At 35.3% G+C, this 144,179-nt stretch overlaps 1 protein-coding gene and 1 long non-coding RNA gene across 8 annotated transcripts; one reads left to right on the top strand and one right to left on the bottom strand.

Moving 5' to 3' along the window:
• Positions 1–72,077: 72,077 nt before the first annotated feature.
• Positions 72,078–142,071, top strand: LOC128222090 (uncharacterized). Of its 7 annotated transcripts, XM_052930915.1 has the most exons (10): positions 72,078–72,244; positions 80,676–80,775; positions 131,581–131,633; positions 132,145–132,806; positions 133,203–133,316; positions 134,936–135,118; positions 137,321–137,814; positions 138,005–138,163; positions 138,272–138,425; positions 140,006–142,071. In XM_052930915.1, exons 4-10 carry the CDS (start codon positions 132,209–132,211, stop codon positions 140,029–140,031), a joined length of 1,728 nt encoding a protein of 575 aa, XP_052786875.1. In that variant the 5' UTR covers positions 72,078–72,244; positions 80,676–80,775; positions 131,581–131,633; positions 132,145–132,208; the 3' UTR covers positions 140,032–142,071. The 7 variants fall into 7 exon arrangements, with proteins under 7 accessions (XP_052786875.1, XP_052786873.1, XP_052786878.1 ...); XM_052930913.1 differs by lacking the exon at positions 80,676–80,775; XM_052930917.1 differs by lacking the exons at positions 72,078–72,244; positions 80,676–80,775 and adding an exon at positions 92,391–92,460.
• On the bottom strand, positions 115,817–124,893 carry LOC128222091 (uncharacterized). The gene is made up of 6 exons (XR_008259065.1): positions 124,753–124,893; positions 123,882–124,025; positions 121,654–121,764; positions 120,552–120,629; positions 119,448–119,550; positions 115,817–118,552 (listed from the first exon to the last, which is right to left on the bottom strand). It is a non-coding gene; the product is annotated as an uncharacterized LOC128222091 (long non-coding RNA).
• Positions 142,072–144,179: the final 2,108 nt, after the last annotated feature.

Here is a 144,179-nt window from a genome sequence, read left to right as displayed (position 1 = left end):
TTAAGTTTCAGTTTAAAGGCTGCTGGTATAGAGTTAACAAGTGTTAGGTACTTTAAGAAATCCTGTTCATCAACATCATATAAAAATCTAATTTCATCGAATTTGTAACAAGAGTGAGTTCTATAATCGTATATATGTTCAAACAATTTTATACCTTTCTCGAACCATCCTTTATAAAATAATGTATGTTCATTTTGTTTTAATGATTTATTATTCCATATGACTGATTTGCTCAAAGGTGTGTCAAGATTTTCATCATGTTTATTTTTTATGTTTAACCATGACGCTAAAACATCGTTAAGAAAAGTTTTCTCACTAGCGATTCGATTGATGAATCGTTGGTCTATGTCACATTCAAAAATAAGGTTATTTCCATAGTTGTTTAGTTTTTCGTGCATAAAAATCTTCCAATCCCCTGTATTAGATGGGTCCAGATATCGTTTTATCCATAGTGTTTTTAGTGAGCGAATAAAGTTTTCTATATCTGTTTGTTTCAGACCACCGTATTCATGGTTTTGATGTAATACTTTTATTTTGATTTTTTCAGGTTTATTGTCCCATACAAATTCATACATCGATTTTTTATTATCATCAATTGTTTGTTTACTTGGGTTTGGGAGGAGAGCAAAAGGGTATATAAGTTTTGGAAGAGCAAACGTTTTAACAACTGTAACTTTCCCCATAAGGGTGAGTTTTCTGTGTTGCCATTGTTTTAAGACGATTTTGAATTCTTTAATTTTGCTTTCTATATTTTTCTGTAAGTTTAACTGCTTATTATTTGTAAAAGTCATTCCCAATGTGGTTGCACTTTCAGATGTCCCTATAAAGTTTTTAGTGTTAAAAAAATGTGTATTTGTATTTTTCAATGATCCCACTCTAAGAATAGCAGATTTATTAATGTTGAGGCTTAGGCCTGAACAGTCAGAAAACAAATCAAGTGTCATAACAAGCGTTTCAAACGATTGCTTACTATCATTATTGAAGAAGGTTGAATCATCTGCAAAAAATGTCTGTTTTATAGTTTTCCCGTTAATTGTAATCCCCTCGATTTGAGGATTGTTTGTTATATGGTTGGAGAGAGGCTGTAGACAGATAATAAACAATGTCGCAGACAAGGGGCAACCCTGTCGAACGCCTTTTTCTAATCTAAATGATTGTGATATGTTTCCATTATTTATTATTAGACTCTGAATATCGTTATAAAATAATTTTGTCCAGTTTATAATATCGGGCCCGAAATTAAGTGATTTAAGACATTCAATGATATAACTATGGTTTACCATCTGTTATCAATAGTATCTCAACAACCCTTTTAGTGGTTATGCGTGTGTGCAAATACAGATATAGCACTTGAACACGGATAGAGATTATATCATGTCAACTCTTCATTCAAAAAGCATTAGATACTCGCTGGTTTAACGAGAGACATGCAGTGCTCACCTTTTAAACAAATTGTCACAGAAAATTATAAAAGTCTATAAAATAATGAATTTCAGTTTCTGAAGGTTCATAAAACATTGTTACATCTTAAATTAACCACTACCAATATAAACAACTGACTCACTATCCAAAACATAACAAATTATCCGATTCGAAAAATTGAAATAAAGATCAGAATTTCATTCAAAAGGAGCAAACAATCTTTTTTATACTATGATGCATCAACAAATGTCCTAGATTCTCTAATAACCAGCAAAAAAACAACAAATATTGAAATTAAGAAAGTGCCTATGTAACAAAAGTAACATTGGTTGAACATATACACTTCAATTTGATAGAAAAAAGTACAACACAATCAATACGAGACAGTTATTACCTAGCAAAACAACATTATATTCAGAAAGGCTTGATAAACATTGAGCCGAGGTAATGATTGAAGAAGATCAACATTTCTCTGAAACTGCAGAACAAGTCCCTGATTATCATATAACCGATCCAAAGTACAAATATTGAAATCAAAAAGGTGCTTTCGTAACAATAGCATGGATTAATCATATACACTTGAGATTGATAGAGAAACAAGAATCAATACGAGACAGTTATCATCCATCAAAACAGCATTACATTCAGAACTGCTTAGTAAACACTGAGGCAACGTTTGAAGAAGATCAACATCTCTTTGAAACTGCTAATTATTATTCTTTGTGCGAAAAAACACAATGTCAATCTACGATAACGCATCTTAGTAAACCTGCACGCATATCATAATAAGTTGACAATGTAAATAAGAATGTATTACCATCGTAGTTATTAATTGAATGGATACAAATCACATTTCATTACGCAAACGATGCAACTAATCAAATATGAAAAATAAAAACCTTGCAGAAAACATGAATGAAGTAGTTCTCATTTCCGCTAGCACTCTTAGATGCCTTCAATTCAAAAAGTCAAGCCTCGAGAAATTTGTTTGAAGATTTTAGAAATTAAGCGGGATCAATGTTTCAATTTTTGCTATTAATGTATCGACAAGGTGGATACTGAAATTTTATTGTAAAAGGGTGTTTTTTTAAAAAGTTCAAGTTCTCCAGTTTAATTATAATACATCCAAGAAAGACGACTTTTCTTATCTTATACAAAATATATGTAAAACCTTTTTAATGAGTATTCTCCCCTTAATCAATAAATAATATTAAGTTCAGATAAAACCCTTCAAAACTGTCAAAACTGCATTGATGCAGTGAAACGTAAGATGTCAGTAAGAATTTATAATTAAATAAAAGAAATGTGTTACAAAACAGCTGTATCAACTCATCAAAATTGGAAATCAAACGGAAATCAAATGCAACTGCATAAAAGGGAGTTTTTTGTCATCGCATCTAAGAAGGACAAATGTTCTAATCTTATACTGTGTTTTGTTGACTATTTGTGAGTTAGCTTTCTCCCTTTAATCAATAAATATCATACAGCTCAGGTAAAACTCTCCAAATCTGGCAAGATTACATTGGTATGGTGGAATTTGATCAAGCAGCCTTAAATATGATGCAAAACCCACATTTTTCTCAACGCATGACATATTCAATCAAGAAACTAGCTATACGTTGGTAGAGAAAAACTTGATCAAGCAGAAACGAAACTTGGGATATGGGAGAATATTAATAGTACGTAAAGTCTGGGTGTTTACCGAACAACCTGTTAATTGCTAACAAATGCACAGAAAATTGTCATTGTAATGGAATATGAATTATGCAGAGTGATCTAACTTTATTTGCAAAATGTTCCACTTAAACTATTTTGTAATAATTCATTTCCCATATAGAAATGCGGGATAAAGTCCGAATATTGTTTCATAATGTATTTAAATCATAGAAATAAATCACGGTGATAGTCAGGGTGTAAAGAGCTCTTAGCGACTTGGTTTTCAGAAAACGCTTGTAAAAACATAATATGCGGTTCAGCAGATGAAGTTTTCAATTTAAGTAATGAATCTCACTCCACACCCTACTGTGAACATGCGAATATCTGAGCAATCAACCAAAAAAACAAACAATAACAAGGGAGCAATAAGATTACCAGTATTACCACATTGCTTTGCATTTTAACAGCGAGTTTTAGTTCTTCAGTGAAGTTTTAATACCATCATAACAGTGCATGAAGAAGATACTTGTTATCAAAGTAAATACAATTCATACATCTTCATGAGCAATTAAATGATATGTATGGCTTGAATACTGTCTATATTACCTAGAATAAATGATATTCGTACACGAATATTTGTACTTTCAACACAAGCCCTGGTACGTTCAAAAGATTTAAACTAACTCTATATAAACTTCTTTGGTTACCTATCAAGGCGAAAATTAATTTTAATACAATGGAGTTTTGAAATTATTATGTCTGATGAACCAATACTCTATTAATGATGCACCAGCCAACCTCACAGAACTATCGTCTAAACACACATAGGAAAGATCAGCTTTAATGTCTTCAGCAGAGTTTGAGATACCTTTTAACAAAATAAATGTCCGTACATAACAGGAATTGATTTTGAATGCCTAAACTATCAATTTAATTGTCCTTGATATTTAGCATGATCGGAATTAATCTGATTTGGGGTGGTTGGAGGTACAGTTATGAACTATTGACCTCATGTTCAGGCTTGCAAAGATAACCAATACTTTCAGGATAAAACAATGAAAAATGTTTGACCTACTCTTTCTGTTTTCATTCAAAGTGAGTTTTTTCTACAATTGTTTGCCATTTGCCTTCTTGTGATTGTTCTTGCATTGTTACTTTCAACTTTTTATGAGTATTATTTAATCAAACCTATCTATATCAACTGAAAATACAGGTAAAGCAAAGGTAAATACTTTTTTGTTTTACTTATGAATTTCAACGTAAAGTAAAATAGTAAAGTAATGAATACATGGATGTTATATATATTAAAGTGATAAAACTCTCGTTATTGTTCATTACTTATCTTTCAAAGATGCTTGAATATAATTATGAAATGTATTTTTGATCGGGAGATAACGTGTTTTTTTAAATATACACTTCAAAATTATGTTTGATTAATTTTCATATCATATTCCTTTAGTTTGAAGTACGTATTTCTTAAACACCCAATATAAACCTAAACATTATCTTTGAATCATACCTCTGTATCTATCCCGGTTTCTACAATCAACGCATTGCGATGAAACATACCGAAAAAAGTAGAATTAAAACTGAGCGCATTTGATGAATCTAAGATAAAATAAAACGCAGACTAAAAAACATACAATCATAACATTGTATGTTTTTTAGTCTGCGTTTTATTTTATCTTAGATTCATCAAATGCGCTCAGTTTTAATTCTACTTTTTTAACATAACCAACTTGATAACTTAGTTTGCATCATGTATAGCACACAGCAGATGTTGAACTATATTTACAGGCGTTCCAGTTCAATTTGCTCTAGCTAATACACTAACAAACTATGTCAATACCTGGTCAATTATTGAAAGCAACAGAAACGTACGCCCATATCCACTCTGATTTTGGAAAGGGCGAAAAGCTGGACAAGTAAGAACGTTTGAAAAACAATAAAGAGGTATCCTGTGACGGCAAACAGAGAGGATTTCTGTAAATGAGGTGAACTGCTGGGATAGAGAAGTTATCCTGTAGCTCAATATAATAGGAAAGGAGGAAGGAAGGAAGAGAAGTGGCGCCTGTTCTGAGGCTTGTAATAGGCTATCAAGATATCTCCATACATTTAAGCTAAATAAAACGAAAAGAGGATTGGCGCCTGATGTGAGGCTTGAAATAGGCCACCGATATATCGCCATGCACTGTAACTCAATATAATAGGAAAGAGGTTGGCGCCAGCTCTGAGGCATGCACACACGGACGACATATATAAAATAAAAAACAACCCAAGAGCTGGTCGGCCAACATTTAGCGACAAAGATGTTTGTGCTGTAACACGTGAACTTTCCAACGACAGACGGTTGACGAAATAGGATCCACCACGGATTTCAGCCATCGGACAGTTCATTAAATTCTTAAAAATGAACTCAACATGAATAAAGTATGTGCGCACTTGTTGCCGAGATTGCTGTCTGTAACAGAAAAGGAAGTACGCGTAGCATCTTCAAGCGAGTTTCTGAGGCGTTGGGGACGTCCTGGCCAGACTTAAGTTGATCGTAGTGTGACAAAAGATGAGACGTGGCTTCTCTACTACGAGCCCGTGAGTAAAAGAGCCTCAATGGTAAGGAAAACTCCGCAATCCCCACCTCCAAAGAAAGTGCGCATGGCCAAGTCACTGAACAAGACGATGTTTATTTTCTTTATGGACAGCCGCGGAGTCTTACTTCAACACGCAGTCCCATCTGGCCAGACAGTCAACAAGGCGTACTACCAGAAGGTAAACTGTTAGTTTATAATACTAAAACGATATTTTGAGAAAACATACATTTTTGTAATATTGTTATTATGCCTGATCAGCATATAAATGGTAATGTTTATGCGATATCATCATAATTTATAAGTGAAAAAGACAAAAATGTTAAATGGATTTTTATTGAAATAATTGCACCTAAATCGCCGGATCTTGATCAATGCCATACGGAAAAAGCGTCCAGATGCCGATTTATAGAACTTGATTTGTACACCATGACAACGAGCAAAGTCATCTGTCCGAGTATTATGACAATTGCCTTCCTTGTATATGAGCGTTTGCAGCATCCTCCATACAATCCAGTCCTGGCTCCCATGTATTTCGAGATGTTCCCTAGGTTAAGGGTTGAATTTCGAGGCCGCAAGTTCGAATTGTTACAGGAACTGGCAATTGCTGCTCTTACGCATATCCGGGGATACGACCCGGTGTGGTTCAGAGGTGTGTTTGATAAGTGGATAGAGAGAAACCGAAAATGTGTCAGTGCGTGCGGCGAATATTTTAAAAAGGCGTAACGTTAAACATGACGTCGCGTTATTTTTGCTGTGCAAAGTGTTCCGTGTTGTTCATGGATATGTGTAATAGGGTTATGCTATTTCATTGTATGTTGTTTGCTTCCTGTAAAATTTGCTACACCACTTCCAAATACATTTGTCTACCATACTGTTGTATATTTTTTTTGTTTTTAAGTAAACAGTTTCGATATCATAAGCAGAGTCCGGGAAGTTTACGAAGGAGCCTCGTACAGTTTACATTTAATTATCCCTTAATAGTATCTATATGATCTGAAAGATGCCGAATTGCCATTTCATGTACCATAATATGAAAGTATAATTTTTGTCAATCATCGTCTGCAGTAGATGCAGAACTTCGATTCTCCCTTAAAGAGGATATATATCAACATCCGATAATTGTTATCGATAGAAAGGAATATGCCTCATTACCTTTGAACCTGGTTTTACCACTCAATTCGCATGGCATGGCCTTAATTATGTGTTCATTCTACTTTCAACATTTAATATGAGGTACGGTTTATCTAATAAAACCATTTCAAGTGTATAATAACAAATATAGAGCACTTATAATAAGACGTAGCGGTACTCTCCTCATAGTTTAAGCTAACCCTGTTTTATTAACAATATAATGGTGAATGACTTCAGATAACGTTTTAGGTGTATATTGGCAAATATGTCATTTGCGACCGCCACCCTGGTTATATTATAGGCCCAATTGTTCATCTCCTTATATACATGAGACCGATACCCTTGCAATAAACGAGGTCACCTTGTTGTCTCCATATGTGTATGCTTGGAACGTCACATACACACCTAACTTATCAAGGAGTAGTAATTAAACAATAAAAAGTTTGTCCTAAATGGACAATATAATTTTTAAAAGGTCAAGCATCGGAATAATTCAAACTACTTGTTTCTATCGTAATAACTTTCATTTTTTGTATCAGTTTAAGAACTCTATCGTTAACCATTTATAAATCTGAGAATAAATGAAGTATTCAGAAAAGCGTTAGTGAAATTATCACAAGATGAGACAATAATGATTTAATTTAAAATATCTGGTACTGTTTGATGTTTGAACATGAAAAATAACAATCTCTAAATATCAACAAAGTCAAAGGTAAATGTTGCCAAATAACTTAATTGTATGCGATTTCCTTTTAGCATTCATCTGGCGGGACAACGCGTTAATGGGTTCATTTTCGTAAACATTAGTAAACACCGTGCAAAATTCGGTTATCAAGCCTATCAGATACAACTATGGTATCTTTATCAGAAAAGCGTCCAGAATAGTTGTACTCGTCGCGTGATATCTAAATGTTATTATATAAGTTCACAGTGAGACATAGCCACGGACAGACAAACCCACACGCAGAAAGATGGCCACCGGAAGTGGGCGTTAATGGGATGAAAAGCAACAGAACATTTAAATGAAAGGTAGGAAATACAACATTTATACTTTGTATGATGTATATTTTGCTATTTGATCATCTAACAGGTACACAGAAATTGTGTAATTAAGCTGATTTTTCATCGTAAACATCTATGAAATTACTATATGTTTTGAATGATTGTGCTATTGTGTAAATTCTATGATTTTCGTTTGTAATCTTAACTCGACACTGGCACAATGTCTACAACCAGAAAGTGTTTGCTTTATTTGAAACTATGCATGTTGTCCAAACATGATTTACGTGGTGTAAAGACGTCAGTCACGGCTACTTTGATACCCAATAAGGTATCTTTTCGTAAAGTTGTTTGAGGGTCGGGGCTTGACGCGCAGCGCCTGTTAAACTCTTCCTTCTTTGCAATGTTGTTTCAGTACCAGGGCGTAAATCCTTATTCTGTACAACTCGAATGTTCATATGTTGTTTGAGTTCCAGGGTACTAGGCTCAGTGACAGTTCGATTTCTCTTTCCCTGTAACTCGTATGTTCATTTGTTATTTGAGTACCAGTATACTAGGCTCAGCGCAGGCTTCACGACTTTTTCTCTACAACTCGCATGTTTATTTGTTCTTTGAGTAACGGGGTAGCAGGCGCAACGCCAGCTCCACACCTGTTTCTCTTAAACTCGCACGTGTATGTGTGTTTCACTAGAATGGCACTAGGCGCAGCGCAGGTTCAACTTCTATTGCCCTACAACCCGCATGTTCATTTGTTGTTTGAATACCAGGGTACTAGGCTCAGCGCCGGCTCCACTCTCCTTTAATTTAAATCACATATTTATACATTATTTGAATAACTATATCAAGATGATTCGGCATCAAGTTAAAATCACTATCTGAAATTATAGTGCCGTTCTTGTATTGTGACTATTTGTTGTCAATGTCATTTCAACAAATTACAGTTCACTTATGGAGGTCGTCATCGATGAGTATGTTTATTGTACAAGGGATGGAATTGAAATGAATATACTTAGTTCAGACTCAATCCAAAAAAAACGAAAATAACAATATATCTCATGTGTGACCTTTGTACATTTTAATTAAACATAACGAATTCATTTTACACATATGTAATCCCTTTCCAATGGGCTTGAATTAAAAAATGTAATAAGCATTTTAACTTAAGAGACAAGAACATTTTTTAAGGTTAAACATCGAATGAATTAATGTGAACAGAATGCTTGTTATAATAACCATAAAAGGAAAAGTGCCAACTGGAGTTTTTTTGTTAATATATATTCTAATGTACCAAACAGAGAATGCTCTAATAAGCAGAAAAGTGTTAATTTTTTTTTTATTTGAAAAGTGAATTATTCAGGTCTGATTTAAGAATGTTTTAAATAGAGAGTTGCCGAAATGAAATATTTTTGTGAGCATCTTTGACACTTCGGTTCAAAACGTTGACAAGTTTGAGTTCAGTATCTTTCGAAACACCCTGCAACACTAGTTATCAAGTTTATCAACTACACTTGAACAATCCATTTATCAGACAAGAGTCAAGCACACTCGCAATCGTCACGTGATAACTTTTTTTGTCAGTTCACAGTGGGACAGGGACACATTCAGACGAACAAATGGGCAGAAGAATTGCCACAGGAAATGGGCGTTACCGGAATGATGAAGAAAAATAAATTTTCCTGAAAAGGTAGGGATAGTATATAAATTGCTTATATTTCTTTCTTGAATAAGTATGATTACTTCGTCGGATATTTATATATCGCAAACGCTTACTCCTTTTGCTCCATCTTAATTGTACAGTGTTTGTTTAAGTGTTTTATATTTTTTCATTTGTTCAAGAGCAATTTTCATTTTGTTCTTGACGAGGAAGGGTTGTTTTTGGATTGATGTCGTTTAAGATACATCAGATATGGTCAGGGCCTAATCATGCATTTGATTTAAGAGAGGGGCGTAAGTCGTTTTCTCCCCTGACCCTAAATTAAGTACCTTTAAATTAAATGCTTTTGGTGGGATGAAGCTCACCCTCCAGTCAGTTTCGGCTTAAATAAATTAAAAAGGGCGAATTTGTTTTCATTCTACGAATATTGTTTATATCATGTTGCCAAAAATATTTTTACAGGATTATGTAAGTGCTCGCTTGTTTCTTAACCAGTAATGATATACAAATGTTTGTACCTGTACAATAAAATATTCATTGATGGATGTGAAAAATAATTTGTTCCCTCTACTTTGTATTGTATCACATATCATGTAGATTGCAGATCTAATATGATTTAAAAATAAACAAATGTACAGAACTTTCACGGTTGTTTATTTTTGTATTTTTTAAAACACATGTATTAACCTCAAAATGTATTTAGGCGGTTAAATATATACTTTAAAATCTAAATAACTAAAAAGACAGTTATTATTTTATATGTACTTTTTGCAATACCTCAATGACTATGCATGATACATAGAGGTGATCACATTTCAAATAATTTATTTCAGTTTTTGCTATATAACTAATTAGTTCAATCACCTGCTACTGTCGATAATTGCAATGATGTATTGGTTAATTTGCATATATTATTACATTAATCATCAGGAATAATGTTGGTCGATCCTTTGCGAAAACAATATATCATTGCGATAAATAATATATTTTTGAAGTTAACGTGTACAGTAAAAATGCATTCTGTTTTTGAAATTGATCACGTTTAAGGAAAAGACGAAAATAATAAAATGACATTTAAATAAAATTCAGAATCCTGCAACTTCATCAATTGTTGGAGTATCTCTAGCGTATGGCGTTATATTCCTATCGTTCGAAGTCGCCATTTGATGTAAAAATGTGTTCATAAAAATAATTCCGCACAACTGAATCACACGTATTTATACACATAAATGCCAAAAATGTTTCCTCTTACCACATAAACGCATAAAAAACAGACAAGCATCTTAGATTGGTAAATTTCCTTTTCAGAAGGATAGAGCATGGCTGAAAGTATCGAGACAAGACACGAGAACTGGCTGAGAGTGGTCTGGGGACTCCTGTACGTGAGAGAAGGACTTCAGGGATACGTTGATACAAAAGGCAAGCAACAGTACCAAACGTTTATAAGCAGTGTCAATGCGAAGTGCAATAACCAAACATGTGATCAATGTCAAATCAATAGTCAATGCCAAAATGGCAAGACTAAAGTGACAGGAAAATCACCTTTTAGACCAGCCCATTTCTGTGATGCAATGTTCAAAGAGATCCAAATCAGTCATGCTAGAAACAATCCATTCTGGGTGAATACAGATTCTACGAAATGGCAGGATCCACACGTCGGCTACTGGGAGGTGACCAAGTGTTATCTTAGTTCAGCCGGCTACTTTGACAAGAATGGGACTAGTCAGATAGATGCTTCAGGACTGTTAAGCATCTGTATAAACAGTTCGTTTATCAAACAACACATTACAAATATTCAGCAATTTAAAGAGGTAACCATACTTTATCATATGCTAACACACTGTATACGTGTATATATAACAAAATGTATTCCATACTAACATTTCTAATATCCATGTATAGATGTTGTTGTTGTTTTGCAAACAGACGCTTATAACCTTTAGTTTGTAACACATGAACAATATAGTTACTTCACATAATACATTTATATTTATAAACCTATCAGTTGCGAGACATAAGGAACACGACCCTGCATGACGCTCGCTATGAGCTGGAAGGACAGACAGCAGACGACTGCCTGGACAAGATGATTACTGTTCTTCAGGACCCACAAGAACTCATACATGATAAATTTGCTCAGCAAGCTGCACATGCCATAAGAAATGTACGAAGTTGTACTGATCATTATTTATTATATCGCATTACTTTCATATCTTGGCGTTACCTCGTAATAAAAAGGATTTCAATTCTTTAAATTTAGACATAATATATGGATGAATGTGGAAGATGAACGGGAACTGTTCCCTTATATGTTGTAAATAAGAGCACGTCTACTTGTGTTAATACCCTTGCATTATCTAATAGTTGCAATATTTCAGATCAAAGCTAAAATTGAAAAGACGCCGGCCATTATGACCGAGACCTTACAAAAATGGCTTCAGACAAACTTTGACGTCGACAGATATCTCAAAGAGATCGAGGGCCTGATGTATGATAGACTCAGAAAGGAACTGAAAGGATTTATAGTCGATGGTAAAATCAATCTATCTCCGTTATACTATCTCAATTATTTCTGACGACAATTAATGGTTAAAATTCGTCTCCAACAAGCTGGCATTGATCGTAAACTATTGAGAATTACAATCTTACTTTCATATTACGTGAGGCAAGTACTGAGTGCGTTATGTCGTGGATATTGTTTTGTTGTATTTGGAATACTACCATTATCGTCACCGTTTATCCGAGGTTAAAGAATCGGTTCGCAGTATTTGATAAAAAGGTTATGGTGTAAACCGAAGTTATTGGGGTATAGCAAACTGCAAAACATCGAACTATGGACATAATGTACATTACTGTTTTGATCAATTCATTGTTGTTCCCTTTCTTTTGTTTGTATGAATTGCCAATTACGACACCGAATTAAGCGGTGTTATAAAACTTTTTATTATCATATTCAATTGAATCTAATTTGCATCGATTTAAAATCCATAACTGAGAATATAAACTTCAAAAACATTTAGATGATACGAAATTGTTCATTTGCAAAAACTATGAAACGAAAATCACAGACAAAACATGCAATACTTACTGTGTAAAACTACAGAAACAATCTCAGTAGCGAAAAGTTGCAAGGCTGTCTTGGGGATTACACTCACGTCTTATTTATATAGATAGTCATTACGAAACTACGTTTGATCAACGGCTTTGACTGCTACAACATATATTTGAATCTTATACAAGTCAATAGTATGTAGGAAGCAATGTATTAATTGGCCATTACACATTGCATAATTTCACCATTATTGCATTATAGAGGTCAAACGTGAGGTCAAACACAGTTTCGATGAAAGAGGTAACTACGATAGGGAACACAACCTGGAAGGTAAGTTCGTATCCATTCGTAGTCTCCGTCTTTGCTACAATTAAATAAGTTCGAAAACAGAATTACTAAACACCTAAGTTGTTGTTTTCTTGACCTGTTATTAAAATATGTAAATGTGAGTATTGTTCAAGAAGTTTTCGAAAAGAAAATGATCTTACATTGTGCAGCATGTCGGGATTATTTTGCTGGAAAGAAAAGGCACCAATGCTTCTATGGTGCAAATTTAAAGACAGACAAAGATAAACGAATACAATTCAAATATATTCTTATTAAGTCCATTTTAACATCATTCCTTTTATTTCTGTAAGTAAAACTGTTGATTGGTTTTCATAACTCTTAGCAGTAATTTAACTAGAGTGTTAAAATAATAAACAGGAATAGGTAATTATATAGAACACCACAGCCAGTAACATTTGAATGAATCGCACAGTGTAATAATGTCTTAATGACGTTAAGGTGTCAACAATCATTTGCACGGATAAAGCCGACCCACACCCTGACGTCATAAACGTCGTTGATTTTAATAGCACATTTTTGTCCTTTTTGGCCTTACATTTACTCAATCGGACACTAATCGCTATAATGAAGGTTATAGTATTGTAAATAAAACTTTGTTCCTGGACAAATCTGATCATTATGCCCAGGATAGAATGAAATAAGGCAGCTGGTCATATTATTCCATATTTTTTACTATCTTATGTGCCAATATATAGCATATCAAAATTATAATTGATGTATTGCAAACAAAGAATATACGCTCATTTATTAGAAGACTGGGTAAAATAAATGTTGAACTACCTGTTTGCCTTTAAATAGGTTATGAAAAACAGACAAGCGTTATTATTCGCTGCGGTAGAGCTCTTGATAATGGAAAACCAAAGATCACATAGTGTTTGGTTTCATTGTAGTCGGAGAATTGTAATATGATGGTGAATATATACAATCTAAAGTAAAAACTTGACACATGTTTACTCCTGTCAGATCTACGACAACGGCTTGCCAAGTACTATCAGAAAGAACTCAACAGAGCGCCCATATCTCCCCTGCTGTCGGACAAGAACGAGAGACTGGACAAGTTTTACGTCCCTCCAAAGATCATGGAGAAAGATCCACGAAAAGTAGGTGCGGTTGAGAAAGAAAAAGGAACACCCGTGACGGCTTACAGGCAATTGTTCTGTAAAATGGATGATTTTAGGAAAAACGTGTTCATGATTGGCGAGGCCGGGATGGGAAAGTCCACCTGTGCCGCAATGTGTGCATTGAAATGGGCCAATCAGTTCTCATTAACGAATACGATTAACGAACCTGACAAAGATCCTTTACCTCAAAACTTGTGTATGTCTACTGAGTTTAAACTGTTATTTCCATTTAACAGCGATCTTAAACATATTTTCAATCTTGATGCAAAGCAGGAAGACCAATTCAAAGATGAAACTTTCTGTAAAGACATTGATTTTTTTATTTCACCTCACTCTGAGAGATAGCTGCGACCTCTGTGACCTCACAGATATGATACGAGATCAGCTTATCAACAGAATTTATCCACAAAATCAGAGGGACGCTGCATACCTGACTATGCAAAGTGTCCTTTCCAAAAACAAGTGCGTGATTATAGCCGATGGCCTGGATGAATGGATTCATCCAAATGATACAAAATGCAGTTGTCCAAAAGAAGAAAAAGTGATCCCTTACTTGGAGACTACCCTAGATACAACTGTGTTTATTACATCTCGACCCTGGAGGATGTCCAAGCAACGGGTTAAAGACACGAAAATTGACACGTACCTGGAGATAGAGGGAACTGCAGATTTGGGATTACTGCTTCAGAAAATATTGAACATACTTAATGAAACAGTTACAGTAAAGAAAACAATGCTAGATTCCGTCAAGTTTGTTGATAGAATGACACTCACACGTCTTTTATCGGTACCTATTATATCAATGTTGCTGGTATGTTTGTGGTTTGAGGGAATACATGAGTCCTTTTCTCTTTGTGATATATACGCATACACTATTGAAATGATGTTTCGGCGAAAAGCTCTTCCTGTGCCTATTGTTTCTCAGAAAAATGTTCAATTCTTACGATGTTTCCAGGACACAGAATATGTACAAAAGTACTACAGCATTGTAATGGAGATTGCAGAACTTGCTTTTACGACATTATTTTCAAGCGACCAAACATCATCCTTGGTGTTTAAGAAAGTTGACAATTTAAAGCACGATAATCTCGTGTTTGTGCTGAAGTCGGGAATCTTGCAAGAATCAAAAGCAGCGTCTTTGATTAGAAAGTCATCGAGCTACTCTTCATCCACAAAACTGTTCAGGAATTTTTCGCTTCAATATACATATCCTACCACCCAAAAGAGTTAACAAGAGCAGTTCCACATTTTTATGAAAAGAAGGATGATATGTCGGATGTTTCACAGATTTTCATTTTCATGTGCGGTCTGAACTTTAAGTTAGCAAATGAGATGTCTGCCATGATATCGGATAACATATCCAATAGCAAAAGGTTTCACATGGCTTATTTCATTCAGAAAACCATTGTATCGGGTTATAAGGAGGCTAAAGCTAGTAAAGTATTAAATATTCATTTGTCACTCACCAGCTTTCATTTAGGTTCTACAGAAACCGAAATAGTAAGTGACTTGCTATCAATGAACAAGTCCAAGATACGTAGTATCAACGTCTCGTCCGATATAAGCCAGGCGAAAATCCAGGAGGTGATCAATGGCTCCAAGGACACTCTGGCCGATGTTTCGATATATGACGTGGCTGGACAGTATAACCTTTCCGCGTGCAACAATCTCCAAACCTTATCGATATCTGGATCTCAAACAACGGATATTGCGGTCAATACCAATAATTTGGAGATTTTGCATTTAGATGATGTTTCGAAAACTGTTGAATGCAGTATTTTGCAGTCATTAACATATCGATCAGTGAAATTGAAATACATGTTTTTAGATACCATTACCAACGTTGGTATATTCTGTCAGACACTTCCTCTGCTGACTAATTTAAAAATATTGCACCTAGGATGCATTTGCAGTCATGTGTCACTACTGAACCATTCGAGTCCATTTGGAATACATGGCATTAAGTACATTGAAGGCTTTAACGAGTCCAGTTTAGACCTCGGTGATCACGTTCTTCTCCTACCAGCCTCCCTCAACAAAGTTCTACTAGAAAGAGTGACAATGACAGGGCGTTCCTTGAGGGGGCTGGTGGAGAGGCAGAAAACCAACTCTCATCCTGTGTGTTTTGTTCTACATGAGTGTAATGTGGAACCGAACATAGAGTATGAAGAGATTAAACGTTATTTGCATAGAAGCGAATATGTTTCTTCGAAAATCGAGGACAAATGTTTTAGCTTTATATTTAAGGGGAGAAAGGGGAGAAAGAAGTAACAGGGTTATCAGATAGGACTTTCTAGTGTGATTGTATTTGATATGGTTTCTGTCTGCTTTATAAACAATCAGAAATAATAATTTGCAGTTTATCACCTATGCTACCATTTTTTCTGACATGAAAAACTGACCATATATTAAACCATTATTTAATCCTTTGACAGAAACGTTATGAAATTTATTATGTGAATGCTTTAATATTGTTTGGTATTCCAGCCATATTAAATGTAACCATTATTAGTCAGAGCTGCTAATGAATATAAGGCTCCACCTACTGTCCTTATTCCTTGTGCAGGCTTTTGTAAATAGCATAGTTGTGTTTACTATTATGAGATGTTTATAGTTATTAAAGTATAAAACATTGAATTGTGTTTATATACACTGACCACCAAGTGGTCGTTTCATAACGAATATCAAACAAGAATTTCTTGTTATATATTGTTTAATTGTAGGCGTTGCATACACTTAATTAATTGCACAGTTCACTGTTTATTTGTATACCAATATGGATAACAAAGCGGTATGCGAAAATATTAGCAACAAACAGGTTTTATTCAAAATGATATTTTGTGATAATGGTGATAACAAAGCAGTCTCACACAAAGTGGTACTAATTGACAATATTCATAACAAAGTGTTCTTATTCAAATGGTACAGTGTGAAAATATTAATAACCCAGCTGTCTTATTGGGAATGATAATTATTGTGTTTCATTAATGCATACAAAGCGGTCATATTTCAAATGGTATTGCGATACAATAAAAAAGATAATATAGGGGTTTCATTAAGAATTGTATTGTTTGTCAATATTGACAACAAAGAGTTCTTATTCAATACGGTGCTTTAAGAAATGTTAAATCATAATAATTTAACCATTTATGTAAATATTTTTGTCAAGGCCGCTCACGGTGAACAGATTGTCACAATGGTGGCTCGTTATATGTACATGCATCCGTCTGCTTTTCCGAGTTTTGGCTGTAACTCGGCCATGCATTATGTATTTTAAAGCACAAAGTACACCACGGAAAGGCAGCATGTCAGAAGCAATTCATATACATGTAGATAAAAGGTCAAGGCAATTCTCGAGAGCTAACGATGTAAATTCCTTATGGTACGCCTAGGCCGTATTGTAATTTGTCTATACATAGCTATTTTGAATAACTTGATTTGAATGTTTACTATAAATTGACGCCGTGCGCCGAGCATGACTCATGTCCTCAAATCAAAGGTCGAGGCCACACTCGATAAGCATATGTCACACATCGTAAGAAGAAGGCTTGTCCAGGCTAAAACATAACAAGTCACTAGCAAAATTTCAAATAAATTGACACACATGTTATCTAAGAAAGGCAATGAGAAGCTGGCAAGACACGTCTGTAAGTCGAAGATCACTACCTCACTTAATGTATCATCAGTTCATCTGATTTTAATCGAAATCCTTTAATCATTGGAAATATTAGTTTCTTAACTGGCTTCCAGTGTAATTCGCTTTGATTTACCTGTCAAGAATACGTTTAAGGCAATGATTTATCATTGCAACAGACTACATGCATGGTTCATTGATATTGCCTTTTCCTGTTTAAGCGCGAACTTAAAGGCGCGAAATAAGAACAATAAAACTAAATATTTAAAGCAATACGGGACAAGACTGCGTTGTGTGGGCACCATATGGGTACGGGAGTGCCACAATTGTATGGCATTTGGCAGTTCTGTGTAGGTTGAGACGTACGGTATGCAGATGTCAAGGACGTAAACGCAAAGATAGAGTAATGCAATTTATATGAGAGCAACATTTCTTGTACACTGGAACAAACACGTTGACAATACAAATACGGACAAAGGACTGAAATATTTATTTACATGTGATTTATATTGAGGACTCTTTGTTTATAGCCAAGGAAAAGTTTATATTTTGGAAACCTCCTTGATTGATGATTGCAAAGTTCTTAATTCAGACAAATCAATTGCTGAATGTTTATTTAAGAAAATATAAAACAAATTGTGTAGTTATGTTGATAGGCTATCAACAGATACAATTGAAGATGTACTTGATACACCATTGTTTAATAATCTTATTACGAATTTGTAAAATCGTTGTATAATGATTACAATTGAAATCATTAAGGCGTGCATAAGTCAATGTCTCAGCACCTACTTGATGTATATTACATAGAAACTTCCTACACTGGTTTCCAACTACCCCACCTTTCTAAGTGAAATAATTAGATAACTATATTATGTATACATTATAAAAATAATAACCCCTTATGTTTCAAGTTAGAAATTATTGTTTCGCATGTAAACTTCAGTTAGTCAATATCTCATCAATTACTTGACGTATTGCATTTACTTTATACAATAACTGCCAATCATTCTAAGACCTTAATTTATCAAATCAGATAATTATCTTGTATGTAATGTAAATTATGGACATTTTTTCGAATGAGGATTTCCAGCTTTGGTTATGTTCATTGCATAATAAACACTTACCTAGCACAAAATGCAAACAGTGTATGTTATTGAGAACAGTACTTAAAATTGTATATGGTCTACGGACGGGAAATTGGAATTTCTAGGATTGCATTCGATGAATCTTATAAGAAAATTTAAATAATGCATATATTTGTTATTTTAACGAATGAACAAACATCGTTAGACATTTGACCAGTTTTCAATCAAACATGCATCCTATTGTATGCATTTATACAAGCGCAAAGTTGCATTGCACAATGGATCAACCTCACACGACCTGAACAACCGTGCCAACTGATATCGACAAACTGCAATAATTGCATTGGTGACTGTTAAATTACAACGACACGGTTCTGTTTATAATTCCATACAATAGAAAGCAATCCACAACGTATTGGACAAAGTGTCTACGGATGGAATATCGGCATATATAGGAAGATCACATTTGCATACTGTACTCAAAATTTTAAAGAAAATGTTTTGTTCTAACGAATGAACACTTTCATCATGCCGTTTAATCCATTCGAGAAGAACGAACAAGTGTCTACAGGTGGGATTAAATATTCGACTTTTGAGTGACCGATTTTGAAGAGTTATGTAAAGAATCGTACGAACGAGCTATTAAGTCGTTTACACTCATGTCACCTCTATGCCTCAAGCATTTCAGTTTGTAAAAACATAAGACAGCACTGCGGAACAAATGATCTCGCAAAAATATTTTATTCCAAGCTGTTCACAAATATACAGTAATACGATCGATCCATGTAATAAAATATGCGTCAAGCAATACAATATTGTGATATTGTGTTCCAGGCGACAGTTGCAATTACATATCCATGGTTTCTTATTGCATGTATTCATGCACCAATGAAAACACGTTGCAAATTTATTCACACTATTGATAGACACCAGATAAAATCAATTTTATCTCAATATAAGAATAGTAACACACATTTTGAAGCATACAGCGGTTCTAAACTGTTTTATATCGTTTGAAAATGAAAATATACTATTGAATGTATTCTGTCTTCATAAAACATGGCTCCAAATCCAGACAATTATCCTTCTTCAGAATTAAGCGTCATTTACTGAATTTGTAGCATGTAATATGTAATTACAAGTAAAACATTAAGATATAGTGAGGACGCAAAATATCGGGAATGAATATTATGTAAAACAAACAACGTGTCTTATTATTATTATTATTATTATTTACCAGACTTCTCAAGCACTTTTTTCATGTACATTAACACGTTCAAAAGTACTGTACAGAATTACTAGAATGTTACAATATTTAAAAAGATAAAAATAAAAATATTTAAAAAAAATTAAAACATCAATATTACTCAAGTCACAGATTTAATTCAAATGTAAAATAAGAGTTAAAAAGACACACATAAAAATAAGATACAGATAAGACTCAAGACTCTAAAGCGACAAGGTTATCAAAGTAATTAGTCCAGATAAAACTTCTTAAAAAAGTGAGTTTTAAGTGCTCTTTTAAACACTGGCAGAGTTTCACAGCTTCTAAGTGTTCTAGGTAGGGCATTCCAGAGTTTAGGGGCTGCCGTCATGAATGCACGATCACCATAAGTCACAGTCCTACTACGCGGTACAACCAGAGTTAAACAATCATTTTGGGACCTAAGTTGTCTGGATGGGATATAAATGTCTAGCATGTTGCGTATGTAAGTAGGGGCCTGTCCGTGAAGCGCTTTAAACACAGTAGTGAGGATTTTGTACTCAACTCGGATGTGCACCGGAAGCCAATGTAGTTCCTTTAACACAGGGGTTATGTGGCTGTTACGTGGTGTCCTGGTGATAACCCGAGCAGCCGTATTTTGAACATTTTGGAGTTTATTGAGAACGTACTTTGGAGATCCACAAAGCAGCGAATTACAATAATCCAGCCTTGATGTCACTAACGTGTTTATCAGGGTTCTGGTTGAGTCAACGGTCAGGTATTTCCGGATTTGACCTATTTGTCGAATTTGCATGAAGCATGAACGAGAGACAGAGTTTACATGTTGTTCCATGTCTAAGTGAGAGTCTAGTACGGCACCAAGGTTTCGAACTGTTGTCGATGGTTTTATAACAGAATCACCTACTCGTATAGTAAGGTCTTCAACTTTACTACGTTTTGGTACAAAGACAATCATTTCAGTTTTGTCAGCATTGAGTTTTAGAAAGTTATTGTTCATCCACAGTACGATGTCATTTAGGCACGATTCAATCCGTTGCAGAGTCTCATTGCGTGAAACAGCTTCCTTTGGTTTAAACGCCATGTACAATTGCAAATCGTCAGCGTAGAAATGATATTGAAGTTCATGCTTCCGACAAATCGCACCCACAGGTTTGGTGTACATGATGTAATTCTTGGGGCCAAGAACAGACCCTTGTGGCACAGAAAATGTCAAACATACAGGTTTTGACAGTTCTCCATCGATACAGACTGTTTGATGACGCTCGGATAGATACGATTTCATCCATTGTAGAGGTTTGCCTACTATGCCGAAGTGTTGTTCAAGTCGGCAAAGCAGGGTGCTGTGGTCAATCGTATCAAAAGCAGCAGATAAGTCCAACATGACTAGCACCGTAGCCTCATTCTGATCAAGTGAGCGGAGGATGTCATTTTGTACACATAATAAAGCAGATTCTGTTGAATGAAATTGCTTATAAGCAGACTGGCGTTCTTCATGAAGGTTATGTGCAGATAGGTGTCTTTCAAGTTGGGAATCGACAGCTTTCTCGAGAACCTTTGACAAAAACGGTAAATTCGATACAGGCCGGTAGTTTTTCAGTACCTCTTGATCTAATCCTGTCTTCTTGATTAAAGGTCTTACTCTTGAGCTTTTAAAAGCTGGTGTTACATATGCCCTTTCAAGTGAAGTGTTAATGATTTTGGTGATCAATGGTAATAGTTCACCTAAACAATCTTTCAACAGCCATGTTGGAATGGGTTCTAGTTCACAGGATTTGTTAGGAGAATTGCGAATAATCTTTGAGATGTCCATATCAGAGACTACTGAAAAGTTTGAAAATTGCTCTTCATTAAAAGGTGCTTCAGGAACAACAGTGTCTATTTGTTGGTGAGACTTGGTCCAGGCTATATCACTACGTATGCATTCAACCTTATCTACAAAGAAGTCACTAAAGTCTTGTGCTAGAACTTTTGCAGATTTACCAGATGGCAGCATTGCATCTTTGGTATTACCCATCAAATGTTGGGTTACTTTGGTAAGGCCTTTCATGTCACGACCGCAAGACTCTACTTTCTCACTGCAGTAATTGACTTTGGACACATTTAGAAGCTTGTTTGTTACAGCACATTGGTTTCTGTAGATTGCGTGATCTATTGTCAATCCAGTCAACCGCCACTTTCGCTCTAACAGACGTCTTAAATGTTTAGCATCATGAAGTTCTTGGGAATACCACGGATTCATTGGTCTTAGTACAACGGTCTTGGACTTAAGAGGCGCATGTTTGTCAAGAAGGGAATAGAGACCATCGTTGTAAGCATCAACTAGTTCATCAACATTGAGACTATCGTTTACACTATTTAAAATATCTGATTCCAAAATATCGGTTTTAAACTCATCAACATCTATAGACTTTAGCTTTCTGTAAGTCACAGTTTTGCGTACTGGTGGTGGTTTGGACGCACTAGCATTGAAAACCACAGCAAAGTGATCACGAGATGTATTGCCGTTGTTGTCCGGGAGTCCGCGATCAGATATTTCTACATTTGATACCGTTGTGCCTGTATCTCTGGTAATAAGCACATCTAGTATGTGGCCTGCTACATGAGTAGGCTCAGAGACGTGCTGTCTCATACCACACGCTTCCAAAACGCTGTTGAAATTTGACGTGTTAGGGTTTGACCGATTGTCCAGGTGACATCGCCAACCACAATAATATCGTTCTCAGCAGTCGTAAAGTTTGCAAGAAATGTTGGCCATTCGTCATCAAGAAATGTCTTAGTCTTAATGCCATTTTGTTTATTTGGAGGCGGCCTATATACCACAGCTAATCGCAGAGAAAAGTTTTTTATAGTGATGTTGCAGTCCATATATTCAAAAGAAGTAACATTGGTATCGTGACTGGATGCAAGCATGGAAAGTTTTAGGGGTGCCTTGTGGATGACCGCTACCCCACCACCACGACATTGGCGAGGAACATGGGCGATTTTGTATCCACTAGGCACTAACTCGGCAATACATGCTTTGTCTCCTGGACCACCAAGCCATGTTTCTGTCACAGCCACAATGTCAAAGTCGTTGGACGTGATATAATCAGAAAAGGCTAAAGTCTTGTTTTTCACTGATCTCGAATTGTGACAACATATTTTGATTTTAGTTTGCCCTTTACGAACAGACAGTGGTTCAAGTGTGATCTTTCTCAAGTTGTGGGGATTAACACTGTTTATATTGGTATTTTGTCTATGTTCAGTATTTGTTATTGATGTTGTTATATGTGTTGATATATTCTGAGGTAAGATAGGAATATTAGTAAGGTGAACTCCATCATTTGTGTCCCATATTCGTCTTTCATTGACCCGACCTCCTCTAGTACCCCTATGTTGATGTAGTATATCTAACTGTTTCAGTGTTTCTAATACACATGGATTAAGTCTTGCTGGTGATAATTGCCTTTTACTGTGTAGGCTACAGCTATTATATTGGATAATCCTTGGTAAACACTGATCAGCTAAAAAATCCGCCTTAGGCAAGATACACATTTTTGAAACTTCAAATGATATATAAGTTATGTTCATAAATTCCAAATTTCCACAAAACCACAAAGTTATTCCACACAAAAAGTATATATATCCAATCATGACACATTCATAGACACTGGTGACAAATTTCACAGTAATCCTTCAAGTATTTCTTGTTAAAATAATTAAAAGTTTACAGAGCACATTTTTTGCAGCCTACACCTTGGCGCACTAATCGCACTAATGTGGACTTACCTTTAGGCAAATGTTGACTGATTTTTGAAAAAGTAGTTGTTACATGTTGTAAATAGTGAAAGCAATTGTATTTACTGCATTTGTCTTGCATATTTAACTGTTTACACTTGCTTTCGTCAATATTTTATACATTTTTTAAAATATGATATAAGGTAATTGCCTGAAAAAATATATTCTGGGGGTTTAACGATTCCATTCTGTGCTATTACCCTCAGTTCATGGCTGGTCATTTAATTTACACCGTGGCTGGAAAAGCCCCGTCAAGTAAATCAGATAGAGTTTAGGATGCTTTAAAGGGTAAGAGTGAGATTTTTATAGAACAATGTCAAATGCCAATTGTTTATCAAAATAGTTCGTGGCTGATTTTTTTAGCAAATAATGCAACACTTAGTTTTTAGATGAAAAACCAACCACCAATTGACATAAAGAATCATGGACAATATATGAAATATATCTCGAGTGTTGCAGAGAGCGATATAAATTGGCTTGATTTGTTCACAAAGAGTCATTATTTTGATTTTTATGTTTGTTTTACCGTACACAATTTATAGTATGTCCAGCATTAATTCAGAAGTATCCCAATTCAAGCACAAATCTTTATTTTGTTTAAAAACGGGTGAGATGCACAATAATTTCGCGACATAATCCATTCTCATTGATATACCTCCTAACGGGTTGGAGTGTTCCTGTTCCAATTCAATATTACGTAAGAAAACAGCAACTGACATTAGTGCTAAGTATCACATATCATCAACTTCAAGCAGTGGGATCGATTGTGTAATCCGAATCATTCAAGATTAACGCGTTAATAAAGATAAAAAAGGAAATTTCGACGCTAATATATAGTCATTCAAACACTTATTGCAAAGAGAGTGACTTTCAAGAAAATGAAAACAATACTTTCTATTCATTAACAGCATTTCATTATTATTCTTAAACATGTGATTAAAGAATTTGAATGGCAGAAAAAAATACTCAGAATGCTGCTGCGAACGATAAATCAAACAATTAGAATTGTAATAATCAGCAATAAAGATCAACCAAAAAAAATGCAGAAATTGTTGAGTTATCACAACACATCAGTGACTATGAAAAACACATAAATACAACGTGAAAATATTTGAAAAATGTTTTCCACAAAAACCTAATTATGTTACGAAATTAACACAGCACTGTCAAAGGTAAAGTTATGTATGTACATTACCTGAGCTATCTGACAAAATTAAAATGGAAGGGCTGGCGTGGTAATCTCAAGTTCAATCTACGCCACACAAGTCTGTCAATGCGAGCGTAAAAAGTGAGTTTTGAGCCTTTATCACCGCCTTGAGGTCATTATTTAAAGCGATATTTGGGTCATTTATTTGGCTCATTTTGGTGATTAACCTAATGTAGTTACTTTAATTATGCATTGACGTTATTACCATCAAAACGGAGAACTATAGTCATCATGCACTCAAGTAGTACGGATGCTGCTGTAAATAAACATGTGGCAGATCTTCAACATCTAATAACAAATGGACTTTTTAGCGCTCACATGGACATAGTTTAATGAACAGAACGAATGAAAAGACGGAATATAAGTTCAATGTGTGTTATAAATATTTTCAACACAAGCAAACAAGGTATCGAAAATATGCTATCACATACCAATCGAAATTAAAGTTATATTTGCCAACATCAATTCAGAAGGAATTATTATTCAATTCGACACTTAAAATAAGATCATGGAGCAAATACTCGATGTAATCACTGCCTAACTACGTAAATAGATTTGTTAAGCTGGGTGGTTGTCTCACACAAACTTAACCAATATGTTGCCAACACCCGTTTCAACAATGATCAGTCATCAACAACAACACCAAAATTATCATTTGGAAGAAATGTATATATTATGATAGAGTTGTGAATTATACAGCAGACATAATCACATTTACTGGACTTGCCCGATATTATTTGTACTCAAGAGTATCTCTACAACCCATTAAGTTACTTGCGTGTGCAAAAAATAAAGCACTTAAGATGGAGATAATATCTCGTCACCCCCTCAATTACGAAGCATAACATACTCGTTGTTAAATTAAGATACCTTCGATGAACATGATATTAATGAAATTTTACAGAGAATAATGACAAGGTTTTGAAGAATTTATGCGAAATGGTTTTCAAAACATGAGATCTTTTAAATATATACCACCGCAAGCCGCCAATTACATCCGACTACCTAATTTAAACTAAAAAAACGAAATTCATCCGTTTTCAATATTAGAAATATTTTTAGCAAATACATCCTATGAAGAATCTACAGATGTTTGGGAATACTTACCCCTTTAAGGAACACGAATTGTATATAACAGGTATTCCCTCAGCAGTCTTAATCTCCGAAATTGACACATTTAATCAATTGAAGCCGGATATTTCTATAAAACAAATTGTGTACGAAGACCAAAAATATTTAAAAGATCACCAAATAGAAAGGGTACATGTATTACCTGAATATGCTGTATTTAAAACACTATTGTTTGATTAAAAACGCAATTACATGTTTACACAAAACCAGGTCATCATTCCACAATAAATGAGACTACCCCTATCGTTCACATTGATACATGCGTCAATAGTCAAAGTAAGAGGAATTACCTAAACTTTGGAACAGTATTCTGAAATTTGGAGATGTCGAAAAAACATTGCCTGTAACGTTCATCTGCGCCGATTTCGGGTGCTTTATTAACAGTACGAAACGTTAATTGTTTGCCAAGAAAAACAAGAATACATGCAGAACGTCCTCAAGCCAATGGCATTGACTGAAAAAGATCAACCATTTACGATCACCTTTATTGTAGATTATTACGTTAGCATACTCATTTGACAGGACAATCTAATGTATGCAATATTAACTGTAAACAAACGTAAGTCAATATGATCGTGCTCATTATTCGAGAGGATTCGCGTTATGTAATTGAAGAAACTATCAAAGAAAGAAATATAAAAAAAATGCAAAAACATGGAAAAGTAAACTTCTTTTCCGCAAGGCGCCCAGAAATTAATTAGCGGTTTGCACTATATATCAAATTAAGTCTTGAACATTTGGTAAACATTTGTGAAATTGGATTTGTAGCATTGCTTTAAAACAAATTAAATGGATTTTTCCAACAAGTTATATGCTGAATTATTTGTGTGTTTACTTAAACATCGACTAAGTGGATAAATTGAAGGAAACACAATTATCACCAATGTATTGTTTTTACTCAAACCTCAAGGAGTAAACTGTCTGTGAAAATGGCCATGCACGCTACCTTGAGATGCTCGACCAGTTCCGTTCGGGCCATCGGCCATATATATGGTGAACAAGGTTGACCTACTAGATTTAAGACGTTACCGAAATTCGGAATTCTGCGCATGGGCCCCAATTATAGAACCAGGACCGTTTCTGGCTAATAATATTAGGAATATTGCCTACACCGTACCTAGATGATGTATTTCAATGAAGACAAAGGTTCTGGCTATTTTATAGAAGAAGTAGTGGAATACTACAAAACCCGACACAATCTTTCTTCAGCTATACTAAGAGGGAATGCATGTAGAAGATCCTGATTCATATCCCTATTCCTGAGTTATTTTGAAAAAGTAACACAGTACAGAAAAAAAGTGACGATTGCTACCCAAATTGAGCCAGTATTGAGAAACGAGTTGTGGGCTGTACATCGACCTTAACACACACTGTAGAAAATACTCCATTGTTTCTCTTTTTGAACATCTGCAATTGTATAATGTAAACAACCCATACATAACCACAGGTAAAGAATCAAGCACTTTAAGTCATTCCGCTTAAATACCATTACATCTAAATAGAACGATTTTTGATATCTGATACATAGTTTTTGGACGGTGCCCCTCAGGGCCCGTCCTAAGTAGGCACATCAGCCGAGCAAACTACAAGCCAAAGAACGCCAGTGCGCTCAGTAAATAGTTCTCATCATTGTTTTGAATACACAGCTGATTTAAAGTGGCTGTTACATAGTTTTTTTCTAAAATGTCTGGGCGAATAGTGAGAGAAGTGGGTCATGTATAATTTATTGCCAGTTGGTACTGAAATCAATTTTTTATATTGATAAATCATTTCGCCAAAATTGACTACTACATGGAAATAGTTCCACTACATTACTACAAAATGCATTCGGAACTTCTCGGCCATTTTACTGTATCGATAAAAATAAATCCGTAAATGTTTCGAACTGAATACTGAAGTACATTGTTGCTAAACATAATTAATTCAATACTTTGAACTATCGAAATATTTTAAAATATGTATCATGCTGTAGATTCTTTAAGTAGAATCATCAAAATATGATGTGTTAATGGCATGACCCAAAATGACCCGGTTTATCCAAGATGGCGGATGAATCAAAACATGTCCGTGGAATTTCCGATGTCAAATTGGATTTAAGGCATCACACTCGAGTATTACAATGGATTGTTAGTGCTAAAAAGGAGAATTAAAAATAATTAATTGAATAACATCATCACCTTTTGGTCAAATTGGCTGAATTTAACGCAATACAATTAATGACTGATATACATATGGTGAAAGGTCACCCACGACTAAAAGTAAGTTGCAGTAAAACACGGAAATACAAACTTAGTGAAAATCAAAAAAACAATGACGTCGTTTTGCTTCGTGCCAATAATTGTTGCAAATATTGATGTGAAAAATAATGATATTATAAATAACTCGAAACAACTTGCATCTGCGTCACAGTTGTCATCTTTCTGCATAAAACATACATTACAGTACAGTAGGTACTTCAGATTTTCTTTAAAATGCACCAGTCAATTGTAACCACGGCCAACCCAGGTCCGGGGATATACGGGGAATAGCCGGTGAAATGGGTCGTGTTTATGCTTGTCAGGTGGCCCCACATTGCCTAGTCCAACTACACATTGCCGGGTGAATGCGGTGGTTTTGTCTGTATTAAATACAGCGGGTAATTGGCCTTGCCTAGAGTCTGCGGGGTGCAGGGACTTTGGTGGGGATTTTACCAACTGTTCGTCTCCGCATGGCATGGAATCTAGCCGGTGTTGGCTGTACTGAAAGTCCAAGTCCCCGCTATTCACAAGATCTGGGGGTGGGGGGTGGGCGTGGTTACAATTGACTGACCAGTGCATAATTTGGTTCCCTTTATGCCATGTTGATCTGATTCCTACCATAGTAAAACATTTTCTTCAACTGTAACGACACTTCTATATTAAACATTGCATTGCAAAATAGGAACACGAAAGTTTCACATAATTTATCTTGAGCCAATATCATTGTTTAATCACACAAGTGTGTATAATTACACAAGTGTTTCATTAAACACTTAAATTCCGATCAGCTTCTGTTAACATAGCATTGCCATTTTGGACCTATCTAGCTGATGCGCGTCATCTTGAAGCTCAATATACATCAAGTCGAAAATTATAGATGTGTTCACTATGTGACGTGCCATATCAAAAATGGTAAAAAATCATTCAATGTACAATTATTTGAACTAAATAAACTTAGTGCTTGAAATGTCATTCTTAGCTAGGAGAAAAAGTTGGATGTGGACATGAAGACTCGCCAAAACAAAACTTGTCCAAGACTCTGAAGTTGCTGTTTATTTGGACTAGTCAAGTATTAAACTTTTCAACAAGATAAAGTTACTATAAATGATCCTGGCATTAGGACATGGAGCTAGCCTGTCTGTATTATCTGGATGGTGCTAAGCCCCTGGTGAGCCTTAAATGCCTTGATTTGAAATCTGCCACTTAACTATCATTGTCTACACATTTTTTAGGTAAGTGTAAAATACAGTATCTTCTTGTATATTAAAATCAACAATGGTAAAAGATAATGCATAACTTAATTGTGCATGCTGGGGATATCGATATTGTATACATGCATATAGCTTTACGGATATTTACAGTGTTTAAATAGCTCAAAAGGGTCTTACTCAATGAAAAAAAAATCAAAATACTAGAATGTAGACAGGATTTTGACATTTTTTTGGCAATTAATTGAATTCAAGGGTGTAGCCAGGCTGTACTAAATGTGAAAGGCTATGGGATGGGGAATCCCTGTAACCGTAGGAGGTTAGGGGGGGGCTGCTCCCCACGGAATTTTTTTAAGTGATTTTTAAGGCTGTGTTAGCTATCTAGCACAGAGAAACAATGCTTTCTATAGCTGATCTACCCTTTATGGTTTTATTCTGATGTCAAAACATAACCCTCGACTTTGATGCCATGATTGACCATTTTTTTTCATTTTTCAAATTGATGTTACGCATGTGCGTAAGTGTGTAACGCTGGCTACGCCCCTGCAATTGTTCTGTTGCAATTTTGGGCAAATCATTCTCATTGGTATGCCTATAAAGCATCAAACATGTATGTCTAAAAAAGATCAATAAAAACAAGCCATATTACTGAAATGTTCAAGGCCAACAAATCCCTCATCATGAAATTCATGCATAACCCTTTTATCTACATATATTCTCCCTCCAAACAGAGACCTGGTATGTTAATTTGCATATTTAATCCAGGACATCCACATACTATGAATGCATACCCCCTTTGGCAGAATGTTACATTACCCTTATTCGTTATTTCAATTTATTTCTGAAGACAGCATGAACTTTTATAGAAAAGGAGTGTCAGTAATTTAGTCCCACAGTCTGTGATTATTTTTTTTTCAATCAGAAGGAAATTTTGCAATTTTAACATGGCCATGTTTTGACATGCTTGCACAGTGTGTGAATTGTGATCAAAATTGTGCTTGATTAATTTTGTGCTAATGCGTATATCATGGACTTGATATATTTCTTAGTTACCACATGGCTTGTTCCAAAGGGTAAAGCATTTGGAAATGTCAGTTCAAACCTGATAAATATGAAATTCTTTTCCTTAATTCAATTTTGATATTTTCAAAACACCCTCTTTTTTAAAAACTTGTTTTAATAGATGTTTATGGATAAGAAGACTCTTAATTTGAACATCAACTTGTTTAGACTAAGAAATAATGAGCCCTTAAAGCTGCACTCCCACAGATTGACTATTTGAACACCTTCTTTTATTTTTTGTTTTGGAAAGAGCAAATTATTGCGTAAATATATATGTGCAAACCAATAATAAGATATCTGATAAAATATCAGATCTTAGATTTTCATATTTATGTTCAAAAATTGATGCTTAATGGCTTAAACTGATACTAACGGTTAAAGAAAAAATGCATAAAACCTCAATTTTTGAACTTAAGTATAAGAATCTATGATCTGATTTTTTGTCAGCAGTCTTATATTACTGGTTTCCATGGATTTTGACAAAAAAAAGGCTCGTTCGGAAACAAAAAATAAAGAAGTTGTCAATACTTTCAATCTGTGTGAGTGCAGCTTTAACAACAAAAATAGAACAAACCTACAATTAAGCAAATGAAATTTCAGATAGGTATAAATGAAGTGCTATCCTTAATCATTATCAATTTCATTCTTCAAGTTGGGTTTTTTCTCAGCCTACTGTCACTCACCTGATGCACAATCCCTGCATAAGATTTTACGTCGACAATGAATTAGACAATGAGGTTGTTTTCGAAGTCAATTAAATGACCTAAAGTAACTAGCTTAATGATTAAAAAGGGCTCATTATCATCAATCACTCCACCAATTCTGAATAATGTTTGATTTTTTTTTTCGTGTTTTTTTATTTACTTGTATACTTTATATCCAGTTAAATACAGCCATCACACATTTTTTCTCTCCAAAATACACATGGGGATATCAATATAACATTGGTCTATTTCTATTGGTCAAAAAAATGTCACGACTCCCAATATTTATGAAACACCGCTGTTGGTCAAGGACAGGTCACGCGGTGACACCACATTTTTCCATTTTCCAAATTTAAATTACAACAAAATGGCGTCTTTATTCGGATTTGATGAATATTTCAATGAATAAATAAAACATTTAAACAGGAGAACAGGTTGTCAACGTTATACTTACATTACGGGGTTAGTAGGTGACATATTATTGGAAATATGGGGGGCAAGAATCCATATTTAGGTTTGAGCTTCACTCCACTGCAATATGGTTTCCTTTACATTGAATATCCCATATCGCGGGTTACCTACTGACCATGGAACTTATAGTATCCTTCCACATGTTTTTAAACAAATTCATAGACAAGAATGTTTTTTTCAAATGACAATTTGTCATTTTGTATTCATTGTTATGAAAAAAATGTAAAATTAAATTTCCAACCAATTCTTAAGAGGAAAATGTGATATTTATCTTATCTCCTGATAAAAACTTTCAATCACGTTGGGTACTGAATGGGGTACTATATATTGGTTTAAATAGAAAATGACGTCATGAACACATAGTAATCTATGACTTCATCTTACCGGTGACCATTATGATGTCACAATTAAAAAGAGTTTATTTTTTTGTTGTTATTCCTTTCTGCTGTACTTGATATCACCTTTATATGTATTCTTCTTACAAACAGTGTGAGAATGATCGCATGATTCTTTGGTTTGAAATTTTTCCTAATACAAATTTTTGCAATGCATGCTTGTAGTCCAGAGAATAGCATCGCTTACATGGTACATGTATCCTGTTTTTAGCTCGACTATTCGAAGAATATGGAGAGCTATATACTACTCACCCAAGCGTCGGCGTCACACCTTGGTTAAGGTTTTGCATGTAAGCACCTTTAAGTCATTATCTCAGCAAATACATCATGTATTGCATTGAAACTTTAGATATGTATTCCCAACTATCTAACCTACTAAATTAATGAAGTTAGATAACACTTATTTGAATTTAATGCAAAAAAATGGGCCTTTATTATTTGACTTTGAAATTCTGGTTAAGGTTTTGCATGTAAGCACACATAGGTTGATATCTCAGCAACTACTTGATGTATTGCATTAAGATTTTATACAATAGTACTCAACCATCCAACCTTCCTAATTAACCAAGAAAGATAACTCTAGTTTGCAATTAATGCAAATAATGACCCTTTATTATTCGACTTAAAAATTCTGGTTAAGGTTTTGCTTTATTATTTGACATATAAATTCAAATACATCATGTATTGCATTGAAACTTTATACACAGGCTCCCAACTATTCAACCTTCTTAAATAATTAGGAAAGATAACTCTATCTTTTATATTTTATCATTTTTGCCCCTTTATTATGCAACTTAGAAATACTGTTTAAGTTTCAAGTATTGGGCTTAAAATTTTCCATGTAACCACATTCATGTTAATATCTCAACAAATACATAATGTATTGCATTGAAATCTAATCTAATTTTACAGTGATCCATGTTTCGCCAAAACTTTTTAATCCTTACACTGAACAGCGGCGTAATAGTCGAACGCGCAGTCTCTGTGACAGCTCTTGTTTACTAGAGAAGTAAAACAGGTAAGTTGTTTTTGTTGTCTTTACTTAAAGAATATTTTGATAAAAAGATACTAAAACTCGTCATCATATAATAGACTGTATTATACAACTCGTCAAGGAAATATGTTAGTAAGATCGACAAAGGCTAAGTTATTTACACATTTCCTGAAGTTGTTGAATATGTTTTTTAAAGCTTCATCAATGAAAACTTGACATCAGTACTGTTTTGAAAACAAACATATATTTATATATGTCGTTCTCGGATGACCCTGACTGGGACCTTTTTGACCTAATTATATTTTAGAGCTATAGCATTTTAGACAGTTTTGAAAACAATATTTAATGTTGTCTTTTGATGACCTAGATTGTGGCCTTTTGACACACATTAAAATTTGAAGCTTCAGCCATGAAATTAAGACCATTGATTCGAACTCAAAAATCAAAATTGTGCTTTGATAACGTTGTCCTTTCGACATACTTTCCTATTTTTAAGCTACTTCAATGAAAGTTTTTTAGTACAGTTTTCAAAACAAAAAGCAATGTTGTGCTTTGATGACATAGAATATGATTTTTGACATACATTCTATTTTTGAAGCAACAGCAAAATTTTTTAGACCATGTGTATAACTTTTAAAACAAATATCAATTTTGTACTTGGATAACCTTGATAATAACCGTTTGACCATCTTTTCTATTCTAAGGTACTGCAATGAAAGTTCAGTAAGTTTTGCAAAACAATTATCAATGCTGTCCTCAGATCTTCTTTACTGTGACCTTTTGACCCTCTTTCATAAAATGTACTGCTTTAAGAATAATTATGAATGTTGTGTTTGGCTAACCATGATTGTGACATTTTCACTTACTTTTTTATTTTTGTGGCCTCTGCAATAAAATGTTGCTATGTTTGGAAAACAATTCATCATTGTTGTTCTCGGGTTACTTTAAAGGGACTGTACACCAGATTGGCACCATTTTTTTTCCTGTAACGCAACTCAGGACAATTATTTAATAGAATGTGTTAAGCTTTGAATCATAATTATAGAGAAAGGACCAAAATGTAAAAATAGCAGTCCAGTGTTGTATCCGCTGTGCTACAAAGGCTTACTCCAAACGGGTGGTATTTTTAAGCTATATACCTTCGTTGACATACCCAGTAATATTTTTAATGGAAAAATACAAAATCACTGCTTAGCTAAAATAAATTGTAAACTATGTGGTACTTCAGTTAGTAAGATTCAATGCATTGTACACATTAATACCAAGTTTATGTCAGTTTTCGACAATTGTTTTTCTTGCAGATTGATCATCTTGTGCACAGTTGCTTCAGCTAAGGCCTACGTTTTTAATTTTGAGTACAACATTGAACTTTGGACCATGTATACTGTTTTAAAAAACATCTGTTAATGTTATGCTTCAGTTATCTTGATTGTGTCCTTTTGGCGTATTTGTTATGCAACTGGAATGAAATTTTGACTATGAAGTAGTTCTGCAAACAAACATTAACGATGATATTGCCAGGTGACCTTTTCATCAACTTTTCAAAGCTACAGCATTAAGATGAATAATTATGTTTGGAAAAATAAATATCAAGCTTAGATATTTGGTTTGAAGCATTGTCTAATTGTCCTCACCTAAGAGTGTTCAAATTATGCTTCTATATTCAAGATTAGGTTCCGATGATTTTCTGTGTTTATAAGAGAAAGGACTTAGTTCTATACTTGCAGCAGACCGAACAATGTCACCGTCCATCAGCACTTTCAGTGCTTTGATTTGTAATGTAAACATTTTGTTAATCACTATTCTCCCTTTAATCATTTAATTTTGTTACAATGAAACCCTACAAATGTGTAAAAAATCTGGTGTGGTGAAACTTGTGAACGCAGTGTGACCTCAGTAAATTGAATTGTTTTATGTAAACACCGCATTAAAAACCCCTATAATCATATAAGTATCAAAGTTAATTAAGTTGTTCCGCTTAATTTCATAACGTCTAAGAGGAACGACTTTTGTTACCTTACGCATATTTTTCGTAAACCTTAAGTAATTGATTATTCTCCCTTTGATCAATAAATGTTATTATGTTATGTTTGTAAGGTTAACCTTTTGTTAATCATTATTCTCCCTTTACTCAGTTAATTTTGCTGCGTTCCAATGAAACCCTACACATCTGCTAAAGATAAACTGGTTTCGTAAAACGTATGAACGCAGAATTGACCTCCGTCATTTAAACTGTTTTATGTAAACAGCGCATAAAACATTTATGATTATAAAATATCAAAGTAAATTAAGTTGTTCCGCTTAAATTTCATAACATCTAAGAGGAACGACTTTTGTTATCTTATGCATATTTTCTGTAAACCTTCGGTAAGTGATTATTCTCCCTTTAATCATTAAATGATATTATGTGAGGATGAAACCCTACAAATATGTTTGCAATGTAAACCTTGTGTTATTCATTATTCTCACTTTAATCAGTTATTGTGCTGCGTTACAATGAAACCCTACAAATCTGTTAAAGATAAACTGGTGTCCTGAAACGTATGAACGCAGAAATGACCTCAGTAATTTAAACTGTTTAATGTAAACAGCGCATTGAAACTTAGATATTATAAAGTATCAAAGTAAATAAAGTTGTGTCGCTTAATTTGTATTACATCTAAGAGGAACGATTTTTGTTATCCTATGCATATTTTCCGTAAACCTTTGGTAAATGATTATTCCCTCTTTAATCAATAAATGATATCAACTTTTGATTTAACTCTATAAATATGTTTAAAATAAGTTGATATAGTGTAACATGAGCACGCAAAATTGAAATATCCGAATATTTTTCGTACATTTGCCATTTTTTTAAGCTCGAATGCAACAATAACAATAAGTTTACTTCGGCATCAAGCTAAAGTATTCATGTATTGTTCATGTACAATAGTTATACAAACATTTAAACTCTGTATATCTGAACAGTTAATATTTAATGACTATATTTTCCATGTTTAATATGGATCCTGACGTTGGCCAGGATAATATTTACAACTGTACAATTGAATCCGGTTAGCTCGAACTCGCTTGGCTCGAATTTCATGTTAGATCGTACTACATGTAAAGGACCGATAAAACTGATGTAAAACTATTCCGTTAGGGTCGAATTTTCTGAGGCTTGAGGTATTTTTGTTGGTCCCTTGGGGTTCGAGCCAACGAGGTTCGACTGTACTTTACATATTGATATATACCACGTAATCCGTTAGTTAGTAACAAATGTACTAATAGATGACAATCTATTGAAGTGTTTAATATTCAGAGTGTTGATAAAAGTGTTTGTAGCCTTTCGCTCCAACACTGAATAGTTTTATCTACAACAAAAATGGAACAGAAGTGAGCGAAATACAAACTGCCTACAACTGTGACGCTATTCATAGGTCAATAATTGACATTTCTACATCGTAGTTTTTGGAAATTTGGTGATGTTTTTCTCATGAATATACTTTACGCATAAAAATATTTAGTCGTGTGATGTCGTATGTCTCTCATCGCCACTCGCCGTAACAGATCGCGACAAACACCGGACGTATTCGGCCTGTTCCGGATGTTGCCATTTTTAGTACAGAAGGTATTTCCCCACTTTTCATAGGTAAATATTGGAATTTCTAAATCGTAGTATTTGGAAACTCGTTAATGTTTTTCTCATGAATATACTTTAAGCATTTCAATCGTGTGATGTTGTATGTCTCTCGTTGTGTTCTAAGCAAAGCTTTTCCACTGCAGTCCTGTGACTCTGTATGTCTCACGTTGAATTCTAGGCAGGGCTTTGTCTCTGCAGTCGTGTGATGCTGTATGTCTCACGTTGAATTATAGGCAGAGCTTTGTCACTGCAGTCGTGCTGCGCTGTGTGTCTCACGATGAGCTCTTTGGCAGGACTTTGTCACTGCAGTCGTGTGACGCTGTATGTCTCGCGTTGGGCTCTTGGTTGGGCTTTGTCACTGCAGTCCTGTGACACTGTTTGTCTCACGTTGAGCTCTTGATAGGGCTTTGTCACTGCAGTCATGTGACGCTGTATGTCTCTCCTTCAACTCTTAGTAGGGCTTTGTCATTGCAGTCATGTGACGGTGAATGTCTCACGTTGAGCTCTTGGTTGGGCTTTTGGTAGGACTTTGTCACTGTAGCTGTGTTCCGCTGTGTGTCTATCTTTATGTTATCAGAAGGGCTTTGTCGCTGTAGTCACGTGACGCTGTTTGTCTCTGTTTAGGTTCTTAGTCGGGCTTTTTCTCCATAACCGTAGAAGGCTATGTGCCCCTCCATGCGTTCTCAGTATTGCTTTATCTTTGTAGTCGTGTGTCGCTGTGTGACTTTCTTTAGGCTGTATTTAGCGTTTTGTCATGGTGAATATTGAATTGATATAACATCGTATACCATTTCTAAACTATAATAAACATTGTCCGTCTTTCATAGTTCGTAAGAAACACCAGCGGGACTAGTAATTCTAATATTTTGGATATACACATATGATCAATATTTTTATCTATGTATAGGCATGATTTAATTGATCTATTTTTTACAGGTACAGTTCTACGTTAAACAATCAAAAACATCATTTAAGTTCATACTAAGTAGCAAATGCTTCACACGGAAATTCAATCTGGACCAGGGACAAATTTTAGATTTAATTTCGAACTTTTAACAGCCTTCGATCTGTATTTCCAATTGGTGACTTAGCTAATGAATAGGCTAATTCGTGGAATGAAACCAACGCTATTTATTGATTTACACAATCTGTACAAGAGGTTTCGTGCAATTGATTCGACATTCATATAATTAAAACACTGATTTCACAGTTATAACACAACAGACAAAAAATAAATCACTAAGTTAAAAGGGTGGTCTTCTAGAATTTGTCGTAGGAGCGAGATAGTAAGTCGTTGTCACGAAAGAGATGCTGTCGTGTTTTCGAGTTAGTATGTAGTGTCGACAAAATTACTAAGTCGTGGCCGCATGGTATTTCAGTCTTAAAAACGAATAAGTGTGTCGTGTGAACGAAAGATAACTGAGTTATTGGAACGATACAGTACGTCTTTAGCACGACATGACTAAGTCGTGGTGGCAAGGTTATTAAGTCATTTGAATGATATAGAATATGGTGGACACGACATATTCAGTCGTGTAAATGAGTAAGTGTGTCGTGTGGACGCAAGATAAATAAGTTATTGGAACAAAAACTGACATACAAGGCACTACAGATAACCTGAATTTAATAAAGTGAAGACGACATTGTTATACGCTCGTTTATTTAATTTATTTCAGGTCGGTTAGAAACCTCACAGGCCCATTGTCACAAGGAATCTCAAATTATCATTGTTTAATTGAAAGAATGAATAGTCGTACTACGCATGATTGTATACGAATGTACTTAGATCGATAATGTTCGAGCATGACTGTTAATATATCAGCAGTAATTGTTCGCTGATATTTTAATACATTTAAGGACGTGGAAGTCTACCTGATAAATGGAGTACATGGACAAATTCCTCTTAAGGAACTCCTTACATTACAAGACACGTAAATGATTATTATTAAAAGCGTGCGCATATTTGTTTCAAAGATAAATCTAAGGTTAACACTTTGACATTTAAACGTTAAAATGTGCCAATGATTAAGCTTATTCATAGAAGTAGACAATTGAAATAGGCACAAAACAAAATGTTCAAAACAAAATATAGATATGAAGCTTAAATTATGCCTTCTTTTACAAGGGTGGTGATTTAAGTTAAAGTTAATCAAAGAACATTATTTCAACAAGCCCAATCATAAAGCTATCATAAATCATACACTTACTTGAGATGTATTTCATTACAAAAATATCAATGGATATGACAAACCAAATAGTCTCTGCTTTTGTTCAACACTTAACCTCACAGGCAGTGTTTGATTTACCGATAATATATCGAATACCGTGCCTGTCATCCGACTAATTATGTTAACAAAAATAATAGATCTCTGGACTGATTCTTTGTTTCGCTGGATGCATTATTATAATACATTTCAAAGCCTGGTATGCCACATTACGTGGTATTTCAAACGCTTCATTAAAGTCTAATAAGCTATATCAAACGTAATAACATTGAACTGTTTTATAGATGTACTGACACTAAAATAGCAATTGCTTTTTTAATATTTCAAATAAATAGCGTAAGCAGAAATTGAACTGTTTTCTGGCAAAACCTTAGTGGAAAAAATAATTAAAATGATGCGCTTGACACTTTACAATCGAATAAAGCAAACTTTCATTTTATGTCCTGTACTATTTTATAACGTACTCTGAATTTTTCTGACTTTTATAAAAAGTTCTATATGATATAACAATAAGATGATCTAAATGTTATTTTGCACATAAATGCTTCATAACAACTTAACATGCGTAGTAGATGTAAGTAATTTCATCTCCAAAACTTAGAATATAAACCGGTGTTTATATATGTAAATACGAAACAGTAGACAATCCCCATACATAAAAAAAACATATGATACAACTCTTTGTTTATTACGACTAATTCAACTTTTATAGAAGCTGATACATTTAATTTATATAATGTATACACGTGATATAATGTACAAAATTTCAGGAAGTGAACGTCAACTTAAATCTGCAGCATTGAAGAAGATACATAAGGTTGTCAAGTGAATTACAATGTATTCGTGTGTTGCACTCGAATAAAGTAATTCGAACTCTCGAGAGTCTGAGCATGACTCAGAGTACTCAATAACTAGCTTATCATTTATTTCACTATTTCAAAGTAGAAAATACCGCCTAAATGGTATTACTTGAATATTATTGAATTGGGGTATTGTGGTTTCACAGATTATGTTATTGATATCACCGTAATGAAATCCAAAACATTAAGTTCACAATAAGAAATGAAGGCTCCACAAGCAAATACAACTTGGATCAATGACATATCTAAGTTTTAATTAATATCTCTAAAACATCATCCATCTGTATTTCCACATGATTTTGTTTTTTTCTTATGACATATCTTCCTATATGTATTCCTATACTTATACTAATTCATAGAAAGAAATTGATACAATAAACTGCACTTACTATCGGGTAGGTTTTGTTCAATTAATACAGCTGAATGTTAGTATGTAAACCTTGAGTATACAGTTTCAATATTCGAGTTGCAGAGTTGGTGTAATAATGCGTTTACCCTTAGTTATTTGATTTTCACGTATTGTGGAAACAAAACAAAATCTTTTTTACTCCTGTTAAATTTAATAAAAAAGACGTATGCATTGTAAGTAAATCCTATATTTAAATAGGATTCAATTAAAAATAAATAACTAGATGGCAAATATTTTACCAGTATAAACATACATTTTATTACATATTATGTATGTGTTCCTTTACTTCGAACATAGCCATGCCATTAGAAAGTTGACCTGAGCAGTGCCGGTTGGAAGAACATACAAAAACTAGCTGACTAAGTATTTAAACTTTACAGTGATTGTTTGGAATGTGCTTTGTCATATTTCCTTTTATATTCAGACAAAATACTAGACCTACAGATTGATCGTCGTCCTGCTGTGTGTAAATAGATATTGGGTTTCAAACACCTGGCCCGAAAGTGAAGAACAAAAGACTTTTAATGCAATCATAATACTCATTACAAACCTTTATGATAATTCAGAAACAATTTTGAGCGATAATATTGTCAGACACGTAAAACATGTAAAATAGGCATTTGTTTCAAACAACTACACAATTAACGTTTATTTGGTATGCAAAACACTATACGATAAATACAAGACATTATATCTTAGCGGATTACTTTCCGTAAATGTCATGTAATGTCTGCTCTCCGGGTAATTTCTTGCAAGTCTCAACTATAAAACTTGGTTTCCTTGTCTTTTGATGTCCTGATAACCCTTAATTCAAAGGGCCGGTTATGTTGGTTTAAATTGTATTTATTGCTATATAAAAATATTACATTAAATATAAATCAAACCTCAAGTTGTTCAAAATTTAAGCATAATTAAAGAATAAACAATGCTTATAGTACCTAAAAAATATGCAAATGATATAAGAGTACAACAATAAAATAACGACATAATAGAAAAGAAAACCTTGAAGCTTGTACTATGTGTTATGTTACAGGGTGCTTGTCTTATATTAAACAATAAACGTTTATACTAAGTGCCCTATTTATTTATAATTTTGGTTAAATTGAAATAAAGATTGTTTCTTTATCAATGTCCTTAAAACAAATATTTTATATTATGTTTACATTAAATTACGTTTTATATCCAGACATTTATTTGCTACGATATTTTGCAGGTGCGTGTGTGGAACCAATTAAGCCATGGTTAATGTAAGTAGTTGCAATTTACAATAGTCTTTCTACAGCCTTTATTAAATTTAAGAGGTAAATTGTAAGTAATATATTAAAGGCATGTCCAAGAGTCGTTTCTTTTGTCAACAATAAACCTCAACGGTAAAGATTGAATTATCGATAGGATATTGAATATAGTTCAAATATAATTAGTAAAATTACTTATAATTAAATTAGATAACGTTGATCATGCCTATATTTAATTATGGAGCAGAAATATGGGGTTCTCATAAAGCCCCTGATATGGAAAGAATATATTTAAAATTTCTTAAACAGGTATTAAAGGTGAGAATTCAAACCACAAACGCTTCTGTTTATGGTGAGCTTGGGAGGTTTCCCTTAGATATTGCACGTAAAGAGCGAATTCTAAAATATTGGTACAAAATTTTAACTAAGCATCACGGTTCTTTGGTACACGAAGTGTATTGGGATCAAGTGAATAATAATATTCGTGGGTCATGGGCATTAGAGGTAAAGCAATTGCTTAATAGTTTGGGTTTTAGCTATTTATGGAACAATAATGACATTTCCATTCTTCAATTAAACAGTGCCATACAAAGATAACATGATCAGTATTGCCAACACTGGTTTTCTCTATTAGACATGTCATCCAAATTCAAAACCTATTGTAGTATAAAACGTAGGTTTGGTTACGAGAATTATCTTAATTGTATTAAAAACGACAAGCATCGTATTTCGCGAACAAGATTAAGATGCTCAGCTCACAAACTTGCAATCGAAGAAGGCCGTTTTAGAAATATAGAACAATCTGAACGTAAGTGTATATTTTGTCAAATGAATGTTGTTGAAGATGAGTTTCACTTTGTGCTTGTATGTCCTTTTTACAGAGACATACGGATTGAATGCTTACCTAGATATTTTTGTCATTGGCCCACAATGCAAAAATTTAAATTGTTAATATCAGCTGAGCAGAATAGTACACAAATTAAACTTGCTAAATATGTATATCTTTCAACTTTAAGACGAGAAAGTATCATAAACCAATAAATGTTTATTTTATTTTATTTCTTTTTTTTCTTATATTGCTATTATTGCTTGCTTTGAAACAATGGTTTTTGTTGTTGGTTTTTTTTTGTTGTTGTTTTTATTCTTTTTTCTTCTTAAGTCTGATCAGTGAACTAAAACAAATAATAATTATGCTCTGAACAGTGGCCTTACAACGATCACTTTTCATCACTAACATACCCGTTACTGTCAAAACATGCCTGACCGCATACGCGAGGGTGGTCAATTTATAGTTATTGTTCTGTAAAGGATTAAGGTACGCAAATGTTCAAGCAATTTCACGTTAATGATTACTTTTTTACGTGAATTATCAATATCCTAATAGTGTTATTAATCTGTGTATTATAATATCATGCTCTTCTCATGTATGTAAATAAATGTTACCGCCAGAAGTAAAGGCGATGAACTTGAATGTTTGTGCTAATAAACTATTGAAATTGAATTGTTTTGTAATTGCACTGCAACACAAAAGGTAATTGTATGTTTAATGTACTAAACTATCTAGTCAATGGCGTTAACAGCAATTGATAAATTCAATTGCCCAATGTTCGTATTCAAAGCGATTAAGAAATCACGCCTTTGATTCAGAATACCAGTATGATTTTACATTTGAATAATCCACTTTGAATAATCTACTATTTTATATTATGTATTTTAACAAAGCGCAATGATAATAGGTAGCGGATGACGTCCACAGAAATAAGTGTATTGAAAAGCACACATTCTTTGATGCCTTCGGGATCAAACTGTTTGGACTTAAAAAGCCTTTAGACACCACAAACAAGGGTAGCAGCTCTTGTTTGTGTGTTTCTCAATATTAAACCATCCGTTCGTTCTTATCGTTCAAATACAAAAGCGCACGCAAACAACAAGCATATTAAATATATGAAGACTAAGAATTATTTATTACGACTCTGACAACTATGATAAACACTAAAACGTTAATTCCATATAATCTAAGCACGTAAGGGGTTGTATTGAATTTCAGACAGGAAACGAACGTCACGTTATTCTTCAAGATTAACCTCAATTTAATTTGTAGCTTGAGTGTGGTGTTCTATATGTGGCATGAGTGTGGTGTTTAGTATGTGGAATGAGTGTTGTGTTGTATGAGTGTTGTGATTAGAATGTGGTATGAGTGTGGTGTTAAGTATGTGGTATGAGTGTGGTGTTTAGAATGTGGAATGAGTGTTGTGTTTAGAATGTGGTATGAGTGTGGTGTTAAGTATGTGGTATGAGTGTGGTGTTTAGTATGGGGTATGAATGTGGTGTTTAGTATGTGGCATGAATGTGGTGTTTAGTATGAGGTATGAGTGTTGTGTTTAGTATGTGGTATGAGAGTTGTGTTTAGAATGTGGTATGAGTGTGGAGTTTAGAAAGTGGCATGAGTGTTGTGTTTAAAATGTGGTATGAGTGTTGTGTTTAGTATGTGGTATCAGTGTTGTGTTTAGAATGTGGTATGAGCGTTGTGGTTAGACTGTGGTACGAGTTTGGTGTTTAGTATATGGTATGAGTGTGGTGTTTAGTGTGTTGTATGAGTGAGGTGTTTAGTATATGGTATGAGTCTGGTATTTAGTGTGTTGTATGAGTGTGGTGTTCAGAATGTGGTATGGATGTTGTGGTTAGAATGTTGTACGAGTTTGGTGTTTAGTATATGGTATGAGTGTGGTGTTTAGTGTGTTGTATGAGTGAGGTGTTTAGTATATGGTATGAGTCTGGTATTTAGTGTGTTGTATGAGTGTGGTGTTCAGTATGTGGTATGAATGTGTTGCTTAGTATGTTGTATGAATGTGGTGTTTGGTATGTGGTATGAGTGTAGTGTTTAGTATGAGGTATGAGTGTGGTGTTTAGAATATGGTATGAGTGTGGTATTTAGTGTGTTGTATGAGTGTCGTGTTTAGTACGTAGTATGAGTGTGGTGTGTAGTATGCGGTATGAGTGTGGTGTTTTGTACGTTGTATGATTGTGGTGTTTAGTATGTGGTATGAGTGTGGTGTTTAGTATGTGGTATGAGTGTGGTGTTTAGTACGTTGTAAGTGTGGTGTTTAGTGTGTGGTATGAGTTTTATGTTTAGTATGTGGTATGAGTCTGGTGTTTAGTATGTGGTATGCGTGTGGTGTTTAGTATGTGGTATGGGTGTAGTGTTTTGTACATTGTATGAGTGTGGTGTTTAGTATGGGGTATGAGTGTTGTGTTTAGTATGTTGTATGAGTGTGGTGTTTAGTATGTTGTACGAGTGTGGAGTTTTGTACGTTGTATGAGTGTGGTGTTTAGTATGTGGCATGGGTGTGGTGTTTTGTACATTGTATGTGTGTGGTGTTTAGTATGAAGTATAAGTGTGGTGTGTAGTATGCGGTATGAGTGTGGTGTTTAGTATGTTTTATGATGTTGGTGTTTAGTATGTGGTATGAGTGTGGTGTTTTTATACATTGTATGAGTGTGGTGTTTAGTATGTTGTATGAGTGTGGTGTTTAGTATATGGTATGAGTGTGGTGTTTTGTACGTTGTATGTGTGGTGTTTAGTGTGTGGTATGAGTGTGCTGTTTTGTATGTGGTATGAGTGTGGTGTTTTGTACGTTGTATGAGTGTGATGTTTAGAATGAGGTATGAGTGTTGTGTTTAGTGTTTGGTATGAGTGTGGTGTTTTGTACGTTGTATGAGTTTGGTGTTTAGAATGAGGTATGAGTGTGGTGTTTAGTGTTTGGTATGAGTGTGGTGTTTAGTACGTTGTATTAGTGTGGTGTTTAGTGTTTGGTATGAGTGTAGTGTTGTGTACGTTGTATGAGTGTGGTGTTTAGAATGAGGTATGAGTGTGGTGTTTAGTGTTTGGTATGAGTGTGGTGTTGTGTACGTTGTATGAGGTATGAGGCTTCTAGTGCGAGTATATTATTTTTACGAACGTTTATTAAAACAATTTTTACAATAATATGTGCATGTTGGTAAAACATGTGATATACGCATTTGTTAATTCCCAACATATTCAGTATGTAATGATGTTAATGGCTTTTAAAGTAGAAATGTTCTTTTTTTCTTAAAATATTTTGAAAAAGACTGATCGTAAGATTAAGTGTCATTTGTGATATTTCGTGTTATCCTCAATCCAATTCATGTGCGAAGACGGGCTTTTGCACTTCAGTTTTAAATATCTTTTTTGCACAATTGCTTACAAATAGTACGGTCTTATATGTGCCCTGCATTATAAACTTAGCGTTCTTCATACAAATGCAATGAAAGCATATGTAAGTGTAAAGATAAACATAGTGACACAATTCGAGCGATACATTATAATTTGAAAACTATGTTTACATAATATCGTTTACATAACTTAGTTCTGGCCTAAACTTACTTTATCGTAATATTACCTTGTATTCCACCGACGTCACTGTATAAAGCGCCTGACCCGGCCGGATAACAGGTTGTTGGGCAATTTGGGCTGATATGCGATGGCTTTTAACAAAGTTGAACAAGTTTTTCCAAAGTGGTACCCATATTAGTGGTAGGTGTGCGTGTCTGCTGCAATATCGATTTTACTCTAGCCCAACACAGTTTTTGATGCGATTTTTGGCCACTTTGCGAGTGTTTAAAACAAGTGTACGATTTTTCCTGGATGGTGACCTATATGGGTCGATAGACTGACGCGCGTTCCTTTCTTCAATTAACGAGTTCTTACATCGAAATTAGCGCGTTAAATTATATCCGCTTTGAAAATATTTTTTCGGCAGGATATCACTTATTTCGCTAATTTTGTGAGCGCATCTGTCCGTCCGGATAAAATATTATACGGCTAATTCTATTACCTTTCCATTTTGCGAATATGTTTTACATGGCTCCCTATATCGTTACCTAGAGAAAAATATCGTGTAAATGCCAGACAGTAAATCGTGACAACGAGATAGTTAGTCGCGTCCAGGACATAATATATTGGTGGAACGCGTTCGTAAGTCTTGTCTAAGTGAGGGCAACGTAATACTTAGTGACGGATAATCATCTGTACTTGAAATATCGGGTAAATTTTCTGTACGTTTACTCTCTTTTTTAAATCAAACGATCTGACATGCTTTGCACTTCAGCCTAGTCAATTTTAGGCGTCAGTATACAAAAGTTCTAAGCGCACGTGCATTTCACGTTAGATGTTATCGTTTAGTCAAACACGCGCCTAAACGCAATCTGGCTAAAGTCACATGGAATCTCGATTTTCTTTCCTAAAATTTAGTTCTATGAATTCTGAATGACGACAAAATGTCGCCTTACGCATGAATTTTTACGGTTTTAGTGAGCTCCATTTTTCCAGCAAAATTGTACATATATGAATATTTTTCTATTCACGGATATCTAAATATGAATAAACATGGTATTACGGATACATTTTGTATAAGAACAGATAATTTATTTTATTTTAGATATCTTAAAAAATACATGAACTATAAGTAATGAATACTTCCTTACCAAGTTTGGTTCAATGACAAATCAAGATAAACGGTTTGGCCTTTTAATAAGATGAAGTATCCCAATTAATAAGCTAATTTATAAATTAAGATAAAAAGGTATTTAAGAATTCAATAACAAGTAGAATAACTTAACTGCTACCTTATGCTTATTTGGCAGGTCATTTCTTTAAAACTATCAAATACTATAGTTGTTTAAACAGTATTTATTTTAACAGTACATTTTCAAATTCAATATACACCAAGTGTATCTACTATCAAGGGATTTTCTAATGAAGGCGTCAAGAAATTGACAAAAAATAGACCCACGATTAAGGAAATTTCTAAATTTCATAAGGGCATCTTTAGTCATAGTATGACCGCTGGTGGAGTTTCTCAAGGTCCGGCAGCATCTGCGTGATTGGGTGCAAAATATTTGGCATGTCCAAAATTGGCGGAGGACCTTGCGAGGGTTCATTTTTGTGCTGAATTCGTATGTCCATTTTGCCCTTCGTAAGGCCATCTTAGGGGCAATGAATCATATTCGTCTTGACTTCGTGTGATCATTGCTGGCATCGGGCATTTCTGTCTAACGATGGAAACGTAAAGAAGCCCGATTGTCGGAGGAAGAGAACACGACTATTTGAAGCTCTTGCAACTCGTAGCCTTCATGTAACCATCTAATTATAATACGAAGAAATCGAGTCGGGGAAACAGCCGAGTTTGAGTAACTCAAGTCTTTCCAATGTGTCGTTGTAACGTGAACCTTTAAAAGGACCGATCATTTTCCTTAGTTCATCGAAGCGAAAGACGCTTAAAACTCCCTTGGTAGTGCTCGGCATTGAAAGAGTTGTACCGGGGGAAATGGTGTGCTCTGTACTGGTTCAACCCTAGAAAGTTGTATCCAGTGCTTCGATGTTTTTCACCTAGCGCGTTTTAGAACCCAGAAAACAGAAAAAAGATGATAATGCTTTTACTTCCCAGAGACCTAATAAGGTCATGTGAATGGTAGAAGACAGAAGAGAGAGGAAGGATATATGATACAGAACATTTATCCGTCCTTGTCTCAAGCTGTCCATCAGTCTACGACACCTGGCCTGCGGTGCCAATTATCCAAGTCTGTCATACAACTTCAGAGTTTTTCCAAACATCATCTCCCTTAACATTCATGAAGTATGCGATGCAATCAAAGCCTAGTTTGCTGCTGAGGGTATGCAGTGGCCTAGCAGTTTGATGAGAGATGGCAATTCCACACTGACGTTGTGCTATGGATGTACTTTGAATACTGGCTCTGTGTACAGAAACTACAAAGGCTTGGATAGTGCGAACATATTATTCAATCTCTCTGAAGAGAATTATCTACCTGTTTGTGTCGTTGCATTCCAATACTTCATTTTAGGCGACAATACTCTTGGGGGAAATGTTATATCATCGGGAGGTCATGTCACATCATCGGTACCTAGATCTAACGTAATGTTTTCTTACAGCGTCGTAAAGCCATCGTGTGGCCTTATGTATGCATCGTACTTGCTTTGATTGTTAACAAGTGCTGAGCAATCTTAGCGCAAAATTTATAATTCCATAGTCTTAAAGCCATATGTCCACTTCGAGACAGTATGATGCCTGCATATGGCTATAACTCATGCACAGTAAACGGATGCACACATTTAATCGCGAAAAATAAAACGGAGGCTTTGAAGCTTATACCATGTCTTCTAATACGGGGTCGGTGCTTTAATCAAAATGCATTCACTACTTTTTCCAACAGCCAATCTCATTAAACATTTAAGTTGCGTAAAAATATACCTTATTTTCATATCATGTGAAACGTGCATCAATGGCATTATATTGTTTTGAGGTTATATCTTGATGTTTGCTTGTCTGAAAATAGTTAAGTCATGGATTACGTTAGACGACACTTTTAACAAATGCTTAATATGACGAATAAATCAATGAAAATGACAGGCTCAGCGGTAACTCCTTTTGTTAATTAATTAACCGCACAGGCAGTGTTTGATAATCTCTAAGATATGAAGTACCGTGACTGTCATTTGTATTTGTATGTTTAACGAAATACCAGACAGATTGAAAGATCGCTTTTCTTTAGACAACATAATTGTAATCTATCACAACACCTGTGTCATCATAGTCTAAGGATACATATAAAAAATGATATTTCATCATAAGGAGTACAGCCCCTTTAAGAGTTGTATAAATGTCATAATCTCGTTTTAGCGATATGTATCTAACCATTACGAAATACTCACCACCTGACAATGTAAATGAATGCATCATGATATAATATGAAAACGAAACAGGGACTTAATTTCAGTGCACGTTACGTCAAGGGGAGGCCATTTTATCTTCAGTTCTTAAACTCGATCATATTGATTTGCAAGTGACAGGGAAATTAAATTGAGTCTTGTAATAAATTACATATTTAATTCCGATATTCCCTGCATCACCTGCCGTGTATGTTTAGCATCTGATTTTCTACAGACTAGAACCAGCAACGTCATCGGTACAGATACATTCACCACATGACGATTGGGCATATTCTATATTAGAAGAACAGCCATAAGGCACTCAAAAGATCCCGCAAACACACAAACAATACCCCAACGGTTCCCAATAAAGGAAAATAACTCGCAGTTTGTGAATCACATAAAGAAACAGTCCACTAAAGCCCTATTATGTTAACACCAGCTAGAGGCCATTATCTAAGACACTATAACACTATAAATGAACGATCAGCGCGCGTTGTGCATGCGCGTGCGTGTGTGCGTGCGTGCGTGCGTGCTTGCGTGCGTGCGTGCTTGAGTGAGTGAGTGAGTGAGTGAGTGAGTGAGTGAGTGAGTGAGTGAGTGAGTGAGTGAGTGAGTGAGTGAGTGAGTGAGTGAGTGAGTGAGTGAGTGAGTGAGTGAGTGAGTGAGTGAGTGAGTGAGTGAGTGAGTGAGTGAGTGAGTGAGTGAGTGAGTGAGTGAGTGAGTGAGTGAGTGAGTGAGTGAGTGAGTGAGTGAGTGAGTGAGTGAGTGAGTGAGTGAGTGAGTGAGTGAGTGAGTGAGTGAGTGAGTGAGTGAGTGAGTGAGTGAGTGAGTGAGTGAGTGAGTGAGTGAGTGAGTGAGTGAGTGAGTGAGTGAGTGAGTGAGTGAGTGAGTGAGTGAGTGAGTGAGTGAGTGAGTGAGTGAGTGAGTGAGTGAGTGAGTGAAAAACCGCAGTTTGAACACTAGCCGAAAGTTCAACCCAGTTTGTAAACTTTATAAGGGGCGTTCTAAGATTTGTTTGAACAGATAGATTATAAGATTGCAAAGTAATTATATATTCCCTTATGCTCATTATACACGAGCGCAATATCACAACCTAGTTGTTTTCTACTGTTGAGGTAAGATTATCAAACAATAATAAAAAAACGCACAAGATAACAGTTCAAAACACGATATAACATTAGTTTGAGTTCTGGTTTTAAAAGCATATTTAGAGGGCAACACTTTAGTATAAATCTGGCTTTAGACAACAATTATCAAACAAACATCATGGCGTAGCAAACTTCCACTTCTACAGAAAATGAATGTCTTATGTATAAGGCATTTCACAACGTTTATATTTTAATCCACTTTTTGAGCTTGAATAATGCTGTTGTAGTATAGTTTTACTTAAACGAAAACGATATGATAATTGATGACTGCATAGCAAACTTTGAAATGAAAACTGTGAGCTCGATAGCAAAGTGAAAAAGCGAGAAACCAAAAAAACAAACCAAAAAAAAGCATACAAATGAATACTTCGAAGCGAATCTTCTTTATCGCGATATCATTTTTGAGTGCAGACCTATGCTTGTAATTACCAACACATAGTTTTGCAATAATGCAAGTAATGAATAAAGGCTGCTTATGTCACTCTTATTGTATTGTGATCGAGTTTACTGTTGTTGAAAAGGATCGTCAAAAGCAAGAACTTTTAGAGTGTTATGTTTAGTTTCACAAAATTTTATTATTATTAAACTTGTTTCACACAATTCTAATCACTCAATGAAGAAACGGGTTATCACATTTGATAAAAATAATGATAATAATGCATTATGATTTGTATACAAATATCTGTAAGCTGACGTTTGAATTTTCAGGGTGAATAATTAGTCATTTATCCTCATTTCCAGGTGTATGTGGACGTTTGATTTTGTTTAACGTGTTTTGATTTCTGTGTTTTTATATATTTTATTGCAGAATGGCACATAACGTTTCTGTGGAGGATGTTGTCCGGGCTATGATGAGCCATTTTGATAGTGAGCCCAAGACATCAACCAATGCGGAGTTGGAGGAAGTTGTGATAACGCAGCCGCAAGTTATACCCCGACTACTCCCGCCACCGGGCTATCCACCAATGTCGACATTTAATTTTAATTCTCAGGTTTCTGGATTTCACCCGTTTGCAGCGCAAAGTTCATCATTACCAAAGATTCCGAGTTTTTTCCGGAGATATTCCAACGCCTAAAGGTGAGGTACAATATATGGTATGGCGGAACGAGGTACAATGCATGATACGGGCAGGTGATCTGGTAAACATTTTAAAGGTAATTCGTGTGTCGCTACGGGGTAGGGCGCGGGAGATCATGGTACCATTAGGCAAACGCGCTATTTTGTCCGTTGTAATGAATAAGTTAGATGCTATGTTTTCTAATGCGTCGTCTAAGGAGGAGCTCTTACAACAGTTTTTTAACTCGACGCAGCAACCCGGGGAATCCATTACTACATTTGCCTGTAGGTTAGAGATTCATTTGCAGATATTCATTGACAAGGGCGACATCCCGTATTCTGCCAGGAACAACCTTCTTAGGCATAAGGTCTGGACAGGTTTGTCGTCGAAAACCCTGAGGCTGCAGACTATGCATAAGTATGACACAGTACGAGATTACAACGAGTTGGTACGAGAGTTGCGTCAGGTTGAAAAAGATATCACCAGTTCTCAGCCACGACCTAGTAATGGTTCCAGTACACGTCCACGCCGAGAAGCTCATACGTTCGCCGCTGCGTCCCAAATGCCTTCTACTTCAGATGAGGTATGCAAACAGGTAAGTGACCTGCAGGCGCAGATGTCTGCGTGTGAAGCTTAGCTAGACAAGTTGATGGAACAACTTAAAGGTAATTCCGGGTACTCTGGTAATACTACTGGTAGTGATATTCGTGGACGTGTTGGTCGTGTAGGAAACGGTCGTGGACGTGGAAGAGGAGTTGGTTTCCAGCCTCAACAACAGCCTACTAAACAAGGTAGCTATAGCAACCAAGGTAAGTATGATGAAAGTTACCCAAACTGTTAGCCGCTTCAGTGTTTGGCCAACCGGAATCGGCAAGGAGCGAGGGCCCGTGTCACCTGAAAAACACCCCCGGGGTAAGTATACGTCCGAAACAGAGTGTACGAGATAAATTAGTTGGTCACTCAAATGTTGATAATATTTGGTTCAACGGAATAAATACCTCGGCCTTGATCGACTCAGGTAGTATGGTTACACTTTGTGCTAAATCTTTCTATGATTCCTTGCAGAACAAACCACCTCTACTTAACGTCAAAAGTTATAATCTTGACGTAAGCGTTGCTGACGGTGCCAAGGCGCAAGTGTTCGGCTACGTTGAGGCAACTATTTTAGTTCCGTGTTTAACAGATTATACCATTGATGTGCCTGTCCTCGTTGTTCCCGATGGTAACCCGAGTCCTGTACTTATCGGCACAAATGTTATACGCCGGTGTAAGGCAGTTTCTTTTCAGGAAACATCACAAGATTCTTTACCAGAATCATGGCAGACACCATTTGACGCTCTGACATGCAGCTCCCTGCCAGTGCGGTCTACCAATAGACGAGATATAGAATTGGAACCTTATGAGACAGTGGTTATCAACGGACTTGTCAGGGGCGTCGCCAACCGTGGTTGTCATTTTGTTACAGAGAGTCCAGTTAGCGACAAATCATACATAGTTCGACCTCAGGTATTTCAGTTAACTGTGGATAGTGAAAGTGTTAAGATACAAGTTTGTAATGTCTCTGCCAAACCTTTTAGAATTAAGCCTAGATCTGAACTGTGTGACAATTTAGCCTCAAGTATGGGCTCTACAAGTGAGTTTTTTGTACAGATGGTACTCAGTCATTTGCTGAGACGTTAGGTTTAAAGGTAGACGTGGATACTTTGACGCCGGACCAAGTTTTACGAACTCGGCAAATGTTAGTTAATTGGAAACAGATCTTTAGTACTGGTGTCACTGACATTCGTAAAGTTACCTCTGTCACACATAAGATTGTACTTACAGATAATACACCTTTCAACATGCCCTATCGCAAGATACCTCCAGCCATGTATGAAGAGGTTAGGCAACACTTAAAAGAAATGATAGCATGTGATGTCAATAGGCCTTCAGGTAGTCCCTACTCATCTAATGTAGTCTTGGTCAGAAAAAAGATGCCAGTCTGCGTTTCTGTGTTGACTATCGTATGTTAAACAGCAGAACACGAAAAGATGCCTACATGTTGCCCAGATTTGACGATACAGTTGATGTCATGTCAGGGGCAAGATTCGTTTCAAAATTGGACCTCAAAGCCGCTTACTGGCAGGTCGAGATGGAGAGTCTGACAAAGAGAAGACAGCCTTCTCAGTAGGTAACCTTGGTCACTGGGAATGTTCACGCATGAGCTTCGGTCTTTGTAATGCTGGGGCTATTTTCAGAGATTAGCTGAGCTCTGTATGTCAGACCTAAATTTAAAAGATTGTCTCGTGTTCTTAGATGACATATTGATGTTTTCCAGAACATTCGACGAACATTTGGAAAGGTTATATTCGGTGTTTAGACGGTAAGAGGAGCATGGTCTTAAGCTTAAACCATCTAAATGCGAGCTACTTAAGACAAGAGTAGAATACTTAGGACATTTCATTTCTGCCGATGGCATATCGACAGATCCTTGTAAGACGCGTGCCGTCTTGGACTGGCCTGTCCCCTCAAATGTGAAGGAGTTACGGTCAAGGTCAAGGACAACACACCGGTTCTTCAGCTCGTCATACCGGAAGCACATAGAGATACCGTCATCAATGGCGTGCACAGCGATGTAGACCATCCCGGCAAGGATAAGACCATGTGGTTGGCCAGACAGTGGTTTTACTGGCCTGATATGGAGGCAGATATAGAAAAGAGGGTCGCCGGATGTTTGAATTGTGTTTGTCGCAAAACCCTGACGAAACCGAGGTCTAAACTTCTGCCAATCGTTACAAACCGTCCTATGCAACTAGTATGTATGGATTTTCTTAAGGTTGATGTAGGCAAAGGCGGCTACGAAGATATTCTTGTTATAACGGATCATTTTACACGTTATGCAAAAGCCGTCCCTTGCAAGACAATTACAGCTCAAGCCACAGCTAAAGCCTTGTATGATAATTTCATTGCTAACTTTTCATTTCCAGAGGAATTGCATAGTGATCAAGGTCAAAATTTTGATTGGAAGTTAATAAGGTCTCTATGTAATTTTGCAGGAGTTCGTAAAACAAGGACGACCCCGTACCATCCGCCCGGACACGGCGGATGTGAACGTTTCAATCCAACTCTACTCAAGATGTTAGGGACCTTGACGGAGGACCAGACAGTTGATTGGCCGACGTATATTGGGCCGTTAGTACATGCATATAATGCTACAAGGCATGACACTTCAGAGTTTTTGCCTCATTAATTGTTGTTTGGGTGGCATCCTAGGTTGTCCGTTGATACATTTCTAAATACAGACCAGGATCAGGACGTCGTTAGGCCCGGTAACTACGTAGAGTGGCTGATGGAGCACATGCGGTTCGCATACCAGCTAGCTGGCCAAAGTACACAGAAGCGCGCAGCCATCAACAAGAACAACTACGATGCCAAGGTCCGAGAGAACCGTCTGGAAGTTGGAGACATGGTATTGGTCAAGAAAATAGGCTTTAAGGGCAGACACAAACTGGCAGACAGGTGGGAATGTTATCCTTATATCATTGTAGTGATCCATGATCCAGACGTCCCCGTCTACCAGATTTGTTTGGAGTCACAGAAGGGACCAGTGCGCACTGTGCATAGGAACTTCTTGCCTCCTTTTGTGTCTGTTCCAGGTAAAGACGAAGTCCAGGACGTGACTAATTCGAAACCAACAAAGACGCGTAGACGGGTGACAAGGGCAACAGCCAAATACGATGGTAGCTCCAAGTCCGATGCGAGGTCATCTGACGATAGTATCATTCACTTTGTGATTCCGCAACGGAGGAACACTAGCGTCAGACAGAACCCCGTCGTCACTCGGATGCAGGGATCTCGTAAGTTTAATGCAAGTTCAACACCTAACGAGTCTCTGCAAATAGTACCTCGCCGCTTCGTCATACGACCCCAGCAAACAGGGCCAACCGGCCGGACAAAAGTCCGGCAGTCTTGCTGACAGGGTCAAGGTCGACAGCTGCACCGTCAGCTCTTGAAGCGTCGCCACCTACACGTAGCATTGAACATCCGTCTCCGCCACCTCCGCCACCGGAAGTACCGGTGCGTGAAGGCCGGCCAGTTAGAGAACGGAAGCCACCCGACCGTTATGGAGAGTGGGTGTCATCTACTCATACACAGTACTGTATATTTCACGTGTAGCCATTTTTAATTGGATTTATATTTTTGTAGGTTCAATTTACAGTCGTGTAGCGTGGTAGGAGTTTTATTTCCCGGGTATCTAATAATATTTTACAGGGTATTGTAAGCACCTTTCTACTTTAAGTTTTGATTAAGACATACTTAGCGTCAATACAATGTTGCAATTCGTTTTTGAGATGTATAGTTTATCCATTTATAAACCATTATTATAGATATTGTATAATACGTGTATAGGTATAATATACTTTACTTTATAGTTTATAATTTAATCTTGTTTATAAGAAATGGTAATTTCATTGGTTCTCAAATTCGAGGAAGAATTTAACCTTGCAGGGAATAATGTAACAACCCGTTCATTTCATCATTTCATTATTAAGTTAAATGCGCGATAGTAGTCAATGTCTTGTAAATGTAATGTAAATGTATCGTCTGTATGTCGCGTATGTATCTGTTATGTACTTGTTTAGTATGCAAGTGGTCAAGTCTATATTTTGCCCCCTTTAAATGACGATTAAATTTATCCCAATTTTACGACATCCTTGCAATTTAAGTACGAATGAACTAACGTTATGCAAGAAAGAAAACTCGACTATCAAGCTTTGGCAAGGAATGTTATCTTTAGGTAATTCGGTTACTTTGGTTAACCATTATTGTGCATTATATGACATTTTGCTATATTTAAGCACAATACAATTTCTAACAATTGCATAATCATAATTATTATACAAATATCAAATTTCATAGAGATGGCAGACAACCATGTTTCATAGAGATGGCACATATTTTAAAATGAGAGGAAGTTGCTGCTGCTGAAAACAAATCGAGTTTTGTTTGCTTCAATTTAATACAGTCACTGTCAAAATGCCAAAATTACAAAATTTATGTTCAAGATCTAATGTATGGCCATTTATGTTTATCTTATACTCTCATATTTTTTTCTGGCGACTATTATTATATTTCATTTAAATAATGTTCTTGCACTAATTTCGCAATAGGCATCATAACCTTTCTTCTTACTTACTTACTTACTAAATTTTGATTTTACAGAATGGAAAATTGTTTAACTTGATTATAACGTTATTTAGTTTTAAAATATGTAGAATATTATATCGTATCATGTGATTCAGGTTCACACTATCAATCGCTAACGAGGCTTTCCAATGCTCGCAGCATGCCCGAGTGACGGATTCCTTCTGTTGAATCGAAAACAGTTTATATATAACATATTTTTAAACAAATGAGATTTTGTGAAATTGACGAAGAAATCACAGCTGATGTATGATTGTGTGCGTGGGAAACACTCAACATAGCTGTGAATGAGAATATGCGTTCATATGGGAAACACTCACAGAGTTGGTGAATGAGTATGTGCGTTCCTATGGAAAACACTCAACACAGCTGATGAATGAGAATGTGAGTTCCTATGGAAAACACTCAACACAGCTGCTGAATGAGAATGTGAGTTCCTATGGGAAACATTCTACACAGCTGGTGAATGAGAATGTGCGTTCCCATGGGAAACACTCAACAAAGCTGGCGAATGAGAATGTGCGTTCCTATGGGAAACACTCTACACAGCTGATGAATGATTGTGTGTGTTCCTATATGAAACACTCAATACTGTTGGTTAAGGAGTATGTTAGTTCCTATCTGAACACTCGACACAGCTGGTGAATGATTATGTGAGTTCCTATGGGAAACACTCAACACAGCTGGTGAATGATTGTGTTCGTTCCTATGCGAAACACACAACTCAGTTGGTTAATGAGTATGTGCGTTCCTATAGAATCACTCAACACAGCAGGTGAATGATTATGTGAGTTCCTATGGGAAACACTCAACACAGCTGTGAATGATAATGTGCGTTCCTTTATGAAACACTCAACACAGCTGATGTATGATTGCGTGGGTTCCTATGGGGAACACTCAACACAACTGGTGAATTAGAATGTGCGTTCCTATGGGATGACTCAACACAGCTGATGAATGAGAATGTGCGTTCCTATTGGAAACACTTAACACAGCTGGTGAATGAGAATTTGAGTTCCTATGGGAAACACTCAACACAGCTGATGAATGAGTATGTGCGTTCCTATGGGAAACACTCAATACAGCTGATGTATGATTGCGTGGGTTCCTATGGGGAACACTCAACACAACTGGTGAATTAGAATGTGCGTTCCTATGGGATGACTCAACACAGCTGATGAATGAGAATGTGCGTTCCTATTGGAAACACTTAACACAGCTGGTGAATGAGAATTTGAGTTCCTATGGGAAACACTCAACACAGCTGATGAATGAGTATGTGCGTTCCTATGGGAAACACTCAATACAGCTGGTGAATGAGTATGTGCGTTCCTATTGGAAACACTTAACACAGCTGGTGAATGAGAATTTGAGTTCCTATGGGAAACACTCAACACAGCTGATGAATGAGAATGTGCGTTCCTATTGGAAACACTTAACACAGCTGGTGAATGAGAATTTGAGTTCCTATGGGAAACACTCAACACAGCTGATGAATGAGTATGTGCGTTCCTATGGGAAACACTCAATACAGCTGGTGAATGAGTATGTGCGTTCCTATGGGAACACTCAACACAGCTGGTGAATGAGTATGTGCGTTCCTATGGGAACACTCAACACAGCTGGTGAATGAGAATGTGCGTTCCTATGGGAAACACTCAACACATCTGGAGAATGTTCATGCGCGTTTCTTTTCAATTTCTCACCATTATAAGAAACATGATGAAGATTTATCGTAAATCAAATTATTACCTTTGCATTTGAAGTAGACCGCAAATCTATTGAAGCCAAGACATGACATTTGATATAAGATCGTTAGATAAACCGATACAATACGGAAACTTTTGTTATTGTGTATTTATATTTTCAGAAGCTCTTACTGTGTATTTATTTTAACCAATATTCTGCGAAAATTGAGATACTTTCTGTTTTCCTCCGTAACATGTCATTCAACTTTGTAACGTGTGACCGAGTTTGCCCTTCGTACGAAAGATAGTTTGTTTGTTTTGTAATACAGCAACTCGTCCGTTTCATTTGTCCTGGGTTTGGATTCCTATTTCCTAATGGTATTCATATAATATACATTGGTCGGCAAAAGGACTATTAAAGCAAGTACGGGCTATTTGTTTTTTTAAATGTAAATATGTTTTAGTGTTTGTTATATAAAGGCAAAGATAACTCTTACAACACTTAAATACACATCTGATATCAAAATTAGATGACTCAAAAGTAAAACTCGACATGTACTGGTATAGTGTTTGAACAAAAACAAAGTTATAAATTGCTGTTTTCGTGGAATTTGTTGGTGACAGGATATTTATAAACACATAAAACCTCTTGTCTTATAAGGACGTAGTTTTCTTGATAGTGTATCATATTGACCTTTGTGATTGTGTACATGTTTCCTTATAGAATATTAATTCACTCAGTTGTATCAAACAAAATAGAAGCTCAGCGCAAATTGCTGGGCTGAACGCACTATGCAAATCGAACAATACTGACTGGGGTTAACTTCTTTCAAACGCAGGTATGGTGGAACATATTGGTTCAGTAAGTGGGGAAAAGATATAACTTGTCTCTCTTTGTGAAATAAAAATTATGCAAGCCGGGAGAAACCAATAGCCGTTTTTCAGTCATGAACATAATATGAACATCAAAACGGAAGTATCGGATGATATTACGATGTCACTTGTATGAAAAAGGTATAAACAAATTAGTCAAAACCGTATTCATCATTTAGGGTCTTAAGTAGCAAATTTAAACATTAAGCTCCTTTCGTTTTTAAAATCACGTTAAATTGTTCCTTATTCTGGCTATCAAATTTCACATACGATATTTAATGCAATGCTAACTCGACCTTCGGTGGATTAATTTACTTAGCTAACTTATTCAAACTTAAATTAAAACTTTAAATTGTACCGAAATTATTGCATCCGACATCCCGAAACGTTAAGTATAAAATTTAATGATGAATCATAACATCTTTAAGATTTTATAAAACCTATTAACAAGGTCTCATCGAAGTTAGCTACCACCTACCTTTAAGTTTGATTGAGATGTTACCGGACACAGAAATATCGTTCACGTTATGATAGTTGTTGTTTGGGTTGATATAAACGGTTTTGCAATATTGCTGTTAAGTGTATCTTTAAGGTTTTCGATTTTTGAATGCTACCTTCAACCTTTATCTTTGTCAAGGACAAACGTCGTCTCTTTGCACTCTTGTAGTTCATGGGAAGAATAAAAACGAGTCGGTTTGCTGACAGTGAGACCATGCAAACTATCCAGTTACTTTAGATGATAATAACATACTGTTGATCTAGTAACGAAATGCTATGGTTGTTTAACGGGACAGATTAAATACCGCATGAAAAAGCAAAAAAAAAGGAATGCAATACTGTTAACAATACTAATAAAATAACATTACACTTTTTTGCGCAAACTTTGCCAGGGTTTTGTAAAAGCTTTAAGGTAATTTAAACTATGTTTACAGTTTTGGAAGACATTTCATTGAATTGCAGAATGACATATGAACGCAATAAGACAGGAGCATTGTTAATCGTTTAATGTGTTTGGTTATCATGACTAGGGCTTTATTGAACTGTTTGGTTTTAATATTTGCCAACAAATGTAAAAATCCAAAATCAAATCAACACATAATAATATGCACAAGCGTATATAATACTGATTTCAAAGCAAGGTATTATATTGATGACAACGAAAGTGATTTACTATCAATTAATATAACTTTCGTCACAATCGTTAATAAATATACATGTAGTTTAAATATGATAAACATTGATACAATTATTACGGTGGATATAATATGATAAACGGGAGGATGAAACCAGGCGCATTTCCCAATTAAAATTTAAAGGTAACTAATACACTAGAATGCACCAGACTTAACTTAGGACAAATGTTTCGAAGGAGGTCATTTGAAGCCTATAAATTTCAGTATCAGGGGATGGGTGCACGTCGAAAATGCTTCCCTGCTAACTTCAAATTCCAGATCTGCCCCTGGCTTCATACATTCCTTTCTTCTCCATTATACCCACGCTTTTTCAAACAAGAAGACGCAGATGTCAGAGTGGTACATTTTTTTTAGATAGTTTCAATGACTCGAGAATGACACACATTTAAGGTAGTACAACCTAAGTTCGTGACTAACGTTTATAGTGTAATCACCTGTCTTGATCGTATTACTGAAGAATTTCGTTTTTAAGCACATTTAGTGTGCTTTTTGAATAGTTGCGAAACAAGAAGGGCACGTTTACCTGTAAAAGTTGCAGCTGAATTTTAAATTCGTTTGTGCAAGTTCGCCTTAAACCTATACATGTAGCTGTGGAAATAAAGGCTATATTTCAAAGTCTTTTGTACAAGTTCTCCTTAAACCTATATATGTAACTGTGGAAATTTAGGCTGAATAACAAAGTCTTTTGTGCAAATTGGCTTCAAAACCAGTTTTGTTACTGATGATTGAATAAATCATTTTTTTTCCGTTCTATCGGACATGTCATACTTAACTTGTTTATCATACAATATTAACACCTCAACTTCCATTCATCAAATGAACTGCCTTTCAGCAATTGCGTTTATCAATCGATGAACGCAGCATCTTCGGATATGTTCGGATCGCAATTTATCGCATAACATTATACATGGAACATATTGATCTTGTTAGTGTTTGTATTGTGTCAGCAGGTCCCGTAAAATATAAATCAACATTTTAGAAAGTGTTAATTAATTATATTTTAGATGTATTTTTTCCATAAGTGTTTCAATTTTACGTTTAAAATTGATTTCAAGTGGTTGATATTTTTCTGCGTTATTGTGACGTCATTTGAAAAATGTGTCCGGTTCCAGTCGGTCGTTCTTTTTACAGAATGGGTAAGAAAGGATTACTGAAAGGTTTTCTTAAATGAAATGAAGTATTCATTAACAATTATTGAATGAAATAATGAACTATTGGTGTAAATATAAGTAATTTATTGCGGGTTTGATGTCATTATCGGGGTCAAAGTACGCGTGGAGTCCTTCGGAAACCATCATATTAAGGACCAAATACTCCTTTGAAACACATTTAATACAGCCCACCAAAGAGTGGACACCATAACTATATGTGTTCTTTAGTCTCAGTCGTATTATTTCATTGATCGTATTTGACAACCGTCTAATAAAGATTAAAAGACATATACCAGAAATTTACATATCGATGGTACCTTGTAAGATAATATAACATGTAACAACTTTATATTGTGTTTATACACCATCCATCAATACATCCATCCATCCACCCACCCACCCACCCATCCACCCACCCACCCACCCACCCACCCACTCACTCACTCACTCGATCACTCACTCATTCATTCATTCATTCATTCATTTACTCACTCACTCACTCATTCATTCATTCTTCGATCGTTCGTTCGTTCGTTCGTTCGTTCGTTCTTTCTTTCATTCATTCATCGATCGTTCGTTCGTTCGTTCGTTCTTTCTTTCATTTATTTATTCATTCATTTATTCATTCATTGATTCATTGATTGATTCATTGATTGATTGATTGATTGATTGATTCGTTCATTCGTTCATGAATTCATTCATTCATTCATTCATTCATTCATTCATTCATTCATTCATTCATTCATTCATTCATTCATTCATTCATTCATTCATTCATTCATTCATTCATTCATTCATTCATTCATTCATTCATTCATTCATTCATTCATTCATTCATTCATTCATTCATTCATTCATTCATTCATTCATTCATTCATTCATTCATTCATTCATTCATTCATTCATTCATTCATTCATTCATTCATTCATTCATTCATTCATTCATTCATTCAATTCATTCATTCATTCATTCATTCATTCATTCATTCATTCATTCATTCATTCATTCATTCATTCATTCATTCATTCATTCATTCATTCATTCATTCATTCATTCATTCATTCATTCATTCATTCATTCATTCATTCATTCATTCATTCATTCATTCATTCATTCATTCATTCATTCATTCATTCATTCATTCATTCATTCATTCATTCATTCATTCATTCATTCATTCATTCATTCATTCATTCATTCATTCATTCATTCATTCATTCATTCATTCATTCATTCATTCATTCATTCATTCATTCATTCATTCATTCATTCATTCATTCATTCATTCATTCATTCATTCAATTCATTCATTCATTCATTCATTCATTCATTCATTCATTCATTCATTCATTCATTCATTCATTCATTCATTCATTCATTCATTCATTCATTCATTCATTCATTCATTCATTCATTCATTCATTCATTCATTCATTCATTCATTCATTCATTCATTCATTCATTCATTCATTCATTCATTCATTCATTCATTCATTCATTCATTCATTCATTCATTCATTCATTCATTCATTCATTCATTCATTCATTCATTCATTCATTCATTCATTCATTCATTCATTCATTCATTCATTCATTCATTCATTCATTCATTCATGCATTCATTCATTCATTCATTCATTCATTCATGCATTCATTCATTCATTCATTCATTCATTCATTCATTCATTCATTCATTCATTCATTCATTCATTCATTCATTCATTCATTCATTCATTCATTCGTTCGTTCGTTCGTTCATTCATTCATTCATTCATTCATTCATTCATTCATTCATTCATTCATTTACTCATCGACTCATCGATCGTTCGTTCGTTCGTTCGTTCGTTCTTTCTTTCATTTATTTATTCATTCATTTATTCATTCATTGATTCATTCATTGATTCATTGATTCATTGATTCATTGATTCATTCATTCATTGATTCATTCATTGATTCATTCATTGATTGATTGATTCTTTGATTCATTGATTTATTCATTGATTCATTCATTGATTCATTCTTTCATTGATTCATTCATTGATTCATTGATTCATTGATTCATTCATTGATTCATTCATTCATTCATTCATTCATTCATTCATTCATTCATTCATTCATTCATTCATTCATTCATTCATTCATTCATTCATTCATTCATTCATTCATTCATTCATTCATTCATTCATTCATTCATTCATTCATTCATTCATTCATTCATTCATTCATTCATTCATTCATTCATTCATTCATTCATTCATTCATTCATTCATTCATTCATTCATTCATTCATTCATTCATTCATTCATTCATTCATTCATTCATTCATTCATTCATTCATTCATTCATTCATTCATTCATTCATTCATTCATTCATTCATTCATTCATTCATTCATTCATTCATTCATTCATTCATTCATTCATTTACTCACTCACTCATTCATTAATTCATCGTTCGTTCGTTCGTTCGTTCTTTCTTTCATTTATTTATTCATTTATTGTTTTTTCAACATTTCAAGAAATGAAATACACTTTAAGCATCTATTACAGTTATATTGTGTAAGTAAAACTATGTGTACCATCTAAATCATTAGACAGTAACAGTAACAGCGATATGATACCGGACACCGTTCGTTAAAACTCTCCTCTTATTATATGAATTATGGTACTAAGATGAACGTTGTATGAACAAAGTGTTATGATATCGGGCACCGTTCGGACGACCCTCTCCTTTACTTTGGTTGAGAGTATCAAGAAGAACGTTGTAAGCACATGGTGATATCATAGCGGACACTGTTACCTACGACCCTTGTGATATGGATTTAAACATCAAAATAAAAGGTGTGCGTAATGATATGATAGTCGACACCGTTTGCTACGACGCTCCCCTTATGTTATGACTTATGGTATCAAAATGAACGCTATGTGCGCATATCGATTTGATAACCCACAACGTTAGTTACGATCCACCACTTATGATATGGCGTATGGTGCATTGATGAACGTTGTATGCATACAGTGATATGATAGCGAATAACGTTAGTTACGAACCTCCACTTATCGTATGGCCTATGGTATCAAGGCGAACGGTATGTGCACATTGTTGAATTGTAGCTGCCACCGTTAGCTACGATCCTCCACTTATGATATGGCTTAATGTTTCAGGTAGAAATTTGAGTGTAAATAGTGATATGTCAGCGGAAATGTTTAGTTAAGATCCTTCACTTATAATATGGCTTATAGGATCAAGCATAACGTTGTGTGAACAAAGTGATATGATAGCTGAAAACGTTAGCTTCGACCCTCCACTGATGATATGGCTGATGGTATCAAAATGAACGTTGTATTCAAATAGTGTTATGATTGATGACATCGTTAGGTACGACCCTCCAATGTTTGTATGACATATGGTATAAAGATGTACGTTAAATGCGGATATCTTGGATCAAGATAGCGTTGTGTGCACATAGCCATATGATAGGAGACTACGTTAGTTACGATCATACGCTTATTATATGGCTTACGCTATCAAGATGAACGTTGACAACGTGCACATAGTTATATGATAGTTATTTGATAGCAGACACCGTTAGTAACGGACCCCCTTTATGTTATGGCTTATAGTATCAAGGTAAAAGATCTGTGCACATAGTGATTTCAAAGCTAACGACCCTGTTACGACCCTGCACATTTGAAATGGCCTATGGCATCAATATGAACAGTATATGCACAGTGATATGGTAGAGTAAAGTGTTAGCTACGACCCTCCCCTTATGATATGGCCTTTTGTATCAAGATGGACGTTGTGTTCACATAGTGATATGACAGCGGGTACCGTTAAGTACGACATTCCACTGATGATATGGATTATGGTATCAAGATAACCGGTGTATGCACATAGTGAAATAATAACGGACACCGTTAGCAACGACCCTCCCCTTATGATATGGCTAATAGTATCTAGATGAGCGGTGAATGCACATAATGATACGATAGATGACAACGTTAGGTACGAACCTCTACTTTTTATGTGGCCTATGATATCAAGATTATCGTATATGTACATGATGATATTATAGCGGACACCTTTGGCTACGACTCGTAACTTATGACATGGCTTAAGGTATCACTATGAATGGTGTATGCAAATGGTGATATGATAATGGACAACACCAGCTATGACCCTTTCCTATTGATATTGCTTATGATATCAAGATAACCGTTGTGTGCACATGGTGATGTTATAGCGGACACCGTTAGTTACGACCCTCCACTTATGATATGCATCATGTTATGAAGTCGAACGTTTTGTGCACATAGTGATGTGATAGCGGATAACGTTAGCTACGCCCTTCCACTATTAAAATGACTTATGGTATTTAGATTAACGTTATGTGCACATAGTGGTATAAAAAAAGGACACTATTAGCTACAACCCTTCACTCAAGTTTTGGCTTATGGTATTTAGAGTAACGGTGTATGCACAAAGTGATATGATAGCGGAAAGCGTGTACTACGACTCTCAACATATGATATGACTTATGGTATATAGGTGAACGTTGTATGCACATAGTGATATAATAGCGGACACCGTTAACTACGACCCCCCCCCTTATGATATGGCCTATGATATTAAGTTGAACGTTGTACGCACATAGTGATATAATAGCGGACACCATTAGTTACGACCCTCAACATATGATATGGCCTTTGCTATCAAGTTGAACGTTATGTGCACATAGTGATATGCTAGCGGACACCGTTAGCTACGACGACCCTCCTCTAATGATATGGCTTATGTTATCAAGATGACCGGTGTATGTACATGGTGATGGTGGTGTTAGTAGTAGTTTATATTCCGGGTCCGGGCGTGAGCGCATTGAAGGTCCCAGAGTGACATTTCAACCACCGCACACCTAACCTGGGCAAAACAAGTACTAGGTGCCTTCACCTCTGCAAGGAACATAGTGATATGATAGCGGACACCTTTAATTACGACCCTCCACCTATAATCTTGATTGCGATAGCAAGATGAACGTGTTATGCACATTATGTATCAATCAAATATATACCATGCTTTGGGTTTGCATTAAAAAAAAACACTTGCCTTTTCAATGTCAATGTTAAGGTCATTGCAATGTCAAAATAATAATAAACACGCAAACAGCAGATACTTTATATCTATTTGTTTACACAAGGTTTTGTAGAAAATTTACCGTAAAGACATAAATACCTACGGGGGTAAATGTTCGCTTCGCGACAAATTTGCCCCAAGTCTGATGATTTGCAAGTCAACACCCCGTGGGTATTTTATGTCATATAAACACAGCCATTCATTCGTCACTGTTGGAAAAATAAACCGTGAACGTAATTACAGTGAAATATATATAAATACACATAATATAAAAATATAAATACACATAATTTTACTCTTCTGGCAGACTGTTTCTACACAGTACAGAACTGGTTGAAAGACCATGTTCATATCTGGTTTAAATATTTTGTTTTCAAGTTAACCTATTTCGTCTTTCTTTCAGACGCATAATCTATCAAAACGAAATGCTTTTTATTAAAAGCTATCACACTCCTATTTCATGTACATCTGTATTATTTTCCTTAAACTATGCGATGTAATATTGTAAGGGGAATACGAGCGGTATAAATTGCACATAATGATAATACGTTAGTAATATAAGCTTCCTCATATTGTTACAGGTTAGAGTCAACAAACATTTGGTAATTTGCTTAAATTATCTAATGTTCTCAATTACCATATGAACGCGTCCCAAAAAATACCGCAGGTGCATATTTGGCTATTTTGGTTTAAAGAGGTTTTATCAATCTTAATGAATAGGTGATAACAATTGTATACTGTATTCCATATCGAAAAAACAAAACTAAGCCTTTAAAATCATTACAATGCGAAAGTGCAAATATGCCAAATATTGACATCGTTATAACAGTTTTACAATTACTAAACATCTTTATTTCATCCCCTTCCCTGTATTAAATTCAAGTTAATCTTAAAATGTCCCTGTTAGAGCGCGACCGGTGCTTGACAAGCCTCATATCAAATATCGTCGTGAGTTTCAGTAAGCCTATTCAGTCGGAAGTTTCACTTTTCAACTCCTTCCAGTGTTCAACAACATAATGTTTTAATATTGTAGAAACAAATTTCCCCAAATCATTTTTCTCCTAACTCAAATCAGAAATTAGTACACTTCATAATTGTCTAATAAAGACACAATTAGTTCCACGCTACCCTTTTATGCCTCATGTTGTTACAGTAAAGACCACCCACCATCAAGCAAGCCCCCAACGGGCTTTACAATATTCAAGCCAGAGCTCCTTCAACCACGTTATGGCTACCATCACACTAAATCTGTCATACAGTCACAAAAAAATTGTTGTAAGTCCATATTGTACCAAACGTACTATAAAGGGACTCTATGAAGCACTATCAAGTGCCCGACAAACAATTGTTATGTCTCAAAACCATCCGGATATAGGTTCTCAAGCCAGAGGGTCTTTACTTGATGCAATCACATTTTCATTGTGACTACAATACAACTTTAGCCTCATCTGTGTCACTGTTATCACGTTTTGTTTACCATGACGCTCATTCAGAGCTTAACGAGCTAGTTTGTATTTCTGAGCCTTTTCTAGCACCAAATCAAAAGGACAACAGTGTGACAACAGTACTCCCCATTCGGAGCATAATAAATTGATGGCCAGCTGTTATTCAGCCAACCAGCGCCAAATAGACTACACATTCGCATCCATTTACCCAATTCAAAGCCAGATTATTACATGTGTTTCTCTAACAAGTTAGAGCAGCATGTATTCAGTACGAAATGGATTAAATCTTGGCACCATCCACCTATGCAGAAACCGAAACAACACATGGGTATCTTAAACTGAGCATATTCAGTGCCAAACAATCCTCATTTAGGCAAACTTCAAACTTATTTCTGAGCAAAACAATTTTATTTGCAGCTTGAATTTAGGTTATTTTGGGCAAACAACTGTTTGGCAACTAATTTGGAAGCAAAACAAAATATGTGCATGCTTATTAACCCTACTCAGTGCAAACCTCCCATAATTTTGGCACCAAAACACGATTCAGAGCCAAACAAGCAAATATACAGCACTAATTAAGTCTTCTAAGTGCTAAACAGACCATATAATTGCAACAATTGTGCCCAAACAGAGCAAATAAACCCATTTGGTACTCAAATTATGCATTGATAGTGCAGAAAATACACATTACGGCAAAAAGCACATTAGAAGATCAGCTCTAAACTAAAGTACTTTTACAATTGCAACTTATATTAATCACACTCGTTGGCACGATGTTGCGCGAAAGAATGGTCTTGTGTTGTTGGGGAAACCAGAGTACCCGGAGAAAACCCAGTTGCCCGGCTTGATGAGCACTAACCATACTATCATGCTCACAGGCCGTGTCGTTTTCTTATATTTAACTATTTGTTTCCTTTTTTGGGTTGAGGGGCGGATGTTTGAGATTTTAGCTTAGATAACGACTTGATATTCAAAAAGTTATAAATCAGTCCATTTATATGTCGACAAATCAATCACTGCTGAATCAACGAAGCAAACAATCAATCAAATAATTAATCGATTGAACAATTAATTTATTTATCAATCAATTAATTAAACTATGAATCAATTAATCGGTCAATTTCCCAATTTTTGATTCTCCACTTACTCACTCACTCGCTCTAAACATAAAATAATCTCTCATTATATCAATCAATTAATCAATACATCAATACATCAATCAATGCATCGATGAATCAATTAAAGTAATTAAAATCATGTGATTTATGATCTTACTCACAGTTTAATAAAAATGAACAATACACTTACATAAACATGTCTAAATGTTTTTAAATTTAAAATTTTAGCCTGATTGTTTAGGCCCTAAAGTTCTATTGTTAAACCAAAAAGAATTATGACAAAACTATAAGTAAAGCTATTGCATTTAAAATACTTCTGCAAACGTATTGAATTAAAATAACTTCCGACCCCCCCCCCCTTATTATTTACTTATGCATGTACTTAGAGTTATTTTCCTTTCCTTTGACTACAGCTTTGTCAATTTTCCAATATCTTGAGTTGTACCATTCCAATTTCACTTATATGTATGTCTCTTGGCCCTTGTTACACTCCTTTTCCAGTATGTAGAGTGTTTTCCGATTCTTCTTGTCTAAAGTGAAGCTCCTTTCTACCTATCTGAAACAATGACTTACTCCCTTTGCTTACAGTAATGCCTCTTTCTACATGTATAGAGTAGTGCTGAGGGTAATGTGTCCTTTCCATGTGTACAGGTATACCTATTTTCCCTGTTTATAATGATGTCCCTTTCCCTCTGCCCGGAGTAATGCCGATTCCCTCTCATTGAGGTCTGCATTAAACTGATCTGCACAAAACTGTGTTATCCATGACAACACTAACAAGGCAACGACAAGAGGTTAAAACTATTGTTTTAAGCTCGATTATAAAGACACTTCAAGTTGGTAACCTACCTGATTGTACAATAAAAATTACATGACCAGGGCAACTAATCAAACCAGTTTAAACTCTGTTTAAATGCAGATTGGACGAGATAAATAAAATGAACAAATTACAGACGAACGCTACTTGTATCAATGCTAGTTGATCAATACACTTTAAGTTTCACACGAGTAGACTGTTTGTTTAAATTGTTAAAGATGTGCAGCTCTTACATTTGTCCAATCAATTATCAACAAACTTAATGTTAAGAGATTTTATTTATTGCAATATGCATGTATAAAGCAGTAAAAAAGTAGACAAAAAAGTTTGCTAAAAAAACACAGCACCTTTTAGACTAAGTCATAATGGTATCCGGTCCCATAGCGAGAGCAGGCAAGTACATGTACTCGATTCTCAAAACCCCCTCGTGGTCTATAATTACATAATTTTAAGCACAGAGTGGACACGAGCACCAAATAGACGGGTGAAATAGCATCCTACAACGTCACACTCTGTCAATGAAGTCTTGAAGCTGTCTACTGCTTCATGAATATCATTTAAATATGAAATTATCATGCACCATTGTAAATTAGCTTTACACGCTTTTTGCATCTTCAAATTACGCCCACCACAAAACATGACTCCTGTGGAATGTGTTTCATTCTTCACTGACTTTGTATAAAGCTACAGCGAAATAAACGAACTGAAAAGTCATATTAATATAATTGTATACATTTGATGAATAGGTTTGGATACAGTGAATACCCGCTTTATGAGAGATCGTTTTTCACCTTTTGCATATTATATCCGTCATTAATAAAAAGTTATACCCTTTACAAGGTAGTTTACAAACAGTTCACACAGTACATACATCAATGTTCTTTACTCAATTAATTTCTCAAAATATTACCAATTTGCCTTATCAATCTTTTAGACTGATATATACAAAAAAGAGTCGGAAACATGTTAAATTACGTTGATCTAATTAGTTTTTGTTATTTGTGTTAAAACAATATGAATGAGATCTACTTGCATTTACCTTCATTAATGATTTGACTTATTTTCAACATTACTTATATATTATGATTAGCGTGTCATTTATCACATGACACAAGATTGGAAATTATTTATATATTATATTATTTTATATAATCTTATTTTCTCTTTTAATATCTTATGTTAAGTTATCCTTAAGCATATCAGTGCTACATAAAGCATTGGTTAATTTATCATAGGAATATACTCATGCCATTCTAATTTATCATTGCTAATTTTGGATGCCGAGATAAGCATGTTCATGCATTCTCTTCACCAAATAAAGCTGTCATATATTTTAACAATTTTTTAAAGTCTGAAATTAATGCAGAAATCAGAATGAAATTGTGCGGGATAAAAACACTTTTCTAAAAAAAAAACTTATTTTAAACTTAGGCTAACATAATGTGCCGAGCACACAGGAAATATATACTTATGTAACATGCTATTATTATACAACTTATGAGTGTATATAGAGCATCTTAACATAACGTGATCTCCACAAAGGTCTAGGTCATTTTGTTCGCCTGGGGACTTTCTTGCTTGGTAGCGTTACTGTTTCGGTATATATATTTTAAATACCGAACAGTAAAAAAGAATGTAAATCATATATTATAGGTTAATCTATAAGTTCTTCATGAAACTCTTTTTACCTTTTTGAGATTTAAAGTGCGACTAAAGATACGGTATAAAATAAGCTGCATAAAGCGAACTATATTCAGCTTTTTGAGTTTGATAGCCAACTATTAAACTGCATTATAAACGAGTACTTTATATTATACGCATTTGATACTTTAATATTTTAATGTAAAACTTGGTAAAGTTATATTATATTTCCATTTAAATGAAAAAGAATAAAAATCATGCTTTATGAATATGCTTCGGCTTTACATTATAATAACAATTTTAACATGAGGCCATTTGCATAACTGATACTTTAGGAAAGATACGGGTATTACCATTTTCTGATGAGTCAGAAATATATCACGTGATTACAAATGACATGCGCAAACTATACAATAGCTGCGCAATAAGATCGACACAATTACGCAAGGCGGCGATGTAATGACAACATGAAATATCCAGTTGTGAACAGTGCGCTTAAATTAAGAAGAAAATGATGGACAAGGAAAAAGACTCTCAGTGCGTTAATTATAATTTGTGTAATTCGACTTAAAGGATTCTTGATACAAACAGTGAGTATTATTTAAGTTATTATATTGTGTTATAAAACTTCACAATAAACAGCAATTGCATTGTGTATTGGCTGTTTCTATTGAAAAATATATCAGAGAGATTCTTACAAGAAAAAATCGAACGTTTATATTGAGTCCTTTCAAATGGACTATTGTGGAAATGTTTTAATACATAGCATACAGTGCTGAAACTCATAAACATAACTTAAATTATATTCAGTTCTGAAAAGCCCTACCTCACGATATATTTTTATAAGTCAGTTCGTTTATGTTAAGAATGTGTGTTTGCTAGCTTGATCATGATGATGATGAAGATGATGGTCGTATTCTTTTCTGGAGAAAAGTAGGACGAAAAATGTTTTTGATGAACGTTTATATTGCATAAATGGGAAATATTTCAACAACTTGAACTCAAATAAAGCATTACCTAAATTTTTCTGCAAAACCTTGGATGTACGGTGATATTCAAATATCTATCCCAATTTAATAATGGTTTGTTTTAGAAATAATTCATATCAGACAACCTGAGATAGTTTTACACAGCTGTGGAATACTGAGTACTTGATGATTAACAATTATCGAAAGCCCGAGTCACACTTTGCCTTAAGAGCAAACGTCTATAGCCCGGGACACACTAGATCCTTTAAAGCGAATATCTATAGCCCGAGTCACACTAGTTCCTTTATAGCGAATATCTATAGCCCGAGTCACACTAGTTCCTTTATAGCGAATATCTATAGCCCGAGTCACACTAGGTCCTTTATAGCGAATATCTATAGCCCGAGTCACACTAGTTCATTTAAAGCGAATATCTATAGCCCGAGTCACACTAGTTCCTTTAAAGCGAATATCTATAGCCCGAGTCACACTAGTTCCTTTATAGCGAATATCTATAGCCCGAGTCACACTAGTTCCTTTATAGCAAATATCTATAGCCCGAGTCACACTAATTCCTTTATAGCGAATATCTATAGCCCGAGTCACACTAGTTCCTTTAAAGCGAATATCTATAGCCCGAGTCACACTAGTTCCTTTAAAGCGAATATCTATAGCCCGAGTCACACTAGTTCCTTTATAGCGAATATCTATAGCCCGAGTCACACTAGTTCCTTTAAAGCGAATATCTATAGCCCGAGTCACACTAGTTCCTTTAAAGCGAATATCTATAGCCCGAGTCACACTAGTTCCTTTATAGCGAATATCTATAGCCCGAGTCACACTAGTTCCTTTAAAGCGAATATCTATAGCCCGAGTCACACTAGTTCCTTTAAAGCGAATATCTATAGCCCGAGTCACACTAGTTCCTTTATAGCGAATATCTATAGCCCGAGTCACACTAGTTCCTTTATAGCGAATATCTATAGCCCGAGTCACACTAGTTCCTTTATAGCGAATATCTATAGCCCGAGTCACACTAGTTCCTTTAAAGCGAATATCTATAGCCCGAGTCACACTAGGTCCTTTATAGCGAATATCTATAGCCCGAGTCACACCAGGTCCTTTATAGCGAATATCTATAGCCCGAGTCACACTAGTTCCTTTAAAGCGAATATCTATAGCCCGAGTCACACTAGTTCCTTTATAGCGAATATCTATAGCCCGAGTCACACTAGTTCCTTTAAAGCGAATATCTATAGCCCGAGTCACACTAGGTCCTTTAAAGCGAATATCTATAGCCCGAGTCACACTAGGTCCTTTATAGCGAATATCCATAGTCCGAGTCACACTAGTTCCTTTAAAGCGAATATCTATAGCCCGAGTCACACCAGGTCCTTTATAGCGAATATCTATAGCCCGAGTCACACTAGTTCCTTTAAAGCGAATATCTATAGCCCGAGTCACACCAGGTCCTTTATAGCGAATATCTATAGCCCGAGTCACACTAGGTCCTTTATAGCGAATATCTATAGCCCGAGTCACACTAGGTCCTTTATAGCGAATATCTATAGCCCGAGTCACACCAGGTCCTTTATAGCGAATATCTAATGCCCGAGTCACACTAGGTCCTTTATAGCCAATATCAAATGCCCGAGTCACACTATGTCCTTTATAGCAAATATCTAAAGCCCGAGTCACAATAGGTCCTTCATAGGAACAATATAAAGCCCGAGTCACACTATGTCCTTTATAGCAAATATCTAATGCCCGAGTCACACTATGTCTTTTATAGCAAATATCTAATGCCCAAGTCACACTAGGTCCTTTATAGCAAATATCTAATGCCCAAGTCACACTAGGTCCTTTATAGCAAATATCTAATGCCCAAGCCACACTATGTCCTTTATAGCAAATATCTAATGCCCGAGTCACACTATGTTCTTTATAACAAATATCTAATGCCCCAGTCACACTATGTCCTTTATAGCAAATATCTAATGCCCGAGTCACACTAGGTCCTTTATAGCAAATATCTAATTCCAAAGTCACACTATGTCCTTTATAGCAAATATCTAATGCCCAAGTCACACTAGGTCCTTTATAGCAAATATCTAATGCCTGAGTCACACTATGTCCTTTATAGCAAATATCTAATGCCAAAGTCACACTAGGTCCTTTATAGCAAATATCTAATGCCCAAGTCACACTAGGTCCTTTATAGCAAATATCTAATGCCCGAGTCACACTATGTCCTTTATAGCAAATATCTAATGCCCAAGTCACACTATGTCCTTTATAGCAAATATCTAATGCCCGAGTCACACTATGTCCTTTATAGCAAATATCTAATTCCCGAGTCACACTATGTCCTTTATAACAAATATCTAATGCCGAAGTCACACTATGTCCTTTATAGCAAATATCTAATGCCCAAGTCACACTAGGTCCTTTATAGGAACTATCTAATGCCCAAGTCACACTACGTCCTTTATAGCAAATATCTAATGCCCAAGTCACACTAGGTCCTTTATAGCAAATATCTAATGCCCGAGTCACACTATGTCCTTTATAACAAATATATAATGCCCAAGTCACACTATGTCCTTTATAGCAAATATCTAATGCCCAAGTCACACTAGGTCCTTTATAGCAAATATATAATGCCTAAATCACACTAGGTCCTTTATAGCAAATATCTAATGCCCAAGTCACACTAGGTCCTTTATAGCAAATATCTAATGCCCGAGTCACACTATGTCCTTTAAAGCAAATATCTAATGCCCGAGTCACACTATGTCCTTTATAACAAATATCAAATGCCCGAGTCACACTATGTCCTTTATAGCAAATATCTAATGCCCAAGTCACACTATGTCTTTTATAGCGAATATCTAATGCCCAAGTCATACTATGTCCTTTATAGCAAATATCTAATGCCCAAGTCACACTAGGTCCTTTATAGCAAATATCTAATGCCCAAGTCACACTATGTCTTTTATAGCAAATATCTAATGCCCGAGTCACACTATGTCCTTTATAGGAACTATCTAATGCCCGAGTCACACTAGGTCCTTTATAGCAAATATCTAATGCCCGAGTCACACTATGTCTTTTATAGCAAATATCTAATGCCCGAGTCACACTATGTCTTTTATAGCAAATATCTAATGCCCGAGTCACACTATGTCTTTTATAGCAAATATCTAATGCCCGAGTCACACTATGTCCTTTATAGCAAATATCTAATGCCCAAGTCACACTATGTCCTTTATAACAAATATCTAATGCCCAAGTCACACTATGTCCTTTATAGCAAATATCTAATGCCCGAGTCACACTATGTCCTTTATAGCAAATATCTAATTCCAAAGTCACACTATGTCCTTTATAGCAAATATATAATGCCCAAGTCACACTAGGTCCTTTATAGCAAATATCTAATGCCCGAGTCACACTATGTCCTTTATAGCAAATATCTAATGCCCAAGTCACACTAGGTCCTTAATAGCAAATATCTAATGCCCAAGTCACACTAGGTCCTTTATAGCAAATATCTAATGCCCGAGTCACACTATGTCCTTTATAGCAAATATCTAATGCCCAAGTCACACTATGTCCTTTATAGCAAATATCTAATGCCCGAGTCACACTATGTCCTTTATAGCAAATATCTAATGCCCGAGTCACACTATGTCCTTTATAACAAATAGCTAATGCCCAAGTCACACTATGTCCTTTATAGCAAATATCTAATGCCCAAGTCACACTAGGTCCTTTATAGCAAATATCTAATGCCCAAGTCACACTAGGTCCTTTATAGCAAATATCTAATGCCCAAGTCACACTAGGTCCTTTATAGCAAATATCTAATGCCCAAGTCACACTAGGTCCTTTATAGCAAATATCTAATGCCCGAGTCACACTAGGTCCTTTATAGCAAATATCTAATGCCCGAGTCACACTATGTCCTTTATAGCAAATATCTAATGCCCAAGTCACACTATGTCCTTTATAGCAAATATCTAATGCCCAAGTCACACTAGGTCCTTTATAGCAAATATCTAATGCCCAAGTCACACTAGGTCCTTTATAGCAAATATCTAATGCCCGAGTCACACTATGTCCTTTAAAGCAAATATCTAATGCCCGAGTCACACTATGTCCTTTATAACAAATATCAAATGCCCGAGTCACACTATGTCCTTTATAGCGAATATCTAATGCCCAAGTCACACTATGTCTTTTATAGCGAATATCTAATGCCCAAGTCATACTAGGTCCTTTATATCAAATATCTAATGCCCAAGTCACACTAGGTCCTTTATAGCAAATATCTAATGCCCGAGTCACACTATGTCTTTTAAAGCAAATATCTAATGCCCGAGTCACACTATGTCCTTTATAGGAACTATCTAATGCCCGAGTCACACTATGTCCTTTATAGCAAATATCTAATGCCCGAGTCACACTATGTCTTTTATAGCAAATATCTAATGCCCGAGTCACACTATGTCTTTTATAGCAAATATCTAATGCCCGAGTCACACTATGTCTTTTATAGCAAATATCTAATGCCCGAGTCACACTAGGTCCTTTATAGCAAATATCTAATGCCCGAGTCACACTAGGTTCTTTATAGCAAATATCTAATGCCCGAGTCACACTATGTCTTTTATAGCAAATATCTAATGCCCGAGTCACACTATGTCCTTTATAGGAACTTTCTAATGCCCGAGTCACACTATGTCCTTTAAAGCAAATATCTAATGCCCGAGTCACACTATGTCTTTTATAGCAAATATCTAATTCCCGAGTTAAACTATGTCCTTTATAGCAAACGTCTATAGCTCGAGTCACAATATGTCTTTAGAGCAAACGTCTATTATCTGAGTCACACCAGGCCCTTTATAGCAAATATCTCATGCCCGAGTCACACTAGTTCCTTTATAGCAAATATCTAATGCCCGAATCACAGTATGTTTTTATAGCAAATAGCTAATGCCCTAGTCACTCTTTATCCTTTAAAGCAAATATCTAATGCCCGAGTCACACTATGTCTTTAGAGCAAATATCTTACGCCCGAGTCACACTAGGTCCTTTATAGCAAATATATAATGCCCGAGTCACACTATGTCTTTTATAGCAAATATATAATGCCCGAGTCACACTAGGTCCTTTATAGGAACTATCTAATGCCCGAGTCATACTATGTCCTTTATAGCAAATATCTAATGCCCGAGTCACACTAGGTCCTTTGTAGCAAATATATAATGCCCGAGTCACACTAGGTCCTTTATAGGAACTATCTAATGCCCGAGTCATACTATGTCCTTTATAGCAAATATCTAATGCCCGAGTCACACTATGTCCTTTATAGCAAATATATAATGCCCGAGTCACACAATGTCCTTTGTAGCAAATATCTAATGCCCGAGTCACGCTATGTCCTTTTAATCAAATATCTAATGCCCGAGTCACACTATGTCTTTTATAGCAAATATCTAATTCCCCAGTCAAACTATGTCCTTTATAACAAATATCTAAAGCCCGAGTCACACTTAGTCTTTTTGAGCAAACAGCTATGCCCGAGTCACACAATGTCCTTTATAGCCCGAATCATACTATGTCTCATGTGGCAAATATCGAAAGCTTGGGCCACACTAGGTATTTTATAGCAAATTCCTCAAGCCCGAGGTCTTTCATCTCAATTATCTAAAGCTCGAGTCATATAAGGTTCTTTATAGCAATTATCCATAGCCCGAGCCACATTTTATCTTTAATCGGTACTTTTTAAAGCCCAAGCCACATTTGGTATTTTAAAGCAACTAACTAAAGCCCGAATCAAACTAGGTCTTAATCTTAGCAAATGTATTAGGCCGATTCACACTAGGCATTTTATAGCAGCCATCTTAAATCCGAGTCATATTAGTGCTTTTATAGCAAATAGCTAAAGCCCGAGTCAGTTTTGGTCTTTGATAGCTAGTATCTATAGCCGTAGCAATATGTCTTTAGTAGCAAGTATTTAGAGCCCTAGTCGCTTCTGGCAGTATATAGCAAATATCCATAGTCCGAGTCACATCGGGCCTTTTATTGGAAATATCTATAGCTTAGTCACACCTGGTCTTTCATAGCATACATTTACATCCGGACTTGATTTTCTGAATGATAAAATTGAATTCATACTGCATTAACCGGTCGACCTTTCGTGACCTTTGTAGGCGGACTTTTACCCGAAAGCAACGTTCTGATTGGGCGCTGACGAACCACCGCGGGTAGTGATCTTACTACGATCTACTTTATTCCTAAATATAGCAGAGCACATAATTTGTTGAATGCCGTATTGTTTAAATGTTTATTTTGATGTTTTACGAAGAATTTAAATGAAAGACATTGTTTACTAGAAATATCATTTGAAAATGGTTGATTTTGTATTTGATAACAAAAGAACATGCAATTAACAAATAATAAAAACAAATTAAAATTGACGCGTTTTTTTAATACTGTCCATCTGTAAGAACTATTCTGTGATTGGCGATTTCTTTCTAGAACATTCTAGGATGTTTGATCCATAATCGGATTCAGAAAATGACCATCTTTCTACGATAGAGTTAGGCGATATTTTCGTCTACATTTAAATACATTACATTATTGGAGACTGCACAAGTGTCATGTATTTTCGTGAGTTCGAACAAACGAATATATTGACAATTCGAGAAGACTAGTACATCACAACAATTCAATATCTTTGCAAACGTTAAAAGACAACAGAAACGAAAATGAAATTTTGACATTATAATTACCTTAAACTGGAAGTTATCCATTAAATCACCATGACCACATTTTCCATGCACAATCACATGGGTCATGCATATGTAAAACAGGTGTTAAATGTATCGAAACATCTCTTGATTAAAATGAACATATTACAACAAAAATCAGTATTACCTCCACATATTTTACAGAAACTACCAAAATTATTTCTTTCTTTCTGCAAATTACTTATTGACTATTTATTATGCGGATGATAAAATGAACAACTAGCTAAAAGACCAAGGGCGATAAGTGCTCTTACCATTCGCTCTACACGTTTTGTTCCCCTTTGTTGTAACTAAAGGATTGTTGTCAAATAATATTAGGGCGGAAAAGAAATAAACAAATAAAATGTCAAAGTTATTAATCATGAAACGTAAGGTAATTCAAAAAAAAATTCACATTAAGAGAGTCGTCCCCGTCCTTCAGAAAAAAACTAAAACACTATTACGGAACAATTCAGTTGGAATAGCAAGGTGTCACTTGCACCAGTTTAGTCATTATTGAATTATTGGCCGCTAAATCGTCGCAATAAAACGTGAACGTGAATACCACATTTAATAATTCATATAAAATATTACAAAACGTTTAGACGAATCAATACAGAGTCTCTCACGTCACAAATGTCATTGTTTTTTCATTCACTTTAAGCAAATCAAATCATTACCAACCTATTTCCTACCCTCATAAGTCATACGTGCGATAAACATTTGCTGATGTTTACCGTACCCTGGGTTGAACCCGTCTTCATCCTTTACGAAGATAACATCAACGGATGATAGTCTAGATAAATATGATCGCTTTAACACTTAAGTTAACCATGATTATAATATTTATTTAACAACGAAGAGACATTATTTTTGTGTCTCCCCAAAAGCGAGTGTGAACAGTTATTTTTCGCCATTCAATGAACGTAATTTTAGGGTTCGATTTATATGGCTGCGAAACCAATGCAAACTATACATACATGCTCTATAAGTCGGTATGTAAAAATACGCTCAATTGTTGCTGGCTGTGAAAACCACGATCATAGAATGCCTAAACATCTTCACATGCTTTGCAGCAATCAGCAGTAAATTGCATACAAGTCCGTTTTTGTTGATATAAACAAGCACTTCAAGCTAGCAATAATACTAGTTATTACTACTTCTAACTGATATAAACCTAATATCAGTTACCAAATCTAGATCAAATATAACATGAATCAACTAAATAGCGGGCCTATTTCACCCTTGCTGTCAAGGACGAGAAGCTTGACGAGTTGAACGTCTATCCAAGGAACGTGGAGAAGGACCCTAGAAAAGTTGAGCGGACCACAGTGACGACCTACAGACAGATTTTCGGTAAATAAGGTGAACTTCGAAAATACATTAAAATGTTCTTTGTCGGCAAAACCGTGATAGGTAAATAGTACTTAATACCATGCCGCTATGTGGACCTTGAAATGTATCCGTAATCTATGACATGTTATAATTTTGACCTGATTGCTACACATCAACACTATTTTGAGAGTCAATAAGAAAGAGTGCACATTCTAGGAATGAACGAGGATATTAAACTGAGTTGGATGACACGTTTCTGTTAGATTTGTTTTAAGAAACTTAGTTTTGTTTCACCTCTATTCAAGACAAAGCTGTGACCTCTGCATCAAACTAGAATGAATATGATAAGGGAATGACACAACCTGTTTCTACAACATTATTTCAATCGATCGGGCATCGTCTTTAGTGTGAAAAATGTGACATTGTTGAGTGCAGTTATCAAATGATTCCATAAACATCAGCTGTCAGAATTGAAATAAACAATACAAAGTTTTCATTTAATTAATATATATATATATTCACTGTGAATATTTAGTATATTTAATATGTATACAATTATGGGTTTCAAAGTCTTAGTTATGTACATTCGTTATATCATACATTGCGATCGAATTCGTATTGTTTTGATATCGTCCGTTCACGTGTTTGCTCCGCGCTGTGGGAACAAGTTCCCTATCTAACATAATATAATTTATGAACAATTGAGCTTGTGAACTACATTTACGTTGTTATCATATACATATATATATATATATATAAACTTCATAAAACTTAGTATTGGTCTCCTTTCATGTATTACCAGATAGTAATTGTATATATATGGCTGAGGTAATGAGAAGTAACAAAGTCAATTAAACATATTAACTGTTTTAATGCAAACCCATATAATGAAAACCAAAAGGTATATTTCAATATAATTATGTAATATTTAGATGACATGAATTTAAATCTTTATGATTAAGCATGGTCGGATTGAGCGAAAAGTAAAATACAACCTTATTGTCTGACACATTGTCAACGCAAAATCTGACGCAGGGAGTGCGTATCGGATGAGTGGCATCGGGCGGACCTTTAAATACCCTCGAAAGTTGAAATTATTAATAATAAAGCCTAGCACCTTAAGATTGCGTATCTGCAATTTTATTAGCTGTAAATGTAGGTTGTAACCTCAATCCTATTAATATTTCCACATCTGTATTAAATTGTTACACGCATACAATCGCGGTCAAGTTAACACTAATATTATCATAAATATTTATCAAGTGCACAATAATAGAAGTGTGTCACAAACTAGTTCATCAAGATAACATATTGCAACACATTTTGATCACAAATTGATCATCAGCTCAGTGTTACCCTGAACATGTCATCATATCTATGTATACCTGCATGGTATGCAAAAACATGTTTTATTCAGCGGTGATAAAAAAAACATGTTCTTATCTCTAAATCGGGTGTGATGTCAGAGCCATGATGTTGCATAAACGGGAATAAATACATGATCAACAGTCAATAACTGTATACGGTAAAGAAATATGTCTGATAATGTTGGTTTCACCTCTCAATTCGTACGGTCATAGAAAAATAAAATCATGTGTATCTACCTAATCGACTGTAGTTGTTCAACGCTCAATATTTGAGTACACTGAATCGTATAAAGAATAATTTCACCTGTATAATAAGGAGAGTGATTATGTTTAAGCTTTGACGATTGGTTTGACCTTGTTTTCTTTACAATAAAGTATGCATCACTCTTTCCGTATGTTTATATGTATACCAAATAGTATTCGCTTGCGTTCTACGAGTCTTTGTGTTAAACGTAGTATAGTTCAAATGCGTTTTAGCAATGGTCAAATTATTAACAAGGCTCAAGTCAATACCTTAAACCAGTATTTGCCACAAACACGATAGCTAAATAATGTCATATAGTGGTATAAAACATAAGAAGAGCCTTAACATCCACATATGTTACTCAAGTGTTAAACACCGTATAATACTGCCACCCTGTAAATATACTAGCACTTATGGTTCATTTCAATATTCGTTTGAGACTGCCACCCAATAATATACTAACCCCTTTGGTTCATATACATATGTGTATTCGCATGAGACTGCCTCACTGTAATTTAATAGCTTCTGTGGTGCATTGCCATATTCGTTGAGACCACCATTCGGTTAACAAACTAACTCCATACATGGTACATTTCCATATCCACATGAGACTGCCACGCTGTAAATAAACTCACCTTTTGGTTCATTTCCATATTCGCACGAGACTGCCATCCTGTTTATATATTAACTTCTATGGTTCATTTGTATATTGGTATGTGACTTCCAAGCTGAATGTGTATTGACTCCTATGATTCATTTCAATAGTCGTATAAAACTGCAACTCGAGTAACATGAAAAACCTCAATGTTCATCACCATATATGTAGCTGACCCCCCCCCCAAAAAAAAAAAAACAACAACAAAAAACAAGGGCCAATTGCATATATCCATATGTGCCGGAGATCCCCACCCCGGTTACATACTAGCCTCATGTTTTACCTCCATAATTGCCTTGAAACGTCAGCCTGGTTAAATATAAGGCCACATTGTTAATCTACAAATTTGTTTGGGACCGCAACCCTGAAAAGAGAATAGGCCATATTGTACATCTACGCATTTGCATGAGAACGCAACCCTGAAAATAGAATATACCACATTGTTCAACTACACATTGGAATAAAACCGCAACCCTATCAATAGAATAGGCCACATTGTTTATCTACACATTTGCGTGAGAACGCAACCCTACAAATAGAATAGGCACCATTTTTGTTTACGCATTTGAATGATACCGCAACCCTGAAAATAGAATAGGCCACATTGTTCATCTACACAATCATTTGCTTGAGACGGAAACCCTAAAAATCGAATAGGCCACATATTTACACATTTGAATGGGAACGCAACCCTAAAAATGGATTAGGCCACATTGTTATCTACAGGTTATTTAATCATCCGTGTTTCTATGTCAATTCGATTGAAAAAAACACCAGTCTCACCATACACCATCGAGTTTGGGTTGAGGATCGAAGGATATAAGTTGTATTTTTTCCAATTACTCCAAATTTACGAATCCCCATATTTCACATTCATAAAGAAGTATTGGTTTAACTAGCATATCAAACAAGTCAATTTGCATATTTATGGTGTGTATAATGATTTAGTTTTTTTATCAGACATTACATTGCTACTGTGGCTTGGTTTGCAATGTTTTTGGCAGAAAGAAATGATCAAGAATGACTAATGTATTCCTACTCTGTGCCCATATTATCTAATTGGAAAGAGTGTTTTGTCATTTTACCAGATGTGAATATTACAATCTTATCAATATTAACTTTAAAATGCCATGTAAGACATCAGTCATGATATACATTTAAACAATCTTGTAAATCATTAGCAGTTTCAGAGACAATTGCTATGTCATCAGCATACAAAGTTTAAATATTTTTATATATGACGATAACAGATCTTTTACGATTTCGGTGCCCTTAAGCTCTTTAGTGTTAAAGAATTCGTGCAGATCGTTAAATAACCGGGTAAATAACATTGGAGAAATATGTTATCCATGTTTGACCCCTTTTTTACTTGTAAAACAGTTAGACTACTCACCATTAACCCTAACACACGAATTAATGAAGCTATACATGAATAGTTTTAATGACCTTCAGAAATTTACCACTAATAGTATATAAAATAAGTTTCTACCAAAGAACTGAACGCCATAACAAAGTCAAATGCAGCTTTGAAGTCAATAAACGCACAGATTAATTTCTTCCTTTGGGCATTATTATCGGTTTATTGGAAGTTTGAGTGAAATCCAGCTTGAAATTCATTCATAATGTCTTTATTATCATCAAATGTTTGTAGACGTGTTACTTGTGAGGTATTTACCTAAACAACTGAAAAGTGTGATCGGCCTATAATTTTCTACCTTTGTTTTTAAATATTGGTTGAATAATTTCCTGTGTCCATAACCAGTATCTAGTCTATGTGAAATAGTTATATATACATATATATTCGTTTAAAATCAAATCTACGCCACAAGTCTTGCCATTTTTCAATTCTTTAACCACTTTTTGTATTTCTTCCTTTAGTTAGTTGTTGGGGCGTTAAGAATACTATTAAATTCTCCGGTGTCTCAAAAGGTGGGTTATTATTTTTGTGTTTGTTTCATCGTTCAATAGTTGCATTCAAATTCTTGAAATGATTATATAGGTCTTTAAGTTGTGCTTCAACATAAGTTTTGCTATTGTCATTCAATATTTTCCAAAATGCTTTGGATTTTTTTGTTTAAATCAATTAAGTTTTGCATCATTGTCAATTTTATAATTTTTAAATGTTAAATTTAGAGTTTCATTAAACTCCTTACTTTCTCTTTTTAATGAGTGTAAGTTTGAATGATTCTTATTTTAATTTGTAATTATATTTTGTTGATGGAATTTCTGTCTGGCTTTTTTACAGTTTTAATTGAACCAATTATGATTTGTGTTATTTGCTCTTTTTTGTACTTTGAGTTAAAAACAAATTTTTACTGTCTACAAATATATTTGATAATTCATTTGTAATAAATTCAATATCTTCTAGTGTTAAATCGTTACATGTTATGATATCTTCTTATTTTGCATTAATTGAACACATTATGGTTTCATCAAAATTTTCGATGAAGAGCTCTGATTAAGTTTTATCCCATATTTCAGAGGTCGAAACCTGATTGATTGTATTTCGATTATGTTCTGAGCTTATATGAACTGTGAACGATATCGGACAGTGTCCGTCTGACATCATTGGAAAGAAATAAAATACATCAAACCGGTCTGTAACTTTAAACATGGCAGTTAACTTGATACAATAGTCAGCAACGCTTGTTTCTTTAAATGTGCATTTACCGACTTTATCACTAATAGTCATACCATTCAATTTTACAGATTAATTTTCAATTAAAATCTAAAAATTAACTTCCATAATTGTTCACTGATTAATCACAGCTAATTATTTCTACGCGTACCTTTGCTTTTTCAAACAATTTCATTTCATCGAAGATATCCAAGTCAATTTCTTTAAATATATCATAATCAACTTCCATAAAATCCTTACAGTTTTTAACCCTGGAGTTAAAATCTCCAAACATACATATATTATAAAACTTTGTTTATACCAGTACTATGTGTTTATTTATTTCAAAAAAAGGATGATCGGATGTAAAAGTTGAATTTTCAGGTGGTATCGACACAAAACTAAAACAGTATCTTTTGTTCAGGAAATCAAGTTTGAGAACGAAAACCAAAGCGTAAAATTAGATTCCGTCTTTACTATATTTACATATTTCGAGAAAGTGTTTATAACTAATAATGCTACCCCCCAGACGTTCTTTTCATAAACTCTTTTCTATGTTGAAACAAAAGCGAAAAAACCATTTATATCAGTTTAAGTTTCGTGTAAACCAATTTTGTCAAAAACTCTTATAAATTCTATTAATTCTGGACTTATAATTTTTGGTTTTAATCCGCACACATAAAATAAAAGAAACCTAACTTAATGAAAACATGTCTCAGTGTCATAGATTTGACCTTGATCACTAACGGGGTATTCTCCCGGCCTGTCCTAATGAATATTACTGTTAATCTCCTCGTGCGTTTCGCTGGTATACACACTTCTCTATTGAGGTTCGGCGTGGGTCACAGTCGTTACAAAGTTGAATTGTCACAGACGAGTTTAACTCCGGTCTCCTCAAGGATAGATTATTTATATTTGTTTAACTGACTATGACTGCGTTCACGAAGAGGCCCGTATCTGTTCAAAGTTTTGAAGTTCAATTGGTCCGTAAATCTTTCGTACGCGTTTTTTTGTCGTGATCGCCTGCGGTCATATTGTGGTGCGGAAGGTCTGGCAAATACGTTGCTTTGTTGTGCAGGATCCCCGTACAGATGCATATTGTTTTCATAAACATTATACAATTGACCATTAACATAGAGTTTATCTGCCACAATATGTGTTACCTTTTTGTTTCAGTATTCGCATCACGGAAAAGAGTTTCCTCCTATTCTGATCAACATCATATGGAAAATGTTCATTCACATTCTGATTGCATTTTGCATATTAAATTTGACACCTGTCTCTTAAATGAGCTCTCTATTGTTGAAACATTGAACATTTGCGAGTATCGGGCGTGTAGAATAGTTCGGGCCTCCAATCCATATACCTTTTCGAAGTTTATGTTTGATAAATCAAACTGATTTACCTCTGTGTTATTGGGTTTGTTTGATGCTGACATTGCTTGAGTGTTGTTGTCTCTCTGCTAATTTTTGATGCATTTGTTTCTATGTTTGACAGTTGAGAACAGCTGTTTCAATCATTTTGCTGACAAGATCAATAAGCATTTGGGTATTACCGTCTGCTGTTGGTCGCATTCTGTATGGCATCTGCAAAGGGTGACCCGGTGGCGGTGTTTTAGGGGCAGGGTACCGGACAAAGTTGAAGCCAATGGATGATGATCAGCATTTTGTTAAAACAAATATTGTTGCATTCGTACGTTCCCTGTTGATCATTTGACTTTGACTTTGGTATGGCTGCTGCAGAAGCTGGTATTTGATCTCGGTTGATGTGATTTTCCCCACTCGCTTTGTTCTGTGAACCCGCCATTTTAAGCGCTCCTTGTTTACTCGTTTTCTTGCTTTGTTTAGCCTTTTCCGTCAGTTGTAGCAGTCAAAGTTAATCAATAGTCATAACGTAGTCATGTTGTTTCAAAATATACCAGACCCCATTGTTCATCTCAATTTCTGTATGAGACCGCTTCCCTGTAAATTGACTTTTCCCTATTGTTCATCACGATTATTGTATCAGACCGCTACACTATAAATTTGTTCATCACGGTATTTGTATGAGACCGCTACCCTGTAAAATGACTTGGCCCTATTGTTCATCACGATAATTGTATGAGACCACTACCCTGTAAATTGACTGGGCCCTGTTGTTCATCAAAATAACTGTATGCGACCGCTACCCTGAACATAGGCTGGGCGTCATTGATCATCTCCACACCTGTATGAAACCGCGAGCATGGAAATAGACTAGGCCCAATTGTTTATCTCCATTTTTGTAAGAGATCGCTACCCTGGAAATAGGCGTGTCGCAATTGATCATATTTACATATGCATGAAACCGCAACCAAAGAAAAAGACTAGTGTAGCCGGGGTATATAAGTTTAACGGGTGTCAGTCCGTTTATATACTTTATTTCCAATCAATATAGAGAAAAAACAGCGATGTAATAAAAGTATTGTTTTGCGACAATGCAAAATAGTAGATATGGAAACATTTCCAAGTTACGACTCCAACGGTTGTCAGGACAGCAATGCCCGAGAGATTGAATGGCAGGAATGTTACGGGTGACTATGTGCACTAATGAATTCTGATATTAACCAATTGAAAGTTGTTTGACCACTATAATGCTTATACTGACCACTCTCACACAAACACTCTATAATAATATACACGCAATCTAAACTAAGCAGGCGATAATAATAAATGAAAATTTAAGGATGAATATAATACCCTGTTACACATTCCCCACGCAAGGGAAAGTTCGTCATCGAATTTTAAAAATGTAATACGAAAAACGGCATAGTGGTAAGTGTCCCCGCCTGTCACGCGGGAGACCGGGGTTTGATGCTCCTTCGTAGAGCCAAATTGTAGCCGGGGTATATAAGTATAAGTGGTGTCATTCCGTTTGTATGCTTTATTTCCAATCACAAAAAGAAACAAAACCAGCGGCAACAATGCATAGTAGATATGAAAACGTTTCCAAGTTACGACTCGAACGGCTGTCAGGACAGCAATGCCCGAGAGATAGAATGGCGGGAATGTTACGGGTGATTACGTGCATAAATGAATTCTAATATTAACCAATTGAAAGTTGTTCGACCACTATCATACGTACACACTAACCACTCACACACACCCTCTTTGATAATGTACGCGCAATCTCAACTTAAGCAGGCAATGATAATAAATGAACGTGAACGGATGAATTTAATACCCTGTTATACTAGGCCCCAGTGTTCATCTTTATTCTTGTATGAGACCGCTACCCTGGAAATAAGGGTGGCGCCATTAATCATATTTATACTTGAATGAGACCGAAACCATGGAAATAGACTAAGCCCCATTGTTTATCTCCATGTTTGAATGAGATCGCTACCTTGGAATCTGAATTTGTCCCATTGCCCATCTCCATAGTTGTATGACAGCACTATTCTGGAAAAAAGCTTGGCGCCATTGAATATCTCCATACTTTTATAAGACCGCCTCCCTGGAAATAGATTAGGCCTTATTGTTCATCCCATGTTTGTATGAGACCGCTACCCTGGAAATAGACTAGGCCCTTTTGTTCATCCCATGTTTGTATGAGACCGCTACCCTGGAAATAGACTAGGCCTTATTGTTCATCCCATGTTTGTATGAGACCGCTACCCTGGAAATAGACTAGGCCCTTTTGTTCATCCCATGTTTGTATGAGACCGCTACCCTTGAAATAGACTAGACCCTATTGTTAATCCCATGTCTGTATGAGACCGCTACCCTGGAAATAGTCTAGGCCCTGTTGTTTATCCCATGTCTGTATGAGACCGCTACCCTGGAAATAGACTAGGCCCTATTGTTAATCCCATGTCTGTATGAGACCGCTACCCTGGAAATAGTCTAGGCCCTGTTGTTTATCCCATGTTTGTATGAGACCGCTAACCTGGAAATAGACTAGGCCCTATTGTTAATCCCATGTTTGTATGAGACCGCTACCCTGGAAATAGTCTAGGCCCTGTTGTTTATCCCATGTTTGTATGAAACCGCTACCCTGGAAATAGTCTAGGCCCTGTTGTTAATCCCATGTCTGTATGAGACCGCTACCCTGGAAATAGTCTAGGCCCTGTTGTTAATCCCATGTCTGTATGAGACCGCTACCCTGGAAATAGTCTAGGCCTTATTGTTCATCACATGTTTGTATGAGACCGCTACCCTGAAAATAGACTAGGACCTTTTGTTCATCCCATGTTTGTATGAGACCGCTACCCTGGAAATAGACTAGGCCCTTTGATTCATCCCATGTTTGTATGAGACCGCTACCCTGGAAATAGTCTAGGCCTTATTGTTCATCCCATGTTTGTATGAGACCGCTACCCTGGAAATAGACTAGGCCCTTTTGTTCATCCCATGTTTGTATGAGACCGCTACCCTGGAAATAGACTAGGCCCTTTTGTTCATCCCATGTTTGTATGAGACCGCTACCCTGGAAATAGACTAGACCCTTTTGTTTATCCCATGTTTGTATGAGACCGCTATCCTTGAAATAGACTAGGCCCTATTGTTAATCCCATGTCTGTATGAGACCGCTTCCCTGGAAATAGTCTAGGCCCTGTTGTTTATTCCATGTCTGTATGAGACCGCTACCCTGGAAATAGACTAGGCCCTATTGTTAATCCCATATCTGTATGAGATTGCTACCCTGGAAATAGTCTAGGCCCTGTTGTTTATCCCATGTTTGTATGAGACCGCTACCCTGGAAATAGACTAGGCCCTATTGTTAATCCCATGTCTGTATGAGACCACTACCCTGGAAATAGTCTAGGCCCTGTTGTTTATCCCATATTTGTATGAGACCGCTACCCTGGAAATAGTCTAGGCCCTGTTGTTTATCCCATGTCTGTATGAGACCGCTACCCTGGAAATAGTCTAGGCCTTATTGTTCATCCCATGTTTGTATGAGACCGCTACCCTGGAAATAGACTAGGCCCTTTTGTTCATCCCATGTTTGTATGAGACCGCTACCCTGGAAATAGACTAGGCCCTATTGTTAATCCCATGTCTGTATGAGACCGCTACCCTGGAAATAGTCTAGGCCTTATTGTTCATCACATGTTTGTATGAGACCGCTACCCTGAAAATAGACTAGGACCTTTTGTTCATCCCATGTTTGTATGAGACCGCTACCCTGGAAATAGACTAGGCCCTTTGATTCATCCCATGTTTGTATGAGACCGCTACCCTGGAAATAGTCTAGGCCTTATTGTTCATCCCATGTTTGTATGAGACCGCTACCCTGGAAATAGACTAGGCCCTTTTGTTCATCCCATGTTTGTATGAGACCGCTACCCTGGAAATAGACTAGGCCCTTTTGTTCATCCCATGTTTGTATGAGACCGCTACCCTGGAAATAGACTAGATCCTTTTGTTTATCCCATGTTTGTATGAGACCGCTATCCTTGAAATAGACTAGGCCCTATTGTTAATCCCATGTCTGTATGAGACCGCTTCCCTGGAAATAGTCTAGGCCCTGTTGTTTATTCCATGTCTGTATGAGACCGCTACCCTGGAAATAGACTAGGCCCTATTGTTAATCCCATATCTGTATGAGATTGCTACCCTGGAAATAGTCTAGGCCCTGTTGTTTATCCCATGTTTGTATGAGACCGCTTCCCTGGAAATAGACTAGGCCCTATTGTTAATCCCATGTCTGTATGAGACCACTACCCTGGAAATAGTCTAGGCCCTGTTGTTTATCCCATATTTGTATGAGACCGCTACCCTGGAAATAGTCTAGGCCCTGTTGTTTATCCCATGTCTGTATGAGACCGCCTCCCTGGAAATAGTCTAGGCCTTATTGTTCATCCCATGTTTGTATGAGACCGCTACCCTGGAAATAGACTAGGCCCTTTTGTTCATCCCATGTTTGTATGAGACCGCTACCCTGGAAATAGACTAGGCCCTATTGTTTATCCCATGTCTGTATGAGACCGCTACCCTGGAAATAGTCTAGGCCCTATTGTTTATCCCATATTTGTATGAGACCGCTACCCTGGAAATAGTCTAGGCCCTGTTGTTTATCCCATGTCTGTATGAGAGGGCTACCCTGGAAATAGTCTAGGCCTTATTGTTCATCCCATGTTTGTATGAGACCGCTACCCTGGAAATAGACTAGGCCCTTTTGTTCATCCCATGTTTGTATGAGACCGCTACCCTGGAAATAGACTAGGCCCTATTGTTAATCCCATGTCTGTATGAGACCGCTACCCTGGAAATAGTCTAGGCCCTGTTGTTTATCCCATGTTTGCATGAGACCTTACCTATTACGGATACTTTGCCACATTATTCATTTCCATCATTGAATGAATCCGGTACTCTAGACAACGGGTAGGCACCATAACAAAATATTCCTTTTAAGCTTTATTGTTTTTATATTATTAAAAGCAACTTTAGTGTCTGAAATAGCTTAAGTAACGATTTAAGGAAACTGAGTCTTGTAAGCTGAATTTTCATACTGCCAGGTACGGTTTTTAAAATATCTCAATTTCCAAAAAGTTTTTAATAACCGTTATCAAAATAGAATACGTTGGTTCCTTTTCATTCTTCCAATGAGATAAAACGATGATGGGTTTATTTTATTATATCAAAAACACCGTTCAACACCCAGTTTATCAAGTACACTTGAAGATTAACTTTATCAGACAAGTCACCTGCATACTCGTACTTGTCACATGATATCTAAATGTTAGTGTATCAGTCCACGGTGAGACATAAACACGACCAGACGATCAAACTGGCAGAAGTATGGCCACCGGAAGTGGGCGTTATTGGGATACTAAAGAGTAAACATTTTTCATAGAAAGGTAAAAGCTAGTATGCAAATTGTTTTTTGTTATTCGTATGTGAATTAGTTTGATAATTTGTAGTATAATTATATGTATAGTGAATATGTCTCGCGTCTTAATTCATCTGTGCTTGATTAAGCATTTCCTGTATTGTGTTGGTCGCCAATATCTGTGACACGTTTATTTCTTTTTCATTTAGCTATCTTGCACTTGAATTGCAAAAGCTTTTCTTACACAGTGTAATTAACAATCTAAAAAGTGGCTTATGTTTTAATTAAAAACATATTTCAAAGCAAACGCCATGTAGGTACTTATAACATATATATAGACATTATTTGTAACCTATGCATTGACACTGTGTGTGTTTTGTTTTATGCTAGTTATGCTTTGGACTGTTTTAAAGTACGATGTAAGTTGAATTAATGAAATCATGGACATGTCGCTACCCGATAATATAAAATGATTTCCCGTTCTGTGCTTCGACAGGACTTTTTCCCCTTATTTCCATTTTAACGATAAATTAAATGAACATTAAAAGTTTGTTTATATCTCTTTGGAAATCATTGTCATGGTGAAGTGTCGACGATTTTCTAACGATAAAATCTGATCGAAGTCTTTGACTTTCAACTTTTCATAAATTAAAGCTTTAAGGTGGCTTGATGTCAATTTATGAAATAGGTTAAAAAGCTAACAATTTAGTAAAATACGCATTTATCTAAAACAACAAATATATGGAGTTGTGACTAAATAATATGTTTGACTTTAGTGTCGGTGTAGAAAAAGTACGTAGGCTTGTGCCTTATCAACATGTTTAACCTTAGAGCCGGTGTAGAAAATGTATGTGGGGGTGTGCCTAAATAATATGCTTGACATTAGAGTCGGTGTAGAAAAAAGTAATTGGGTTGTGCCTCAATACAATGTTTGACATTAGAGTCGGTGTAGAAAAAGTACTTAAGGGGTGCCTAAATAATATGTTTTACCATCGAGTCGGTATAGTAAAAAGTACTAATGGGGGTGCCTAAATAATGTGTTTTACCATCGAGTCGGTATAGAAAAAAATACTTAGGGGGTGCCTAAATAATATGTTTCACCATAGAGTCGTTATAGAAAAAAGTACTTAGGGGGTGCCTAAATAATATGTTTCATCATAGAGTCGGTATAGAAAAAAGTACTTAGGGGGTGCCTAAATAATATGTTTCATCATAGAGTCGGTATAGAAAAAAGTACTTAGGGGGTGCCTTAATCATTTGTTTCTCCATGGAGTCGGTATAGAAAAAAGTACTTAGGGGGAGCCTAGATAATCTTATTGACCTTAGAGTCGGGGTAGAACAATCACCCGGAAGTGAGCCTTAATGATATGTTTGGCCTTAGAGTTGGTTTAGAACAAAGACTTTCGGGGGTGCCTTAACAATATGTTTGGCCTTTGAGATGAATAAGAACAAAATCGTAGGGCAGTGCCTTAACAATATGTTTAGCCTTAGAGGTGGTGTAGAACAAACACGTAGAGGTGCAGTGTGTTTAAGCTTAGAGAAGGTGTAGAACAAACACTCGGGGATTCGCACAATATATTTGGTCTTTGAGTCGGTGTAGGTCATACGTGGGCATGTACCTTAACAATATATTTGGTCTTTGAGTCGGTGTAGGTCATACGTGGGAATGTACCTTAACAATATATTTGGTCTTTGAGTCGGTGTAGGTCATACGTGGGAATGTACCTTAACAATATATTTGGTCTTTGAGTCGGTGTAGGTCATACGTGGGCATGTACCTTAACAATATATTTGGTCTTTGAGTCGGTGTAGAACAAACAAGAGGGGTTGTGCCTTAACAAAATGTTTGGTCTTAAAGTCGGTGTAGAACAAATACGTGGGGCTGTCTTAACAATATGTATGGCCTTAGAGTCGGTGTAGAACAAATACGTGGGGCTGTGTCTTAACAATATGTATGGCCTTAGAGTCGGTGTAGAACAAATATGTGGGGTTGTGTCTTAACAATATGTGTGGCCTTAAAATTGATGTGGTTCAAATACGTGGGGCTTCGTATAAAACAATATGTTTGGCCTTATAGTCGGTGTAGATCAAACAGATGGGGGAATACTTAACAATATGTTTGGCCTTATGGTTCGTGTAGAACACACAGGTAAAACAGTGGCTTAACAATATGTTTGACCTTGGAGTCGTTGTAGAACAAACAGGTAGAACAGTTTCTAAACAATATGTTTGGCCTTATAGTCGGTGTAGAACAAACACGTGGGGTTGCGCTTTAACAATATGTTTGGCCTTAAATTCGGTGTAGAACAAACACGTGGGGCTGTGCCTCAACAATATGTTCGGCCTTAGAGTCTGTGTAGAACAAATACGTGGTTTTGTGCCTTAACAATTTGTTTGGCCTTAGAGTCGGTGTAGAATAAATAAGTGGGGTTGTGCCTTAACAATATGTTTGGCCTTAGATTTGGTGTAGAACAAACACGTGGAGTTGTGCCTTAACAATATGTTTGGCCTTAGATTTGGTGTAGAACAAACACGTGGAGTTGTGCCTTAACAATATGTTCCGCCTTAGTATCGGTGAAGAACAAACACGTTAGTTTGTGCCTTAAACAATTTTGGCCTGAGATTTGTTTAAGAACAAACACGTGGGGTAGGGCCTTACCAATATGTTTGGCCTTAGAGTCGGTGTAGTACAAACACGTGGGGTTGTGCCTTAACAATATGTTCGGCCTGAGATTCGGTGTAGAACAAACACGTGGGGTAGGGCCTTAACAATATGTTCGGCCTTAGAATCGGTGTAGAATAAACACGTGGGGTTGTGCCTTAACAATAACGTTGGCCTTAGAATCGGTGTAGAATAAACACGTAGGGTTGTGCCTTAACAATATGTTCGGCCTTAGATTCGGTGTAGAATAAACACGTGGAGTTGTGCCTTAACAATATGTTCGGCCTTAGATTCGGTGTAGAATAAACACGTGGAGTTGTGCCTTAACAATATGTTCGGCCTTAGATTCGGTGTAGAATAAACACGTGGGGTTGTGCCTTAACAATATGTTTGGCCTTAGATTCGGTGTAGAATAAACACGTAGGGTTGTGCCTTAACAATATGTTCGGCCTTAGATTCGGTGTAGAATAAACACGTAGGGTTGTGCCTTAACAATATGTTCGGCCTTAGATTCGGTGTAGAATAAACACGTAGGGTTGTGCCTTAACAATATGTTTGGCCTTAGAATCGGTGTAGAATAAACACGTAGGGTTGTGCCATAACAATATCGTTGGCCTTAGAATCGGTGTTTATTAAACACGTGGGGTTGTGCCTTAACAATATCTTTGGCCTTAGAATCGGTGTTGAATAAACACATGGGGTTGTGACTTAACAATATCTTTGGCCTTAGATTGGTGTAGAATAAACACGTGGGGTAGGGCCTTAACAATATCTTTGGTCTTAGAATCGGTGTAGAATAAACGCGTGGAGTTGTGTCTTAACAATATGTTCGGCTTTAGAATCGGTGTAGAATAAACACGGGGGGTAGGGCCTTAACAATATGTTTGGCCTTAGATTCGGTGTAGAATAAACACGTGGAGTTGTGCCTTAACAATATGTTCGGCCTTAGATTCGGTGTAGAATAAACACGTGGGGTTGTGCCTTAACAATATGTTTGACCTTAGATTCGGTGTAGAATAAACACGTAGGGTTGTGCCTTAACAATATGTTTGGCCTTAGATTCGGTGTAGAACCAAACGTGGTGTTGTCCATTTACAATATATTTGGACTAAGAATTGGTGTAGAATAAACACGTGGGGTTACGCCTTAACACTATACTTTTCCTTTGAGACAGTGTAGAATAAACACGTGGGGTTGTGCCTTAGCAATATGTTTGGCCTAAGAGTCGATGTTGAATAAAAACATGAGTTGTGCTTTAACATTATGTTTGGCCTTAGATTCGGTGTAGAACAAACACGTGGGGTTGTGCCTTAACAATATGTTTGACCTTAGATTCGGTGTAGAACAAACACGTGGGTTGTGCCTTAACAATATGTTTGGCCTTAGAGTCAGTGTAGAACCAAACGTGGTGTTGTCCATTTACAATATATTTGGACTAAGAATTGGTGTAGAATAAACACGTGGGGTTACGCCTTAACACTATACTTTGCCTTTGTGTCTTAGCAATATGTGTTGCCTTTATGTCGGTGTAGAACAAATACGTGGGGCTTTGTCTTAACAATATATTTGACCTTAGATTCGGTGTAGAACAAACACGTTGGGTAGGGCCTTCACAATATGTTTGGCCTTAGAGTCGGTGTAGAACAAACACGTGCGTCTGTGCCTTAACAATATTTTTGACCTTAGAGTCGGTGTAGAACAAATACGTGGGGCTGTGTCTAAACAATATATTTGACCTTAGATTCGGTGTAGAACAAACACGTTGGGTAGTGCCTTGACAATATGTTTGACCTTAGAGTCGGTGTAGAACAAACACGTGAGGCTGTGCCTTAACAATATGTTTGGCCTTAGAGTCGGTGTAGAATAAACACGTGAGGCTGTGCCTTAACAATATGTTTGACCTTAGAGTCGGTGTCGAACAAACACGTGCGGCTGTGCCTTAACAATATGTTTGGCAATAGCCGGTGTAGAACAAACACGTGCGGCTGTGCCTTAACAATATGTTTGGCCTTAGAGTCGGTGTAGAACAAACACGTGAGGCTGTGCCTTAACAATATGTTTGGCCTTAGAGTCGGTGTAGAACAAACAGATGGTGTAGTGCCTTAACAATATGTTTGGCCTTAGAGTCGGTGTAGACCAAACACGTGGGGCTGTGCCTTAACAATATGTTTGGCCTTAGAGTCGGTGTAGAACAAACACCTGGGGCAGTGCCTTAACAATATGTTTGGCCTTAGAATCGGTGTAGAACAAACACGTGGGGTTGTGCCTTAACAATATGTTTGGCAATAGAGTCGGTGTATAACAAACAGATGGGACTTTGCCTTAATATATGTTTGGCCTTAGATTACATTCAAGAAGACAATATACATGTAGTGAGATCGATAATGCCACATTTAAGCCAAATCGGAAATGATTTGAATGGGACAAAATACCAATTTGCAAAAGCATTCAACTTGAGTTTGCAAAGCCTGAAGTGTATTTCGTTTATTCCAGGCAATATAATTTATGTATTTCCTTTATCAAAAATCATTTCGCAATAACATGACATTTACAGTGCCATTTAAAAATTATAAAATTATAAACAAGCGTTACAGGTACTTTTTAAACTATTTGTAAGATACCATCTTGTATCAATTGTCAATTTATATTCAGACACAAGACCAGTTTCACGGACAGGTCGTTTCCACAACTGATTGTAAACATTTATTGAGTTTCAAACCTCAGTCCGTACTTTCAGCAACAAAGGTCTTTCAGTGCGATCATAATAAAATGTAAAGACTTCTAACGATGATATTGACAGACAAATTAAACATGTTATATACGCGTTCGTTTAAACATTCATTCTCGGTTCACGATTATTCATTATGTTCAGAATTATAAAAATCTATAATTGGGTGTCATTTTCCTAGTGATAATGCGCGTATTCCTAAATACAATTCACATGAGAAGGCCGGTTTTGGTATTTTAGTAAAATAGTTCTTGAATACCCAATTTCATAAAAGTACTCCTTAATTGGATAAGTACCCATACGGATCGCATGGCATTATAAACACAGCGCCATTTATAATATAAACAAACATTAAATGCATATTTCAAGAGTCAAGATTAACATACAGCTTTAAATTCGAGCGATACATTAACACCTGTAATTTTGCTATGCGTGTTTTGTATTGGACTTGAGATGGAATGTACTTTAACTACTTGAGATGGAATGTAATTTAATGACTTGATATGGAATATAATTAAATGACTTGAGATGGAATGTAATTTAATGACTTGAGATGGAATGTAGCTTAATGACTTCAGATGGAATGTAATTTAACAAAACAGCGTACTACCAACATCTTCAGCTGAACTCTATACATTTCATTGTGAGCGCTAGTTTGACAATATCACAAATAGTATGTCATTACTAACCATAAATGGTCTTATAGCATGCGTGTTTACAATGCTGAATGAAATAAATTGCTTTTATAAGTTGGTAGTTCGGAGAGCGCAGTAGTTAGACCACTCGCTTCTCACCAAGGCGACCCGGTTCTTTTTCCGGCCTTGTCGCATGTGAGTTTGGTTTGTGGTCACTAAGCCGGATAAGTGGATTTTCTTCAGGTTTTCGTGTTTCCCCCATAAGATCACGTGTCAAAGACTGATAAACTCGTTCCTATGATTTAATATGTCGTGGACACGACTTACTGTATCGTACCCAAGACTTGGTTATATTGAGACCGTGACTAATTACTGTCGTAGCCACGACTTACTTACGCGTCACCACAATAACAATTCTCACGCTCGTTGCCATAACTTAGTTAGTAAAAAAAAAAATAATAATATATTTGTTTGTTTTTTTCTATTTTTGTCGCTTAAAGTGCCTGTTGAAAATTCCGTACAAACAATTTTAATTGGAAATGCAAAGGCCTTACATGCGAAGAACGACAGTAAACTCAATATTAAGATTTTGTAGACAATAATCACGTGACTTTCACATGCTAATCATCCACACTATGAACTGGGAAACCGATATGCGGTAATTTTAAACGGGTCAACTCAGCTCGGAGGCGACAAAATATTCTTTGAATCATGTAAGGTGATGTTTTATGGGCCACATACTAGCTCGTAATGACAATTCTAGCCTTGTTATTGAGTTAATACTGTCTTTGCCGATATTGGAACCATTTGTAGTCGAGTCCCTTTGAAAAATAAACATTTATTCAAGTTATTGTAAAACAGAACATAGATAAATGCATTCGAAATAATTAAATACACGAGGAACATTTGAAATGATTAACTTTCTTTCCTTGTTCTTGTTGACTACTCTATGATGAATATATAGCGAAAAAACTTAATATGACGCTATAATCATTTCGCTATATGCGACAAAGGTTCCTTCACTTCAGGAATGTTTGCATTAGGTGGTTCTAAATCAGAGACAATTACAGAACACCGAGAATAGTGTACTTGCTATGGGCGCGTGTCTCTTTTGGATCAATAACGACTACCAAATATTTTGAATGACAATAGGATAGGTTCAAGTTACGGAAAGTAAATATGCACTCTTACTCCCAAATTTTTTTTACCAATATTAATATAATTGTTTTAAAATATCAAAAATGATGAATACACGTCAAAAGCAATGGTTTTTATGAAGGACAAAGAGTTTATTTTGAAATGAAGGTCAGAACACGGTTTTTCTACCTTATGAGACGATAGAAGATCGCAGTAAATCTTTTAGCAATCAAAACACATTTTATATCGTTGTCTTTTTTTCAGCTATTAAATAGACGGTTACAATCTTGATATTAGTAATTAATATTTATCATAAATGGATAATTTAAAAAGTAGTTAAAGGTTTGTCACTCAACATTTATGTTTGTTATACATGTGTATGCATTGATTTTGAATGAGATTGTCACAGGGTAATTCGTTAAAGACGAGTATTGAGAATATCATCATAATCTAAGGCTGTTTACATATTATATTGTATTTAATGTTTAAACAGATCGAGTTCTGTTTCATTTATTGATCAGCTTTAAACATTCGAATTATTTTGCTGATATTAATAGTTGAATAAAGGTTCTAAATTTCGTTTTAGTGATATATATCTAATCATTACGATCACGCGTACCACCTGAGTATGCATAAGAATGCAACATGATATGTAATATGATTCAAAATAAAGAAGTAATTTCAGTGCATGTTTCGTAATGGGATCGTTTTGTTGAAGCAGTATTATCCTCAGTTCTTAAAATCGATCATATTGATTTAAGAAATGAATTGCGGGCTTGATGTCATTATCAGGGTATGAACGCAATTGGGCTGGTCAAAGTGTGTGGAGTTCGAAGGACTCCACGCGTACTTTGACCAGCCCAATTGCGTTTATATCCCCGATAATGACATCAAGCCCGCAATTCATTACTTATATTTACACCAATATTTCATTATTTCTTTCAATAATTGTTAAAAAAATATTCATTTCATTTTAGGAAACCTTTCAGTAACTCTTTCCTCCCCATTCTGTAAATGTAGATCCGAATATATCCGAAGATGTTGCGTTCATCGATTGATGAACGCAATTGCAGAAAGGCAGTTCATTTAAGGAATGGAAGTTGATGTGTAACTATTTACAAGTGACAGAGTAACACGAACGATTGTGATAATGAATTATATTTTAAAATTGCATTAGTTGATTAAAAGTGCCTTGCATCACCCGCTGTTTGTATAATATTATATATTCTACAGACTGAAATAAATACTGTCATTGGCACAGTTACGTTAACAATATGGCGATTGAACATATTCTTTATTAGAAGAACAAACAAGAGCTCCCTCAATTTACAAAGAGACTGGGACGGTTCATATCATATTAAAGATAATTATAACAACTCGCAGTATGTGAATCCCGTGAAGAAAGACTCCACTTAAGCTCTATTACGTTTAAACCAGCTAGACGCATTCGTGTACGACACTATAAATAAACAACCAACATGCATGAAATAAATCTCATATGTTGAACTAACAAATACATATTCTATCAACAAGATGGTCCGTTGCCGCGCACAACAAACATTCAAGCATAAGTAACAATGAATTTGAATAATTTACAAAATTGGTTTCAAAATATTCAACGGCGTGTATGCATATCTGCATGTGCGTATGTGTGTTGTGTGTGCGAGTGTTGCGTGTGCGTAAGTGCGTGCGTGCGTGCGTGTACGTAATTGTGTGCGTGTACATATATGTGTGTTTGTATATTGTATGGGGTAGATTTAATAAAGTTATAATTGCATATTAGGGAAAGTTTATTTAAATGCAAAATGGGGTTTTGGTTGGAAGCAAAGTGTTATTCATTAAATCAACATTTAAAAAATGGGCATTTTCTTAAACTTAACTTTGACCTCAATGTGTCGAAAACGTAAAGCTTATAGAATCGTACTTTGGCTGAGTTTTAAGGTAAAAGTTGTGTCGATTTGGCGAGGGCCTACGAAAGTAACCATAGAAGCATAAAGACGTTTCAAACTTCAAATAATTAAAACAAACATATCTAACATTATTTATTTTATTTAATACCAATCATTTATTCATTTATGAAAAAGAATATCAATATCCTGTCGACTAAAACCTATGTATATTTTAACGCATGTACCTGTCGTAGTGTCACTTAAGAGTATTGATAATACTGCGGTATTTGTTTATCCAGCATGCACGTATAACTTCAATCCAAATTGGTTCACTTAAGACATTTTACGACTCTAAACTTTTCAATGCTATTCAGTTTTACAATTGCTTACAATTAGCAATACTTGCATTAAGGCTAGGTAAACATTCTTAAAAGTTGCTTTACCAATGGATTCGCATTAACATGCATTGTTTACCTTCGGGGCCAGATTTTCCCCAATTGCAAGTACGTATATGTACAATCAAACGCTAATAATCAATAGTTTAAGTTTACTATCAGGAGTTTTCCCATGCGGTGGTGTAAAACGTATTCCCGTTTCATGCCAATTTCTGATGATTGGTTTTGCACCCGGGCACATAACAATTTTGGCAGAGTTTTACAGTATTTACTCGGCAAAACAATCACTAGTACTAGCAGTTTAAAGTATGAGTTATTCTTAACTGCCTTATTAATAAGTACATAAATGAATCAAATAACTTCAACGGCAAATTTGCGATGTATGATAAGGGAGAGAGAGAAAGAAACACACACACACAGAGAGAGAGAGAGAGAGAGAGAAAGAGAGAGAGAAAGAGAGAGAGAGAGAGAGAGAGGGGGGGGGCGACTGCAACGGGAAGTACTTTATATTGATTGCAAAAAGTTTTGTATCTATTTGATTCCAAGATACATTATCTTTTGAATTCTGTTCTTACTTTCTCAACACGTCAAATTGGTTATATGTTAAATTTATGCGCTTCAAAAATAAAACCATAATAGTCAATCAAATGGTAATTATACTTTCTGACAATGGAAAGCTACCTTTCAAAACCACCGGATAATTGCTGTTATATTTATCTACTGTAAATCATTACAAAACACATCATAAACTAAACACTGAAATATAAACGTTTTAATTCAAAGACGCCATTTTTCACCACAATATCGAATATGAACCTAACTTGACACTTCATTAACACGCTATGAGAATTATGTTATTGTGTACACCTTGGATACCAGGTAAACACTCATCTGATCAGTGCCGTGCCAGTTGCGCATTACAGTCAAACCTGTATTAAGTGGCCACCCTTGGGAAATGATCAAAGTGGCTGCTTAAGACAGGTGGCCACTTAATCCATGTTTGACATTTCGGCCTTTAACTTTATTCAGAGATGGAGTATGTATCTTAACCACCACCTCACACCACAATCAGTAACATCTGTATCAATATTATTGAAGAAGGTTGAATACAAATACATTTGTATAGATAAAATAAATTTATTTCAAATTTACAAATAAAATACAATAGATAAATGTTGATACAAGGCATAAACAAAACATACCACATATCAGTCTACACATTTCACGCTTACACTTAAGTAAGAAATTTATTTGAGTCCTTCCACAGTTAAATTCCTTGGCAACACTTATTGCACTACGGCCGTTTTCTAATAACTTTATAAACTCGACACGTTCTTTTAGAGTCAAACACTTTCGATTAGTCTTAGTTTCAACCATAATCAAAGGTAACAAAATATCAAGAACAATGCATTGTAATTATCTGTTCGTAGAAATATAAATCCGTGCACTTTGAAAAAATAATATTAAAGTGCATAAAAATCGTAACTTATGAAATATATGATATGACGATAAGAGTCACAGTTGGATTTAAAGTATATGTTAGCAGTCCGTACCGATTAAGTTAATCAAATGAGTCGGTGTAGAACAAACACGTGCGGCTGTGCCTTAACAATATGTTTGGCCTTAGAGTCGGCGTCGAACAAACACGTGGAGCTGTGCCTTAACAGTATGTTTGGCAATAGAGTCGGTGTCGAACAAATACGTGCGGTTTTGCCTTAACAATATGTTTAGCCTTAGAATCGGCGTAAAACAAACACGTGGAGATGTGCGTTGACAATAAGTTAAGATTCTGTGTAGAACAAATACGTGGGGTTTTGCCTTGACAATATGTTTGACCTTAGATTCTGGGTAGAACAAATACGTCGGATTGTGCCTTAACAATATGTTGACCTCAGATTCGGGGTAGGACAAACACATGTGGTTAATAATAAACACAATGTTTTGCCTTAGATTCTGAGTAGAACAAACACGAAGGTTGTGCCTTAACGATATGTTTGGCCTTAAATTCGGTGTTGTACAAACACGTGAGTTGTGCTTTAACAAAAAGTTTGGCCTAAGATTCGGTGTAGAACAAACACGTGGGGTTGTGCTTTAACACAATGTTTGGTCTTAGTTTCGGTGTAGAACAAACACGTGGGTTCTGCTTTAACAATGTGTTTTGCCTAAGATTCGGTGTAGAACAAACAGGATGGGTTGTACCTCAAGAATATGTTTGGCCTTAGATTCGGTGTAGAACAAAAACGTGGGGTTGTGCCTTAACAAAATGTTTGGCCTTAGATTCGGTGTAGAACAAACACGTTAGTTGTGGCCTTAGACTCGGTTTAGAACATACACATGGGGTTGTGCCTTAGCAATATGTTTGGCCTTAGATTCGGTGTAGAACAAACAGGATGGGTTGTGCCTTAACAAAATGTTTGGCCTTAGATTCGGTGTAGAACAAACACGTTAGTTGTGGCCTTAGACTCGGTTTAGAACATACACTTGGGGTTGTGCCTTAACAATATGTTTTCCTTAGATTCGGTGTAGAACAAACACGTGGGATATGGCCTTATCAATATGTTTGGCATTAGAGTCGGTGTCGAACAAATACGACGGATTGCGCCTTAACAACATGTTTGGCCTTTAAGTCGGTGTAGAACAAACACGCGTGGGAGTGTCTTAACAATATGTTTGGCCTCAGAATCGGTGTAGAACAAACACATGGGGTAGTGTCTTAACAATATGTTTGGCCTTAGAGTCGGTGTAGAACAAACACGTGGGGTAGTGCCTTAATAATAAGTGTGGCCTAGAGACGGTGTAGAAAAAACACGTGGGGGAGTGTCTTAACAATATGTTTGGCCTTAGAGTCGGCGTAGAACAAACAATTGGGGTAGTGCCTTAATAATAGGTTTAGCCTTAGAGTCGGTGTAGAACAAACACGTGGGGTTGTACCTTAACAATATGTTTGGTCTTAGAGTCGGTGTAGAACAAACACGTGGGTTGTGCCTTCACAATATGTTTGGCCTTAGATTCGGTCTAGAACAAACACGTGGGGTTGTACAAACCTTAAATAATATGTTTGGCCTTAGATTCGGTGTATAACAAACACATGGGGTTGTAAAAACCTTAATACTATATTTGGCATTAGAGGCGGTGTAGAACAGACACGTGGGGCTTTGCCTTAACACTATGTTTCGCCTTAGATTCGATGTAAAACAAACACGAGGGGTTGTTCCTTAATAATAAGTTTGGCCTTAGATTCAGTGTAGAACAAACACGTTGGGTTGTGCCTTAACAATATGTTTTGTCTTAGAGTCGATGTAGAACAAACATGTGGGTTGTGCCTTAACAATTTGTTTGGCCAAAGAGTCAGTGTAGAACAAACATGTGGGTTGTGCCTTAACAATTTGTTTCGTGTTAGAGTCGGTGTAGAACAAACTTTTGGGTTGTGCCTTAACAATTTGTTTAGTCTTAGAGTAGATGTAGAACATATAATTGGTGACTTGCCTCAACAGTGTGTGTGGCTTTAAAGTGGGTGAAGAATAAATATGTGGGGCTGTGTCTTAACAATATGTTCGACCTTAGAGTCAGAGTATAACCAACAAATGGTGTTTTGCCTATACAATATTCGGCCTTTGGATCGGTGTAGATCAAACACGTGGGTTAGTGTGCTAACAATATGTTTGGCCTAAGAGTCAGTGTAGAACAAAAACGTGGCGATGTGCCTTTACAATATATTTTGACTAAGAATTGGTGTAGAATAAACACGTGCCTTAACGCTTTAACAATATGTTTGGCCTTAGAGTCGGTGTAGAACAAACACGTGGGGCTGTGCCTTAACAATATGTTTGACATTAGAGTCGTAGTAGAACAAACACGTGGAATAGTGCCTTATCAATATGTTTGACCTTAGAGTCGGTGTAGAACAAACACGTGGGTTGTGCCTTAACAATATGTTTGGCCTTAGAGTAGGTGTAGAACCAAACGTGGTGTTGTCCATTTACAATATATTTGGACTAAGAATTGGTGTAGAATAAACACGTGGCGTTGTGCCTTAGCAATATGTTTGGCCCTAGAGTCGGTGCATAACAAACAAGTGGGGTACTGCCTTAACAATATGTTTGACCTTAGATACGGTGTAGAACAAACACTTGGGGCTATGCCTTAACAATATGTTTGACCTTAGATATGGTGTAGAACAAACACGTGGGGCTGTGTCTTAGCAATATGTGTTGCCTTTATGTCGGTGTAGAACAAACACGTGGGGCTGTGTCTTAGCAATATGTGTTGCCTTAAAGTCGGTGTATAACAAATGCGTGGGGCTTTGTCTTAACAATATATTTGACCTTAGATTCGGTGTAGAACAAACACGTTGGGTAGGGCCTTGACAATATATTTGGCCTTAGAGTCGGTGCAGAACAAACACGTGCGGCTGTGCCTTAACAATATGTTTGACCTTAGAGTCGGTGTAGAACAAACACCTGCGGCTGTGCCTTAACAATATGTTTGGCCTTAGAGTCCGTGTAGAACAAACACGTGCGGCTGTGCCTTAACAATATGTTTGACCTTAGAGTCGGTGTAGAACAAACACGTGCGGCTGTGCCTTAACAATATGCTTGGCCAAAGAGTCGGTGTAGAACAAACACGTGCGGCTGTGCCTTCACAATATGTTTGACCTTAGAGTCGGTGTAGAACAAACACGTGCGGCTGTGCCTTAACAATATGTTTGGCCTTAGAGTCCGTGTAGAACAAACACGTGCGGCTGTGCCTTAACAATATGTTTGGCCAAAGAGTCGGTGTAGAACAAACACGTGCGGCTGTGCCTTCACAATATGTTTGACCTTAGAGTCGGTGTAGAACAAACACGTGCGGCTGTGCCTTAACAATATGTTTGGCCTTAGAGTCCGTGTAGAACAAACACGTGCGGCTGTGCCTTAACAATATGTTTGGCCAAAGAGTCCGTGTAGAACAAACACGTGCGGCTGTGCCTTAACAATATGTTTGGCCAAAGAGTCGGTGTAGAACAAACACGTGCGGCTGTGCCTTAACAATATGTTTGACCTTAGAGTCGGTGTAGAACAAACACGTGCGGCTGTGCCTTAACAATATGTTTGGCCAAAGAGTCCGTGTAGAACAAACACATGCGGCGGTGCCTTAATATATGTTTGGCCTTAGATTATATTCAAGAAGACAATATACATGTAGTGAGATCGATAATGCCACATTTAAGCCAAATCGGAAATGATTTGAATGGGACAAAATACCAATTTGCAAAAGCATTCAACTTGAGTTTGCAAAGCATGAAGTGTATTTCGTTTATTCCAGGCAATATAATTTATGTATTTCCTTTATCAAAAATCATTTCGCAATAACATGACATTTACAGTGCCATTTAAAAATTATAAACAAGCGTTACAGGTACTTTTTAAACTATTTGTAAGATACCATCTTGTATCAATTTTCAATTTATATTCAGACACAAGACCAGTTTCACGGACAGGTCGTTTCCACAACTGATTGTAAACATGTATTGAGTTTCAAACCTCAGTTCGTACTTACAGCAACAAAGGTCTTTCAGTGCGATCATAATAAAATGTAAAGACTTCTAACGATGATATTGACAGACAAATTAAACATGTTATATACGCGTTCGTTTAAATATTCATTCTCGATTCACGATTATTCATTATGTTCAGAATTATAAAAATCTATAATTGGGTGTCATTTTCCTAGTAATAATGAGCGTATTCCTAAATACAATTCACATGAGAAGGCCGGTTTTGGCATTTTAGTAAAATAGTTCTTGAATGCCCAATTTCATAAAAGTACTCCTTAATTGGATAAGTACCCATACGGATCGCATGGCATTACAAACACAGCGCCATTTATAATATAAACAAACATTAAATGCATATTTCAAGAGTCAAGATTAACATACAGCTTTAAATTCGAGCGATACATTTACACTTGTAATTTTGCTATGCGTATTTTGTATTGGACTTGAGATGGAATGTACTTTAACTACTTGAGATGGAATGTAATTTAATGACATGAGATGGAATGTAATTTAAGTACTTAAGATGGAATGTAATTTAATGACTTCAGATGGAATGTAATTTAACAAAACAACGTACTACCAACATCTTCAGCTGAACTCTATACATTTCATTGTGAGCGCTAGTTTGACAGTATCACAAATAGTATGTCATTACTAATCATAAATGGTCTTATAGCATGCGTGTTTACAATGCTGAATGAAATAAATTGATTTTATAATCTGGTAGTTCGGAGAGCGCAGTAAACCACTCGCTTCTCACCAAGGCGACCCGGTTCTTTTTCCGGCCTTGTCGCATGTGAGTTTGGTTTGTGGTCACTAAGCCGGATAAGTGGATTTTCTTCAGGTTTTCGTGTTTCCCCCATAAGATCACGTGTCGAAGACTGATAAACTCGTTCCTATGATTTAATATGTCGTGGACACGACATACTGTATCGTACCCAGGACTTGGTTATGTTGAGACCGTGACTAATTACTGTCGTAGCCACGACTTACTTACGCGTCAACACGATAACAATTCTCACGCTCGTTGCCATAACTTAGTTAGTAAAAAATAAAATAATATAATATATTTGTTTGTTTTTTTCTATTTTTGTCGCTTAAAGTGCCTGATGAAAATTCCGTACAAACAATTTTAATTGGAAATGCAAAGGCCTTACATGCGAAGAACGACAGTAAACTCAATATGAAGATTTTGTAAACAATAATCACGTGACTTTCACATGCTAAACATCCACACTATGAACTGGGAAACCGATATGCGGTATTTTTAAACGGGTCAACTCAGCTCGGCTAGCGACAAAATATTCTTTGAATTATGTAAGGTGATGTTTTATGGGCCACATACTAGCTCGTAATGACAATTCTAGCCTTGTTTTTGAGGTAATACTGTCTTTGCCGATATCGGAACTATTTGGTGTCTAGTCCCTTTAAAAAATAAACAAGTTATTGTAAAACAGAACATAGAGAAAAGCATTCGAAATAATAAATTACATGAGGAGCATTTGAAATGATTAACTTTCTTTCCTTGTTCTTGTTGACTTCTCTATTATGAATATATAGCGAAAAAACTTAATAGGACGCTATAATTATTTCGCAATATAGGTTCCTTCACTTGAATAGGAATTTGTGCATTAGGTGGTTCTAAATCAAAGATAATTACTGAACACCGAGAATAGTGTACTTGCTATGGGTGCGTATCAATAACGACTACCAAATATTTGAAATGACTGTAGGATAGGTTCAAGTTACGTAAATTAAATATGCACTCTTACTCCCAAATTAGATTTACCAATATCAACATAATTGTTTTAAAATATCAAAAATGATGAATACACGTCAAAACAATGGTTTTTATGAAGGACAACGAGTTTATTTTGAAATAAAGATCAGAAAACACGGTTTTTCTACCATTTGAGACGATAGAAGATCGCAGTTAATCTTTTAGCACTCAAAACACATTTAATATCGTTGTGTTTTTTCAGCTATTAAATAGACGGTTACAATCTTGTTATTAGTAATTAATATTTACCATAAATGCCTAATGTAAAAAGTAGTTGTCACTCATCATTTATGTTTGTTATACATGTGTATGCATTGATTTTGAATAAGATTATCACTTTAAGGATATTCGTTAAAGACGAGTATTGAGTATATCATCATAATCTAAGGTTGTTTACATAAACAAAAAATAATGTTTAAACAGATTGAGCTCCGTTTCAATTATTGATCAATGAAATCAGCTTTAAACGAATTATTTTTCAGATATTAATAGTTAAATAAAGGTTCTAAATTTCTTTTTTTAAGTGATATTTATCTAATCATTACGATCAAACTAACGACCTGAGTATGCATAAGATTGCAACATGATATGTAATATGATGCAAAATAAAGAAATTATGTCAGTGAATGTTACGACATGGGGTCGTTTTGTTGGAGCCGTATTATCCTCAGTTCTTAAAGCTGCACTCTCACAGATTGAACGTGTTGACAACTTTTTAAATTTTTGTCTTCGAACGAGCAAATTTTTGCTCAAATATTTGAAAACCAGTGATAAAAGATTGTTTTCAAAATATCAGATCGCAGATTTTCATCTTTCCGCTCCAAAATTGATGTTTTGTGCATGTTTCTCAAACCGTTAGTAACGGTTTAATCCAATATTTGCTTATTCCAAGACAAAAAATAAACAAGTTGGAAAAACGGTAAATCTGTGAGAGTGCAGATTTAAACTCGATCATATTGATTTGCAAGTGACATAGTTACACGAACGATTGTGATAATGAATTATATTTTAAAATAGGACCGGTTGATTAAAATATCCCTTGCATCACCTTCAGTGTTTGTACAACATTTGATATTCTTCACACTAGAACTAGTACTGCCATCGGCTTAGTAACATTAACCACATGGCGATTGAGCATACACTATATTAGAAGAACAACCATAAGGCACCCAAGAGATCCCTCAAAATACAAAAGAGACCGGGACGGTTCATATCATATTAAAGTTAATTATAACAACTCGCAGTATGTGAATCCCGTGAAGAAAGACTCCACTTAAGCTCTATTACGTTTAAACCAGCTAGACGCATTCGTTTACGACAACACTATAAATAAACAACCAACCTGCATGATATAACTCTCATATGTTGAACTAGCAAATACATATTCCCGGAACAAGATGGTTCGTTGCCGCGCAACACAAACATTCCAGCATAAGTAACGACGAATTTATATAATTTACAAAAATCGTCTCCATATATTCGACGGCGTGTGTGCGTATCTGCATGTGCGTATGTGTGTTGTGTGCGTGAGTGTTGCGTGTGCATAAGTGCGTGCGTACGTGAACGTTATTGTATGTGTGTGTCCGTGTATTTGCGTTTGTATGTTCACATAAATAAATGTGCACGATATTTAATGGGGTAGATATAAAGAGTTATAATTATATCTTAGGGAAGTTTATTTCAATGCAAAATGGGGATTCTTCATTTTGGTTTGCAGCAAAATGTTATTTATTGAAATAACATTTAAAAATTGGACTTTGCCTATACTATACTTCAACCGCATTGTGTTGAAAAAGTTAAGCTTATAGAATCGTGCTTGAGCTGAGTTCTTGGGTAAAAGTTGTGGCGAGGGCATTCGAAAGTAAGCTTAGACGCATAAAGACGTTTCAGCCTTCAAATAATTAAACCAAACATATCTAACATTTTATATTTTATTTAATACCAATCATTTATGAAAAAGAATATCAATATCCCGCCGACTCAAACCCGTTCAAAATTTAACGCATGTACCTACCGTAGTGTCACTTAAGAGTATTGATAAAGTACGGTATTTGTTTACCCCGCATGCACGAATAACTTCAATCCAAATTGGTTCAATTAAGAAGTTTAACGACTCTAGAATTTCCATGCTTTTGCTAATTCAGTTTTACAATTGCTTACAATTAGCAATACTTGCATAACGGATAGGTAAACATTATTTTTAAAAGTTGCTTTACCAATGTAGAGAGAGAGAAAGAGAGAGACAGAGAGAGACATAGACAGAGACAGAGGCAGATACAGATACAGAGAAAGAGACGACAGAGACAGAGACAGAGACAGAGAAAGAAAGCAAGAGAGAGAGAGAGAGAGAGAGAGAGAGAGAGAGAGAGAGAGAGAGAGACAGACAGACAGAGAGAGAGAGAGAGAGAGAGAGAGAGAGAGAGAGAGAGAGAGAGAGAGAGAGAGAGAGGGGGGGGGGGGGGGGGGGAGGGGGGAGAGAGGGGAGAGAGGGACGACTGCAACGGGAAGTTTCAGTTAAAGCACTTAATATTGATTTTGAATTATGTTCTTACTTTCTCAACACGTCAAATTGTTTATATGTTATATTTATATTCTCCAATAATAAAACCAGAATAATCAATCAAATGGTAATTATATCTTCTGACAATGGAAAGCCCGCGGGATAATTGCTGTTATATTTATCTACTGTAAATCATTACAATACACATCGTAAACTAAACACTGGAATATTAACGTTTTGTTTTAAAGACGCTTTTTTCACCACAATATCGAATATGAACGTAACTTGACACTTCATTTACACGCTATGTGAGTTATGTTATTGTGTACACCTTGGACACCAGGTAAACACTGATGTGATCGGTGCCGCGCCAATTGCGCATTATGTGTGGGATGAATGAAGACTTAAGATTGGAAGTGCATATAATAGGATACATATCACAAACAATTGTGTTCACCTAATGTATTTGGTATTGAAGGTGTGTGCTTTATTTATAATTTATTAATTTATTATTTTAAACTGTGTTTGATTGTAAAGTTTTGTTTCGTGAGCAATGAAATATATTATGTTTTGATTTAAACGCTAGTAAAATATGTGTTATGACTAGAGTTTTGAATTGTTCAATATAAGAGTCATAGTTTGATTTATTTTATCTGTCAACAGTCCGTATAGTTTTACAATTAGCATATGGCAAATGTATAAAACTCGGTAGAAAACAGCTTTACGCGTAATTCATTAAATAGACTAATAAAGCGCTTGTCTGCTTTTATGAAACCAATAATCGCAGAGGTCAATCTTAAATGGTGGGAAAAGTGAAGTATAACTTCAAAAATGAAAACAAACTAAGAGGACTGTGCCAATACAAAAGTTGTGACTTCCAATCGGGTTAGAACAAACAAATGGGGCTGCGCCTTAACAAAAGGGTTGGTCGTAGAATCGATGAAGAACAAACACGTTGGGCTGCGCCTTAACATAATGGTTGGTCATATAATCGATGAAGAAAAAACACGTGGGGCAGGTCCTTAACAAAATGTTTCGTCATAGAATCGATGAAGAACAAACACGTGAGGCAGGGCCTTAACAATATGTTCGGCCTTATATTCGGTGTAGAACAAACACGTGGGGTTGTGCCTTAACAATATGTTTGGCCTTAGAATCGGTGTAGAATAAACACGTGGGTTAGGGCCTTAACAATATGCTTGGCCTTAGATTCTGTGTAGAATAAACACGTGGGGTAGGGCCTTAACAATATGTTTCGCCTTAGATTCTGTGTAGACTAAACACGTGTGGTAGGGCCTTAACAATATGTTTCGCCTTAGATTCTGTGTAGAACAAACACGTTGGGTTGTGCCTCAAGAATAAGTTTCGCCTTAGATTCGGTGTGGAACAAACACGTGGGGTAGTGCCTTAACACTATGTTTGGCCTTAAATTTGGAGTTGAACAAACAAGTGGGATTGTGACTCAATAATATATTTCGCGTTAGATTCGGTGTAGGACAAACCTGTGGGGTTGTGCCGTGACAGTTTGTTTGACCTTAAAAGATATGACTTATTCATATATCTTAACGAAGTATTTTCCACTGTCAATATCAGCAACTTTGAAGTTTTTTGTCTTATTAAACTAATTTTACACTAGCATGCTAACGTTTAAAGCAATGTATAAAGTATATATATATATATATATATATATATATATATATATATATATATATATCTACTTAGGGCATTAAGGAGACCGTATGTATTTTACGGCATTAAGGAGACAATTTGTATATTTTTTGTTTTATACTTTATTTTGCTTTTTTGTTGATAATTTAGTATTGAAATGATCATTTATTATGTGTACAAGATTTAGGCTTCTTAAATTAATTAACAAAAAATATACGTAATTTGCGGTCTCCTTAATAATTTGTAAGTATGTTGCAGGTTTTAAGGGGACAGGTATATATGTCGAAGGGTTTATGGAGACCAGTGTATATATTATATTATTTTTGAGGCATTAAGGGGACCATCCATATTTTATGGCATTAGGGGGACAAATTATATATATCTTACTTTTGACAGTGAAGGCTCCCGTAACCTTAAGAGACAACTTTTTAATAGTATTTTTATATAATTGTGTGTAATAAATCCACAAACAATGACCGGTCGAAACGGGAGGACTGCAAATTTCATAGGATATTCATCGGAAATCTTTTACAGACCATCTCATTCATTAAATGAAATTCAGCTTCAGTCACTTGGTATGTGTACCGTTTGATAAACAAAACATATAATGGCCAGGGGCGGATCCAGGAATTGTCGTTAGAAGGGGGCGTTACTAAGGGGCGTTTGCAGGAGGACTGAGGGTTACTCAATCAAGAAAATTTTAACAATTTGTAGTCGGAAATGATGCATTATGTGCGTATTTATTTTCTTCTCATATATTGACACAAAAACTTAACTTGGACGATTTTAAAGGCAGCGCACGCCAATTGCGCCCCCTTCTCAATCCGCTAGTGAATGGTGACTTAATATTTGATATATTATGGTTAAATAGAACTTTCAGTTGAATTATATAGAAACTGTAAATGCTAAATACAAGTTCTGTGCTTGTAAAAACAATAAAAGTTTCGTCTGCACAGGAATGTGTCTGTTAACGCTTGAACAGTTAGCTCATGATTAAAGAACATTGTTCATTGGGTTCATTGTGACCCATGGAAGTTCTTTTTATTAAATTCCAACTTCCCCTTAAATTTTACTTGCCTAAAACTTTAACCTAAGTCAATCAGGGGCCATAACTTGTATTATGGAGTTATGTAACCTCATTGGCTGATGGTCCTGAACAATTGTGTGAAGTATTAAGTCAATTGAATGAAGGGTATAGAACGCCTTAACCAATAGGCTACGGAGACGGTTTTAATGCATGTACTCAATTGCAGATTCAGGAGGTGTTGGGGGGATCGGTCCCAGCGCGCGCGCCGCCCCACCCCTTTCAATCGTCCGTTTATAATACGTTCTCAGTCAATATCGGGAAAAATACAATATTAAGATAAATTTGCACTATTTCGGACTATAAATGAGGGGAGTCTAACCCCCACCTCGGTCCAACATTTTAAGCCATTCAATTTCTGTTCTGAGGGAGGGGCGGATGTGGAAAGATTAAGCCCATGAGTTTTACGTACCCCTTCTTAAGTCAATTCCTGGATCTGCCACTGATATCTGTAATCAGATTTGTTGTTTCATAATGTTATAGTTCCTTTAAACAGTTTAAACCTTTTATGGCATCAAAATAAACAGACGAATGTTCAGTAAAAACATACTCTGTATACAACGTTCTCGTATATTTTTCCTCGTAATGCATCTGAAAACACTTACATGTATATTTATTTTACTCCTTGGTACTGAAACTGCAGAAATAATAGTAACCAGGTTGATTTTCTTTTATACTTCAATTGCATTTTTAAAAAACCGATTAAAGTATTAAAAATTGATCTTGTTCAAGTTGGGAGCAAGCACATGGGGGTGCAGATAACACATAGAATAAAAAACGGATCGCTTATCCACTCGCCCACAGGGACTCATACTAAGGTGTTGAATATTTTAACCTTAATGGAAGTTATTGGTTTATCACGTGATTATGTCAATCAACTGATTGTGCAACAGCCTTTTGTTGAATCGGGTTAGTAACGCATTTCAAAATTTTGGACTTCAAAGACTATATTTTAGCACATATCAACATTTATTGAAGGGTTTCAGCCATCAATAGCTTGGCTTTAACACTTCGTTTGATTCGCCATACTTTATTTCGTAATAACAATCTATAAAATCCAAGTAAAAGATGCATTTTCAAAACACTTAACGCTTCGCTTATATTCACTCAAAAACTCATGTTCGAAAGATTTAAAAAAAGTATGTCATAATCATATCCTCTTTGGCGGCTGAGTTTCTTAATATTTAAATCTCTTATAAATTTGCCAAATAAAATTCAACATGGGTAAACAATTATAACAAATAACGTATTTTATGTTTTGCAACATATTTATAAAAAGATAAAGTCAATTGAATCAAATGAACATTTTCAATGTACTTTCTTTCTCGCGGAAAGTGGACATTTCATCGTACTCCAACAAGTGTGGGGTATGGTTGATTCTCTTCGTGACTGAAATCAACTTTTTTAAACACTTGGTGCATTTCAAATCTAGTCCATATAAACAGCCCCTTCAGATTCTTTGACGATTGCATTTCCATGGGAGATCACTGCGTATGATAAACATACAAGTGTTGTTTAGCCACACTGTGGTTTCAATTATGTCAGGGGCGTAGCTACCCCTCTATTCATGTGAATTCATAAATGTGCTGGGGGGTTCGGGGGCGTGCCCCCTCAGAAAATTTTGAAAACCATGGTGCAATCTAGTGCATTCTGGGCGTTCCGATGTGCATTATTTAGTACTGGAAAATAACCAGTTTTAGATTCATGTAGTCAAGTTCGCATACTGCAACTTTGGTTGATTTTTTTGTCAGAATCATGTGGATTCAGCCGCGTATTCACGTATAGGCGGCTACACGCCTGTATGATGTGCATATGAATGTATAATTTGGTTTAAATGATGCATCCTTAATGTAACACCTCCTTGCTGCTACACCAATAGAAACTTCATGTGATGTTAATAGTAAAAGAACTAGCACTGACGTTCCCATTTTTGTCTGAGTCATTTAAATAATAGATAACAAATTACAAGATAAACAAATTTGTTTTGACTTCTTTAATGAATTATATAAAAACATTGTACAAAGATATCATGACACTTTTAAACAATAAGTATGGTTGTCAATTAAACAGTATGCTAGCTTTAAAGATTTAGGCAAACCATTGGAATTTTACAGCGGTCTTAAAAGGTGTATTTAAAGCTGCAATCTCACCGATTGATCGTTTTGACTACTGGTACTCTTTTATTGTTTGTCTATAAATGGAGTATTTTTTGCAGAAATGTCTAGACCCAATTTGAAGTGATATAAGACTGCTGAAAAAAGATCATATTGCAGTTCATCATATTTATGTTAAAAAAAATGATGTTTTATGACTAAAAGCATTACGAACAATGACTAAAAGCATTACAAACAATTTAATGTAAATGAACTTTTCGGCAGTTTTACCAAACATTTTTGATTGGTTCTATCGTGAATTATCTAATATGACTGAATTAAAGGAATGATAACCAAATCAGCCGATTTTGAGACAAGTTTGTGTCTAAACTGACAATCTGTAAGAGTGCAGCTTTAAGTGTTGATCTAAAGCTTCATATACACATTGTTATATTGTCAATAACTGTTTAAAAGGTCTCATGTACTAAATAAGATAATAATTTTCATAATATCTAAAATTGATTAAAATAAATAAAGTACCATTATACCTATTGCTTAATAGTGCCGTTTCTCATCTGACAATACCATTCAAAGCCATCATTTCAACTATGAATTTATTTTTAACTTTCAACTTTTCTATAGCATATGCAACAGAATATACCAAAAATACAAGCCATGAACAATATGATTGTTCAACTTGCATTATCTTTGACCTTTTGATATGACCATTTTCCAGTTTTGTCTATTTGTAAGTTGTGCCCTGAAGAATAAAGTATGACTGTATGAATCAAAACCAAGCAATAAAAACACTAAAAATATGCCCCAATCCCTGTAATTTCTAATACAGTAGTAATCAAGCAATTAAACATTTAGAGCTGCACTCTCACAGATATACCGTTTCCACAACTTTTTTTGTCTTGGAATGAGCAAGTTTTGGCGTAATTATCTGCAAACCAATGATAAAAGATTGCTGACAAAAGATCAGATCGCAGATTTCATATTTCCGTTCGAAAATTAATGTTACTAACGGTTTAAGAAAAGTGCATAAAAACATCAATGTTTTAACTTAAATAGAAAAATCTGGGATTTAATTTTTCACAAAAATTGGATGGTTCCAATCCAAGACATAAAATGAAAAAGGTTGTCAAAACATCCAAAGTGTGAGAGTGCAGCTTTAACGTTTGAAAGTAACTCTGTTTGACTCGTGCCCCTAAACAGGGTTTAATTATATTATATGCCCAGTGGGCTTGTCCCTGTATATTTGATTGTATGATTGCAGTAATGGATACTGGTCTAATTATCTTCTGACAATTTTTCACCAATTTTAAAGAATGAGAAAACACATATTAAGCTCATATAACACTGTACAATTTAATCTCATTCATTAGGTTGAGAAAAATTCCCTAAAAATATTAATTGTGGAGACATATCTTATTTAAATACATACAGGAAATGGCGACATCATTTACCCTTTAGTATGAAAAAGGCAGTTTCCTGATATTCGAATAGCGGTTTTTTATTTAAGCATCTCAATTCATAGTATGTATCAAGTTTCAAAGGAAACCAAATCATTGTAACGATTGTTTTCAAAATAGATTCACACTCTTGATAAACTTCTTTTCCTAGTTTCAACTTTTGAGACTTTTTGATGAACCTGCACCTTCCCTCCTCTTATGCAGTGGCTTCAAGCAATAAAGCTACCAGCTCAAGTTGCACAGCTGGTGAACAAGATTGCTGGTAGTCGGCAAACTGCACACTTGATGCCATGATAAATCATGTCCATCGACTTCCAGAATGAAGAAATGACAGTAGCACAGAATTGATTTCAATTGGATCTCTCTGTACTTTCATCACCTTGTTGTAGTCAAAGACTATGTCTTAGTGTGCAGTGCGGGATCTTGAGAAGCTTTCTGCTCGTCTGATGAAGTAAGTTTGGCAGAGTGTGACACTCCTATCTACTCATATGGCTAGACACCTGTGATCTATGTCTTCTTGTGTGTGCCCAACCATCACCTGAAGAGAATTTAGAGGAAGTTAGTGCTTGATTACAAGTCAATGTGACAAAACAAGGTCTTTCATTTATGCCACCAAGAACTAGTATTCCAAGTTTCATAACTCGTATGTTAACTCAAAGCAATTGAGCAGAAACTGTTTGGTAATTAATTTTAAGTCACTGCTTCCACTTATACTGCAAGTAATATCGAACGTGAACCGCCTGACCCAAATGCAATTCTAAATAATTTTTATGTGCAGAAACCTAAATCCTATTGACACAAAAGTAATCCAATTGTATGTCTTCACAAAACATTCTACAACAATATTTGTCAATTTAACTCAAAGGTTGATTATTGTTTTTTAGTCAGACAAACACAGAGATGGCCCTATATCGCTCACTTGAATTGAGAAAGGATTCTAACTTAGTTATTGTTTGGACACTTACTGAATACTTTTGGTCTGACTTTATAATGCAGCTGGTGAAAATATTAAAAGTCCCTTAATAATGGGCTTACAAAAACATAAAAAAATGTATTTGTTTAAAAATTACAAAGGGCCATAACTCTTACAATATTTAAGTTTGTATTGAGCAGAATAAAAGGCTTTGCCTAAAATACAACCTTAAAACTATATTTACAAGTAAAACAAAAAAATCTACAAATATGTTTTTAGTATCTGGTTTTTGAGAGTGAATGATCAGAAGAAAACATCACACATTCACAATCATATTAAATAATAATTTAGTTTTTTAAAAATTATATTATATTATATTTCAAAAACACTGCAAAAGACAAGACACTTACGTTTCAATTTCTTGATTTAATACAGTGATGATTATCAATTCTTATGAAGGGAGATGGGTCTTACACTCTAACCAGTGCAACTTGCATGTTCTTAGTTGCTCAGTTATTACCTTTCTTAAAATTCTCCTCTTGATCTGAGCCACGCCAAAATGATGGGAGATGCTTTTGTTTTTCCATCAGAATGTATAGCACCTCTATGTTTCTGTTTGTCTCCTGAAATAGTAAAAGTTTATTAATAATAATAACAATAATAATAATCAGTGACTTTTATTGAAATTATTTTCACCGATTGTGCCTTGCACATTGGGGAACAAAGTTGACTTCTGAGGAGAAGATTTTTCCATTTAGACATATAGCAAAAAAATAGCTCTGCACCCTGGAGCAATGTTTTTTATGAATCAATATCCAGTGAAGAAAATTCATACAGGGTATTGAAACATATTTTGCTTCAAATGAAGACTTTTAACAAAGATAATTTAACTAGCTCTTCATCATATTAAATAAAAATTAACACAGTCTATGCCGCACACGGAGCCCCGCATTTGATCTTTTACCAAAGTTTGATTGAGAGTTTAGTTTCACATCGACAAGTCTTTACAGGTCTATTAAAGCTGCACTCTCACAGATTGAACATTTTGAAAAAGGTTATATTTTTTATCTTGGAATGAACCAATGTATGCGAAAATGATGACAAAAAAATGTCTTTGAATTCCCGTCAAACATGTCCGAACCAAATTCAAACTACGGATAATCACTGTCATTCACAATGAAATTCAGCACTTCTTGCCCAGTATATATACCCTTACTTTAAGCAGAAGGCAAATTAAAACAAACACATTTGTCCGAAATTTAATCAAACTTTAAATGGTAGTAGGATTGTCATTTGTTCACGTAATTTTCAAGAATCAGGAAGTGGGGAACATTATAAAGCTATTTAACGATACAAACAAGACGATTTTCTATTGAATGTACAATAGCAGTACCGGGGTAATATGCAAATAGTTATTATCTCAAGAAAAGGACATCAAGACCTGTTCATTTACCAGTAGCATCTGACAGTCAATAATGGTTCTGAGTTTAAAGAGCATAATTTCCATTTTATTGTTTGTTTAATCATTATATATTTAACACCAGTTGTGAAGAAGGAGTTATCATTATATAAGATTATATTATCTGGCAGTGGTTGAAAATGTAAAGTGAGACCAGTTTTTTACCTGTTATTGAACAAACTGTTATGTTGGCATGACTGTCCTCCTCAGCAATGCAAAGAACAGCAATGACTGGCTGGCACTCTGTAAAATGGCGATTAAAACATTTTGTCCAATTAAAACTGTCCCTTTCTAAACAATCCATCAGCAATATATATAAATGAGCTGCGCCATGTGGAAATGTATCTTGGGAAGTTTCCATTCCATGTAATGATGTCATGAAGATGAGCAGAAGACATTACTTACTATGCAGTAAAAGTTCTTACTTTAACAGTAAAGATATCTTTTTTTGAGAAAATTTATCAAAGTGAGCTCTTTTATGTCATGTTTCTAAGTCTTGTACACATCTATGTTACATATGTAAATAATAAACAGGAATAAAATGAGGAGTTGTGTACACACTTATTCCTCCTTATGTACTGTGTAACTCAAGAAAAACAATCCATAATTCTAGTAAATCTCTAGAATTCCCTTACTTTTCTCGCTGTACAAAAATGAATGAGGAGTTGCAAACAAGCAGGGCCATAAAACTTTTGCTATTTAAACTGTACCGCAACAGCAATTTAAAGACAGTGACACTCATTGATGGAATAGGCACTTAGACAGCTACATTTTCTGAGAAATGGAGATCAGACTAAATTCTCCAGAGATAATTTATAGATTTATTTGAAATAAAGAACATGTTACAGTGTTTGTGTTAAACTTGTTACTTATCCCTGATTTAACAAAATCAGTACCTTCAAAATGGTGATAAAATAAAAACAAATATACCTTATTAAACACTGTTTACTATCACATCTGTACCCCCCCCCCCACCCCGTTCTTACATACTTAAGCGGCTGTTACCAAAGTAAAGAATGAAAGGTCCACAAGGCCAATTATAAACCATGAATTATGAGAATCCTGTTTACTAATTTGATTTTAAATCACCCAAAAGGCTTTCTACACAAAATGGTTCCTTAATTTAAATCTAGTCTCCAAAGGTGTCACAGTTGTGATTTCATTGAAAGACTTGAGATACGTTATTTAAAAAAATGACGAAAGGAAAGCTTAAACGCAGAAGTCTGGCCGGGTATATGAGCCTGGAAATAACTACGCAAAAGCTCACCATGCTGCTAAGGAGTCTTATATAATTCCCGGCCCCAGTTCAGCTGGAGATGTTGATTCCACAAGGCTGGAAAACCGGCCCGGTGCACCCAAGCTTCACCATCGGCAGTATCTGCAAGAGGAGGGTGTAAATCTGGGAAAATGCATTTATAATCAATTTGCAAAAGTTCTTATCCGTCATAAGTAGTGAACATGTATGTGGCTTATAGAACATCTGAAATTAAGTTTAATGAAGGAGACAAAGTTCGGTCTGGGATCTAAACCTGGATTTTGATTCTGAAATTGTAAGGGCAGAATTCAGAACATCCACTCTCACTCACACTCCAACCACATTCGTGTAAGGGACACTCAAATGATCACTTGAGTGGAATATGGGGAGTGACACTCAAGTGATCTGTTCGTATTCACACGCCTCGCTAACACTCCACTTCATCAAGCGAGCAATACAGTATATAATTATACACGTATGTTAACATGATCATATCGGATTATCTGTTTGACTATGGTGATGTTTACATTATACATTGTAAACATATGTTTATTTGAGATTTGAGTACCTTATTGTTAGTTATGGCAACAAACAAATGATAATAAGTGTTATTCTGAAACTGAAATTTACATTTTAAAACAATTGGTTAATAAAAATAAACGTTTTGTGTTGTAAATAACTGTTGCAAAATACGTTTAAATGCATGTTTTTGTTGTCGTTGTTGTTGCTGTTTTAAATATATAGCCGTTTTCCATTGTATCACGTAATTCAAATATGTATTCATATATAATCTTGCTTATGTATTCTACATAAAGAGGTCTTGGGCGTTTGAAAATAATATATGGAAGTTGAAAAAATGGAAGTTGAAAAAATAGCAGATGGATAGAATTAGCGAATGAATCTACTTCTCATGGGGAAATAACACCTCGGAGTGAAAAACAACTCAAGAAATGTAGGGGAAAATGGATGAAGATGACGATAATAATAATAATAATAATAATAATAATGATGATGTTGATGATGATATGGTGGTGTTGGTGTTGGTGGTGCTGCTGCTGGTGGTGGTGGTGCTGCTGCTGCTGATGATGAAAATGATAATAATAATAATAATAATAGTAATAATAATCCAGCTGAAAGTAGGCTGGAAAATACATATCAATTCCCTTACCACGCTATGAAATGGCCTAGCGGCGTCAAGTTAGCGGCCTGGCAGCCTAGCCGCCTCATGTGACTAGCGGCCTAAAATTGTTTCCTATTCCAAAGCATTTTATATGCGTTCTTTTCTAAAACAATGATAAATTAAATGTCCTTTTCATAAATCGACATCCTTTAGCGAATATCAGCATTTCCCCCTTTTCATGGGCTGCTGGATTGAGTCTTGGGGATTTTTAGGGGCTAGACCACCAGGCCGCCAAGTTCACGCCCCAAGACCGCTCAAGCGTGATGTATTTTGCATAGGAAAACAATTATTTTAGCATTGTTTTAGAAGAAAACTCATATAAAAATGCTCTGAAGTAGAAAACAATTTAAGGCCGCTAATGTACGACTAAAAACATTGATTTATCTTATTTTCCATTTAAACCATTGAACCTTGAAATAGATAACAAATTTAGGCCGCTAGTCCGCCAACCTCACGCCGCTAGGCCGCTAACTTCATGCCGCTAGGATGCTAACTTCACGTACCTTTAGCTGCCTGTCTTTGCAGCCATTGATGAATTGCAAACATCAACATTGCTGGGGGTTCAAGATCATTGCGAAACAAAACAAATATATGATAGGCGCATCCTTTTGAATTTGTTTTGTTTATAGATGGCCACGTTATTGAATGAACATGTACTTCAATGGATTATCCCGGTCTCTTAAATATTGTCTGGGAACGAGCATGTCCCTTATTTGTTCCAAATATTTGATATATTTCATCTTTTCTACTTGCCATGTACTTTTTTCACATACACTCATTCAATTCCTATTCACAACCAATCCTCGAGGGCGGTTCAAGTGGCCTAGCCGAGCACTCACAAATGTCCCACTCACGCAAAACACTTGAGTCTCACTCACACCTGTGAATTCGGATATACCTTTCACTCGAAAATATTTCGACCGTTATGTGATTACAGAGGATTAACTCATTGAGTGTGAGTGAGAGTGATTGTTCTGAATTCGGCCCTATGTTTTGTTCAAATGAAGTATAAACTTACATTGAGAACAGAGATATCTTGAAGTCCAGATTTATTGCTTACCTGAAGTTCGCAGGGCTACAATTGAGAGCTTTTCTGTAAATTGCAGGAACTGTCCCCATGAGCCTTTTGTCTGTTAGGGGAATGGTGGCTTAGGTGATTGGTGGTACCACTCTGCATTTCTTATCCACACAAAACACAGTGTATCTGAAAATGACAGAGAATGGCCATGCACTTGTGAAAGCTATGCTAGAAATACGCCGTTATGAGTGTATCAGATGACATTTCCACACAGAAATTGTGAGGCCTCCAATACAGCAGTACTGACATCAATGACGAAAACATATATATCTGTCATGGAGCTATGCTGGTTCTGTGGCGTCAAAACCACTGCAACTGGGCAATTCACTAGAAACATCTTTTCAGAAAAAAGAAACAACCAATACTGGGTAGCCTTTGTCACCCAGTGAACACCCAGAGCATCTAGTTACTTTGAGCATCTATTTACTTAGAAGTAGCCACATTAAGATCTCAAATTAACAAAAAAGTGTATCCGTAAGCTTTCAAATATTGAACGAAGTGCAGCTTTAAGGGGGCCTGCGAGCAAATATTGTCAAGGGCAGAAATCTCACAGAAGTTTGAAAAAGATTATGCAAAGCTCTAGCTTGATGATTTTGGCCCAATTTCAAATTGTTACTCAGTAACACGGCGGCGTAAATTTAATCTAACATCAATATAGTTACACAGGAAAATAAGAAATAGCTTTAAACTCTCTAACATTCATGGCAGAGTGTCTGATGACGGTCCAGTATGCCAAAAGGACGGAGAATATGTGAAGCATGCACATCCACACCTTTACAACCCAACATTTGGTTATGGTTTCACAGTTATTCATTTACACAAACTCACAATCAATCAATCAATGCACACCCACCTGGAAAGGTACGACATCCTTTGGGAGAGATGAATCTTGCAGTCTGGTAGACGGTTGCTGACTTAACTTTATTGTCCCAAGCAGCAACTGCAATTAGATAAACATGTTGATGTTCGCACTTAAACAAAGCTTTGTATTGAGTAAAATTAAACATGCAGCCTGTTGGCTGGGGTAACATATCTAAATCCCCAAATGGATGATCTGATCCCAGCCAACATATCAGCGAAACACGAAATGTATTGCGTGTCCAGGGGGGGGGGGGGGTCCCAAGGATATCTTGATGCAACTTACCATAGCCGCCTTACGTTTTTGTTCACAAAGCCGGCACACACAGTTCATTCTCAGTTTGCATGTTGTGTACTGAAAAGTTCCAGCTTTCCATGACACTCACAATAAACCTTAATTAAAACAAATTAACAAATAACTACCAGGTAATTATGGAAATATAAATGTCATTTTTTACTTGATTGATAAATACAACTTATATTGCAGTCAAACTGGATAAAATATCAGAAAAATGTGTACTGTTCCAAAAAGTGTGTTTTGAAGTTGCAGACAATAGTCCAAAGACCAAGAATTTAAGTGTTTTAGACAGGGGCAGGCAAATCTTTAAAAAAAAAGTCAAAATTTTAAAATTTAAATTAAACTAAAATTGTACAAACCTTATATAAATCATGTGTACACTTGAAAATACATACAAGGTTACAATGTACACATAATCAAACGCTACCTGAGAGAATAATTTTTTTTCAAGAACTACTTGAAGGGGTACTGTGATCCGCAAGCATTAATTTTCGTTGTGGGCGGACACCTTTAAACCTCTTTCCCGCACATTAATTAAACACATCTTATGTTTTGTCAGTGCCGGTTTTGATGACCAGTATAAAACTAAAAGCAGTTTTTCTGCCAATATTTACCGAAATGATTTGGATGAATGCTTAACAAGAAAGTGCAGTGTACACAATCAAAATTTTCCAGAAATAATGAGCAATCTGAAATCTGACCCCTTACATTCCTTAAATATTCACAAAGAGTTAAGTTCAAATTTAAGCAACAAAAATCACATTCAAGCAGAATAATTTCAAGCAAAAATGAGCATGAAAATAGAAACCAACTGAATTGTATTTTCAAATGTTCCATCCGTGTTTGTTTGTTATCCTTTTATGATTCAAATGGCAAAAAATTGGTGCAAATGTGAGAAGCTCTGAAGAAGAAAACTGATATTTTAATAGAAATAGTGATGAAATCACTGACATTATGTTTACTTAGCATCTAAAGCAACAGACCAACCAGACCTACCAGTATGCTAATCTATATTTAACTGCTAAATTTTAAAAACCCTAAACATACAGATAAGATCTGTGGCGCAGTTGTTTACATTGTGTGATTAAAATGCATATATTTTTGTTGGTGATTAGTTTAAATCCAAGATTTGCTTTCAGAAGATCAGCAATAATGTTTTTTTCTTTGTCTCAATGAAAAATGTAATGTTCAAGTTCATAAGCGCTGTTTTATCTGAGAATTTCCCTTGGTGTGAACCGCTTACTGTGTCCAAGTTATCCAAGCTGGATCTAAGACATTACTACAATATGGGCAATTTGCTCTGCCATTTTTATAGATAATTGTGTATTCCAAAGGTATTCTTTTGGTACATTGAACTCACAACAATATTTGAACTCCTGACGTCCAGCACCGCTGTCAGATTATCGAATCCAACCACTATGCCATTGCATGCTCGTTACTGAACGAAAGATAAATGAATACTCACAATTTTGAACAGTATTTTTTGGTCACAGATAGCAACCTTTTAACCCCACTTTAACCTGTCTTCCCTATTTGGCAAACAGAGAATTTTTAGAGAATTTGTTATCTGATGATCCTGTAAATTTTGTGTGGATAGACTAAATACTGTTTGAATTTAGCAAATCAAAACTAACATTTTGGGTTTATTCAGTGTAGACCCTAAAATATCAATTTTGATTTATAAGTATGTAGGTTTGTTCAAAAGCTCAGTACAGTTTACTTTACTTAAATGTTACTAAACTTGACTATAAAATACTGTAGGGGGGCGTGTCGTAAAGTTAAGAAAAAATCCAAATAATGCAACAGTCAATTGCAGCATGGGCCCCCAAGGTCCTGCTAATAGCGGGGACTTTGACTTTCGGTCCAGCCAATCCCAGGTAAAATTCCCGCTCTGCACAGACAAACAGCTGGTAAAAGCCCTGTCAAATGAATTATGGTCATTTGGTAACCGCTCATTGTTGGTCATTTCGTTACCATTGTGTTAGTCAATTCGTAACCGTTAAGAAATCGAATGGTAATATCTTAACCGTTGACTCCTATAATTATGAGGAATTAATTTAATACCATTTGAATTTACAAAATAAGTTTACTGTAAGTATAAAACATAAAAAATAACAACATAAAAAAAGTTAAATCTAGTAGTTGTATTCCTTTTTTATTCCTAATAGTGTAGTGCGATTTGCCAATAAACTCTGAAACTATGACAAATAGAAACATTCACACTAGCTATTTTTTTATGTTGCGAAGGAAATATTATAAGTAGGCTGAATATTAAATGTAATAATTTTTTAATTCATAGATGTTCTACCATTGAGAGGAATTGTGACCTTAAGCCAATATTTTTTAAATATATAGACCATATAACTTTAGAATTTCATTTTTTTTAAATTGCATAGAAGTATTGTAAAATGTAGTGAGTTTGCCGAATGAGAGTATGCGCTTTTTATATGCTTATTGTATTAAAAATGTGCCCATATGTTTAATTTTGTAACTTGTTATTGGAAATTAATACATTGGAAACTCACTAAACCGGACAAGGTCCGGACTAGGCAAAATTTCCGGTTTAGTGAGGATTCCGGTTTAATGGGGATTTGATGTACGGAGTAAGTTTACTCAATATATTAACTGAGTTAACCTTTAAAGGCTTTTGTCCTCTAGGGACAGTTCAATTCTCCGATGTTTAAACGAAATTCATGTTTGACGCGCGAGGAAAGATGTTTTCTGAATTATTAGTAAACTATGACTTAGTGCCCGTTAACTCATTGCAATTATGTCTAGGTGCAGAATATTCAAATGTATCGTATACGTCAAAACGTGAATCATTTTTATATTACATTTTCATTGCAAAAGACTGTATCCCCAATGTATTTTCATGTACAATTGTTGATGACAGTTCTTTAAACGTCTCGTCCCATAGACCTATAATTTGCACAATACGATATTGTTCCCCAGGGAATGTTAACGATACAGGTAAAAATGCATGCAGGTTCATAAACTGGAAGGGTAATAAAAAACGCCATGTTGATCGGTATACTCGTTATATGGAAAATAACATGTCTTTAAAAAGCCTTTTAAATTTAGATGTTTCAAATACGCGTGAAGTAGATGTTTTGTACGATAGTATTGTTAATGTTATTCAGACGGCCAATTCCACTATAATACCAACGCCAACATTTAAACAACATATAAAGCCTTATTGGAACGAAAGATTGACAGATATGCACAAATCGATGAAAATACTTAGAAATGAATGGATAAAAACAGACAGGAAAGAGGTCATGACTGCGAAAGTTACTGAAAATGTAAAATTCGAGCAGCACACCGGGAATGTGTGTTAGATTATATCAAAACAGTTGAAATTGAACTAAATGAGACTGCAGAAATTGATAATGATGCATTTTGGAAATTAATAAACAGACGAAAGAAAAAACCGACGGAAAAAAACCCTTTGAAATGGTTTTTGATGGTATAGAATGCAAAAGCCCTGAGGATATTAACAATTGTTGGAAGATGTACTTTCAAAACTTATATACTCCTTCAAACTCCAATGCGTTTAATGATAATCATCTTTCAATTATTCAGGAAAAACTTAAATTGATAAACGAAGCGATTAAATCGTCAGACAGCAGTGATATTATTATAATAGAAAATGACATAATAACAACACTTAAAACATCCAAAAATAATAAGGCAGGTGGGTATGACGGTATATATTATGAAAACATTAAGTACGGAGGCTCTATCTTACTCCATATCTTAAACAAACTGTTTTTAAGCATGGCCAAATTAGGCTATTGTCCATTCGAAATGAAAAAGGGGATAATTAAGACCCTTTTCAAAGGCGGAAATAAACAAAAATCGGATCCTAACAATTACAGAGCGATATCATTATGCTGCTCCACAATTCTAAAGCTATATGAAAAGATTATAATTAGCAAAATCAAAATATATAACAACATACATATACACGGATTACAGGGTGGGTTCCAAAAAGGCTTAAACTGTATGTCTACTGCTTTTATGGCTAAAGAATGCATACATTTCACACGCGAAAACAACTCTAAACTGTATGCTTGCTATTTAGATGCCAAAAAAGCGTTCGACAACTTAAACTTTGAAACACTTGTTTACAAGCTTTATGACATTGGGATCTCACCTAAGTTTCTCAAAATACTGAGAAATATGCTTACAGATATATACAGCTGTGTCCGAACAAACAATATCGTGTCAACATGGTTCCAAATACGAAAAGGGGCGAGGTAAGGCCAATGTCTAAGTTCATTTTATTATGTCATCTACATAAATAGTTTAATAGAAAAACTGGACTGCCATGACAGTGCTCTTAAAATACATGATACCTCTTTTGCTTGTCCTACAGTAGCGGACGATATGATGTTGCTCTCGTTAACGCCGAAAGGCCTTCAATCGATGATGGATGTCTGTTCCGAAAACTCGAAAAAAGATCGTTATGAATATAATCAAAATAAATGCACTGTTGTTGTATATAATGAAAAACAGCGATTTTAAAAAGTGTAAAAGGCATTGGTCAATTTGTAACGGAGAAGTAACGGAATCCATAAGCTACAAACACCTTGGAGTATTTTCCGATAAATTTAACGACATAAGCACATCGGTTGACCTTTGTTGTAACAGATTACGTCGCACGTATTTCAGCTTAAATGATTATGGCTTAAATGACAATGCAATGCATCCGCTTGCTATAAAAAAAATATACCTTAGCACTGTGATGCCGAAGGCCCTCTACGGTTGCGAGTTGTGGAGTGATCTACAGGATCATCATATATTAGCTCTAGAACGAGCCAACAGAGTATGTGTGAAACATATGCAAAATATGCCAGTATATACAAGAACAGTGATTGCGTTAAGTTGTGCTGGAATCTACTCATTAGAAACATATATAGACAAAAGAAAATTACTATTTTTCGGACAATTGTGCCGTACTGATTACACAAAAAGGTTAAAAAACTTATTCCTATTAAGACTATGCAAATTCGAAAGCGAACCAAGTGCAGTAACAGGATTTATTCCAGACATTTACAGAATCTTAGGCAAATATAACCTAATACATGTATTATGCCACTTCCAGAGGGATGCAATTTTTCCGAGTCATGATAGCTGGAGATCTACTGTAAATAAATCTATAAATAATCGTGTTGTAACCAAATACAAAATATCACAGGAAAACGATGTGAACCTACGATTATTTAAGTCTATCCATTGTGAATATGAACCTTGTTTAATGTGGCAATTTAGTAACATGTATAGAGACCAGCTGAAAAATTGTAGGACTGCTATGCTGATTATTAGTAAATATTTTTCAAGGAGTTTGTGTCCAAATGCCAAGAATGTGAAATAATAACAGAACAAATGGTTTTGCACAAAATAATGTTTTGTAAAATCTCGAGCGCTTCTAGAGACGATTTATGGGAAGCGTTATGTAAATGTCTTAGAGCCAAAGTTTTCCTTGAGTTCAGTCATCTTAAACCCGATGAGCAATTAATCGAACTTTTAACTGGTTTTCGGCAGCTATCTATAGAGGACACAGTTAGAGTCAAGGCTTTCAAAGCGGCACTGAAGTACATTAGGATCCTGTATAAATACGGATACAACAAATAATAACTCCCGTGATTATGACCTAGACTTTTGCTTTTCGTCGTTTAGGTTATTTTGGGCTAACACGGTAGACATTCAAAATATAAACAAGAAATTATAATATATGTAAATAAATTAATAACAATAAAACGTCGTAGAATGGGGAAAGGTAAATGAAATCACAAAACTATGTCTCATTCACTGTATTAGTGCATAGTTATCATACAGTATTACTAGATGTATTATTTATAGTTATCCTTCCTATCTGATATATTTGTTTGTTGTATATAATTTATGTAAAGTTTTGTTCAATATGTTTCTTTGTATTATGTTCTGTTTATAATGTGTCATGGTTCTTCATATCGGAGGAAAAAAAGAATCTCTCTCTCTCTCTCTCTCTCTCTCTCTCTCTCTCTCTCTCTCTCTATTATATATTTATAAAATTTGCGTGAGGGTCGTCCCACGGGTAGCGGCGTAAAAACACCTTTTTAAGTAGAAGGTAATAAAGAAAATATATTTAGAAACTATTAAAAGAAAATATGTTTATTATAGAGTAAGATCGTATTTGATTTGATTTGTCATTGAAAAACTATATTTTATTCTACACTCGTAAAATCAAATACGATCTTACACCGAAATAAACAAATATCCTCTCTATATATAATACAAATATAGTTAATATGAGCTCTTAAAACCTGATCGACTCCGAAAAGTATGATTGAATTAGACATTGTCAGTTATCAACATCTTTTACAAGTGCGACCAATATATTTACTTTGAAAACAATTTTCGATTTTCACACGGAGGAGTCAATTCACGATGTTTACAAAAATAATGTGTGCATTTTCAGATACTCCTCAAGTTTTGAAAAATTACATACATGTCCACATGTCCTCGTTTTACTTATTACAGGTGCATGCTGCCGTTTGACGAGCCAAAAGTAGTGATACAGCATATGTGTTCAGGTAATTATCACAATTATTCAGGGTACCCATAACTTTAATGTGTTAATTGGGATGCCAGTGTAATTTGTCTTAGAAATATTGCAAACCTGTTATTTCAAATTCTGTTATAGCTATTTATTTTTAAACTGTAGATTGTTCGGACTTAAGGTATGTTGGATAACTAATCTACGATATATATATATATATATATATATATATATATATATATATATATATATATATATATATATATATATATATATATATATATATATATATATGTTAGACAGAATTGAAGATATAACATACAAAAGATAATAAATGGATAAGTTTCATCTACGTGTCATTTGCAGTATGCGTGTTTGAACTCAATATTATCTGAAAGGTTTCAGATGGTTCTCTTGTAATCGATAAAGACGAGAAGTTCTATGTGAAAAGCAGTGTGATTGTTTAAAGATAAAGATGAGATCATGATACTAAATATTTGTTTGATGAAACAAAAAAGCATAATGTAATTTTTTAAACTTTTAAGCGTTTATGTTGCGGTACAAACGTATCGTCAATATTTAGTCCGTGGATTCTACCCTCTTTTAAAAATGGCGACTGCTTCCATTTGCCCGGCTTCATTCGGTCAAGAAGAAATCAACTACACAAAGATGCAAATGATCATTCAAAAAGTATGCCACAAGGTATTGGTAGAATATTTGCTCAAATATATAAAGGACAAACATCCCGGCGATAGCGTCGACGTTTTCCTCTCAAACAACGAAAATACCGTAAACGGAGGTCGTGATAGCTATCTTTATGAGAAGCGATACTTTCCAAAGGATACAAACAAACAGCCTGTCAGCACAAACGTTCACAAATGGGACATACAAATGCTTTACTTTGTGTTGACAAGATGTTGCAATTTAAAGCATCTGGAAATGGACCTAACGTTTATCAAAGATAAAAGAAATTATCTATGCCATCTTGGTGAACCAAAAGTTCCAGATGGAAAATTCACATCGTTTAAACAAGATATAGATCCTATTCTGGGACGAAGTTTCAAATGTTTCGGGGACAAATTTGAGAAAGAAATAACAGAAGATATGGCAATAATTGATAGCCATCTAACAGAACAACTGATAGATGCTTATCAGGCTCTACATAGGGAGCACTTTGTTGCGGAGCAAATCAAGTGTTTATGCGAAGGTAAAATTAACCCACATGCAATTTTGATGCTAGTACGCAACAAATCAATGCCATTTGCAATCTTATCTTTCGTATTGTATTATAAAAGTATGTACATAAACCTATTGCTTGATTGAGATTTATTTCAATTACTTTTCCAATAAAACATTTAAATGTCTTATATGGTGATTTTAAATAGTGTTATAACTTGCAACTCCAAAAAAACTGATTTCAGCGTAATATAGTATTTTAAAACAATCCGGATTTGCGAACTTTATCAGGATGCTGTTTGTTGTTATTTCACTGAAATTTCACCAAAATGGTTGATTTGTTTTCGAAGGGTTTGAATTGCGTTATGTCCGTTTAAACGTTTAAAACATGTAATAATACATATTCCATTCCCTTGTTTGTTTTTAGAATATAAACGTACCAGTGCGAAACACACAGACTACTTTATGCAACTAGTGTGTGGTCAGACAAAGATACATGACCTGTTTTTTGCTTTTGCTAAAACAACATTGGCTCCGCCAGGTAAATTATTATTTTATTTTCACTCTAATTTTTATTTTCATTTCTTCTTCTTCTTCTTCTTCTTCTTCTTTTTCTTCTTCTTCTTCTTCTTCTTCTTCTTCTTCTTCTTCTTCTTCTTCTTCTTCTTCTTCTTCTACAGCCTTCTTCATCGGATAATCTCCGTTTCTGGACACGAAATCGTAATATATTCGACGTTACCAAGTCTTTACTTAAATTGTATTGTACTGGAATCTAGAATGATGTAGTTAGATATAAATAATTACAGTAATATGTCGTCTACATTTGCTTGTTATCCAGTTGCAAATGAAATACCAAAATGAAGGATATTGAAAACAGTTATAAATAGCCAATTTCTAATATGCAGTACAAAAACATATAAATAGCCAATTTTTCGTATGTGGTGCAAACTATTTCAATTAGCAAATTTTGAATGTGCCGTACAAATCTTATAATATGTGGTACAAAAATTTATAAATAACCAATTTTTGATGTGTATTCTTATGCGATCTTAGTCTGGTCAAACTTCCAATTCACACGAGAAGCGCTTTTAATGATTCTAATATGCCCGTTTTTTTTTGTTTTTTTTTTTATATAATCTTAGAAACTTCGCTGAGATTAAACTTATTCCCACGGCAGAATGGACGGTCGTTAATTGCAGTTTAAAACTATGGTGGCCGGTAGCGTCCTTTTTCACTCCGCGTTATGTTTGCCTTTTGCACATATAAGTCGTGGGAAAGCCTCGGCCTTTTTTTGTTGCCGTCTAAAGAATGCAAATACAGCTATCGATTTTTTTTTCGATCGCAAGGCCATCTTAAAATATTATGCAGAGAGATAGCATCGAAAGCTGCCACATGTTTACTGCAGCGTCCAATAAAGAGAAACACAAGAACAATGTAACAATGTTATCCGTGATATATCAAAACATCTAGATGGAAGAAAATATCAAACGTTTATTCATGCATCGATATTTTCCACACGCAAAGTTGTCTGTTAATATCAAATTAAATCATTAAGCTTCTATTTCTGAAGTAAATGTTATGCAATTATTTTGAACCAAAAATTATCAATGTTTTTAGTGAAATATCGTACGATGCATTTGCTCAATGTAACAATGATATCCGTGATATATCAAAACATCTAGATGGAATAAAATATAAAACGTTTATTCATGCATCGATATGTCGTTTATCACACGCAAAGTTGTCTGTTGTCTGCTTACCCATGGTTTTGTGTGTGCCGAAGACAAAAAAAGCATGTCACGATATATGAAAAGGGACACTACTTACGAAGTTACATTATACTATCAGTGCATTGTCAAACAAATGTAAAACACATTATCTCCTTTCGCCCGAAATCCTGTCAATTGTGATAACCAGACTTAGGGTCTCATGGCATTAGGTGATATGTTTCGAATCACATTGGGATATGGCTACGGAAATATATAAAATCCGTTTTTTTTATAAAATAATATCATTAACTTGAACACTGAAAAGACGGATTGTATACACATTGTTTGCATCATCAATTAGAACATATTAATACGAATAACCTAATTGCTCTGCATTTAAATGTGAATAAACAGGTAATTTGTTTCTAATACGTGTTTTTTCTCAAATCAGATGATTCAATGCGGACCGCGAGTTTGGACTCGTTCCCACACACGGACACTGCCTTTCATGAAGCAAGCACTGGTAAACGAAAGACAGGAACATCGAATGTGGATCCTTGTGCACTTATAACAAACGAACATGCTGATGAAAGCAAAAAGCAAATCGTGGAGGAAGTTCAACAAACCTTTGGCGGTACTGTTTTTAAGATGTTTCTTTAACCAATTGTACGCACATTATACACCATGGTACATATGTTAATAAGTTTATGAGCGAACTATAAAATGAGTACTCTATTATGCAAAAAATAAAACTCAACTGTACTGGAAACATAAAAAATGAGGATATTTCCGTTATGGCGTCATTGCCCCTAAAGATTGCACTTTTTCCAAAATGTGGCATTAAATATTGACGAACAATCATGGATTATAAAGGAAAATATGTTTATTTGGTTTAAAATTGTCTTATTTTTCACCTTGATAACACCAAAAGTATTTTCTTATATTAAAGCGAAGACACCCGATAAATGTAATAATGGATGCCTTCTTCACCCTCTTTGTAATACTAGTTACGTATTTTCGTTAAGCACAAGCAGAGCTGTACAAAGAAGAGACTAGGTAGAGGCTGACCGAATAAGTGACTGTTCCTATTCTTTTCAAATATGGTGTATGCAATTGTTTAACTTTTAACGTACTAACGTAACAAAGACATGTCAAAAGCGATCATTTGAAATGGAATACGAAAACCCTTCATGTATTTTTTGTAAGTTCAACGACAATAATACCCGCACATGCCAATAAAACAAGCGTCAACATATCAATATTTTATTTCAATTAGCAACGTAAAAGAGTCTTTGTTAACGTGTATGTAAATAGAAAATAATAAGTAAGTGCCGTTAATGAGCAAAGTTTATCTGGAAAGGGGTAGGACGCGTAGGCGTATTCATCAGGTGAGGAAACGGCTGTGAGGTATTTTAACATATTTTTAAATCTTATGACTCGCTGTAGACAAAATAAGTGTGCTGTACTGATATATTCGTATAACATTCACACAAACATAAGAAATTCGGAAAGGTGTTTAAACATAAGTTTTCATTGTGATCTATATAAAACTGCGTTATCGCAATGACGTCATTGACCCATATATTTACTCATTGTAAATAAAATGAAATATATTAAATAAGACTATTGAATAGTATTATAATGTTATTTATTAGGTGATTAATTTCAAATTGGCCCAGTTATTTGTTCGCGGTCAGCAGTATTTGCCTAACTAGAGAAATATTAAACATTTTCGATTAAATATCAAATTAAATCATTAAGCTTCTATTTTTAATGTAATTTTGGACCGAAAAATTATCAATGTTATTTAGTGAAATATCGCACGTTGCATTTGCTCATGTTTTTGTAAAATGCACTTTTTTGTGTATGAAAAAATAAAGTGTGGGAATTCGAGAAACTAAGGTACAAAAAGACTTCAGCAAATGGTATTATTTGGTCAAATGTCTTTTATGGAGACTACAAATTTCATATAAGCGTGAACAGCTTTGTTTTTTCGTGATTGACATTATCACTAGAATTTATCAATGAACGGTAAAATCAATAAATCAAAATTTCACTTGCATTTTAAAAGTACTTGTGGTCTAGTCCGATTAAGATTTCTTCGGGTTATATTTTCCTGACTTAACCGGCGTAGGTTCACACATCAATTGAATAATATACAAATGCTATAACTGCATTTTTTCTGCAATTTCGAGAAAATAGAGTGATAGAAAATGATAAAAATAAGTGTTTTCAGATGCATAATCGGAAAACTATGCGTATTTAAAGTAACATAGAATTTAAGTTGTTAAGAACGTGACGTGATATGAAGGATTCGTAATAACTTTGTGCGCACTAATTGTGGTTTGTACTTAAAGTAACTTTCGGTTTTGTTGCAGTTTGTATTGGGGGTTAAAATTAACATAAGTAAAACATTATAGTACTTAAAAAACAAAGCTGTCAATCGTTTTTCCTTGAATTAGTTTGGGTAGTTCATCTTAGCTTAATAACATTCAATTATACAATTGATTGTGCTGTCTAATTGCACATCTAAACATATTGTCCTAATCTATACAGGATTACAGATAAGTGCAAAAATACTGTTAATAAAGTTGCGCCATTGTCTCACGATTGCTCTTGTTCCGTTTTAAATTTAAATCGTAAAGCAGAAGATGCAATCAAACGCCTCCCTCGCCTCCCAAACTCGGGAAAATAACTAGGAACAAAGCATCAAGGTGAAACGGGATCATAACATATATGTACTAATCAAATAAATCAAATCCACCGTTCAAATATGCCACAACACCCGTCGATAGTGTATTTTCTATTTCAACACAAGCATGTTTGTAATCCATAGGTATGGCTGAGAGTATGGAGACAAGACGCGAGAACTGGCTGAGAGTGGTCTCGGGACTCCTTTACGTGAAAGAAGGACTTCAGGAATACGTGGATACAAAAGGCAAACAACAGTACACATCGTTCATGAACAAGGTCAATGAAATTTGTAATAACCAGACATGTGATCAATGTCAGTTCAACAGTAGATGCGCTAGTGGCATGACCAAAGTGAAAAGATCATCCCGATTCAGGCCAGGCCATTTCTGTGATGAAATGAACAAAGCAATCCTAAATAATCATGTTCGACACTATCCATTCTGGATGAACACAGATTCAACGAAATGGCATGATCAAAACGTCGGTTACTGGGAGGTGGCCAAGTGTTATCTTAGTTCACCTGGCTACTTGGACAGAATGGGGCCAAATCAGGTGGACGTTTCAGGACTGTTAAGCATCTGTATAAACAGTTCGTTTATTAACCAACATATAAAAAGTGTGCAGCTTTTTGAAGAGGTAAGGAAAAATATACTATTCAAACACAGGTATTTTTCCTGTTTGTTAACAACATGTATTTCACTCTATCATTTCTATTAATAATGAAAATATATTAATTTGCATACGGCACAAAAAATCTTAAATATAACTACTATAATGACGAGCCAATATAACATATCTATGATATATGTATATATATATATATCAGGTACAATGTATAAGAAACAAGACCCTGCATGAAGCCTTCTTTGAGCTGGACGGACAGACAGCAGACGACTACCTAGACAAGATGATTACCTTACTGGAGGACCCAAAGGAGCTCATACATAACACCTTTGCTAAGCAAGCCGCTGTTCATTTAACACAGGTTAGTACTTACTTGTAATCGTAATCGATACCTATACTGCTTTTAACATCGTAATTATTATAAGTATTATTCAATATGTTTGCATAACGTTATAATACAATATTTAAGATTAAAGTCAAAACTGCAAAAACTACGCCTTTTATGACGGAAGCTCTACACAAACGGCAGCGTAAAAACTTTGACGATGACACATCTCTCAAAGAGATCGAGGGTCTGAAGTACGACAACCTACTCAAAGAACTAAAAGGATTTATAATCGACGGTAACGTTCAATCTGTCCTCGTTAACACATATACTTTACTTAAATACTTCGAGTCAGGTTATAAATTGTCTCCTCTTGTAATATTTGATAAGAGGGATATGGTATTTGTAATTCCCCGGAATGTGGTTTATAGCAAAAAGAAACTATTTTTTATGTAGATTCTGAGCAAACAATTGAAGAGAAACACTTATAGGATGTGCTTTTTTAAAACCGTTTGATTGTTCATATTGCAGTTTTATTTACGCCGTGTGTAAACGCTACGTCAGTTTGGAATAGGTTTCAATGTTGTTCAATGGAAGATTACGTGATCAAAATGGACCAGCCACCATTATAATTGTAAAATAAATTATATATATATAATAAAGATATATTTTTGAATACTACACCAGTTATTATTACCATATCCACTTTGTAAAGTTACCCTTATTCATCTAAAGCCTGTGTCACACTAAACTCATAACTTTAACAGAACGTTAAGTTGCTAAGAATTGTTAGTATCACAGCAACTTGTACCTTTATGACCAAAAGCATGACATATTATTATCTGATCGAATGTCCGAACACCCATCCGTCCGAACGGTTTCTGATCAATATCTGGAAAATGCTTAGGCCCTTTTGATTTGAGGTCAGTTAATCATCGGTCAATGTCGTGATGACCTTAAGAGAACCTTCAATTGCAAATCGATTTCCGATCATTTTATAAAGAAACCTGAAGTTGAAGGATCTTAAACTGTATAGGTAAGGATGTTATGACCATGATATGACTCCATGAATTTTGTGGTCAGTAGGTCGTGGTGACCTTCAGTGGAAATCAGTTTACATTCATAATCCGACATAGGGACCTTAAACTTGTTAGTAAACAGAGATTAGTCAAAATGATCAAAGCTGCATATATGCACTTACAATATAGGTGGAATAGAGCTCACAATTCACTTATTATAATTAGTAAATTTTTTTACTGGTTTACCTTTCTATTGTACTTCAACTTCGCTGATATTTGTTACAATAAGCGAAAGCTCTTGCATGTAAATGGTATTCAGTGAATGAGAAATGCGTATTACTGATTTCCGTTTTAATGCGAAATTGATTTATTTAATTTATTTATTTATTCATCACTTAGGCTAGAAGTATTGTTATTACATATTTGGATAATCGACAAACTTATAATCTAGAATAGAATATTAGGCGGCTGATCGCATCATTCTTTATTCAATAGTAAAATATATTATAAAAGGAAGAAAATAGCTCGTTGTATTGTCAAAAAGTTTATGTTGTCATTGGTTTCGACCAGTTGTCGTCAAACAAATCAATGTCCATACCTCGGAATTGTGCAATTTAAAAAGTGCATTGCAAACACTGAAAACAATAACATGTCTTAGATTACTGGGCGAATAATTGTTAAATTACCAGTGTGTCGACTGATGATCAAGACAAACTTTTGTTAACGGAAAACAGATAGTCACTATATGTATCACTAATGGTTTCTTTTTTTGTCGAAATAGTGTGCCATTAGGATATGATAGTAAACTTATACAGAAAATGTATAACGTGAAATCTAACAATTTGTGTTCTTTTGACAGTTGTACATCAACAGCTGAACCAGTAACAACGCGGCCATATATCCATTGCTTTCGGACAAGTGCGAGAGACTGGACAAGTTGAACGTTCCTCAAAAGATTTCGAAATAACGCGTATAAATTTTACACAAACATAACTTTAAAAATTGGCAAGTGTTTAAACATAATTTTCATTGTGATTTATATACCAACTGCATCATCGAAATGGTGTCATGGAACCATATATTTACACTATATGAATACAAATAAATATATTAAATAAGATTATTGAATATATTATAATGTTATTAATTAGGTGATTTCATATTGGCCCAGTTATTTGTCCGAGGTTACCTGTTTGTGTCTGAGCCTGGAGGGCGAAAGGAAATACTTGTGACCGATAAATGGCCATATATTGTACGCAAAATGAAGTTATAATACTAAAGTGTTTGTATATGTTTGCTAGTTTAGTTACGTTATGCAATATATGAATGTAATTCATAACATGTTTTAGTGTATTGTGTGCTTACATGTAAAACATTTATGGTACAATGAAATATCAGTTGAATCAACTTGCACTATATTCAAGATAGAGTTATGCCACTTGGTCAATCAAATAGGTTTGTTTATGTCTTAAGAACACTTGGCTTAAGTTGCAATACAATACATGAAGTAATTTGCTAAACTATGGACTTCAATGTACTTACTCGCAAAAACCGACGCTTATGTCTACGCCAGTTTGAGGAGTATAGCTTTCCTCTATCCTTAAAAAGTCGACCTCAAATTGCATTTTTACTATGCACGTATAGTTTAAATATAATCATTCTTCAAAACAAGAACAATTATTTTCTATTATATTTTGAGCCCGCAGCATTTACTTGACTACTTTAATTCATTTAGAAAAATAATTGGTAACTAAAATTTGCTTACGATATTTTTTATCATGTGTACTATTTGTCAAGCTTTCCATGCGGACTACATGTTGTTGTTTTTTAATGTTGAGTGATGTGGTATAGCTAAAACTAACAAGATTGTAAAAAAACACAAGGTTTCCTTTGTTATCAAAATTGGCTTAGAAGTTTTAAAATGCCTGATATGTATGTAACATATGCCGAAATCAATGTAAATATGAATATATGTTTTGTGTGAATTATAACTGATACTAACATTCTTGCTAAGTTGTTGAAACGTATTGTCGATGAAAACACGTGTTTACTTGTTAAAGAAATAAATATTTACACTAATTATTAACTATTATTTATGATTCACTTGATGTTCTTTGCTTTTAATATAGGAGGTAAAGATACACTTTGTTAAGGTTTTTCTTCCGCGTGTCAGACCAATGAATATCTCATAAAAGTAGGGTTATACAGAAAATATGTATTACACTTGTTATGAGACAAAATCATGACGATTCCTGCATATATTATTAAGCGGCTCAATTTCAATTTATTTAATACATTTGAGCCAACAATGGAATGCCTACGAGAATCCATGACACCCCACATTGCTCTTGAAATGACCGCTGCTTTGATATATTTACAATGTGGCCTTCTATATCCTTCTCAAATTAAAGGTGATTGACGTGTTTGCTTTTAGTGTTGGTAAAGGAAACCATTTTGCATAAATATTAAAACAAAAATGATTTTTAAATAAAGATTATTCAATTTTAGTCATTTATCGCATATGTGAACCTCAACATGTATTATAGTAATTAGCATGGCAAAAGTGTACAATATTTACAGATACGTTTGCATATTATTTTTTTTATTTTTTTTTTTGTTTATTGACATTTGTTTGTATTCCATACACTAACCTTACAATCAGATCGCACATTTATATATGCCCGCGCTTATGAGTATGATACATTAATTGTATGTTTTATATAATTCCTTTTCTTTCTCACTGTAGCTCAATAAAATACCATACCGTACATGTATTTGCACAGTTTAACATACAAACCAATATTGAAACAGTGAATAATAAGAACGCTTAACTTATGAACAGCTGTTAAGTTTTTTCTTTTTAAATTTGAAATGTTTTGTTGTCGTAATTGTATTTGTTTTGAAATAAATGCCGTTTGAAATTTAGTTTGTCATTAGTGCCAGATTTGAAAAAGATGAATGCTGGTGTTGGTGGTGGTGGTCTTGATGATGATGATGATGATGATGATGATGATGATGATGATGTTGATGATGATCATGGTGATGATGATGATGATGATGATGATGATGTTGATGATGATGATGATGATGATGATGATGATGATGATGATGATGATGATGATGATGATGATGATGATGATGATGATGCTGATGATGATGATGATGATGATGATGATGATGCTGATGATGATGATGATGATGATGATGATGATGATGATGTTTAGTATGATGATGATTATGATGATGATTATGATGACGACGACGACGACGACGATCGTCAGTTTTAGTCGAATAATTTGCGAATCGTTGTGCAGTAATCTTGTTATTTACTTATGTTTAATTGCTCAAATGTTAAAACTAGTACCATTATGTGTTATACATGTAAATTTTAATTAAAACGTCAATTTAAAAATAACATATGGTTACCACAACAAAGCTCATTATGACAATAAGACACTTGCAAAAAAATGGATTTGAAGTTAGAAGGGACGCACGTTTGAGGTGCACCCCTCCTCTGAAACTGAACTTTATGGGCTTCAAGCATGATTTCGGGGTTAAGGACCACCTTCATAAACATTTGAGCTAAGTTAAGTCCGGTGTATTCTGGTGTATCAGTTACCATTTTGCCATAAAATCACTTTAATTGAGAAACGCGCCTGGTTTTATCATCCTGGAACCGCGAATGATTATATCTTATTAATATCAGATGTAAAAATAGTTCAATATTCATAATTTCTATACTTGAGGCTAATAATTTACTGATTCATATCTTTCTTGCGTTCATGTGCGATTTCTGCAATTCAATGAAGTGCGCTACAAAACTGTGAACATAGTTAAAACTACCTTAAAGCTTTTACAAAACCCTGGTTTAGTTTGTGACAAATATATTGTTTTAATTTTATAATTGTTAAAAATAGTATCACATTTTGCAAATTCATTGGATGAACACCAAATAAATTATAAAGTTACTTCATCGGGCTACAAGTTATTACAACATCGGTTGCAGCTCCTAACATGTGTCGTTGTAGCGTGAATGTCTTTTTTTTTCAATATGGATAACCGTCGATAGGAACTGTCGTATACATTTTGAGTACATATCTTACTAGTCTGACAAATTACGATGTATTTGAGGGCGATATTCAAAGAAACGCTTGGCAACTTCAATACGTGTACCTTTTTGACTTCAGCCAAGAGCATACTGTTTTCATCATTTTTTTTTCTATTCCAAATACGAGTAATAAATTGGAAGAACTTATTAATGGATCCATTTTTTCGGACAAATATAACAGGCGCTCATATCTGTATCTAAAAACATGTAGACACACCGTGTCAAATTTTGATTGACTGAGTTTTTTTAAAAGTACAAATTTATAGATACGTTGATAAAATAATCCACCGAAGGTCGAGTTAGTATTGTTTTCAGTATCATATTAGAAATCTGATAAACTTGAATAAGGAATAATTTAACGTGCTTTTAACACTGAAAAAGAGCTTAATAATTAATTTTGCTATTTAAGACCCTAACTAATGAATACGATCTTGACTAATTTGTTTAAACCATGTTTCATACAAGTGATATCGTAATGCCATCCGATTCTTCTGTTTTGATAATCATATATCATTCAAGACTGAAAGACGGATTTTGTTTTCTCCCACATTGCATGCGTTTTCTATCAAAAAGAGGGACATGTTTTTCTCGACCCCACTTTCTGAACCATGTATTTATATGTTCTACCATACAGGCGATTGAAAGAAGTTAATCCAAGTCAGTATAGTTTGATTTGCCTAGTGCGTTCAGCCAAGCAATTTGGGCGGAGCTTCTATCCTGTTTGATACAACTGTTTGAATTATTATTTTAAACATGTTCACAAAGACAAACGTCAATATGATACATTATAAAAATACTACGTCCTTAATGCTGCACTCTCACAGATATACCATTTTTACAGCTGTTTTTTTTTTTTTTTTTTTTTTTTTTTTTTTTTTTTTGTCTTGGAAAGAGCAAAAATGTTCGTAAATATTTACAAACTAGT

This window comes from Mya arenaria, chromosome 16, assembly GCF_026914265.1.
Source record: "Mya arenaria isolate MELC-2E11 chromosome 16, ASM2691426v1".
Taxonomy (NCBI): Eukaryota; Metazoa; Mollusca; class Bivalvia; order Myida; family Myidae; genus Mya; species Mya arenaria.
Note: the sequence above shows the minus strand (reverse complement) of the source record. Positions and strands in the feature narration are given on the sequence as shown.

Bases quoted from the DNA above. Each gene is read 5' to 3' on its own strand.
- LOC128222090 (XM_052930913.1), top strand. From the start codon at position 132,209: ATGGCGACTGCTTCCATTTGCCCGGCTTCATTCGGTCAAGAAGAAATC. The intron at 135,119-137,320 runs GTACTGTTTTTA...TGTAATCCATAG, and splicing joins AGTTCAACAAACCTTTGGCG to GTATGGCTGAGAGTATGGAG. The intron at 138,426-140,005 runs GTAACGTTCAAT...TTCTTTTGACAG, and splicing joins AAAAGGATTTATAATCGACG to TTGTACATCAACAGCTGAAC.